Consider the following 124813-nt stretch of genomic DNA (forward strand, 5'->3'; position numbering starts at 1 on the left):
GTTTAATCCGTTGTTAACATGTTGTAACCTGTTTTTCCGAGCCGCCTTTAAACGCAACCTGAGCTCTACGACGCTCGCGCTGGGTTTCCACCTGTGAAGGAGACCTGCTGCTGCTGGGCGGAGCTACGTAGGTTTGTGTTAGAATCACGGCAGCAAACCAGCAAAACGCAAAGAACTTTTCACAGTTTTTCCCTCCAAACTAACCGACTGAGTTGAGTAAAGCTGTTGGATGCAGGTAATGTTAGCTAAAAGATGACTAGCTAATATCAACACAGAACCTTAAGCTTAACAAGTACATTGTAGGCTACCGATGTTGGTGTCTACTTTCAGCTACATACATTCATTTTGCCCCCCAAAGAAGTCGATGCCCCCCCCCCACACACACACACACACACACACACGCGTCGTTTCAACCAGTCAGCCATTTGTAATCCATAGGGGGGTGCAGAAAATGTTGGGAAACCACTGGGGGGGCGCAGAAGAAAAAGTTTGGGAACCACTGGTATATGCATATAGGAGTCAAATTATCACACTGACCAGAGACACAATGGTGCTTTTGGTTTGTGCATCACAAACCAAACTTATTATGAACGGATCCTGTTTAGTTACTGTTAAATTCTGCGCTGCCACCTGATGCTCCTCCACCCCGATGCGCAGCAGGACGCTGCGCTGACTCAGCAGCGGCTCTTTTTGCGGGATGAACCAACATGCAGACTGCAGCAGAGATCCTCAGATTGAAGCTTTAACTTGGTTTCCAGATGTTGTCAAATAATATTTTTGGAAGAGCGTAAAGCTGCCAGGTTAGGAGCTTCTACAGCAAAGTGGCGCTGATCAGTTGGATGGAGGAAAAGCCCGACATCATACCGCATTGTTGCACGTTACTCCGGTAGTCTTTTTCTTTAAAAAAGGTTTTCGCCACTATTTGCCTTTATGACAACAATCCAACAGAAAAGTTGCACAGAGACAGGGCAGGAGAGAGAGACAAGCGAACCAGAGGACGAGAGTTAGATTACGAACTACAGTGGTCTAAAGGGGTGTCAGGTGTTACGTCAATCCGCGTTTCCCCATCAGATACGGTTCCCCCTTCGTCTTCTTGCCGCTCCGCCCCGCCCACGCGGCAAAATAGGCGCGTGCTCGTGATGAGCACTGAGAAAGCACGCGCGTAGCAAGCACGAGCTTATTCGGCGCGCTTGTCTGAGGAACTACGGACACCGTGAAAGCTCAAACAACATGTTTCGGCAAAGTTGTCACACTTTCTTCACGTTTTTTCGGGAAACTAATAGTAATAATACTAATAATTATAATAAATATATATGTTATACATATTATAATTATAATAAATAATATATATTTTATACATATATTATAATTATAATACATAATATATGTTATATATATTATAATTATAATATATATGTTGTATATATTATAATTATAATATGTTGTATATATTATAACTATGATGGATGGATGGATGGATGGATGGATGGATGGATGGATGGATGGATGGATGGATGGATGGATGGATGGATAGATAGATAGCCTAGTGCTATATGAATTAAAAACAGGGCAATGCAATTTAATGCTCAATATTACCCATCAGATACCGTTTCCCCTGTTTTAAAGTGGGGGAACGGTATCGGATGGCCACATTTCACCCATCAGATAGCGTTCCCCCTGTTTTACAGTGGGGAAAAGGTATCTGATGGCCACATTTCACCCATCAGATAGTGTTCCCCCTATGTTAAAATCACCCATCAGATAGTGTTCCCCTTGTTTTACAGTGGGGGAACGGTATCTGATGGAGACATTTCACCCATCAGATAGCGTTCCCCCTGTTTTACAGTGGGGGAACGCTATCTGATGGCCATAAATCTCCCATCAGATACCGTTTCCCCTGTTTTAAAGTGGGGGAACAGTATCTGTTGGCCACATTTCACCCATCAGATAGCGTTCCCCCTGTTTTACAGTGGGGAAAAGGTATCTGATGGCCATATTTCACCCATCAGATAGTGTTCCCCTTGTTTTACAGTGGGGGAACGGTATCTGATGGAGACATTTCACCCATCAGATAGCGTTCCCCCTGTTTTACAGTGGGGAAAAGGTATCTGATGGCCATATTTCACCCATCAGATAGCATTCCCCCTGTTTTACAGTGGGGGAACGCTATCTGATGGCCACAGTTCACCCATCAGATAGCGTTCCCCCTGTTTTACAGTGGGGGAACGCTATCTGTTGGCCACATTTCACCCATCAGATAGCGTTCCCCCTGTTTTACAGTGGGGGAACGCTATCTGATGGCCATAAATCTCCCATCAGATAGCGTTTCCCCTGTTTTACAGTGGGGGAACGCTATCTGATGGCCACAGTTCACCCATCAGATAGCGTTCCCCCTGTTTTACAGTGGGGGAACGCTATCTGTTGGCCACATTTCACCCATCAGATACCGTTCCCCCTGTTTTACAGTGGGGAAAAGGTATCTGTTGGCCACATTTCACCCATCAGATACCGTTCCCCCTGTTTTACAGTGGGGAAAAGGTATCTGTTGGCCACATTTCACCCATCAGATAGCGTTCCCCCACTTTAAAACAGGGGAAACGGTATCTGATGGGTAATATTGAGCATTAAATTGCATTGCCCTGTTTTTAATTCATATAGCACTAGGCTAACTATCTATCTATCATAGTTATAATATATACAACATATTATAATTATAATATATACAACATATATATTATAATTATAATATATATAACATATATTATGTATTATAATTATAATATATGTATAAAATATATATTATTTATTATAATTATAATATGTATAACATATATATTTATTATAATTATTAGTATTATTACTATTAGTTTCCCGAAAAAACGTGAAGAAAGTGTGACAACTTTGCCGAAACATGTTGTTTGAGCTTTCACGGTGTCCGTAGTTCCTCAGACAAGCGCGCCGAATAAGCTCGTTGTTGCTACGCGCGTGCTTTCTCAGTGCTCATCACGAGCACGCGCCTATTTTGCCGCGTGGGCGGGGCGGAGCGGCAAGAAGACGAAGGGGGAACCGTATCTGATGGGGAAACGCGGATTGACGTAACACGGGCACCGCGGTGCGCTAACCACTGCGCCACGCAACGCCCCTATTCCGGTAGCCTTTGCTGAAGTTTGCAGTTTCCCTTTGATGAATTATTAACATTTTTACACAAGTCGAACTGTCTCAGGAACTCACCTACTTCATCATCTTTCATTTTCTTGGAAAAATTTGTTTGGACCAAATGTATGCTTTACGCGCATAACAACCGAGTAACAACAAATCCAATAGCTGACAGAGCAGGCGCTGCGTTAAGTATCAGGATTCAGCGCCAAAAACGCAAACATTTCCCACACAAAGAACAGAATATTTAGTCCGTAACAGTTTCTTTTTTCTGGCTTGATGTTCATTTTGTGATTACTACCAGTAAACACAAAGGAGTTATTTCGCTAACTTGAAAACCTGCTCGACTGATGCTCTGTCACAGAGTTGGTGTGAGGGTCGCTTTATAAACTGAACCGAAACACACCGAACTGCGCAGCACAACATGTTAAGGTTGTTGAAGTCAAGGGAATATAACTGACCTACTTCCACCTCCCTCGATATTTTTTTTAAATTAAAACCTTTTACTGACCTGTGAAACTTTGGGGCTTGTTTTGTAGCTGTAGTATTAGCAAAACATTGTGTTCCTTTCGTGCACATTTAAGATTAGACATCTTGACAGATAAAGTCGCCATCGTTAGCTAGCAGGTTGGCTAGCAGGGGGCGGGATCTCGCTCGTGAAAGGCTCGTTTGAATACTGAATGCTGATTGGCTGTTTACTAGCGGCTGAGGGGTTTCAGCTGCAGCCTGACCGCAGACAGACAGACAGACAGACAGGAGAAGACCGCAGCCTGCTCAGCACGGTGCGCAGCAAAACTTTAGATACGGGAGATGTTCCATTATTTGTGGCAAGTTTCATTTGAGAATAAGTTTTGTTTCAGTCTATTCCTTTTTTGGTAAATTGTGGATTTTTTTTATTTCTTTCTTTTGTTTTCTATGTTTAATGTGGAGAATTTACCAAAATAAAGTGATTGATGATGATTGAAGAGGTGACTTTATTCTGTAGAGGAAATGTCCTTGAATAGGGTGTTTTACGAAGACAACACCATCGCCATTTTTTCACTGCTGGTTGATGACGTCATTAGGTCCATTCTGTACGGAAGTCTACAGAGTCCACGCTGGAATGTTAACTTTACCCCAGTAGTTGCTTTTCATATTGCGTTTGACTGGTGTCATTTTACATAATGTCACACTGTGTCACTATAGGCTGTGATTAAAAAAATAAATAAAAATTGAGACAGAATCTGTATAATTCCCCACATGAAAGAAAGGACAGCGCAGTGCAAGAGCCCGGGAGTGGATCACAAGGACCTAATTTGGACCCTGGACATTTCTCCACAACACTTCGAGCCATTTATACCAACAGAATCAAGGAAAGCTCTAACAACCAACGCTAAGGTAGCGTTAAGGTGATCGCTACTTTAACGAGCTAAAAATAAATGCCGTGCTGCCTGAGACAGGCAGAGCTGGATGCTCTTTGAGATGCTAACAGGAGCTATACTGCCTGCGGTACTGACATCACCAATCCGACACCATGGAGGTTCGGTGTCGGTGGAAATTAAGTCCGGTGTGGCTGTTACCACCGCACCGAACTCTAAGCAGCACAGCTGATGCCGAACCATACACAGCGCTACAGACGCTTGGATAAACGTCAAAGACAAGCAGCGCTAATGGAGCTATTAAACTGGAAATGCTAATGGAGCTAGGTCACTGGTACTGTAAAACCACTAGAAGTTCAGATCCTGTTGTCTAACTGGACACAGAGCTACAGAAGTACTTACTGGATCACACAGTCCGACCAGATGTAAGTGTCATTCATTGTTTCATTTATGAAGCTGAAGGCAGCAAGCAAAACACCAGCTCTATGGCCAACTCTTCCTCTGTTTGCTCCTCCTCATCTACATCATCTTGTTATTTCTATGTTCCGATTGTTTTCAATGCGGTCCGGTTCAAATTAAAAAGGCTAAATAACAGTACTCGTCACTGTTTTGCCTGGAGGAGCCAGGAAGTTGGACCATTACGAGTCATTTACCCAGAATGCATTGCAGTATGAAAAACATGGCCACATCCCAGTGAAAATATTTTATTAAAATTTATAAAAATTAAATAACCTATTACTGTGTTGTTTGTACATCTGAGATAAATATTTCCCAAATAAGGTCTATTTTTATTACTAGTCGTAGTTCCCTTTAAGGCGTTGCTGTGTTTGCTGTTCCTCCAGTCGTCCAGCCCACAGTTCACCCGGTGCTGATCCCACAGAACCAGTTCTGCGTCATGTCTCTGGACCCGGACACGCTGCCGTCCATCGCCACCACGCTCATCGACGTCCTCTTTTATTCCAACAAGTGAGATCAAATTTCTTCACACTACTGCAGTACTGCACTGAAGCACAAGATGGCAGCACACAATCTCATTGACTCAGATCATGTGAAATGAAACCGGGTTGCTTCTGTATCGATTTTGCACTCTAATTGTATTGCTGTAATAATTTGTTTAAAAATGATAATCAAATGTGGGAAACTGAAAATAGACTATGCATTTTTTTCCCCATATCCTTATTTTTGTCATATTATCGCTTTACCTTGAGTTTTCATCAGCTGAAACCTGAAGTCATCAAAATGATGGAAATAAACACTTGAATTGTCAGTATAAATAATATATTTAATATTGAGGGAAATGCAGGTATATGTCTAGATAAAATTCACTCACCATATAGACATGTTTGTAGCTACCATTAAAACAAATAAATGGCACCCTGTTGGAAAACTTATTTAAGGAAATTAATTTGTTTGTAATTTTGTGGTCCTAACATGCCTAGTCTTCATGTTCAATAATTGAACTTTTATCAGTTGTATACATATTTGAACGTTGTTTCTTCGTGTATTGTAAAGCAGTATCATTTTGTTCCAGGTTTCCTGCTGACCTCCTGTTCACCAGCTCCTCCGGCGAGCTCTGGCGGATGGTCCGTATCGGTGGTCAACCGCTGGGTTTTGGTGAGGCAATCTGCTTTACCTTTTTTTTGTATTTTGACAGAACTTTAACGTCAAGTTTGAAGTGGTCTGTATATCTAATTACTTTATATTAGAGCTTAAATGAGCAATAAAAATATAATTTCTCTATTTAAATATTTTACCCGTACAACCTTTGTAAGACTCATCTTATAACTTTCAACATTATTGAAAAAATATTATCAAGCAAAATGAACAAATATCAACATAGTACTAAAAGCTGTCACAGGAATTGAACACACTGAAAAAAACATCCTATTTCCTATTTGGCGTGTATAAATGCATTGCATTTGATATTATTATTATTATTATTATTGGTCCTGAATAACCATGAAAATATGATGCATGCTGTTGTCTCCTGTTCAAGTCTTAACTGTTAAAAGTTAAGACTTTTAACTTTGCTGGAAAAGTCAAATATTTTGATGTTGACTTACCAATGAGAAACCACTTCCTGCATCTTTAATGGTTGTGCAGGAGTCTCCACTTCTTCTAGATATGACTCAATGTAAGAGATGTACAGCTATGCAATTGTGCATCTGTTTGTGTATTAATAAAATCAAAAATGCTTCTTCCCGAAAATGTTCTTTAAGTATCCCATTTCTCATCATATTATCTTACTTCCTTTCCTAATACAACTAGCACAACAATGACATACATTTCAAACGGTTGTAGGCGAACTCGAGGCCAGCTTTCAAGAAACAAAAGCACGTGTGTAATTGGAAGCTTAATTCCAATTTACAAGTTAAACTAGTGCTGACAATCCCTTTGACATTTTATTTCTCAGTGGAAGAAATGTGCTTGTGACTGCTCTGTCAGCAGCTTGAATGTGGGTTTGAATGTGGCTAGTGCCATTGTCATGCACATATCTTATAATCATATTGTGTGTCCTATTATCCTACAATGCCAAACCGTTCAAATGGCCAATTAAAAGTCAAAATTGGACACTTATAGAAAGGGGAAGACTGGAACGGTATGTAGCCTATTTTAGTCCTCTCCTCTTATGTATCTCTGGTAGCCTAATAACCAGCAAATCCTCGCAGATTTCTAGATCTGTCATATAAACCAAAAGTTGGGCAATGTCTGTCATCTGTAGATTCATCAGTGGCTTATAACATGCACTCTGCATAACTTCATCAAGCTGTGACGGGACATAATTTGCTAAAATGATTCAGTTGTATGATTGTAGTAATAGCTGACATAGAGATTTGTTTGATTTTTTTTTTTTGCTTTCCTGTTGCTACAGAGAGTCTTGTGGCAGCAGTCAAACAGTCCTTCACAGCCAACATGTCACTGAAGGATTTTTTTTATGCTGCTAAAATGCATGCAATCTGCAGAGATCACTCATATGGATCTGTCATAATGGCCTCTTAGCTGGTTCCTTCAAAGAAGTTAGGTCGCGGTTAGTTTTCGTAGTGACATTTAATATTCCTGTTTTTCATTAAGGGGGTAGTATTACGTAAAATCAACTTTTTTGAGCTTTACATCTTGTTACAATGTCATTCCCTAATCAGAAACATGCATTGAGTGTTGCTCTGATTCTTTCATGCATGTTTGATAAATCCTTTAATCTCCCATGGCAACCATTCAGTTGTGCAAAATGCCTGGGTGGACCCAGCACCGCCTTCCTCTTTGGAGCTGCAGTTTCCAAGTCGTCGTCCCCCCATGCCCCCACACACACACACTGAGCTCCTTCAAGCTAGCCAGCAACAATTAGCTTGAGAACACGAGCAGCACTGTTCTGGATCAGCTGCAGCCGTCCAAATTATTTTTTTTAGATAGATCTGTGAAGATTAGCTGCAGTAATCAATGCGACTAAAGATGAACACATGTAAGAGTTTCTCTAGATCTTTCTGGGGCATTAGTATTTTAATCCCGGAAATGTACTTATAGTATTTTGTAACTTAAGTTAACAGTTATTTAATTGTCATATAACATTTATTGTACTATAAAATTGCATATAGTTTCAACAGGATTGTTTCATATCCTGTGAAACAAAGGCTTTACTGTAATTGTTTTACAGGATATGAGAAATAAAAGTTTGTTCATTGGCAAGATTAATAAAGTCTATTAATAAACGTATAAAAACAGAACATCATCACAGACTTCTTCGTCAGCAGCGGATTAAAGTCTGAAAAGTTGCACAAAGTCAGGTGTGACTTTTTTTCCCCCTTGAACACCGGCTACTGATGATCGTATATGCTGGACAGCTGAATAGGAGTCAAATTATCACACTGACCAGAGACACAACGGTGCTTTTGGTTTGTGCATCACAAATCAAACTTATTATGAACGGATCCTGTTTAGTTACTGTTAAATTCTGCGCTGCCACCTGATGCTCCTCCACCCCGATGCGGAGCAGGAGCTCCGCTGACTCAGCAGCGGCTCTTTTTGCGGGATGAACCAACATTCAGACTGCGGCAGAGATCCTCAGATTGAAGCTTTAACTTTGTTTCCAGATGTTGTCAAATAGTATTTTTAGAAGAGCGTAAAGCTGCCAGGTTAGGAGCTTCAACAGCAAAGTGGCGCTGATCAGTTGGATGGAGGAAAAGCCCGACATCATACCGCATTGTTGCACATTACTCCGGTAGTCCTTTTCTTTAAAAAAGGTTTTCGCCACTATTTGCCTTCATGACAATAATCCAACAGAAAAGTTGCACAGAGAAGGGGCAGGAGAGAGAGACAAGCGAACCAGAGGAGGAGAGTTAGATTACGAACTACAGTGGTCTAAAGGGGCACCGCGGTGCGCTAACCACTGCGCCACGCAGCGCCCCTATTCCGGTAGCCTTTGCTGAAGTTTGCAGTTTCCCTTTGATGAATTATTAACATTTTTACACAAGTCGAACTGTCTCAGGAACTCACCTAGTTCATCATCTTTCATTTTCTGAAAAATTTGTTTGGACCAAATGTATGCTTTACGCGCATAACAACCGAGTAACAACAAATCCAATAGCTGACAGAGCAGGCGCTGCGTTAAGTATCAGGATTCAGCGCCAAAAACGCAAACATTTCCCACACAAAGAACAAAATATATATTTTCTGGCTTGATGTTTATTTTGTGATTACTACTAGTAAATACAGCGGGGTTCTTTAGCTAACTTAAAAACCTGCTCGACTGATGCTCTGTCACAGAGTTGGTGTGAGGGTCGCTTTATAAACTGAACACACTGAACTGCGCAGCACAACATGTTAAGGTTGTTGAAGTCAAGGGAATATAGCTGACCTACTTCCAACTCCCTCGATATATATATATATATATATATATATATATATATATATATATATATATATATATATATATATATATATATATATAATTTTTTTTTTTTTTTTAATTAAAACCTTTTACTGACCTGTGAAACTTTGGGGCTTGTTTTGTAGCTGCAGTGTTAGCAAAACATTGTGTTCCTTTCGTGCACATTTAAGATTTAGACATCTTGACAGATAAAGTCGCCATCGTTAGCTAGCAGGTTGGCTAGCAGGGGGCGGGATCTCGCTCGCGTGAGGCTCGTTTGAATACTGAATGCTGATGCCCCCTTTTGCCCCAGCATATAGCCGCCCCGGTACTGATTAACATTCTGGACAGAACCAGCATTTGATCCAGACATATATTTTATACTGTGAAAAGTTAGAAGTGAACGTTCAAAATGTGCCAAAATATATTAATTTCCTGACATCTAGAGTAGCGGACCGGCCAAGACTTGGAAAAGTTGTTGCGGCCGGAGGGGGAGGGGGCGGGGGGGAGTGAACCGTCAGATAAGGCTTCTGCATGTTGGTTTTCCCGCCAAAGCCTGAATATACCCAATTTAGGTTGTCTTGGCCTTTTTATCGTAGCCTGTGGGGTTTTCCCTGACTGAGAACGAGAATACGACCTGTTGAATGTGACAGGTAGCCAATCAGAAAGCGCGGTGACGTAAGAACAGAGGGGAATCCCAAACAGCTCACATATAGCGCAACTGAGAGATATCGGAGATATGTGGAAATGTTTATTATTGTATGTAAAGGTCATTATTATATATGTTTATTCAGTTAAAAATGTTAACTATGAACATCATAACTCACCTCCAAATCATAGTGCAGCAAATAGAGCGGCTACCCCAGTTGTCTTTTATCAACCGTCTTTTCTTTTTTTACGTCTTTTATCTCTTAAAATAAAATATTGCTTCTACATCGTCATCCGTGTTTGGTTATTCTAAATTCCCGCTATCTTGGGGGGGTTACTGGATTATCCTCTGGAATCGGGATGTTTGTGACTGGAATCGGTTCCTGCCATGTGGCTGGAGACATGAACCGATTGAACCTGTTGTACTTTTATCAGCTCTCTGGTCACAGAGGTTTGGAGAATCGGCCGACAATCCTTAAATCTTTCCGTCTAAACCAGACTTAAGACTCACAAGCTCTACTCATCTCCTCTCGACCACTGCCCAAACGCTCTCTGACTCTGGTCCCTATGGTAACGTTTATATATCCCTTCAAAATAAGATACAGATGCGCAACAAAAACGAGAATTTTACTTTCGTGAAAATTTTAACTCACGATAATGACTAATGGGAGCCCTGAGCTTGTTTCTCTGCAACGAGACGGTCCCATCTGGGAGTGATGAGAGACAATAACACCCGAGGTGTGTTTATATCCACAGCGTGCTGGGTCTCTACGTGGCGAAGCAGTTTGGAGCTTCATTGCCTCATTAGGAGCCGATCGCCGCATGTTACGCAGAGCGGCTTGTAATGTCGGACTCACCTACCGGTCCGGGATAAATCCATTCTCCTGTCTCTTCTCTGGGCCTTTTCCACTTTACAAAGGAACTTTCCAAAGACATCTGATCTGTTTTTTTACTCATTTTGCTGCTTGTGGGCTCAGTGTTGGCGCGCAAGTAACCGAGAGAATCCGGTTAAAGGATTTTCAAAATAAAAGATCCTCCAGACTTAAATAATACATAAAACGGAAATATTTAATTATTTCTTGCGCGGCCCGGTACCAATTGGTCCGTGGACCGGGGATTGGGGACCACTGCTATAATCTATAATTATGTGATACTTTTACATTGATGGCATTTCCTCCTTGTGTTTCAGATGAATGTGGCATTTCTGCCTATTACATCAGCACCTTCAGCTTTGACCATGCTTTGGTGAGTCCAGAAGGTTTCACTATGACACCTGCAGCGATGGAAACTAAATGTATTTGGGTAAATAGTTTTTGTAATCTTATCTCACTTTTTTTACATACTTCAGGTTTGAGTGTGTATCTTGATGATGAAAACTAGATTTTAAGTTATTTTCTTAAAGATTCAGCTACTTGGAACTTTTGTCATCTTCCTGAAGACATATGATTCAAACTTAAGGGATTTTTTTTGTACGAGTAATTCAGTCTTATGACTTGGAGGAAAAATTCTTGCAGCATGTAAAAAATGACACTCTTAAGTGGAAAATTATGTCTGTACTTAGTTTTACTCACAGGTTTTGCATTGGAGTTTACTCATTCTTTTAATTGTCATGCAATTAAGTTATCCAGATAAACGTCGAAAATGTCTATTCTGGCGTTTTGGTCCTTAAATTTTTGGAATTTGAGTTGTGTACCTTCTCAGATTCCGAAGCGGCTTTGTGGTTTCCTGACATCATGATGTTTTTTTCTTTCTTTTTGTACTCACATTGAGTAACATTGAGTGCTAAAACAATACAGAAATGGTTTGAAGACAACAAGGTGGAAGCTGTGGATTTGGCCAAGTCAAAGCCCAGATGTCAGTCTGACAGAGAATTTGTGGTTGAGTTTAAAAAGGGACCAATGATCCACACACAACCTGACGGAGGTTGAGCATTTTTATAAAGAAAACGGAAATAAAATGCAGTGTCCAGGTTTGTCAGCATAACCAACAGCTGATCATATGCATCTCCTTTTCTGTAAAGGTAATGCCCTGGAAAGTAAAGTCTCGCTACACAAACGTTTTGCATTTTATTGACATGCAAGATTGCAAATAGCAAGGAAAAGAATGGTGAAAATGTAGAACAAGTCAAAAAAGTTAATTTTATTGCCCTTTTGTCGCAAACGTTTGTATGCTGCTTTATGTTATTTTTATTTTGATAGTTTCCATGGAAACATAAATGTGCCCAATCCATTTTAAAATGAACCGGTTGAAAGAAATTACCTTTCTTTCAACCGGTTCAATGTGAGTACTCACATTGTTCTCACAATGAGTACAATGTGAGTAAGATGTACTCACATTGTTCTCACAATGAGTACAATGTGAGTAAGATGTACTCACATTGTTCTCACAATGAGTACAATGTGAGTAAGATGTACTCACATTGTACTCATTGTGAGAACAATGTGAGTACTCACATTGAACCGGTTGAAAGAAAGGTAATTTCTTTCAACCGGTTCATTTTAAAATGGATTGGGCACATTTATGTTTCCATGGAAACTATCAAAATAAAAATAACATAAAGCAGCATACAAACGTTTGCGACAAAAGGCCAATAAAATTAACTTTTTTGACTTGTTCTACATTTTCACCATTCTTTTCCTTGCTATTTGCAATCTTGCATGTCAATAAAATGCAAAACGTTTGTGTAGCGAGACTTTACTTTCCAGGGCATTACCTTTACAGAAAAGGAGATGCATATGATCAGCTGTTGGTTATGCTGACAAACCTGGACACTGCATTTTATTTCCGTTTTCTTTATAAAAATGCTCAACCTCCGTCAGGTTGTGTGTGGATCATTGGTCCCTTTTTAAACTCAACCACAAATTCTCTGTCAGACTGACATCTGGGCTTTGACTTGGCCAAATCCACAGCTTCCACCTTGTTGTCTTCAAACCATTTCTGTATTGTTTTAGCTGGAAGCTGCAGGTTGTTCTCCTGCTGAAAAATAAATGCTTTCTTAGTAGTTCTCTTCCATATTGAAAAAAATTGTCCTCCTGGATGTCCCTATATTTTGCTGAATTCATTACACCTTCTTCCTTTACAAGCCTTCCAGGGCCTACTTTTTATCTAAGCTCAAAATAAGGCAAAATTTGCCTACTGAGAAATTTTGGAGACCCAGATTTGGTTTCTACTACATTATCATAAATATAAAACTGGATTCCAGAATTCTCTATATTGGGTGCATATCCCAAATTTTATACCTGATATGGCTGCCATCTTGAATTTAAAGTGGCCCATGTGGTTTTTCAACAGAGGGATGTCTAAAGGCGTTTCTATGCTAACTTTGGTGCATTTGAAAGACTCTACTAAAGTATTACATTATCTGCTGCACTACACAGTACCATGCTTCCACCACCAAGCTTCACAGTGTGGATGGTGTGTTTGTGGTGATGTACAATGTTTGGTGTATGTCAAACTTAGCATCTTGGACAAATCAAACGAAATGACGTTCTTCCACCGAACCATGGAGTCTCCCACTGCCTTTTGGCAAACCTTTTTCAAGCCTCCCTCCTGGAACTCCTTAAGCACAGTCATAGCTGTTACTAGTCACTCAGTTAGTATGGACAGCCTGATGTGGGCAGAGTTACACATAAGCCACATTCTTTCTAAGTCTTGATGCTTGATTTGAACTGAATTCCAGGGGATGGTCAGTTCCTTAAGAGATTTTTTTTGTTTCCATTGCTTAACTTATACTTTTAACTAACCTTCACTCTGATTTGCTTAGGGTGTTCTTCATTATTCATGTTGTAATGGTAGCCAGGAATACTAATTAACCAGTGAATGGACATTCCAGACACAGGTGTCTTTATACGACAGTTATTTGAGAGTCAGTCACTGCACTCAGGTGATCTCCATCCCACTCAATGGAGTGGAATGGAGATCACTCCAATGCACCTATTACTATTACTAGTAATAGGTGCAATAGCACCTAGTAATAGGTGCTATTGCTAGCACCTATTACTAGCAGTAATAGCACCTATTGCTATTACTAGCAATAGGTGCTAGTAATAGGATTACTAGCACCTATTGGCTAAACCAGGGGTGGGCAATCCTGGTCCTCGAGGGCCGGTGTCCTGCAACTTTTAGATGTCTCCCTGGTCCAACACACTTTAATCCAAAAGCTGAATCACCTCCTAAGTGCACCCAAGTTCTCCAGAGTCCTGCCAACAACCTCATTATTTGACTCAGGTGTGTTGAAGTAGAGACACATCTAAAAGTTGCTGGAGACCAGCCCTCCAGACCTGGAGTTGCCCACCCCTGGGCTAAACCAATAGCTTTAGCCTATAGTTAGCCTATAGGCTAACCTATAGGCTAACCTATAGTTAGCCTACAGGCTAACCTATAGGCTAATTGGGTCACATCAGGGTCAGGTCACACCAGGGTTAGGTGTGACCCAATTCCAGGGTCACACCTGACCCTGGAATTGATTTAGCCTATTGGTTTAACCTATTGGTTAGCCAATAGGCTAAACATATTGACTTATCTCAGTCACTTTAAGGAGGGTGAATATTTATATAACCACTTATTTTATACTACATTTCTTTGACATTATTTCATAGAAATCGGTTTAATTTTGAAGTAAAATATTTTTGATATTTTTTCTGTCATAACAAGCCAGGTTTTGGTGATCAGGATTGATTTGTTAAACCAATTAAAAGGGTAAAGCACTCATGGGGTGAATACTTTTTTTGATGTGTATTTGATGTGTTTGGAGCCTCAAGATAATACCTGAAACATGATTTGCCTTTGCCTTTGAAAACCTGATATTATAATAAATGACACATCATCTGTTAAAGCTTCCTCAGAACCACAGTAATACAGACTGCTACAGGAGATCCTTTCTGCCTACACACATCACTGTCTACCATGAATATTTAAGGAAAACTGGATAATGTAAGTTACAACAGCATTGTATTTCACTCTGGGATTAATACATATTCTTGAATTGAATTGGATCATGCAAGACTTCCAGTCTAATGAAAAAAAAAGTACAGCTTGTTGTCACTGGTTTCCACTTGTGATTTTTTTTTTTCTGACGTTAAATTGGAGGACTTGAAATTGTTTGGAAATTTGCTTTATCATCTTCCCAGATTGCTGGACAGTAACAGTTGCTTCTTTAAGGTGTTTTCTTTAGTCTTTCTATCTTAGTATTATATTAATGCACTTGTAGCAAAACTGCCTAAAATCCTGCTTTTAACTGCAGGATTACAAAGCAGTTAATTATATGCAGTTAATACATATAATTAACTGCTGATCAATTAATTATATGCATTTGATCAGCTCACAGAAAAAAGTGATTTTGATGCATTAATTGATTGCTTCAATTTTATGTTAAACATTCTCCATAGTTGAAGGTCCTTTAGCACATCTTTTTTGGTTTTGGCCAAAATTACATATTTTTTATTCTCATTTTTCAGTGATTTTCATCTGTGTTTAAAATTATTGTCACAAATGACCATGGAACTGCTCTGCTTGGGCGCTCCAACACCCTGGAGAACCTGGATTGTAACTTATGTATTGCTTTAGCTCTTTGTATGATGATTGCAAAGCAAAGACGTGTATTCTGAAACTGTGGAAGTCTGATTTAGCCCCCAAGTTTCACTAACTGAACTTGTAGGTATCCTACAGGTGGAAAGACTGAGATATAAACCCTATGATACACTCTGAAGTTTTCTAGAATAAAATGTTGGAATATGACTAATGATGCTCCCTTTACTCAACCACTTTACTTAAGTGTCAAGTATCTTCCAATAAGATGGACAGTTGAGCAAATAACAGTTGTGAAATCTGCCCCAGCCTTTTATGTAGTTATTTTATTATCATTTTATTCATTTGCTTGTGTAACATGATATTTTTTTTGTTATTCTATTGTCTCAGGTGCTTATTGTATTTGTGTCCTTTGATATAATTTTATTTGAAAATCTTCATAGTGTTAAAAAACCCAAAATATTTTCCATAGCTTAGTCAGCATTGCCCGACTGTTTAGTCAGTGTTGTCTCCTACATCTAGTGATGAATGCTAATCAGATGTAAACCTGGTGAGGTTGGGCGTTTGCGTGTTTCTGTGTCTATGTCATGACTCTTAATGTTCCACCCAATGAATGTTTTAGTTTGTAACTCCTTTCCGTGCCTCGTTTTGCAGCATGTCATTGCATTACATTGTGTAATCGTCCCTTAAACTTGAAAAAAACCCACAAAGGGGCACTAATAATAGTAAACAGACATGCATAGCAAATCATTTAAAAAAAGTTCAACCACTTTTACACTTCTGAGAAAGTGTCTATAATGACTAGTTGATGAATGCAATCAGGAAAGATTATCTCTGCTTTACCCAAGAGTAGAAAAGAAAAAGACGGAGGAAGAAGAAGAAACGGGTAACTTCCCCCAAGCTTAACTTAAAAAAAAAGAAAAAAAAAAGTATTTCACAACAAAATAGCTCCCTTTAATCAATATTAGCACTTTTCACTTCTGGTGTCATCTTCCTAATGAATATATATATATATATATATATATATATATATATATATATATATATATATATATATGTGGCAGTGTCTTTTTTTTGGTAAAATGACGCATAACATTTTTTGTAAATTGAAAGAATGGTGGAAAATAACTGGAAATGAGATATAAAAAAAAAACACTCAAGACAGATGCAAAGACCAAATGATTAAAGACATTCCTAACTGATTGCAAAACCAAACCTTCGTCACTGCAGCTATGGGAGGTTACTGCCTGGCCTCTATTATAGCAAATTATTAATTATTTAGTATTTATTTAGGTTCAATAAATTCACTTCACCTAGCTGAACCTTTATATTGGCAGTTCACAAATATTTTATTTCATTGCATCGGTTTCATTGCAAGTAGTTTTTGCTACTTGCACAATAAACCTTTGATTAATGAATTTCAATCAGAAGTGTTTTGGTATAAGTACGTTTTCTACCATTTCTGAAGTGTTCTGTAAACATTTGTAACTTTTGTGCTGCTTCCTTCATTCAATAAAGACAGATTATAAAAAAATAGATTTTTGTTACTATAAAATGAAATTATTTTGCAGATTGTAGGCCAAGAGCATAGTGGAAATATGAAGTATCTCATGACAGAAAGGTAGTTAGTCATTTAGGCTTTTTATAAAAGGGAACTAATGTGGTGATTAAAACATTATTGATGGATTTCTCATCACAGTAGCTTTAAAAGGAAGTTTTGAAGTCACTGTCAACAATATCATTGCTTCACATCTAAGCCAAGGATTCAAGTATAAAAGTCTGTGTTAAAGTGGGACAAGTTCAGTAAATCTTTGCACCTATATATTCAGTATAAGGTTCAGATTAGTGACATCGCTGAAATGGCTCCAAGTATAAAAAGACGCCCAGACATCAACGCATTTTCAGAACTAAAAACTCAAGCTACTTGGCTTCATCGCTGGCTTCAAATAACGGATAGTTTTGGATGAAATATAAGGTATTTGTTGCTTTTGTCATTTTTCTTTTTCCTTTTTTTTAATCTAAAGACTCTAAAGCGTATATTTAAATGTAAGATAAAGAGTTAATTTCAAAAACCAAGATGAAATGGAACCAGAGCACATCCTGGGGGTACACCATGAAAGTGGACCACAAGATCAGACGGCACAGATAAGAGATTATATTGGTTTTCCTTGATCTCATCAAATAAGTTACTTTTTCTGATCTTTGGTTACCAGGGATACTTACACATCATGTTTTATGTGCATAAAAATGAAAATAACATGGATGTCATAGAGAATCTTGAAATCTAGTTTAAAAGCATACAGGATTTTCTACATAAAAATATTGAGTGAAAAGTCTTACTTAAACACCCGTACATAAATACACTGTTGTGAAACTCCTGATGACTTGCATTGTTATGGTATCCTAGGTATCATAGTGTGAGCTAAAACAAAAATCATAAAGGAAAAGAAAAAGGTTTTTGGGATTGAAATTGAACAATACCTTCAAATTAATTCCTGAGTCTTTGAAATTCTAAAATGAGCCGTTATCTGTTAATGACGCAAGTGTCTAAAAACACTTCAATGGAATCTTATTGAATGACTGAGTAGATTTTGTGCATGTGTCAAAAGAGGTGGGTGTTGTCAGCTATAAATGCAATATAGGTCACTGTTGTCACTGAAGAGCAACACCTTGAGTTACTGAAGTCACTTGCTGTCATTATGGACTCTAAGTTCAATGGATGTCTAATGCACTATGGTAAGTACTTTTAATTATAACTAAAATATTGTTTTCAGAGTATCTGATATTTTCTTTTTAGTAATAGATTAGCTTTCATGGCGTTTCCTTTGGCTTTGTTCTTTTGCAACTTTTTGTAGTTAGTATCTTCTCAAAATATCGAGCATTATTTTTGTTGATACTCACTGGAAGAGAAGTTGGATTAAAAGTTCAGGAGTTTTATGATGCATAAAATCACTGAAAATGTAAACCTTGGCTCCGTTTACAGACTTTTCTATGGCACTATTAGTATAAACATTCTCATTTTAAGATGCCAAGGAGAGCTACAATACTACGATTTTTGCATACACTATCTAGTTTTTCCACATTGTTTAATGGCATGGTAATTCTCACATATGAGGAGATAGTTTCCTTTAAGAAATATTTTGTAATCCTAAATGGCAAAACAAGAAATATTTACTGTTATTTGATGTGACAGTGAAGAAAATAATTTATATTTTTATAATTTTCTTTTTTACTTTGACTATATATATTTAAACGAGGGCAACATACAACTCAGACATACATGCCACCATTTCATGCACTGTGCCGGTTCATTGTCTATAGCTAAAACACATCTGCAGTTCCATTGCAGGCCAAGATAAGAAAAAGCCTCAAAAACAATTAAACACTGAGATATAAGTGACATAAAATAATCCAGCAACATTATTTTATGATTATGTATTATCTTACACAACTCTGAATCCCACACCACCAAAAATTATTTCTTAAAAGGTCCTAATCATTGAATGTAAATGTTTGGTTCCAACTCAATGTACATAATATTAATCCTATTTTTTTTTTTTTTTTTTAGTGCTGGTCTTGATGCTTCTGGGGAATCACCGGAGTCTTGTACTTCCAGCTCCGACTGAACACAGGTGTTCTTTCGAAAGCAATGCGGATCTCAGGTGTTCTTCCAAAACCACTCTGGATATGACGAATTTACTGATACACACAACAAATGACACACTGCGAGAATATGTAAGTACCAGTGCAAGTGATTTTACAATTTGCTGTACCAAAGCATAATTTTGTTGCTAAATAAGTCCAAACACTGCCAACAATTTTTACCCTCACCAACAAATTATCCATCCATCCATCCATCCATTCATCCATTCATCCATTCATTCATTCATTTTCTTTACACCCTTGTCCCTAATGGGGTCGGGAGGGTTGCTGGTACCTATCTCCAGCTAACGTTCCGGGCGAGAGGCGGGGTACACCCTGGACAGGTCGCCAATCTGTCGCAACCAACAAATTATTTGAATTTGAATTGAACAAAAAAACACAACTAAATACCAAAGCCCAACCCAGAAGTGCTTTCAATGAGGGAAATAAAAAGAAAGAAGTTAATGGGTGCAATAGCTCCTTTCAGGAAGAGCAATTAATCCAGTATTGTGGAACTAAGTACACAATATACAAGTATATTATACACTATTCTTTAAGAAGCAACAGTAAAACAACATTAACCTTTGACATAACTCAAGTTATCTGTGGCTTATGCTTTTTGCACTTCAAATCCTTCAGCTTTCCAGACATTATGTTTAGTGATTGGCTCCAGTCTATAAGTAAAATATGTATTATAAAATGACTTTTTTTAGCCCACAATGTTTTACATTTTCTTTTCTTTTATCACAGAAGAAGAACAATCACTGTAATAATCAGATTCCAGATGAGGTTCCTAGCGCTACGGTTGCAGGTTCCAACATGATTGAGAAGCTGCAAGACATCTATGCCAAGAATGAGCTGTTTTCTTTGCATCTCTCCCAAGTAGAAAAATATCAGAAGGAGCTTTCCTCAACAGCATCCGTTTTGAACGCCTCTTCAGAACTAAAGGAGAGACTCAAGCATCTTTTAATAAAAGTAGAATGCCACATCAAAACCAATGACCCATCGACACCTGTGCCTACATCACCTCCTCCACTGAACATGCCCCATAAATATTCCTATGGAAAGCAAGTCTATGGATGTGCTGTTTTAGTCAGGCTGAAGGCCTGGGGACAGAATGTGAAGGAGGTAGTGACATCCATGTGTAGTAGAAATGTGGTACGTTCAAGAAGCTAAATACAGGAAGGGGGGAAATTTCCTAATGATGAGGAGTAAAAAAAAGTTTAATTTGTGTTTTTCTAATGTTATTTGTCATGGTCAAGATTTGTATTTAAATATTTATACTGATATTGGAGTGAGATAGCATAATTTTATTTCTTTGAAAATACCATTGCTAAAGGTTTTCTTCTGACTAAATGTTGTGTTGTGCTCAGCTTTGACTCCTACAGTGAAGATGATGAAATAATGGCCAACCTTTGCAGAGTCTACAGATTTTCAGATTTTGATGCCTTTTTTTAGTTTTGTTAAGACTGTAGTTAAATGCACTGGAATTCTTTGCACTATAATGTAGTTGAGACCTGAATTATTTAGATATTTATAAAATATATATTTATTTAACAATAAGAACACCTGTAATTTTTATAACTGTATTTAAACTATTTATGAAATAAATTTATTTGACTGGATAAACTGTGTAATGGTGAACTTTGGGGCATTAGAAGTTAATAAATAAAGAAGTGACATTCTCTAAAATCTCAAGAGTTTTGAAGAATGAAATTATATTTTTTTTGGGGGGGTGGAAATTGGCTGCTCAACTATATATACAACTGGGTGCAAAATTATAGCAACACATCACTGATCATAGAAATATGTTTGATGCTTAATTAGTGTAATTGAATCATTAATTGAAAGGTGTATTCTCAAACTGTAGCAGTGTTCCAAATTGATTATCCTAATTTAAGGCTGGTTGCAGCAATATGCTGTTTACATTGCATTTCTCTCCAAAAAATTGCAGTAAAACCAACCAATTTAATCGATTAATTGAAATTTTTGTTCATTTTCAGAAAATCAGGATTTTGTTCCTTGTGTTTTTGAGTGATGTCTACCTGTCGACGGCCTGCCATCTTGTTTTACAAACATGTTTTACAGCTCGTTTTGATTTCGACTTTGAATGCAGGTCAGTTCCCAGAAGGAACAATTGAAATGTTTTTCATCAGTTGTAATTTATTTTTAAGAACAGAAAGCAAGAGAAACACAAGTCATTTGTCCAACTGTAGGATTGATTAAACTAAGATTGCAAAGTAAAGCAGGGTGACTCACACATCATGAGATGGGAAGGTTTCTCATCCACTGACACTTGACTTGTTTTTATCACATACTAAGTTGGAATATTTGAAGAGGTGACTTTATTCTGTAGAGGAATTGGGTGTTTCAAGAAGACAACACCAAACCCACCAGTAAGCCAGCAGAATCTTGGTTCCAGACTCACAAGATCAACATTATGGACTGTCCACCCCGTCCCCAACCTGTTACTCAAGAAGAAAGTTGATGTCATAAATGCTGTTTCTGAGGTAACGCTAAGGGAAATGCAGAGGAACTGTGAGATGGAGTCTATTTATCTGAGGCTTGAATACCAATCCAGAGGTGTCATAAGTGCTTGACACGATGCATCACAGATGTAAACCAATTTTCAGGAAATGATTTTACAACTAAATAGTATTTCAGTGATTTATGGGTAAACTGGTTGTTAAAGTACGTTTCAGTTCCTATAGGATGCTTTATATATAGCATATATATATATATATATATATATATATATATATATATATATATATATATATATATGAACATTATTCTTAATGTTTTATTTTGAAACAGTGTGCAGTCTCCCAGTGCATTTGCATGCAGTCAATGGTAATATAAGAACTTTAAGCTTTACTCACTTTTATACAGACCTGTAGGCATGTTGTAGCAACCTGAACACTGAGTACTTCCCAAATGTACTTATTTTAATGGCATGAAAAAAATAAAACTATATTGCCGTTACAATTATTATAATTTTCACATAGCGCTAAATAGGAAAGTATATTGTAATGAACAGGAGTTGGACTGGAGAAAAGACTGTACCTTCCTTTCTATAATGTTTACAGTGCTTCATTACCAAGCACTAGTATTTCTGTTCTACTTCTGCTCATTTCAGTCATGTTTCTCTGACTGTGGTGTAAATCATCTGCTCAATCAAGAGATGAGTGAAAACAGGTTTGCATCATTTGGGTCCATTACAGTGAAGAGGGAGCTACAGTCAAAATGTCAAAAGGTATGTTTTGGACTTTCTAACAATAAAATCTTTTCTGATTAAATTATCACACTCTTGGATGTGTGTAGTTAGCAGGGCTTTCAAAAATGTTGGTGTCAGTGACTAGGGATTTTTATTTTTTTTGTAAATGATCATTTTGTATTATTTTAGGGATATTTATGTGTTTGAGCTACCCACATACTCAGAAGGTGGTATGTTCCAGTTACTAGGTGAGGCTCCTGAAACAGCTTTTTGCACTCTCATTGAAGCAGCAAGTGTTTCTGTTTGTTTTTACCTCTAATTGTTTTTACTTAGGATTTATTGCTTTAAATTATGAATGCCCAACATTGTAGCATTAATATTTTGCATTTCTATAAATTACATTTTTGCAATTAAATTTTGAGGTGTGTGTTTTCTGTTTACGAAAATGGACAGCAACAGTCTCAGCCTTTGTAAAGGCATTAGATTTTAGATAAATGGATTCAAGTTTATTATCTTGTCAGCAAGCTTTGTGAGTCAGAGTGGTCTTCCTTTCACTAGCTATTTTATTGAAGTAATACTTCTAGTTAACTTGTGGTAAGTTGCAAAGACGCACAGGAAGCAGAGGCCTATCGGAAAGGTAATGAATCAATCATAGCGAAAATCTTACGCCATAAAAGTACCTAGAAATCAGCTGACGTTGAAGAGACTTGATGCAAATTTTGGATTTCTGGTTAGCAGTAAAAAAACCAAAAAAAACCCCACATATGTTAGTAATGTGAAAATTGCACCACTGTTCAGTTTGAGACAGTTTTGTGAAGTTCATAGTGTTTTTGTGTCATTTGCAGTATTTCCTTCAGTGGAAGCGACAAAAATCATGGTAAGATGCTGACTTAATGAATGAACCCTGTGCTGATAGGCGTATCACTTTTATGTTTGCAAAAAAGGACATGACTGGAGATAGGGGGAGTTTATCTTCAGCACATTTTGCACACGCCTCTTTTAGCCAGGTCTTAAATGTACATATGATGCTGTTTGATTGAGTTGACATTTCTTTATTGATCCATCGTTTCAAACTCTGTGCCCAACAAAAATGAAAGACGGAGCAGGTACTGTATGCCATAAACTTTTTTTTTATTATTATTTCCACTGATACAGTTGCATCTACTGTATAATTTAATATACTTCCTTGCAGATAGCAATTGTTCCAAAATGTTGAAATTGTGCACTGACATTTGCAGGTCTGCTTGGGGTGGCATGCGCCTGCATGGTGCTGCTGGTGGAGGGCTTGGTGGCAAGAAATGCTGCAACAAAACGCACTGCTGGAGAAAGTTGCAAACTGAAAGATATGGCAAATCTCACAAGACACCAGATGAGAGGCACCTTGTTAAACTTTGTAAGTATGCTCTAGTGCTCATATCTGCGAGAATGGTTTGCTTTGCTTTTAGGTTGCTGCCATTTTAATGCACTTTACATTCTTTTTTATTATTCTTTTAGCTTCAAAGTTATTTTTAATCAGTTGCATTTTAAAGCTGTTACTATGCATTCTTTGTTTAAGCAAAGAATGTGTAAAATATGCATTTTAATAAAAATGCATAATAAAAATATGCATTTTTAATATGCATAGTAAAATTTATTTTAATATGCATATATCACTGTTTAAATGCAACCTATACAGGAAGAAAAATAAGAAATATGTGACAAAACCTTCATTTAAAATATCAGAATTTAAATAAGTGTTGTAAATATTCTGCTCAGTACATCACAGCACAGTGTATATATTTTTTGTTGCCATGCCACCAGCATTGTATTTACAAAGGTAAACTAAATGTAACTGTGGATATTTTCAGAGTATTTATCAGCACTCTGAATCTTAACTGACTCAAGTCTTGAATGGGATGTCGGTTAATGAGCCTCATGAGTGGACAGAAGGTGCATTTTGATGAAAGAAATACTTCCTGATTCAGTAACCGAGTCATCACATCCAAAGATTGTACTTAATAACTTTAAGATCATGTTGAAATTCCATTTAAGACATTAGCAAAGTGTCCATAAGCCTTGGTATGTAATGAACAACATTATTAATGTATGTAATGGACCTTTCTTTCAGGACAAAGCCAATGGGGAACACCTTGGTACTTGGTCGCCTGGATTCCCTGAGCTAGAGGTTCACCTAAACTCTCCTCTCAATGCATCAAAAGTCCTGTGTAGCCTCACTTTCATGGCTGAAGGTCTGGAGAAAATCTTGGAGGATCAGAAGGATGATCTGAATCCCACAAATATCTCACTTCACAATATGCTTAGAGAAACAATTGAACAAGTCAAGATGCTTAAAGGGTGTGTGAGATTGTCTTTCAAGGCCGAATGTCCAAAGAAAATATTGCCACCCAAGAAGCCTGAGTATGGTTTTGAGAGAAAACAGTGGAGCCATACTCTGTTGATGTCAGCCGAGAAATATCTAGGTTGGCTGCAGCATATAATTCCAGATAGAAAGGCCAGTCAGATTAGCAAAAAGACCCTTCATGCTAGTAGCACCAATTCTAAATACCTAGAAGGCAGTGTACATTATTTGTGATCTCATCTGAAAATAGTTTGTTTCGAATGCTGATCTGATTACAACTAGTGCCTTTAACTTCACCATTAGTGACTTACATTCATGCAGCATTTTTTTTTTACTTTTGTAAGACTATAATAATTGAAAGTAGGTTATATAATAATAATTAATAATTTTAAAGTAAACTGACAACTCTAATGGTACAACTTACATAATAAGCTTGTGTTTATCAAACAGCCAATATGATTCTCATATTTATCTTTTAGGAGCACAGTTCAGAAGCAGTTGGTCTAATTTAGAAAATGAATAGCTGCCATTTAGCATAGCAATACAGAAAAAATACTAAGGATACATTTCCCAACCAAGACTTAAAATTATAATAAAAGTGGCAAACTTCAAAATAAAATGGAAGAGATTACTTGCTAAAAGGAATATTATCATACTTCTAAGTATTGCTGTTAAGCTAACATTATGCTAGGTTAGGATTTTTCTATACTTCCTGTGCATCATTTCACCTACATGGGCCAGTTTACTAAAATTAAGACATTGCTACATACAAGCTATATCGGAAATGACTTTGTTTTATTAAATTTGATAACCTCCAGCAATTGACACATTTCTCTGTGGCTGTAATTAATCAACTTGATGAGAAGGAGTTCTAATTCACTTAATTACAGAAGAGTGTTTTCTTAGCCTTCACAGTGATTAATTGTTTTGCTCTGGTCACCCATCCCTTGTGAGAAGACCAAACTGCCTGAGGGGAAAAGTTCATCTGGAAGAATCGCTTTCTGAGGGTTGTTGGTTTAGCCTTTAATCAACAAACTGGGCAGGGAAATTTGCAGCCAGATGGGTATCCGGCCTTGCATCAAAGAAATAATAAAGCAATATTGTAAAACATGAGATGATTAATTCTGGTCTCATCCTCATCACATTAGGTGATGAATTCATTCTTTGCCATTTATTCTTTTGCATAACTGTTACATTAGTGTTCAAAGTTTCTCCAGACTTAAATAAATTTTGTCAATGTGCTGATCCACATTCATGGATTTGGAAAGTATATGTATACTTTTTGTTGTATCAATAAAGTTGTCATTTCAAGATTTTTTGACTTGCATGACTCTTTTATGGTACTTTAAACTTTGCATTGAACAACAACATTTACCGTCAGTCACCACAAAGGAAACGACTATAAATGTTTGTTTCACAGTCACTTTTTATTAAATATCCATTTTATATGCATGCAATACACACAAAAGCACCAACATATTAGCCATTTCAGTTTTGTCCACAAAGCAAACAAAAGAAAACAGCTATGTTAAGATTAAACCAGTTTCTTAATACAATGAGGAAGCTGTCTGTGCAGGAGACCTGATGATCATCATGGATGAATGTATGAAGCGTTCTATGCACTTATGAAGTGTAAATAATACAGTTTAAAAACGGCATTTGTCCTTCTCTCTGAGGTTGGAGGTTTTGAATGTCTTCATCTCCAAAGATAATGCCAAAATGTCCAAAACAGCATTTATTTTATTAAGTCTCTTCTTCAAAGTACTTAAAAAAAAAAAAAGATTTATGGTTCCACTTGTTCTTCTTAAACCAACTAGGTAGTTCCAGTTCACACAGGTAGAAGTTCTGGAGGACTCTCACCATAGCAGTACTTTGCTTGGGGGTTTCGATAGGTGTTCTCATGCTGAACACTCTGCGCAAAAGGAGAGAGTTGTAGATAAAGTTAGCCTTTTTTTTTTCTTTTTTTTAATCAAAATCTAATATAAGCTCAAATTTCTCACTTAAGAGGCCCATAATGTTGTAAGCGTTCACAGAGAATGATAAAGTCAATATATAATAGATGTATTTAAATCCAATTTTTGACACAGGAAATGAATGAGACAACTGTAAGAAATTACTGATAAAAAGCCACTAGTGCATGGTTTTTAATCTGGATTACATAGATGCTAATTCAAGCAAAAATCTTGACTAACTGTTGGTAGTACGTGTCATTAGGTATCTGTGGGGAAAAAGAACACAAATTTTATCACGGATATAACAAGTCTACACAAAGCAGTACGTGATTATTATGGTGTAAAACATGATATCAAGATAAATCATTTATACTATTTTTCCACCTTAAATGTGTCATTTATGTGTATAATTTCCCCGTTTGGCTCAAAAACAACATTGCGCATCACCAAAAGAACACTGCACACAGTGAAGCATGGTGGTGGCAGCATTATGCTTTGGGAAGGAACCCTAGTTCCAAACACTAATAAATGTTGGCCCAACACCTTTAAGACTCTGCTAGAAATATGCACAACAGCCCAACGTATAATTTCAAATCAAAATAAGGAATTTCTTCCATAACTGGGTATTACAGTTTAGAAGGCCTGGGTCACATTAATAGAGAAAAAAAAGGTTGCATTGTAGCTTAGCTTGGTCTCATTTTCCACGTTTCATTTTACAAAGGTACAGAGACTTTTATATCCACTGCATATTTCTTATGCTTTGTCTATGTAAGCGAAGCTACAATACAATATACTAAAGTTTTACAACAGTATTCTTTACTGGGATCGTAACGTACTTGTGAAGAAGTCCTACATTTGGCCAGGCACAACTCAAAATGATCCTCCACGGCCGTAAAAAGATTCTGGAAACCTTTAGCTGCACGATTCAGGAAGCGTTCTAGAAGAGGTTGCTGGGTAAAAATACACAGATAAGAAATGGGTCAAAAGCAAAACACAAGATGAGCAGATAAACTATTGAGGTTTTTTGTCTTGCACAGTCCCGTAGATAATGCAAAATCATATTCGACTTTGATAAAAGTAGAAACAGAATGCTTACATTTTACGAACATTTCTTAAAAGTTTATGTTGAAAAAAAGGTGCAAACAGCTTCGCATTGCAGTTATTAACCAAGTTTCTTGTCGTGGTTATTAACCCTTATCTTGTAGAGCCCTGATGTGACAGATTACCTTATCAGGCTGGAGGCAACAAGACACGCAATACTCATAGATGCTGCAGCAGCCGTTGGCCAGGCAACTTTTACAAATGTACTGCCTGGTGCTGGGAGCATTGACGTTACAGCACCCATTAACCAGCAAGTCCTTTCTCTCACAGACATAACCTGTCAAACACAGGAAAGCATAAGCATTGATTATAAGTAAAAGCTGATGTTATCACTGTAGTGATAGTACGTAATGGCCACATTATTTACCAAGTTCATCTGTGAGTAATATCTTGCCCTGAATGGAGTTTCGACACTGAGTAATCTGGCGGCTGCTGTTACCCAGGTTGAAACGCACTTTCCAGGGGATGCGATGGTCTGAATCTTTAACTTCTAACAGTGTGCGGTCCCGAATGGATCTCTCCTCCTGCAAAATCCAAGCAAGGAGAGGTCAAAAAAAAAATTGCATCCAAGAAAAGAAAAATGCATAAAAAAAGCTGAATAGATGCATGTCTTTTCACATTGGAATGTGAAATCCATCAGAACAGTTTTTCATTGTCTGAACCTATCAAGTTCTGCAAAGTCTAACTCACAATAAAATTGACATTTTTATAGACTTGTTTTTTTAATTATTCCCACATGTTCAGTTTTGATTTTCATGTTTTTCTAAATTTGTATTTCAATAGAAAATCTGTCATCTAGAATCCAGAAAACCAAAATAAAGACACAAGAGCAGACTGTGTCTTGACTCAGATATGTTTCTGTGAACAACGTGGCATTATATTCAACACATTTAACCAAAAAATAAAAGTTTGCTTAGTTTCACAAGCAGATTTTGCTTATTTTTTTATTTTAAGATTTTGCTTAGTTTATCTTTCCTTTTGGTTCTATTTCAGAACATCCTTCCTTTGGCTTCTCCCACTTGTTCTAACAAGTTCACTAATAGCTGGTGCAGAGATAATTGGCTAGACAATTTAACCTAATTGTTTTTAAATGTGGGAGGAATCTCCAGTACCTTGAATAAACTCTAAACTACATGCAGAAAGACCACAAGCTGTGACTCAAATGCAGAACCTTCCTGCTGCCAGGCAACAGTGCTACCAACTGTGCAACCATGCAGCTGCTTTTTAATGTTAAATAAATGGTGAGTGATAAAATGCACAAGAAAACAAATAGATATAGGATATAAATATTTTTCTACTAACTTACTGACAACATATAAGAAGACATTAACTAATTTAGAGTTCCTAGCTTCATGCGGCCTGCAGAAAAAAGGACACCCCTGTTTTAATTGTGCCAATAGTGACCTATAGGAAAGACTATTTGCCAATATAGAAATTTTTGTCAGCAATTAATAGATTTAATCAAACTATACTATATAACCTATACATCCTACTGCAATAAAAGACGGTTTTTAAAGCTTTTTGCACATCTGTACCTGGATTGCCAACAATAAATGTGGCCAGGATTGTACATCCCTGCCGAAACCATCCCCTCACCTCTGCAGAAGGTAAGCCCATTTTTCTCAGGTGAAGTGTGAGTGTGTGTACCTGTTTCAGTGTGCTGGTGAGGAAGTAGATAAGGGACAATCCGAAGACAACTCCCAACACCCAGCGCTTCCTCAGTAACCTCCGTAGCACCAACATCATAGCATGACTTTTCTGACTTTCTGCAGGTGCCAGTCCAGACCATCAATCCTCCTCCTCAGGTATAAATCCCCCGACTGTCTTCAGCTTCGAGAAACTAAAAGCGATGCGACAAAAGGTGCAAAACCTGAGCTGCCTGCTGACTTAATGTCAACCTGATCTGTCAGTGGATTCCATGCATATTTTTAGCTAACCCATGTTGCGCTTTTAAGCTTTTTCCCATTTAATTTAGACGGACAGAATCTTCCCGAGGAGCTGGTAATTAAAATTATGTAGTGACTAAATAAAAATAAAAGATAGAAAGGTAAGCTAACCGTGCTTCATCGTAAAAGCTCGCTTTGTTAGCTTGCTAACTAGCTAGCTGTTGTTAGCATTACATTAGTGTTTTGGTGAGCAGTTCTAATGAGACAATGCTAACGGTTCCTAATAGTGACGTTTTGATCTGCACCGACGGCGACGTCTCGGAAATTTCCAGCATTAATAGCAGCAACAGTTACGTTTTTCTGCGAAATCTGACATCTAGCTGTCAACAACATCAACACGAATCCCAAACACGGATGTGCTCTGATGTCATACAGGAAGTTTTCCCAGCAGTAAATCCTCAGCATCATCGCCACCATCATCCATCCAGCGAGTCAGAGCTTTCCATGCTAACTATGACAGCAGCTGAAACAGAAGGGTAATTCACGAAGCTAACGCAGGTAAAGTAATCATGTAGGCTAGTCGTGCAACTATTAAATGCACTAAGTAAAGCTGGAGGCCTTAAAAATGAGCTCTAATAGCCATGTTGCTTTGTATTTACCTTTTCAGGGCTGGGCCATGTGGTGATGCCATGCAGAGGAGACACAGCAGCAACACGGATGGCATGTCCTCTGAAAGGTGGGAGAAAAGGACAGCTAGGACGCTGCGATCCACACCGTTATGTTGCTTAGTCTGCCTTGGTGGTCTTGACAACTTCTGTTACTATTCCTGATTAAGGAACAAAGATGGTCGATTTTCAAGATCTTGTTCTAGTAGCTGCCCAATATGCAAAATTGATGTTCAGTGGGATGAGTACTGAAATTAAGAGACTTTTCTTTAACATAATGCATTACTCATCAGTGTGCATCTTATTCATGGGTTGCTATGTTTACATTTTTAGGAATACACGCTAAAAACTGTGATATTATGTTATTTGGGGCATTCCTTATCCTGTCATTTGTACAAACTTGTCAGATTTACCCTCTCAAACATATTTAGTTACCTTCACCATGGTTCTTTAAAATGTCTTCACCACAACATAGATATGGTTGAATTAACCTTTTATTCCACACATTTTATCTCCCAAAACATTCAAGATGCTGGTGTTTTTCAGGATATTTCTCTGTTAGCATGATCAAAATCTTAAATTTTCAGATCATAAAACTAATTTTGATATTTGACAATAGTGTCCCAAGCAGACACAGAAAGCGGTTTTCAAATGGTGATTTCATTCATTGAGGGGGAATAAAATCTATCCAAACCATCTATGTAAAAACAGTATTTGCGCTCAAAACCTAATAACTAATTGTTAGCTGTTAGCTGCGACAACTGAGATCAGGAATTTGCAAAGAGTCTTTAACATCACCCAGAGGAATATTGGATCACTCCTCCTTTCAGATTGTTTTTCTAATTGTTGTACGTAGAATAATCTGATTTGTTAAATGTATTTTTAGCCAATTAATTTCATAAATGCAAGAGGAAAAGTGTTTTTTGAACAGTAATTGTTTTATAATGCATTTGTTTCAACTTAGAACTCGAAGCCAAACACTGGGGTCGGAGAGCAGCTTGGATGAGGGTGGCGTGTTTGACTGCCTGAAGCCCGATTCGTCCACTTCACCCCAGCAGATGTTCTCCGGCCTGGTGGGCATCCCCTCCAGCTCCGTCTCATCTGCTCAGTTGCAAGCAGCTGGTTTAGTCCTAGGCTCTCCCCCTGAAGTTTTTATCCAGATGACTGCGTCTTCCAGGGAAGAAGCAGCCAGCCATCGAGCAGAGGGTGGCCCTTTCCTCTCCCGGCCGCCCCCGCACCACCACCATCACCACCACCACTTTCACCACCAGCCCCTGCAGCACAGGACATCCTCACTGCTCCAGCAGGCCACCACAGCAGCCAGCTCCGAAAGGCACAGCTCCAGGGAGGAGGGACAGGATGACCAGTCCACCCCGGCTCCGGCTTTGTCCGAGCTGAAGGCGGTGGTTACATGGCTGCAGAGGGGCTTTCCATTTATCCTCATTCTGCTGGCTAAAGTCTGCTTTCAACACAAGCTAGGTATTTTGATATTGAAATCTTTTTTTGATCTACAGCAGTATTACCAACAAACGGTCTGTAGCAACAGATGGTTATGTTTAGTGGCCATGTTGCTTCTTTTCTTTGCAGGTATCGCTGTGTGTGTGGGAATGATTAGCACATTTGCTTATGCCAACTCTACATTCAAGCATCAAGTTTCATTGAGGGTAAGAGAATCTGTAAAGAATAGTCTTACTTTTTCTTACAAAAGCTTCAGTCTTGATGTACCAAGAAAATAATAAGGTGGATGTGTTTGTACTGCTGGCAACAGCAGGTTCCATGTGCTTAATGTACACAATGTACCTTAACCGATAAACTATAGTTTTAACAATTTAAAACAAATACAAGCGGAGTTTTTTTCACCATCTTTAGCATTTATTTGACTCAGAAAATTCCACAAGTTTTCCTAATACAGAAGATTGCCAACATTGAGTCTTCTTCCCTCAGTAGTAGCATCCATACCGAAGAGTGTCATTGTTAGCATTCCTTGTATGGAACATTATCTGATCAGAAAATGATGTGATTGTTGAGTTTCTAACCATCTTTCTCCTGGCTTGGGCTGATTATACTGAAAACTAGTGATCTTTTGCAAATTTCTTAATGAGTCTCTGAAAGGCGCGGTGCTAATTCAGCTACATTTTCCCCGTTACTTTTGCCTACTTCTTTAAGGAGGAGCGGTCCATACTAGTTGCTCTGTGGATCATCTTGTTTCTCGGGGGAAACATTGTGTACATCTACTACACGTTCAGCCATGAGGAGCTGCACCACAGGTCAGTGGGAGCTGAAGTGCTTTTGTAGGAGCTCTGTGTGTGTTCATCCACCGTCCTATGTTGATTTATTTTGAAGTTATTCCATCATGGTGTGTTTTATTTTCACTTCCATTTCCTTTAGGGAGTGTTACAGATTTTGTCGGTCATGCTCTGTGAGTATTTTATGTTTGAAGGTTTTGTTTTCTTATGTTAAGCTTCTCGTTTTTCATTGATCTTGTTTCTAAATGAACCATGCTGAGTAAAAAAGACAAAAAAATAACTGTCCACATGTAGTCTAACTCAATGTTGTTGTTTTTCTCTAGTCTTATATTTGCAAAGCCAAGTCTCAACAGCTTTGACTTCTTTGATCTGATCTGGGTGGTTGGAATCACAGACTTTGTACTTAAATATGTCACCATCGGCCTGAAGTGCTTCGTCCTCTTCCTGCCCAAGATTATCATGGCCTTCAAGTCAAGGGTAAGAGCCCTTTAATATTAGTATAGCACATAACTTATTTTAAATAGAATATAGCTAGTGTGAGCACAATTGTCTGCATTAAACATGTCTTATGTTTTGAAAAGACTCAGGCAGGTAAACAAAGAGAGTAAGAAAAGAAGCTTGCTTTTCTATGAAAACTGTTTTTAGGACCGTTGTTTTATTGTTTCCATTTCCAAGAAGAAAAATAAATCCTCCTCAGTTATCTGATTTTTCTGTACATTTATGACTTCTTCTGCACAGCTTCTTGGAGGCTGTTTCTTTGCAGATTTTATATTCATTTAGTTTAGTTCAGAAAAGATGCAGACCAGGTATTGTAGCTCACAAATTATTTATCATGATAAAAAATGAGAATGATAAAAAATTGCTTTAATAGTGTGTCACTCCTGCTTGTTTGTCTTAATTCAATTTTTTTTATACTTCTATTAACTTGAAAGCAAAACCTAACTGGTGTGATATTAAATAGCTAAAAATCTGTCTGGAGTCAGTTTAAATTTCCATACATTTTAATGTAACTGCAGTGCTTTTTGATTGAGCTTAACAATAAAAAGTATAACTCTGTTAATCCGCTTAGCAGTGGATTTTCAACTTTCAAACACATCTGCACACAAGCGAACTCTTTACTTCACCTTCTAAAGACAAAGACTTAAAGTCAACATTTCAAGCAGTGAAGAGTTCACAAATGTGAAAAAAAAGAAAATTTCTAAACTATGATGAAATTCTCCCTTGAGTAAAGAAAGTGCTAAAGGGTCACAGTGTGAAGCTGTTTTGTATTCATAAGCTTTTTAAATGGTGCTCCTTAGGTGTGCTGTTTTCATGTTGATGTCTGCTTGAGACTTTTCCTCTAGCCTGAGGCAAAAGGAACATGTCTGCAGACACACACTCGCATTGATTTCCATACAGGTGCCGTTCTTTCTGTTGGTGTGTGTTTGTGTGCTTGGTAGACGGTGGTAGCAGGGAGGAGAGGGGTGGTAAAAAGTATTAGGATTAAATTTTCCACTGATAAACAAACCTGTAGGCATATCAGAACCACTTCAGCAAGCAACTGAGCTCATTTAGCCACGAGGGAGTTACAGGGGTGAGGTCATCCCTCCCTGGAGCTGGACCATTACCTGTTTCCTCCACTCACTCACGCACACACACACACGCACACACACACACACACACACACACACACACACACACACACACACACACACACACACACACACGTGCACACATACAGGGTTTAAAAGCTTACAAAGGAGTGTTTAAGTGTTGGAAAATCCCAAATTGTTTTATCAGGTCATTTTATTTAAATATATATATATATATATATATATATATATATATATATATTAGAAATCCTCTGTAAGGTCTTCTACATTAAACCTCATGAAAGCTCATTATTAGTGTTTAAATCTCTCTACTGCACGCAACCCAGGGATTCACTAAAGATCTAACGAATGACTGCAGTCAGCACATATCCGCTTTAAAACGATCAATGCAATGAGTCAATTTTATTACTTGTTGCATTAAAGCGAAGTATTTTTACTGCACAAATAATTTCACGTGATCGCTTAGTGCAGGGTGTCCAAAGTGCAGAAGGGTTTTGTGTGGCCCCAGACTGCAATTCAAGAGTGGTTTCAGTTCAGCCAACAAGCAAACTGTTTAAACACCCACTGTTTATTTTATGAAAATTGGTCCTAGCATTTTAGAAATGATGTCTTTCTTATATTTCAGGTGTAACATACATTTAAGACTAATTTTCTTGAAAAAAATCTAACAAGCATTTAATGGAAGTATTCTGTTTAATTTAGTGTTAAGCATGTAAAACAAACATGTTTTTCTTTAAAAAAAATCTAATTTATTGGCCTGGAGGAACTTTCAACTTAACAGCTTCAGTCCACATGGCAAAACATTTTAAACACCACTGCCACAACACATAATTGGTTGTTACTATCTCTGCATTTATTATAATGAAAAAGTTATGAAACCAATGAGGGGCCACAAAGCAAAATCTGGGCATCAGTACAGAATCTACATGCATATTTACAAAAATGTAAAACATAAGACAATTTGTTGGCTTAACAGATAATTTATCCGTTGAGTGGGAGAAATGTCAGATTGGTAGTTTGGAGAAACAGATCGACACCCTGTTGAGAGATTTTTTTTTTTAAGTGGACCACATGTTTTATTTTTTTAAAGTGTTTTAGAAATTTCTTGTTTGAATAATAATGGAATGCCTACTGTAATTTATTTAGGTTTCAGATATTTAATTTATGTATTTTGTGGCTCTAAAATATATTTGTCCTTCAACATTATTTGCCATTTTTTCTCTTGCTGGTTTCCTGTAAAGGTAAATTAAAAAAACCCATTACATCCTTGTGAAACGATTAACTTTGATCTAGATGAATGAAAAACCTGTGGAAATAGGCGATCCTACGCATAGTACAAACACAAATTGGACTATTACAAAATAACAGTGTCTAAGATTCCACAAGGAGAGACTTGAACTCATTTCTGCTGTTGTGGTTTTCTTTGTGAGATTCACAAATTAATTCCCCTACAAGAAAAAAAAAATGCTTTGTTTTCATGGTTTCTTTGTTTAATAACCAATGCATTTATAAGTAAAACACAGATATGCCCACCACACAAAATATAAGAGGCAGGAAACTACTCAACCAGGGCCTGAAGTGCAGCTTCCTCAAAGTGACTGGCTTGTGTCCAAACTTTAAATTTGACAGTTTTTGCGTGGGCATGATTGGCACTGTGGGACGTAAGGCAAAGCCGAACAATAAGGAAGATGAATTAGCAGTTAGCAGAGGTCTTTCTCCCCTACCGACCTGGCTGCTTGTGCCTCTTTACCCACAGTCATCAATCTTTGTCTTCTCCCGTGCATGAAGTCATTATGCAAGCTGGGATGCCACAGGGGCCAGTGGGGAATCAAGTTTACCTTCATTTACCCACCTCTGTTGTTTTTTTCCCTTAATCTCCCCAACTCACTTAATGCACTTTGTAGCTGTAGGGACAGAAGAGTGTTTCTTTTCTGATTATTAGGAGGGAGTCCCTTTAAAGACAGTTCCCGAGCCCCCGTAGGGCTGGGCTTAAAATGGGCACAGGGGTAGCAGGTGGAAAGAGGCGCTGCCAGTTTCCCTTGCAGTGAAGGGAAATTGCCTGTACTGCTGTGAAGCTGCTGAGATCTGGACAGCGGCCATGTTTGGGCCGGAGGCGTGCTGTTTTAAGCTTTTAATACCACACTGCTCTTGACTAGATAGAAGAAGGCCCTGAAGCTACTGAGCTCTTTCTGGGTTTCTGACGGCTCAAACAAAGAAAATCTATTATCAATTTGGTGTATTATTTTCAAAAAGTTTATGAAAAACTTGCTTTAACTAATTCATATTGTCTGATTTCTGGGTTTCTCATCTATCACAGTAGTTGTTCATTTTGTTTGGTTTTCCAGGGTAAGTTCTACCTTCTGATTGAGGAGCTGAGCCAGCTGTTTCGGGCTCTCGTGCCAGTGCAGCTGTGGTACAAGTACATCATGGGCGAAGACCCGTCAAATAGCTACTTCCTGGGAGCAACACTCATCATCATTTACAGCCTCTGCAAGGTAAGCAGGACCTGGGAGCAAGGATGTTGTTTTGGTACTTTGCATGCAGATCTTATGAAGTACAAACACTCATTTTTAGATTTCAGCTGCGTTTTTAGGCTAAAGCAGGGACAGGGACTTGAGTCTGAGACTTGGACTAGGCCTGATTTGGAATTATCCTCAACTACAGTTGCATAGGATATTCACTCACATTCATGATGGAACCCCACATTCAAAATCTCAGATAATTAAAATATTACATGAAGGAACTTTTAATTGAGAAATCAAACGTAATGGCCAATGTGTGGTATGTACACATTACTTGGAAGGCTGCTGGAGGTAAACCTGAGATCAAATTTACATTTAAATAGGAAAAATAAGATCTCACAGTCTGGAGGAAGAGTGGATAGGCACAGAATAAAAGTTGCTTGAGTGTGAAACCACTGGGAACCTACAAGGAAATATTGGAGTCGTTCATGTTTCCCTCTGCCGACAAGTTGACTTTGTTTTCCAGCCAGACTTGACACCTGCCATCAGTGTCACTGTCTAGTCTTAATGACTGTGTCATCTCTGTTCTTGATTGACCAGCAAGCTTATCTGACCTAAAACCTTAAAGAATCTATGATAATCTTTAGTGCCAGAATGGATTGCCAAACTGAAATGCTCTGAGGTGGAAGTGGGACACAGGGGGAAGTTACCAACTTGCAGCAAGAGATCACAGCTAGTTCTGTTCAAATAAAGACACTTAAAAGTATTTTTAAAGCTCTGAGTCAAATATCCGTTAAGAGTGGTGAGTTCAGGAAACGCGAACGTATGAATCCCTGGATTATGCAAGGGTTATTGTTACAACGGGGTTTGTATTGTCATGCATTTGTGCATCAGTCATCTTGGTCCAAGCAGTGATTCAGCAGCTGCTGCTCTGAATCAGATGGACAGTTTCCTGTGCAGTGAAAGAGGTGTTTTCCAATATCAAGGCATAGTAGTGTTTCGATATTAGCATTCGCTGATCCACATGTATTGTTTAGTCAGCTTTGTGTTAGTCAGTTAGATAACTGAACAACTATAAAGTTAAAATAAACATCATCAGATCTGGGAGCTGTAGAGTTGAGTGGGAGGACGGTTGTGAACCATTTCTGAAAAAACGAGCAATTTTCAAATAAATGCTCTGAAAGTGAAATGGTCAAAACGTTTTAAATATTAATTTTGTATGTTTTTTTATTAGGTGGTAGAACTGCAGACAGTTTGGAAAAGTTCTCATATCCTTTAAATATTTAATGTTTCAAAGTTAGCTTAAGAAAAAGCTTCACTAAAACTCATGCATCGTTTACGTGATGCATGACTTCTTTTACTTGAATCTGAAAATTGTTGTGTTGTGCATATCAGTTTGCATACTCTTGATGCAAACTTCAACCGTAGCCAAAAAGATAAAACATAAAATTACTTCATTATTGTTAAGAATCTGAAATGAAAAATCTAATTACTTAATATTTGTTATATGGATAAATAAAACAAAATTATGGATTAAAAATATAACATAGAATTTCTGACACTTCTAAAATGAAATCAACATTAAAACCATTGTCTGTTGCAATGCTAATAAAAATTTTGTGGGTTTTTTTTTTTGTGTTGCTTATCGAATTCAGCATTTCAGACGGGTCCCTGCAGACGCGAGCAGAATGCACTGAAAGTAAAGAGAGGATAACCACAACAGGCCCAGGTTTATATTCTTGTTTAATTTCCCATAACAATCTCCACACAGAAGGCTGTTTTTCTTCTAGGTGTTTTTTTTTTGGTTTTTTTTTTCTGTGCTGGAGAAAACCACATGAGAAATCTTTGGGCTCCAGCATTGTAGTGATAATGCAATGTAGCTTAACTTTTAGTTTAATGTCAGCAGAACAGTTTGTTAGTCTGTTTATCTTGTCACTAGCTTGTCTAGTTCCTTCGACTCCCCCCTTTGCGTTCATTGGTTTGCTTATACTTGGTAGAGCAGCCAAAATGACAAAGCAAAGCCTGAAGCAGTTCAACGACCATTTATGTTATGCAAAGCATCAAAAAGTGCAGACAGGTTGATTCACTTTTGGTCTGTGAACAATTATAACAAGAGCTTTAAACATACAACCTAAGCTAGATGTTTACATGCACCGTGCTAAAAGACATAATCTTTTTTTTTTTTTTTACTTTCTGACTAACCTTTTCCCTTTTAGGACAACCAGGATGACCGTAACTATTTATGCTTTCTGAATGCCAAAATAATGAGTGAGAGAATTTGCCTGTAAGCGATCTGGAAAGCCCAGAAAATAACATCAAGGCTTCTGATTCAAAATTCCCAACTTTTGAGTCTAATGGAGACACGCCTGTTGATATATTTTAGGACAACACTCCTAAGCACACTGCTTCATTGTGTGAGATCATGAAACAAAGTCAAAAGTAATGACATATTGGAAGAGCATGGTGAACCTCCCCATGTCTGGCTCATCCACGAGGTAAATATTCCAGATGCCTGAAGGTTCCATGATTATGTGTTCATACAGTTACATAGAAGGATGGGCACCAGGAATGTCCAGGCATCATATAGTTGCCTGGACATTCAATGTTTTTCTTGTATGGTCTCTGTCAACTCCAACAGCATTGTAAAGATGCTGACAGAAGCTGGTAAGAGAGAGTATTTGTCCAGAGTACAAGTCATGTACCATCATAGAAAGAAAGAAAGGCAAATCAGAGAGAAATAACCCATTACTCCAAAAAACATACATAAAAAAAAACAACAACAACAAAAAAAACATTACAGTGTACAAATTCAACCAGGGACAAAGACCCTTTTGGAGACATGTCAGGTGTTCTGAAAAAGCTAAAGTTGAAGGTTTTGGCCTGAAAGATTAGTATTACATTTGCTGGTAGAGGGAAACCCGATAGCCTGAGAACAACATTCAAACTGTGATGTTTGTGGAGCCCTAGTATTTTCGAAAAGTAGCAACCACAGTCACCTTTACAATAGCTAAAATCCTGGAGAACCCGTCTAAAGATTCTTACAACTGTCTGTTTTAATAGTTCAAATGCATTAATACTCACAGTGGAACAAGTGTTAGATTGGCTGCTTTACTAACGCTAACCAATAGCGTGCCAAGTAGTGGTGTGCATAGGTATTTCAGCTTCCCAAGGCGGATTTTCTTATACACCATAAAAGAAAATCGTCAAATTGACGAATTTCCCATGAATAACTTGGAGTCACTTTCCGACAATACGGAACAACATCATGTTGTGTGGGGGTGCGTTTCTGCTGGATTGGCCAATACAGTTCACAAATTAGATGGTATCATAGGGAAAGAACATAATGTAGAAATATTGAAGCAACATCTCAAGGCCAGAAAGTTTACGCTTGACCACTGATAGATGGCCCTTATCATCCATATCATCAATGTGTGGATCATACATTCCCATTAATCAGCTTAATGAGAACAAAGTCAGTATTTTGAAGTCACTGTCACAAAAAAATCGGTCTCAGAAAATGTGCAAAGGTGAAAAGAAGTGTGCAAGCATAACATCCTGTTAACCTGACCCAGTGACACCAATTCTGCCAAGAGCAATGGGCCCAAATTTGAGCAAGCTATTTTAAGAACCTTGTGGAAGAATATGCACAAAATCTGACCCAAGTCATACAGTTTAAGAGGCAACTTTACTTACTTTGCTTTACTGCTTAGGTAAAGTTTTAAATTTAGGAGATAAAGGAAAAAGAGAAAAATATACAATGTATTTAAATATCCAGTTTCAGTTATATAATGTATTCTGAATATCAGATAACATATTTTAAAGCTGATTAAATTATCCTACACCATCCAAGAGATACTTTAGCAATATTTCAGTTTTACTTGAATAACTAAAGCACTTATGTAATTGTACTCACTCCTCATCCAAACAGACACAGAAGCAAATCTATAAGCAAACCTGATATTTTTATCATATCAGAATCGAGAACAAAGAGGAAACGAATAGCAGAGGAGAAAGCTTTCTTAGAAAAGGTTGCTTAGATAAGTGGTATTAGTTTACCACATGTATTCCTGCTGCAACTCCTTATCTGTAATTTTGTTTTTCGCCAACATAAACATTTAAATGTCTCAATGCAGCAGAAAACCTGGACATCCCCAGTTGTTAGCATTCTCACATGCAGCTGGTGAGCATCTTTAATGATCACTAAAGTTTAAAACTAATTGCACTCTGTCCTTTTTAATTGCAGTCCTTTGATGTTTGTGGACGACTATCTGCAATACGCAAGGCGCTGGTAATGCTCTGCAGCTCCCAGGTCAGCCTCAGCCCATTTAACTTTCCTGCACACATCCATTAATAACATTCTATTGTTTGTTGCGTTTTACATTTAAACGGGAATTCAAAGAAATTAATTAATTTTCATAGTTTCAGGTCGATTGATTGTGGTTTTTTGGTCCACTTTAGAGTTACGGAGTCAGGGCCAGCACTCAGCTGTGCAGCGAAGCTGGTGACGTCTGTGCTATCTGTCAGGGGGATTTCAAAGATCCCATTGCTCTCATCTGTCAGGTAAGAAGGTTAAATTCTCTAATGAATAATAAATAATGCATGTACACCTCAGAGACAAGCATCAGTAAAAACATAGAGATTTACCGCCCCCTATTGATTGTGTCTTTGCACCTGGAGGTTACAGTACATCTAAAAAGTATTTTATGTTGCAGCCTTATTTGTCATTTAATTCATTGTTTTTCTTCCAAACTCTTCATAAAATACACTATAATAACAGCAAAAACATTCATTGCTTTTTTGTAATGTAATTTATTTTAAATTATATTTAAAATAAATATAATTATATTTATTTTAATAAATTATATTTATTTTAATAAATTATATTTATTAAAATAAATATAATTTATTTTAAATTATATTTAAAATAAATGAGAAAACAAAACACTTAGTCGAGTTGATTATTTAACACTTTATTAAATAACCTAAATAACCTCTGTCACAGTTACAGACTAAAATCTTTTTAGGTATAAATCTACAGCTGTGGTACACCGTTTCTGGTATTTTCTACCGTACTTCTCTACACATCCCCTCCAGCTCAGTCAGGTTAAATGGACTGTTGCATTGATATTTCTTTTTTTTTTTTTTTTTTTTCCTTTTTTTGGCATCGTTGCTGTTTCATTGTTCCCCTCTACCTCTTTTGTTCTTTCCCCTCAGACTCTTTATAAAAGTCGTGTCTAGTCTGGTGCCTGAACTCAGTATCTGTGCAACTGAGGAAATATCTCCATCCTGCCGTTACAGAGAATCTGCCTCTGATATTTAAGGCAACCAGACCCATCATACTTGTTTAGCTTACTTATATCCTTTGCTACTAATAACTGAAAAACAAATGTCCACAGTCCAGTCGTTATTTTCTCCATCTCCCTCAGATTTTTGTGAGCACATTTTCAAAATCAATTTCACATCTATGATATCAATAAATTATAGATAACCACAGAGGAACTCCAGAGCATGGTGGTGGCAGGTTCATGCTGTGGGGATTTTTATTTTTTTTTTCTGGGTCAGAAATTGGGTCACTTGTTCATGTAGACAGCATAACCCTAACCCTATAGATAGATTCTTAAAAACATCATGTTTAAAACCCCAAACTGTGTATTTTTTTGATTGTAATTTTTACTATTTTCTCCACAATTTTGTAAAAAAAAAAAAAAAAAAAGAGTATATATAAATAAATACAAAAAATCTATGATTAAATGCAGATACTGGCGCAGTTTAGTGATTCAAAATAATACTTTAATTGACTGGTGTCTTAAAGAAGGGTATTTGTGGGACTGTCAGCCATACAGTAACCTGAACATTAAGTAATAACTTGTTCTTATCACATTTATCATCACACAGAATATTGATAAAACTTTAAATCCATATCACCCTCCCCTTATTATCACTTATATGAACTTGTGTCATATTAAACATGCCTTACATTAGACAAAAAGTACCTGAGCATTTAAATGTGTGCTTTTTGCTGCATGTTAAGGTAAGCCTTTGTGCTTTGTGTTCCTGCACAGCATGTGTTCTGTGAGGAGTGCCTGTGTTTGTGGTTCGACCGCGAGCGAACGTGTCCGCTGTGTCGCTCCACCGTCATCGAGGCCCTGCGGTGCTGGAAGGACGGCACCACGTCCGCTCACTTCCAGATCTACTGAGCTCTGACAGAATTTACAGAATCAAAGGGGATACAAGTGCGCTTCGAAGCAAGATGGGCAGTGCAGTGGTAAAAATGTTGAAAGCTGAATGTTAGTGCACATAAGTCTAATTATCCACTCTGAGTCAAAGCATCAAAGTCAGTCATTTGATTTGTGACATATTGTCTCTGATCATGTCATAAAATTATTTATTGTGATGACGGTGCACAGAATATACAATCAGTATTGTGAGGGATGTTATTTTAAAGTAAACTTCGATTTAGATGTAATTATTTAAATGAAGTGGAATGTTTAAGCAGGATTACCAGTGGAAAGCTATAATTAATGTGAAGTTTTTGGTCAGCTTTATCTCCGGTAATAACAACATTCCATTTTGCTGCTGTTTTTCTTGCGAATAACATAGTTCTGTTCGTTTTTGTGAAGCATGTTTCAATTAAAGACAACCTGAGGGACATTTTCATTGTTTATTATCATAATTGCTGAAATTTCATTAGAAATATTTGACATAAAAAGAGCCCAGTTTATACAAAAAAAACATTACATCAGAAAAGAGCTTATTCTCAGTAGTCACAAACAGCATAAAAGCATTTTATGCACAGGTCCAGCATTCGTGGTGAAATGCTACATAAGACAGCCTCAACAGGTAATAATAAAGCATACACAAATCTGTAAACTGGATCCAAACACTGTAAAAAACACCTATAAAAGCATCAGCTGTTATTTACATGTTTACAAAGAGAGTTTAGCTTATCTAAAAAAAGTACAGTGCATTGTGGAGCTTTAGAACGGGTGTATTTCAGTGCATTTTTAAAGGTTTCCTGTAGTATTTGCAGCCTATATGTGTCAGGTATAATCAGTTTGATCCAACTGTCCCTGATGCACTCGCATCATTGGAGGAGAGAACATTCAAAGGCGTACCATTAGTAAGCTTTTCCCTCCGCCGGTACCAGGGGAGGATTACATCACTGTTTTGTTTTGTAAATGGGATGACAGAATCAGAGTGAGAAGGGGGCAGGACAACTGCAGATCCTGTCAGTTTAAAACTCCAAGTCCATCCACAGTGGGAGTTAAGTCAATTCAGTCGGCCTTCAATCTTGGAATACGAAATCTTTTAGGCCATCCCTTCGTCCTCTTCAGTCTGCACATTTCTTCAGCAACAGCATCCTCCTGCATCTCTTGCTTTAAGTGCAAATGATGTAAGCCCATTTGCTGTTCCGCACGCGATTTTTTTTTTTAAAGGCACCAGTCTACAGTGGGAGAAATGTATCCACATAAAACACATTAATTTAAAAAAGTATGTCCCAAAAGGCAAACATGTCAATGCAACTAGTAGTTATTGGGCAATCAGCAGCTATTTAATTATTTGCTTCCCCTCTTTCTTTTGAAAAATCGAACCAAATATCTGGATTTTAGAACAAAGATGGTATTTTGTGCTTAAAAATGTAGCTTTGTCTTTAAAAGCTGGGACTTGTTTCATTCATTTTTTTTATTCCATTGTCTACACAATGCATAAAAACAAGAAGAATCAATGGGATCAGCTGTCTAAAGGGGCTGCAGCCTGAGAAAAAAAACAAACAAACAAAAAAAAAAAAAAACAGGTTACCTTTTAAAGATTCATAGACACTGATGTTATCTCACCTGTTGCGGAAGTCGCAACCACGCGCCCTACAGGTGTCGCCTCGCGCTGAGCAGCACGAGCAAGGTGACTTGCACCGCGAGGCACAGGAAGCCTTTGAAGTGGCCGCGCCCGGTCACTGCTGCCACCGTCACTCTGTCTCCGCAGCCGAGGTCGCCTGTTGTCTCCCCGGCTGTCCAACTCTTCTCGAGCTGGTCCCCGATCCTCCGTAGCCGCGACGCGAGCAGCTGAGCTACGGAGCAAGCAGAGGAGCGTCGGCGCGATGCGCTGCAGCTGGAGTCTCCCGGCCGCAGCAGAGGCTGGTCTATCGGAAGCCAGCACATCTTCTCCTCTGACTGAGCCTCCGCGCTGTTCCCCTCTTCTCTTTAAATCTGGGAAGGATATATGAACCCTCCTCCTGTTCCCTCATCAATCCTTAACTGTGTTTGCGATCCCCAGGCTCTCCCCACCTCTCGCTGCTGTATTATTCATTACCGTGTCACATGGTGTTTAGGGTTTACATCATCTTCTTCCAAGAGAAGGCTTAACACTCAGATCTCTGGTGTTTGGGTTCATCTGAAGAGTCTTTTGTTTAAGGAGACTGGACGTTACGCTCCTTTTCTCTGATGTACAAATTACGCCTTCGCTATTCACACTTTCCGTCCACCTCACACACACAGAACAAATTGTTATGCTATTATTTACACAATTTAGCCCCAAATATACCACTGAGAAAAAAGGAGGTAAACAAGGAATTAAATACTAGCGGAACCAATATAGTGCAGCTTTGTCCCTCATCGGTCTGTTTTTAGAGAAGAGCGACTTTGTTTTTGTCGGTTCCACAAGATACCGACAAAAACAGCGGCTCTGTAATGGGCTAGTCTTAAACTTAAAATTACATATCCTGTTCTGTAAAACTTCAAATGTATACTTTTTGAACGATGACATGGCAGCGAACGAGCTTGTTGCCTTCAGGGAACGCTGGAAACGAGAGTTAAAAAATAGAAAAGAAGAGACTGGACTCGTCTGCGTTCCTTCTTCCTCCTCCTCCAGGGATCATCCCGAGCAGAAAGACGTAAAGAAACCTTGTGATACTCTAAAACAAGAGGAATCGAGCTGCACTGAGGACGAGGGAAGTGTTAGTGGTGGGAGCTTTGCTGTAGAGGCAGATCAGCCTCAGTATGTCTCCATTGCACGCAGTCTGTTGGATGGGAGGACCAGTCCCCTGCTGGACAGGATTCAGGAGGAGAGAACGAGGAGAAAGAGGCAGTATGATAACATGACCAACATATGCAGCGTATCCCTGCAGCAGCAGCAGCAGAGGCAGCCTCAGAGGAAGGTGAAGAAAGAAGAGGAGCTTGTGGATCAACTCATTCAGGATCTGGTATGATGTGGAAGAAACTGGTTGAGCACAAATTCAGTGTGAAAACGTAGTTTCCCCCCTACAGGTTTCGTCTGTCTTGGATTTTTGTGTTTCAGATAATCAGTTAATAAATAATCAATTAAATGGAGCACATAAATGATCTGACATGCAAACATAATTGGTTTGTTAATTTAATAATTAGTTGTGGCATTAAGCATTTGCAATAATGGTCATTGTTTTTTTTCCCCATCAATGTGAAGGAATGGGCTGCATCTTTTTTTTCCCAGGAGTGTCTCAATTCAGTCTTATTGAAGCGTTTCAAAGATAAATGTTTTGCCATATTTCAGTCATTCCAGAGTTTCACTTGGCCACTCCAAATCCCTTGTTTTTAGTGATTCAGAGGTGGTTTTACTGGTGTACTTTAGACTATTGTCCTGCTCTACAATAACCTAAGTGCTCCTGGGCTTAGGGTCACGACCTGGTGGCCGAGCGTTCTCCTTCAGGATTTCTGATAGAGGATAGAGTGTGTCGCCATTACCTTGAGTTTTTTTGAAGCAAAAAAGCAAAGACAGGAGAAATCTCCAGGGTAGTAAAAACTTTTTACAGCAGCATATCTTGTGTTTAGTACTGTAATCCCTTTTCTTTGCAGAATGAAGTCAACGACATTCCCTTCTTTGACATTGAATTGCCGTACGAATTAGCCTTGAAGATATTCCAGTACCTCAACTGCATGGAGCTTGGCCGATGTGCCCAGGTGAGGTGCAGAAACGACAAAAAAAAAAAAAAAAATCTGTGTACAGCTGAATGTTTTAGCTCCTAAAGAGGCTGTGAAAAAAATCCAGACTGGGGAAGTGTAGAGGGAGAAAGTTTATCTTGCCTCACAGTAATTACTTTATCCTTTAAAGTTGGTTTTCTTTTCACAATTTTATGCAGATTGAAATTCTTGTTTGAAGAGGAAATGATAACCATGAGAAAGTAAAATTACTTTTTGGTTTTTGTAGGATAAATGTAGGCAGTGTAAAATTACTGAGAATTTAATAGCTGAATTTCAGGCATAAACTATGTAGACCCCTTAAGTCTTCCCAGCACCAGAACTAAACTAGGAGAGTTTAGTTTCTGTGCTCCTCGACTTTGGAACAAACTCCATGAAAACATGGTTATCCAGTTCCTTTACTTTGGAAATAATTTCATTTACACCAACTTCTGGTCAACCAATCTAACTGGATTTTTTTATGCTGTATTTCTTTTTGTCTTCCATTTGTATCATGTAAAGTCCTTTATATTGTCTTGTGCATAAATTATTCTATTAAAAAACACTTTTTGTCTTAAAAATTGATTTCAAAAGGCCATTTTAATGATATGCCAAGCTATTGTTCATAGACTGACACACTGCCCCCACCTGTTGCTGCACTCTACAAGTTAACTAGCTGAAATGAAGTGAATGGACTTTATTCCCGCTCTCACTTCTGGTGTTTTACCACGTACGCTCGGATGGTTGGGTCCTGACCCCAACTGTAGACCTGCTCCGCATGCTTTTTTTATAGGGTTCACATTATGTTATTAATTAAATTAAAACAGATGAGATGATCAAGCATACTTTTAAGAGACTTATAAATCACGGCCTGTCAATAAAATCCATGTATAACTTTAGTTTTATTGTTTCTTTGTGCAGCGTCCATAATTTGGCGATTAGTTACTTTAATTACACTTACCTTCTTCATTCTGTATTGCTTTGGGCAGCTCATGGCTTTATTTTGTGCATGTTAGTAAATTAGATATTGAGTGGCAGATCCACAGCACTCGTGGTGCAGAGAGCCCGTTTTGGCAGGCGGCCGGGCTCGTTAAGCGGAAATGAGTGATGCAAGCTCCTAATGTATGCTGACTCAAACCACTGTCATGTTGTCCAATCTCCTCCCAGGTGAGCAGGGCATGGAGAGTCCTCGCGGAGGATGGCGTTCTGTGGTTCAGGTTGTGCCAGAGGGAAGGTTACCACCAGGGTGCCTCCGTGTCCAGCTCCCCATGTTGGAAGAGCACCCTGCGAGACTGCAGGAACTCGGCCAGAACTGTCCGCTCCAACTGGAAGGTGAGCTTGATCTGTTCTACTTCACTGAAATGGGAAGTTTTTAGTTTTTTTTTAATCAAATTACTAAAACTGTCTGAGAGGTGAAGGTGGCATGAAGTCGTGTTATCAAAATAACACAATAAAACTAACGTGTGATTGACAGCAGACCATGATTACAGTGTTTATTTGTCAATATTTACATGACTTAGAAATCTCATTGCCAATAACCACAGATTGTAGAGGTCAACTATGCTGTTCTCATTTGATTTACTTGTGGGTAAGAGAAATAAATTCATAATGCATCTCCTTGCATCTCCTTCACATTTTGTCACATTACAACTGCAGATTTGATTTACTGGGATATTATGTGATAAATCAACATACAGTGAAACTTACCAGAGTAGTGGAATAAAAATGATGCATGATTTTTGAAATAATTTCCAAAATAGAAACTTGACTACTACGGCATGCAGCCAAAAATAGTGACGTTGGATCACCATTATTTTCAACATTTCAATCGTTAGTGAACGGATAACATCACAAATGTACCCCACAAATCACGGATAAAGAGAGCACTTAAAACTGCATTTGTTTAATAACAATATCTTAAGCTTTGGACATTTTACAGAGCACTATTATTAATAATATTGACCCCATAAGACATGGTGTGGTAGAAAACTAACACTTGCCATAAGCCTATCAGCTCCACAGTGAAACATGGTGGTGGCAGCATCATCCTGGGGTCATGGTTGGAGTTGATAGGAAGATGGATGGAGCAATGCATGGCAATAATAACAAACCTGTCTGAAGATGCAAAAGACTTGAGAATGAAGGATGATCACTTCTCAGTAGAAAGGAGACCATAAACATGCTGTCAGAGCTACAATGGAATAGTTTAGTGGGCTTTGATTAGCCCAATCAAAGCCCAACTCTAAATACAATCTAGAATCTGAAGCAAGACTTTGATTTGAAGTTTACTGATGCTTTGTATAAAATGTAACTGTGCTTGAGTTTTTTTTACAAAGAAGAAAAGCCAAAAATTCAATTCTTAAGATGTGCAAAGCAGAAAGCACATTCATTCCACACTTTTCAGATTTTTAATTTGTACAAAATGTTCCTTCCGCTTCACAGTCATGTGTTGGTCTGCTACACTAATTAAATTGTTAATAGTTTTAAGCTCAGCATCTGTACCTCTTCAGAATCGAGTGGGATCTGTCAGCCAGCTGCAGTTCGAGTTGGGGAAAATTCTGTGCGACGTCAGCTCCTGTGACAGCTTCGTGTTGGCCGGGTGAGTTTCAAGGACGAGCAGATCCTGCCTAATGTCCTCTTTGTTTTAGCAGAGCTCACTTGGTCTCATTTCATCTGCATTGATTTCTCTGTCGCACTAAATAAAACTTGGTCATAGATTTTTGTGATTTAATGCCGGGGGTTTAAATGAACGTAGGAGACGCTGTGTGTCCCTGTCTAAACCTATGCCAAAATGTTGCATTTACATTGACGAAATTATAAATCAGGGGATGAAGTTTGGATTTATCTTTACAGCTGAAAACAATGTATTATGCTGAACAACAACATCAAACAACTGGAATGCTAATGAGGTATTGGCCAAATACACAATGTTTTATATGAAATGAAGTATTTCTTATTGACAAACACAAATAAGTTGAAGTTGATTTAAGTCCCCATGTGCCAAGATAGTATTTAAATTAACTATTTCCTGTCAGAATAGAAGCTAAAGAAACCGGCTGCTTAAATCCCAGCCTCCTCTGATTGGCTAGCTCAGGATGTCTGAGCAGACTTCACCCACAATTTCTCCAAAGTTTAAGGGAGTTTATGTATTTTGTAAGAATTGACGAATAGTATTTGGTTAACTTAAAGCATTTTAAAGTCTTTATTTTGCAATGAGCTGCTCATTACATGATAGTAACACAATGCCCTGTGAAAAACATGCATTTCACTAGACTGCCATTCAGTTAATTTTATTTATATTTCAACTATATAAACTTATACACTAGATAAGAAAAGGACTCTAAATGAAAAATGGTCAAATTAATTTAAATGCAATTTATTCTAATACAGCCTAATTCAGTATAATTTTATGCTTCTGGCCAGACATGCAGCTCCAAAACATGATGTCGGTGTCATTATTAGCTGGGTAACAGTTAAAGTAAAGGAATCCAGATCAGACCACTGGAATGAATTGCACTGATTATCTTTTTATCATGTTTCCTGTTAGTTGGAGAACTATATTAGGATCCAATTGAATGCTTTGTTTTGTGTTATAATTGAAAAACAAGAGTGATTTTGAAAAGGGTCACGTCGTAATGACTAGACAACCGCGTCGTAGCATGTTTAAAAACTGTACCTTTTGTGTGCTGTTCTCAGTCTACAGTGGCCATCATTTATCAAAAGTAGTTTTGCCTGATTGACATAATTATTGTAGCTGAATTTACAGGCACATTCAAAGGTTTTCACAGGACCAGATTTGAGAATTAAACATCAGTTTTATGACTTCAGCCACACATTAAAGCCAGATGTCAGACTTCTGATGAAACCAAATGACAGCAGGAACAAGGATTTTTACATTGACAGAGTAAGTTCTGATCAGAAATTGTTAATTAAAACAATTCATTCACAATCATATAGTCACATTATTGCTCTTCTTTGCAAAAAAACACAAGTAAGAACTGCATTTATTGAGGAAAGAGGACATGAATTGCAGCTTAATCAGCTAAACCTGCCCTTAACTAGCTGGTATGAGGCAGTGATAAATTGTGAGGGACCTGGAGGGCTCAATAGGAGGCCCTTAAGGAGATCTGCAGTGTCTCCTGGGACAAAGGCTACTAGATTCCCATTAGTCCTGCTGGATCCCTTTAGAGAAAACAGCCTGTTTGTGTGGTTTCAAATTAGTAGATGTGCGACACACAGTACTTAAACATTGAAGACATTTAATAAGTGGCCTGATGCAATGTGAACTCACTGCTAAATCCTCAGCTTTATGCACATGCTGCTAACATATTCATGATGTCAGTACATTCCTCATTATTGGTACTTAAAGAGTAATTGAGCTAAACGAAACTATTTGAATTTGTCTAAAAAAGAATCAATAGCAGTTAAGAGCAAGTCAAGACTGATTTGATTGGTGACAGAAAACCGGTGGGAGTTGGCTTTTTGAAAAAATAAAAAAATAAAAAGCAACAGGAGAAGCAGTGGCCATTAACCCGTCTCAGACAGCGCAGATCTGCTGAGGCCTGCAGAAATACCACTGTAGTCTGAGCAGAAACTTCTCCCCGCAGAAGTTTGTTGGGCGACATCCAGCATGCGCGTCATGCCGATCGCTGGCATTTTGATGATGCACCAATTAAGGAAAAAGTGTGTGCTTCTGCTCCTGCCAAACCCTGCAAATCCACCCCCACACACACACGGAGAGCTACTCGCATACACGCTCCGTGTCAAACTGGCTGTTACAGTACGACACATTGCAGCTCCAAGTCACAGAGACATGATTGAATCTGTGAAGGTGGCAGCATGCTCGTCTCTCGCAGTGAGAGCTAATCAGCCGGGGCAAAGAGATGGGAGAGGAGGTGTGTGGAGTTCAGAGCAGAGGGCTGCTCTGCTCCATTTGTTAGACATTTCTTCTCAAACAAAAGAAAAGTGTGCAGATGGAGGAGAACTGAGAGGGGATGATTGCACACCATCGTCAAGTCCTTAATGTACTCCAGGCAACCACTTGTCTTTTATTCCACTGAAAGCTAATCTGACCTCTTTTATTCAAAACATGTTGGTTGTATAACGGCACTCTAAATCCTAAAAGACACTTAAGTAATATCTAGTAACCCATCTGTTGCGTTATATTTAAGGTACACGTCTGGTGATGTGAGGCTTTGGGATACGTTGCACTGGGACTCAACATCTTCGTTCCTCAAGACCAACAGTCTTTCAGCGAACACGCACCCGAGACCGCACGTTAGTCACGTCCAGATCAACAGCACAGTGGCCGCTGCTTCATATGAAGATGGTAAGTGGGTGTTTGTTTAATGGAGGTCTGTTATGCAAAATTCACATTTTGCATGTTTTTATACTTCCATTTGGATTTCAACAGTTTCTAAAAATAAACAGCCAAAGTGCTTGAAGTGCCATCCAGCTGTTTTTTGGCAATAGGAAAAAATTTTTTAGTGTCTGAAAAATGAGCATTTTCAAAAACCATCCAATTGCTAAGTCACAATCGACAGGGTCTGCGCTGTTACCTGTCAACCCCAGCCGAGCCCCTCACCTAGCAACCGGAGCGAAGCTCCGCCCACTTAGAAGATGAGCACTGCAGTACAATGGTTGCAGGAAAAGACAAGGGTTTGGTTATTCACTTACCATTCATAATTCACTTGCTGCATTCTTGTTGGTTGTGCAGGAGGCTCTACTTCTGCTTTTCAAAGATGTATGGTTGTATATTTTTGTATCTCTTTGCAGCATGTGAGTATAATGTTGAGTTGGGGGTCGTGGGCAGCAGCAGCTTATTTGACTTTAAAGTGACGAGAGGCCCTAAAACAGCTCAATCTGAAAAAAAGTGTTTAATAGGCAGAACTGACCAGACTAAAATCTCATTATCTAAGAATGATTTTGTGCAAAAAATGTAATGAACATATTTGGGAAACCAGCAATCTATAAGACATTTGTGAACAAAAGATAATTATATGTAATAGAATGACAATGCTGAACATTATCTATACATTTAGATGCCTATTAAACCTTTATGCACAATGTCTCATTTTCAGCATTTGGCGTAGCAACAATACTGTTTGCACATAGAAATCAAAACATTTTTAGTCAGAAGTTGTGTTTCTGGCTTAGGCTGTGTAGACCTGTGGAGTACAGAAACAGGTGGGGAGCCCATCCACCACTACCAGATACCCAGGAGGATCCAGGCTTTGGGTCTGAGCCCGGACCGTCCGGTCCTGATCTCAGCCGCAGGGTCATACGTTCGGCTCGACAGCGCCAATGACTGCGGCTACTGGAGGACTGTCTGCGAGACTCGGCTACCCAAAACAGTGAGTGGGACACTTTGGTTGTGTGTTAATGAAAGACGATGTTCCACAGATGCTGATTTTTTTTTTTTTTTTTTTTATCGTGAATTGTACTTTTATCATATATATGGCAGGTGGAGAGCCTGACTTTTGTACCAAACCGGGCAGATCAGTCCCCACTAGTGGTTTTAGCGGCTGGAGAGGATGTCTACTTGTTGAACCCTCAGGAGGAGCAGCCAAGGACCCTGCACTCTGTTTATGGTCATCCTGTAACCTGTCTGGATGCCTCCAACACCCTCACTGCTTTTGGGGTGAAGCGCACCGGCTGGGCCATGCACGATGGAGGCAACAAGGTGGGTTCAATTTCACCCTGCAGACTTTGGTAGCTACTAAAAGGCAGATCTGAGAAGAGTGGCTCAGTAGCTCAGATAGAAACACCAACAGGCATTTCTCGTGACTCTAAGGTGTTCACTAAGAGGTTGTTTTGACTATACAGCTCTTAACAATAAAAAGTCAAATCAAAGGCATTCATATCCACTAGATACTGCAACAAAATCACATTTGTTCATGGTTATTCTGGATGTTACGTACACCTCTACAATATTTATATGAACTGACAATATAGTATTTGTGTGTTAATGGAAGAGATGGAGCTGTGTCAAGGTTTTGCCAGGGGTAAATGTGAATGTTGGCAAACTGGATGAAGCAACCTGAACCCTCTGCATCTGGAGTTTAGACGTGCTGTAAAAAGGACTGCAAGCTACCTTGATCTCCCTAATTGCAATGAAAGGTTTCCATTAGAGTTAACAAGGCCACTCGTTTTCTCTGCAGGTGTGTAATGAAAAAATGAGACGTGGAACAAAGTAAATTGCAATTTGGTTTGGTTAAATGGAAATATGCTGGTTGTTATTCACAAATACAAGTCACTGCAGAGAAAAGCAAAGGGGACAGAAATTTCAGGATTATGCTAATGTTTTAATTAAATGACCATCTTCCTTTGCCTGGTAAGTGAATTAAGCCCTTATAGGTAAAAGGTGTGTAATCTCTTTGAAACACAGAGTACATATTACATGCTGTAAAAGATCCAAACTCAGATTTTGTTGTGAACTTTTACAACCAGCATTTGTTCGTCTAGATGTAACCTGAGTCTCGTGGTGGCATAATCACCATTACCTCTTTTCCCATTAGATTCAACAATCATGAACCTGTGGGGGGTTTGTTTATATCTGAAATAACTCTCCTAAGTTACAGCCAGCCTTCCCTAGACGCTTCTCTTAATTACTATAGCCTTCAAGTGTACTTTTATCAAGTGTTGTTTCTTAGCCAGCTTTTGTTTGTTTCTAATAATACTGTGTTTCCAAGGACCTTGTGTGGCTAATTGACTCTTAAACCTTTACTTAGTACAAAGAGCCTTGAGACAACATACTCATTTGGGGGATACTACTCTTGGGCCATTTTAGCCCTGGAGGGTATGATACCATTGCTGTTTTTCAACATAAATTAAAAAGCAGACAGACTCAAAAAATGCACAGTGAACAATTTGCTTTTATTGGTATCTTGAAAGAAGATATTTGCTGGAGTCTGTGATGGATTTATTTATTTTTATTGGCAAAACAGCTACAGTGACATCATAGCTTCTGGAAAACTGGATGTACTTATTCAGCTGCAGCCCTAAAGCACCACATAGTGGACCAAAAGGAGCGTAGCACCGACGTCTCACTATAATAACAGTCTATTGTTTGAGTCCTCTCTACAGCTTTGTTTATTTCTGCAAATTAAAGAATGATTCAGTTAAAAAATCCTGCATGAATCTCAGTGATAGAATCCCAAATCTAAATAATTTCCAGGTGACTAATGTTTGTAATTGTGATCAATCCTAGATTTTTTTTTTTGTGAGTAGTCCCCTTCTAAGACCTGGAAAAAATAAAAAGACTAAAATAAATAGGACAACTAAAGGTTACCACTGGAGCTCCAGCTTCATTTGAAGAGGCATAAAATTGTAAATCGTTTTGAAATTACATATTTTTTTAATTTCTAGAATTCAATTTATCGTTGCATCAAGCTTCTCTTTCAAAACTTTTTTTCTTTAAATGATCAGGTTAGAAAATTTATCATCTTCAAGGTGAAATGTAATATTTAATCTTAGACTAACTTGGTTTTAATTCAATCAGAAGTTTGTTAAATCCTTCTAAAATAATTTTTTCAGATCAGATCCAGGCCAAAATTCATGATAAATAATGCCAATTCATGATCAGTGAACGCTCTCACTAATTAACAAATTTTTGGAAATTTAATTAACTAGTCTTTCACTCTTGTTCCGCTTCTATCAGCTGTTTCTTGCAGCACAGATGACAAAACACAATTTGGCTGCCACCGTTTTTACTGTCTTTAGTAAAGAGACATATGCTTCATTAAAACCTGTCAAGATGCGCAGAGCTGATATCCGAGGAAATCATCTCACACCGTTTTTCACACGTAAGAGTGACACTTTTTCCATTTACAGCGTCTCGACTCGGATGAACCGAATGACATTAACCTGTTTTGTTAACTTTATTCAGACTTTGTGCTTTTCTTTTTTTTTTAACTTGGATGCAGTTGCATTAGTAAAACTCCGTTCAAACTGTAGATACTTCTGCCGCTCTTCCTTGTCTTTGTTGCTTTGTCCTGGCATGTGTGTAGAGACCGTGTGTGTGTGGCTGAGGCTCGCCTCCAGATCCTTGTTACTCCTTGCCTTCCTCTTGTCAGTGGACCAACATCACCTGGGCACACACCCAGCTCATGGCTCTGTTTTCAACACGAGCTGGCATTCACACTGGCAAACAGTTCATCTACCACAGAAGCTCTACCTCAGTGCTGTCAGAAAAACTGTTGTTTCTTTATGAAGACGAGATCAAACGAGCAGATTTGTTATCTGAATGAACACAAAGTCAGTGTGATCAAAAGTTCACCTTTAAATGCAAAAACATAAAATAATCTACTACAGTTTGATACACACAGTTTGATACACACAGTAACTGTTAAAATAAACTAATCAGTAAATTTCAATGCTGTAAGCATCAGCTAAAATATTCTAAAGTGAATGCTACCCACCTGAGACTTTCAAGGCAAATCCCTGCAGTCACTAACTAAGTGTATTAGTTAATCTGTTGCCCAAACTCAGTCTGTCAAGTGAGAGTTAAATTAAAATACTTAAATCACATCAGTACTAAAAATTCTTATATTTTAGGATCCCACAGTGGAATAAAATCACCTGTATTTACCAAAATAATGTACTACATGGGGATCAACTGAGTTTTTCATCCTGCACCCTTTGTGTTCCTCTGTGTTTTCCAAACTGTGTGTGCACTGTGCAGAGCATGGTTCTGGTTCCCCACAATGGCTCTGGCTTTCCGCACCACCTGCTGCTCAGATACAGCAGATAGTGAGGTCTGTGGGAGGCCTGTTATTTTGCTGGCCACCTTCACCACCAAGCTTAATTGATAGTCAGGAATGAGGCCAGGCTGTGTAGTTGCAAATTAGTGTAAAATTGTTATTTTGGGTTTTAAACTGCAGCTACCTCCAGCATAACTTAATACCGGTAACTTCTTAATTTAACAGTTTCTGTTTGCAGATTTTGCTTTATACTGCTCCCTGACCTAGCTACTTGACCTGCTTATAGCTTTTCCTCTGTCATAGTACAAATGTGCTGCAGGTTCCTCGACAGGAGGAGTAGTTTTGAATTCATCCGGAAAGAACAAAGATATATTTTTAAAAAGTATATGAAAGAACATTCTTTTTCTTTATGCATCAAATAAGACTCAAGTTTGTTTTGATGCTTTTCAATAAAAAATATCTAAACTTTTCTGTATTTCACTTGTTGATTAGTGATTTTCCCCATCAAACTAGAGTGTCTTACTTTCATTTTACTGTTGTATGACACTTGCCCTAAGTTACAAAAAATAACACAAATATAAAACTGAAACTGTATCTAATGCTATAGCAGCATTAATTTAATCAATATGCTAAGCCAGCCATTTGAAATGTTGAAATATATTGCGACTTGAACGTCACAAATCTGAGACAATTCAAATCTTTTGCATGGAAGTGCTATTTAAAGGTAGAAGTAATGTGGTAATGACATTAACATTACTCAGTCTTACGCTGCACTGTGCAGGTGCACTGTCTGCACTAATGAAGATCACCGCTGCATGACAAATGCCTAACCCATTTCTGATGGTGTTGGACTACAGCACCCATCCAGGGACACCAAGAAACTTTACTTAATGTGAAGATTGGAAGGACAGTTGGAATTAGAGTGGGAAGGAGAATTGGAAGCAGGGTTGGAATGAGGGCTGGACTTAGGGTATAATCTTTCTGTCATTCTCTAACTTAATTAGTTAATTAGCTTTCTATCTCCAGACCAACCCAAAACATGTTAAGCAATGCCACAGAAATACTCTTTAGGGGTTAATTGTTGCACTAAATTACTTGTATTTTCAGTGAAGAATCCAAAATTAACTTCATACAAATTTGATGAGTTAATCTCCATAAGTAGCTGCATAATTTTTTTTTTTTGTTTGGGGTGGGTGGTGGTTTGCATGATTTGCAGTGCCCATTATGTTGTGTTGGAAGTACCAAATAATGTGAAAGCACAAACTCTATGCATAATATTGCATCTGGTCCAGTGGGCTAATCTCTGTTTGTTCACATGGTGTCTAAACCAAATGAGGCCCTGAGCCCATATTTGTTCCAGATGTGGGTGTTTGTATAAGATTTAATGTAGCATTGCATAGAGGGGAAGCAGTGGTTCAGATTTTTTTCTCAGCAGGCTATTGTACAAGTGTATCCCTTCCCTGATTAGGTCTGAATATGGAGGCCGCTGCTGAATTCTTTTATGGAGGCAAAAATATGCACACACCTGGTCCAACACAACTCATAATTTCTCCTTTCTGCTCAATAATAAGAGTAACTGCTGCAGTTAAGCCTTATGAGTTCCGAGATAGTCGCAATAGCAACATGAAAGGATTTCTCTGAGGAGCAGCAGTGATTTTATAAATGTCATCTGTTTAAAAGCATGCAGAGTAATCACATTAACATCACAGTGTAATTCAGACTTTCTTTTGTCTGCAAGCTTCAATAGCCGAGCACCAGAGAGAGCATTAGCCGAACCACGGCACTGTATCCGTGCTTACTAATATTCTTCCTGGTCTTTGAACAGCCCCCAGTACTATCACAAATCAGCTGCTTATCCTCTCTCAGTGACAGTTCTTCATTTTAGTGGCTGAGGTGGGGACGTATTTAATAAAATTATCTTCCTAATTCTGCGGTGATTCATTGAGAACAGCAGGCTGAACCTCATTTCTGCGTTCCAGTCTCCTGAGCTGTCCAAATCCTATCAAGCTGTCATTTTGAAGTCCAGTGTGGTTTGGGCTCTGCCCTGGGGTGGAGCACAATTAAAGCTCCGCTTGGCCCAAATATGGGGACACACAAAAACTCCTGGCACCTTCTGAAGGTTTATACCCTGCCTTCCTCTATTTATTATTTTATATATATATATATATATATATATATATATATATTTTTTTTTTTTTTTTTCGTCTTCTTCTTCTTCAAATGTCTTCTTCTGCTGTCTTTCTGCTTTTCTTTGCTTCTACCTTTTGGCTCCAGCTCTTTCCATTTTTCTCCTCTGTTTTCCTTTTTGCTCAGTTTAATTATCCAAAGACAGTTCTGCCTGGCGGTTAACCCGCTTGTTCTGTCTGGTTTGGATGAGAAAACACCAGCTGCTAATTGATCAATTAGGCCAGCACCAGATGACATCATTGAAACTTCTGTGAAGTTTGCAGCCATCAAGCTGTAGAAGACAGTAATTCAGGTTTGCCTTTAAGTTTCTCTCTAGTTCATCTACTTAAGTCCTTCTGTGCTTTTACTTTACAAACAAGGCTTTTTCCTATACGACTGCACCTTCATTGGCTGATATCCAATGTTATTAGTTTTATCATCAGTTTTGCAAGTTTAACGCACCCTTTTTGTGAACTGAAAGATTTTTGTCTGCCTACGGGAAGCGGTAAAATATTAAAAAGTGCTTCTTTCTTATTGTTAATTTCAGTTTAGTTTAATATATAATAATCATCCCCCACTGTAAATTGTGTTCGTTGGTAAAAGTCACAAACTAGCAGCTGTTTTGGAAACATATGCAAGTTTGAATTCAAATGGGTTGTCCAAATTGAACCCCAAGTACCACCTTTAACGACTATCAGTAATTTCTCAACCCCTTTATGACATGCATCTTTAGTGCTTTGCAGCGCACACTTTTGCTGTTATGATTTACTCCAGGCATAGTGGACAATCAGACACCGACTTCTCAGACTGTTACTAAGGACTTTTATCCCACTCCTCGTGGGAAAAGGCTTGACAAGTTGTCCAGGACTTCCTCTGAAACCAGACCTTATCGAAGGTCTGTTTAGCCTCACTGTCCTGTTCAGGAGGCAACGGCGCCCAAGCTTCAGACGGCGCCACGGCTCTGCAACCCTCGCAGTCCAAAGACTCATTTTTGCTCTCTGGCCAGCTAAATAAACTTGTTTAAAGCAGCAAATGTTTCATGATCTTGTAAAAAAAAAAGAAAAAGAAAGCTTGTTATTTTTAGTGTTGTAAATTTGCTGTCATTTTTGAAGAACAAAATGTTCACCTGACTTTTTAGGTTTTAAATAGAGAAAAAAAAAACATAAAAAACTTTTAAATGTGTAAGGATATATTTTCTTTTATTTGTGGAAAATTATGTTTAAGAAATGAATAGTAACTATTTAGGACTGGACTTTTACATCGCTATGTACTAAAAGTGTGGATTTACATGCAATATTCCATGCAGCCTGATATACACTCTTAAATATAAAATATTGCATTATGTAGAGTAATTTATTCTACAGGTTTCTATTACAACTACCGACATTTACACTAACAGAATAGATCGTTTTAAGCATAGTATTTGTTACTGTCTGAATTTTTGTTGAAGTTTTTCCTTTGTATTTAAAATTATGGCAGTATTACAAAATTCTGGTATCGTATCGGCTCTGAAATGAACGGATTTCCTCGGTCGACTGATGTTTGATCCTGGATTTCAGATCCACGTCTACAGCCTGGAGACCGGGAAACCAACGGTTTGTGTCGGCAGCTCGCCGGGAGATTTCACTTGTGTCAACCTGAGAGACAGCCCCCCTCATCTGCTGGTGTGTGGAAACAAAGACAGAAGGTAGGACACAAAAACACTCACAAGTGCAGATAGAGAATGCACAAACATAATGCACCAGTGGAAAAAAAAAACTGAACTAGGGACATAGACTAATGTTTGATGATGGAGGCCTAGCAGAATATTCTGGAAGTAGAGAACAGGTGTTTGCAAAATATGTGAGAAGACAATAACTCTATTATATTTGTGCATTATTCAAGACTATCTGTTTCTTTGAAAAAAGAAGCTTCTGAAAGCTTATTGAGAAAAAGGAATGCATTGAAATACACTCGCAGGAGTGATATTTTGCTCTTTGTCTTCTCCATTACCTACTAGATGTTAAGAGACGAGGATTTCTGGCTGTAATGACTTCATCCAGCAGCAGCAGCAACAACACACACACTAATGTGCACATGCTTGCCACATTTGGCTCGCCTGTTAAAGAAAAGACGCATAAAAGATCCATTCTCATCTATTCTGCACTTGTTAGAGGGTGCCGTGGTGCGTAGGATGCCAGGAAAGGAGAAATCCCTGGCATGTCTTCATCCAAAGCTGCCCCCGCTGTTTCTATTCAGCCCCAAACCCATCTGGCTGTTAAGTAGTTGGCTTAAAGCGAAGGAGAGACCACATCATACTGTTCAGGTTCTGTTTCTCCCATTCCTGCTAGTTATGATTAACAGCACCTGCACAAAGACAAAGAAATAGTTCTGTTTGTTTTGTGAGTGGCTTCACTCTTGGTCTTTGGTTTCTGATCAGATTTCATCCAGATAGGGGGAAAAAACAACTCTAGCTTGGCTCTGCCACTTTGGCTTCAGCCGATGCAGCACAGAGTCGAGGACAAATGGGAACGGTGGAGACTGACGGACAGTCGGCGTTCTTGGCCCTTTGTCAGGGTGGCATCAAGCCAAAGCCTAATGCATCCCTTCTTTTTGTCCAGATGAGTTTTGTCACTCTGCATTTTTCTGTGAGATCCAAGCACCAAATGAAGTGTCCAGATAAGGCCTGTGTGGAAAAAAGAACACATCTGTGCAAACAAGACAAGTCTGAGCAGGAAATGAAGAGAAAACAGAAAAGTGTGAGGTTGTTAGCTAATGGGTGCCCGTTCTGCAGAACGCTTTGTTCTGCCGACATTAACGGTACAAAACAAAACAGTTTGGGTGATCACTTTGCTTCGCACTATGATCATTTTACTCAGTTTCTATAAAATCTTTATAGATTTCAACAATGTAAAACTCAAATGTTTATAACAAACAGTCCTTTTGTAAGCAGGTGACTTGTTTTGCAGTTGATTTAGGGTGTTTAAGCAGTTTTCTTTTTTCTTTTGTTTTTTACTCAGAATAAGACATTTGGTACCAAGAACACATAAACCAAATAGCTCCAGATCATTAACCCCTTTGCCAGTTCACACCAACACATTGCCATTTCATCCCTTCCTACTTCCATTTCATACTCACAGGCAAATCATTTCATACATGTGTACTCAGCTCTTTATCTGATTATTTCACCAACTGATATTTAACCAAATATCTCCAGGTCAGTTTGCTGCTTTGCCTATTCATACACGTTGGCGTTTACCTTCTTTTCATACCCGTTAACAAACTAGGTGTCCTCATCTATGCATAACAGTTTATTTCACGTTGAAGTTCATAATATACCAGGAGTAAATTATGATAAAGTAATTTTCAGATACAAACGTTTAAGGATATTTGGTTGGTACAAAATAACCTAAGACTAACATCATCTCTGTATCATAACCAAAGGATTTAGGTACAGACTGACAAGAACTTTAAAAGCAAACAGCATTTTGGGTTTTTCACATCCAAACATTTTTTACAATATTTGAAAGTGCAGATTTCAAATAGACATGCAGTCTACATGTTCCCTGCTACATGTTTAAACCACCTGACCTTTATTTAGTCTATCACAATTAAATCCTGGAGGGGTGTCCAATTATCAACATTAAAACACAATTTCACACTGTGAAAACATTTTAGATCAATAAAAAAATTAAAGTCACTGCTCAAATAGATTTTTTCTGAAAAAACAACATGAGGAGCGAAAAGCTGTCCACTTTAATGTAGAGCGATTTTGTGAGCTATGCTTTAAGAATTTATGTTAGGTTTTGGTCTTTCTTTAAATGATTTTTTTTAACACATACAAATGTATTTCAATATCCTTATGAATCTGAAAATACTTTTATGTCTATCCAAAAATTACATACACCTTTACCGAAGTAAAACAGAGTCCAGGCATTGTGAGAGGGAAATCATTTCTAGTCTCTGTTATCATTGCTACTATAAGTTTTGCTAAAAAGGCAGACGGTTGTGGAGTTTTTTGGTTATGTTTCAAATGGACGCCCACCAGAACAGAATTTTTTTTAAATGTGAATTTGTCAGAGTCTTTTCTCTGTTGTTTCTGTAAATTATTCATGCACACTTAACTCTAAAAACAACACAGTTCGCTTCAAGAAAAAGATTTTTGTCTCGCATGAGGAAATAAAAAGTGCATTTGTTAGAATAACTTGAACATGATGTGACCCATAAGTTTTCAGACTTGAACCTTTAAAACTAAGCTCTGTCGGCATTCTTAAACACTAGATTTGTCGCTTTGATGTGCTACAGTGTATGCGATAGTCTCTGTCTCCATTTTGACTTGAAATTTAGTAAACATCGTTCATGTGGAAGATTGTGAACTCCAGATCATTAGACTAAATCAGACGTCATGCCTGGGATGATTAATGACTTCTTCTGGCTTTAGAAAAATAACTGTTCAGGAGTGGTCTGTGCCTCTCTCACACTTTCTTCGTGATTAATGAAAACGATTCTGGCCAGTGACAGTTCAGCAAAGACGGTCGCCTCCAGCATTAGGTTTATGGCTTCCTGTGGTCTGCCAGTAATGTTCATTCCTCATTGTTTAAACGTGCGCCTCCATCACGTAATGCCACTAAACAGGCAACGAGCTGAAGACAAACAAGTCCACGGTGCCCATTTAGCCATTTAACTTTGATTCTTTAAAAAAAAAAAGAAAAGTTTTGATAGTGGAAAATGAAATCTGCCTGAGTCCCCAGAGTAAATTTGATTATGGTAATGAAGACTTGGAAGAAGGTTGATCCTGGATGGAGTCATGTCCTGGATGCTTTCAGCTGCAATAAAGCCACGCCGACAACAGATGGAGCTGAACGTCCCCTGGGCTTTTGTTGCTAATGAAACACACTGAGCAAAAATCCTCCTCTTATTGCATTAAATCCATCAGAGAAAGCAGCACTTTAAAATCCATAATCATAATTATTTTAATCATAATCTTGCGCTATGTTGTTTTAACACATTTTCCTCCAATAGAAATAACTTTAATAACAAACATCAACATGTATTACAATTTCTTCCTTATTTTTTAAACACTATGATCAGGAGCTCAAATGTCCAGCTGTTGTTTTTGTTAGTATGGTGTGATCTGGCCCAGATTTTTGTTGGCTTGGCATTTTCTGTATTACTTATGCTTAAGTCTTTCTATGTTTCTTTAATTTTGTTGGTTAGACTATTTTACATTTTTATTAATGTAGGTATTCCTTTTCTGAAATAAAAAAAAAGCTATAAGGGTTTCATCATGATTGGATGCAAGTCTTTTGGAGAAAAAAATATATAATCGCGGGATAAAATATGTTTTTAATGGTGAGGCTGTTGTAGGTTTGTGGGACTATTAACTTTCACAATGTCATCCTTACGCAGCAGAAAAAGTAAGAGTGCTCATTGTTCCTGTTTAGAATAGTTTTTGACTTTCCTGTTTGTTTTATCAGAAGAAGATGGAACAAAGTCACAACAAATCTCACTCAGATAATTAGTCAACTTGTAAGACCAACAGATTCAATTAATTTATTTGCTCTCCTCTTCCATACAACACGACCTGTACCATGATGCAGATTGCACATTGTGTGCTTGCCTCCAAAGGAAGCACACAATGTACAGAAAAGCTCATGTGCTGCTCTTGCTAAAGAAAACAACCCAGGCATAAAGCAGAATCATTCCCTTTCTGTTATGACGCAGAGTGAGAGTGTTTGACCTCAGGTCCAGCTCCTCTCTGGTATCCCTGTACGCCCACCACCTGGGTGTCACCTCAGTGCAGGCAGACGACTGGAAGATCGTGAGCGGCGGAGACGAAGGACTGGTGTGTGTTTGGGAGATGAGGATGGGAACTAAGCTGTGGGAGATGCACAACAGGTAGGACTTTAGAAGATCCAACTAAAGCTTTGCAGTAAGTTTTCCTCCTTGTGGTTGTACCACCTGCTCTTTTTAGCGTTTATCATGTTGTATAATTGTCTGTTTTTGTGGAAGGCATCCTGTAAGGCATGTTCGCTTTAACACCAGCACCCTGGTAACAGCCAACATCCCCGATGACAAGTCGCCACGTGGGGCCTGCATCACAGATGATGACCTCACAGCTCACCGCAGGTCACCTTCTTCTCTTCTACACCTATTAAAATGACTTTAAGCTTGACATCCTTTAAACATCCTCTTACTCCTCTTAAAACATGTCAAAAATAGTTTGGATAATAGGAATTTTCCGCTTCTCTGCTTTTGCAAATCAAATTAAAAAAAAAAAATCTATATTCTTATTTGATTACCGCTACTTCTAGATGGTTGATATCTAATTTTCCTCTGGGATTAATAAAGTGTGTCTGAATTGAAGTGAACTGAATGAGCTTTCAGTCATATTGATCATTAGCATACAGACAACAAAAATAAGAAGTTGCACTGTATTCTGGCTTATTGCATCAATGAAATCTTATCCCTCCCTGAAAAAAGTTTAAAAAATCCTTCACACTTATGAAATTTAATCTTTCTGACATGTCTAATTTTCAGTTCTTAAATAAAAGTCTGTAAAGCTGTAATTGTTGTTGGTTCTGTCCATTTCAGACACAGAGGAGTCATCAGCCATTACGACTTCTCTGAGGATGCCCTGTCACAGGATCACATCTTGCCCATCTGCAGGTCCGACTACATCGACTCATCCGGCTACAACTACAACATTAACCTGGCGGTGCCCTACGACAGGCTGTCTGGCTCCCATCCGTCTCACTGACCGCTGCAAACAAAATACTGTCTGTGGAGCAGAATGGACAAGAGACACATTGATCTGTCTGATTGTCACACTGATCATTTTTAGTTACCTTTTACTACCATTTTGGTGCTTTTATTAGGATGCAAACGGCTCGTCTGCTGCAAGATTGCCACCTTGATAAACATTGCTGTGCATTGATTTGTTTTAATGTTTGACTTTTTAGATCAGACACGGTGTAGAATTTATCCACAAAAATTGTCATGTTTTGTGATTTTTCAGGGGGAAAAGAAGAGAAAAGTCCAGATATTTATTTTCCACTTTTATTTAAAATTCTTTCTTTTGAAATAAGGGGAAAATAAATAATTTCAGTAATAATTAAAAATAGTGTTGTTTTTATTCTTTTATAACAGTAGTGGTTTATTATGTACAGCTTCAGTAGTAAAAACATCATCAAATCCTGATTTCTGAGGAGGAATTGTCTTTTTGTCCAAATGCTCAGCACAGTAGATCACATGTAACACACTTTTGTTTCAAGGTAAAAATCTTTCATGTTGCACATTAGCAATTTTCAAAGCAACAGTGTGAGGTCATAGTAAATATAGCTAAATGCAATAAGACTAAGAAAAGTTTAAAATATCTAAACTGCTCTAAATGCTAACATACCGCACTAAAAGGGCTTTCTGTTATCAAACATTAAGTTCACAAGTAGCTTGCAGTTTTGAGAATCTTACAAATTTTTTTATATTGAAAACATGTTAGTGCTTGAAAAGGCGTTTTGCTTTTTCCCTTTTAAGGACCGAGGAGGTTCTGCTAAAATCAGCAGCAACATAAAGAGTTCCTTAGACCAACAATTATTTTCCACAACGCAGGTTAGCAGTGTTCATATCCAGAAAGCGAACATGCATCCTGGACTCCATTTCAAGGTCCTTTAGAATCTGTGGACAAGCAAAATGCTGTCATGAAGCCACAAAATGTATTTGTGTATTTAACAAAGTGAGAAAAAGTGCTAACCTCTTCAAAATGTTCAAACGTAATTCCTTCGTAGAAGTCATCCGGGCCCTAGAGCAACAGGAATCTGTTATCTTATTGGTCCAACAGTGAGGGAGGAATATTAGCGGCGTGGTTTTGGTGACTTCTCTTACCAAGTTGGGCACATTTGTGCTCGCCACCTCCAGCATGGCAGCATCTGCTATCGCCCTAGCACCCTCCTGCCCGATGGTCCCGCTTTCCGAAAGAAGTTCCTCGACAGCCTTGGATGTAAACAGAAAATGAAGATTTTAAATCCTCACTGAAAAAGTTGAAACTATGGAAGAGGATAATAGCAACTGAAAAAGAAACGAAACATAATTATTTTTTTCCCCTCTCTGAATTCTGACTCTTTGAAAAGTTTTCAGACAGAATCATCAAAAGAGCTGCTTCTGTCATAATGTGAACTATTTGGTTTTCTCTCTCATGGAAAATACTCATCCAGCATTTTTGTGCTCAGTTGTTTTCTTTCCCAAAAGCATTAATTGAGCTAGTGCTGCTTTTAACTTTCACTCTCTGTGTCAATTAATGTCTTGATCGGATTACCTAAATTTAAAGGAAAAATGTCTTCCTTCCTATTCTTTTTATAACTTATTGTTATATCGGTCACTAAGTGACCTCAATCCTTTAATGGTCCCTAATCCTGTAGATTTTAACCTGGTCTGTTGGAGCTAATTACTCACTACTTTTGACAATGGGAGTGTGCACACACGGATTCCTCTTGTAGCTGCTAAAGCAAGACAACATGGAGCAATTCATTATATCCACAATAATTTAACCTTGGCAAAATGATCAATTGGAAAACATATAATTGAATTGGCGTCCAGTGCTCTGTGCATGTTTTAGTGTTTCCTTTCATCGTATTTGACCTCAATCTAGTTCAGATGCATTAAAAATTATTATGACAAAGAAAAATATGCCATGCATCAAATGGGACAGAAATCAAATTTTCTTATCTTAAGAGCTTTGGACTCAAGGTCACCTTTTGTTGGAGAAAACTGTCATTTTACTGACAAGAGTTAGCTTAGCTTTAATTGAATTAATTTCCAATTTGATAACAGTGGAGATGTTTTACTTCCAGATCTGCATGCGGCCATGTTTATTCTAAGTAAAGCTGAGTGTCGTAATGGGTATCTGGAACATGGAACCATATTTCAAAACAAGGATTAATGTAATCCGTGTTAAATAAAGCACATAATGAGCACCTACCTTTCTGTACTCCTCCAGAGTAATTTTGCCATCACCGTCGGTGTCGTGCATGTTGAACAGGACTGGAAAAACAAAACAATTAGATTTCTTAAGAAATTTCCACCCACAAATTATGGGATTGCACCAGAGGAAGTTGTGATTACAGGGCCTGTCATGATGATTCAGGGATAAGATAATGAAGCAGATCCTACAAGCCAGGATTACGACTGACACTGCAATGCCCAGAAAACCTTTTTGTTCTCCTCTTTAAGTTACAAGAGTTTGATTGCTCCAATGGTTCTTTCACATCTCAAAGACATCTGGCTCCTTTTAAAGATCGAGATGTAGAATTGTTTGATTCAGACGGATAGAAATAAAACTTCTGCTCCAACAAAAACCAAAATGCAGAGTTCATATGACTGATAAAAAGGTGTTTAGTCTGTTTAGACTAAACAAGATGTCTTTTACTTGGGAGAAAAAAACAATTGGACTCTTCAGGCACCAGAAAGTTTGTTGCTTTTGAGTTCTTATCTTACATTTCTATCATCTGGTTGAAACAGGAGTGTAGGGTGGAGTCTGTAATCCTCTTGTCAAATATTGAGTTCACTTCTCAAGTTTGAGGAAAGACATTCTTTGTTCAAACTAGGAAACTCTGGTCTGAAAATATGTTTGCCAATAAACAGGTTTTTAGTTCTTGCTGTACTTACAGGAAGGAATACTTTTATTTTTTTTTATGGGTGACTTTGATTTTGTCATTTTCTCATCACACCAACTTTTAAAGAAATATTATAGGTTTTGGTACCTAGAGTTCCTTGCAAATTGTTTAACTATATACTTGAACCTTTTCACATTTTGTCACCTTATACTGCAAGTATCAACTGCTATGGGCTATGAGAATTTATGTGATGAAATTAGTTTGTAAATGGAAGCGAGAAATTTACAAAAAAAAAAAAAAAAACATGCGAGTTTCAGCTTTCAGTGTTTTGTGATATTTCTCCATCGGCTTGGCTCACTTAAAGGCAGTCATTTTTGCTAATTCTTTAGAAAATACATTAATCTCTGTCACATTGCATGGAGTCTGTGAATATAAATTGCTAAGTCTTGACACAGACTTAGCAAAACGTCTGTGTCAAGTCTAGGTTTTAAGTCTAGACTTAAAACCAAGACTTGGTTTTAAGTCTAGGTTTAACCATCCCAATGTAACTCTTGTTTTTATGTTTAGGGTTGTTGTCCTGCTGCCAGGTGAACATTCACTCGTCTCAAACCCTTCACAGCCTTTAACTTTAACAGCCCAATGTTTTACATAACGCTTTCTTTCAACAATGTAGTGCACAGAATTGATAAACATCCTGTCAATAAATTATCCTACATGAGCTGTGGATCTCTGCAACTCCCCCAAAGTTACTGTGGGTCTCTTGGCTGGTTCTATGATTAATTAGGTGACGGTTGCACTATATTTAAAGGTACCAGAAGAAAAGTGGTTGAATTAAATCAAACCCTACATTTTTCAGATTTTGTAATTTTTTTTAAAATTCCTCCTCAATTTCCATCTATCTCACAACTATGCAATTTCTCCAACACAAACAGCGTCATATAGTGCAACAGGAAGTGATGCAATGCATCTTACTCAGTCACAGTCACTAATTAAGAGCTGCTTCTTACTGGTTGGAAAGAGCTGGAGGCAGCTGAATGCTACTTAGGAAATGCTTAAGTGGAGATAAATAACTAAATGCCAGAAATACAGACAAGTTGTAAATTTCTCCCTTTTTTTGTACAATTTCTGGATATTCAAAACCTTTTTTTCCATTTCTGCACTGAGAGAAGATAAAAAAAAACATTAAATGAGCACTTTAAATTTTCTTTCTTGCAATATGTTCATGACGAATTAAATCATAAAACATCATGCACGATATTTTCCAATGGGATGTCTTGTTATTTATCACCAAAAAGTGAGCCTTGCTTTGCATTTTGCTGAAGGAAGTAAGGATCTGATGCATGGTTTGATCATTTTTCTCTAGAGATGTTTATGTCTGTGGTGCATATGTTAAAAAAACAGATGTAGACATTCAGGAAGAGCTGCAAGTCAGAATGCAAATGCATGCAGGATTTCCTCTTGTCACTGAGATTAACCTGCCAATCTGGAGCACAACAAACTGAGCTGAAGCACGGCTAGACATAATTAAGTACAGACTACTCAGAAAATAAGCTGAAATATTACTACCAATAGGTTTTTGAATAGTTCTCTTTGAATAAACCACATTTAACTATTTATTGATTTATCTCGAGCAACAAAAAGTGAATTGCAGAATCAGAGCAAGTCTCTCACTGCATAAATCAGAAACTGTAATTAACAAATAGTCTTTCACTGTATAGCAGTTTGCTTAGAGTGGGAAAAATAGTTCAAGCAGCAAAAAGGACAATTCCAACCATTCTGTCAGGTTTCAGTTTGCAGACATCACAATAAACCACATTTTTCCATTATCTAAAAAGTTTCATAGTTTGTATGGCAATTAAACACCAGGAAATGCACAATATTATGGCAGGATATTGGTAGTAAAAATACATAACAAATTAAAGGGACAGGGATATGTGGAAAAAATGTATCTTAAAAGAGATAAAGATATAGTTAGCTGAAAATAATTACCAACTGTTTGCCTCCAGGTCATGCATTTGTCTTTGTGACATTTAGATTTGTTAGTTTGCTGTGGCCACATTCACATGTTGAGCCAGAAATACCTTCGAGCTGCTTGGAGGCAACAGCTGACATGCGGTTACAGATCACACACTTACATGTGTCGTGTTGTACTTCTGGCCTGGTTTTCTGAGCAGGCCAGGTTTGGGTTGCAGTAAAAATGTTTTACTCACAGCGAACTTTCTGTCTTCTCATTGCCGTCCTCTCCTCCGCGGACGATTTAATACTTAGAGGACGGAAGTGGGACATGACCATGAGGAACTCCTCAAAGCCGATTTCCTCATATGATCCCAACTCGTTATCAAGCTGGTTCCTGTGTTTCAATCAAAAGCATTGAAAATTATCTAATTATTGTTGATAAATGTAAACCACATTAAATATGTAAACCACCTGCATTAACTAGTTACAATAACTTTGAAAATTACATTTGACCCACATGACTATCACATGACTGATAGTCATGTGATAGTCTCCACATGACTTGTGTTTTAGAGAACAGAAATCACATAATTATACCACAAACCAATGCAGAAAACAGTCCAGCTAAAAACACACAACTGCTTATAAATCAGTCAAATTCTCATCATTCTCTTGCAAAAACACAGGAATGCTCAACTTTGGATTTCTAAAGGCATCTTTTAAGGCGTCTTCACAGAAAACCACACATTAGTATTGGCCATGAACAGTGTAACTATTGATTCTATTAATATTGAATTAGAAAATTATTCAATATCATTTTCTAATTCAATATTAATTAGAAAATATTAATATTGAATTAGATAAATTCAATATTAATCCTAATATTCTATTTATCATTCTATTTATCCAAACTAATGTAGCGCAATTAAAATTTCCACATGTGGATCAGTGAATGTTCTCCTTTAAAAAATATCACCTTGACGGTTAACTTTGTAGAAAAATTATATTATTTTAGTTAAAAAGCCATTAGTAACAGAAAGACCACATGGGATATGGTGTTGTTTGACTCTACCCACCTTTTATCAAAGAACGCCTCGATAATTTCCGTTTTGATGGGGTTATTGGCGAGAGCTGGTATGTTCTTCAGGTGTTCTCTCCTGCAATGCAGCAAGAGAAAGTCCATTATTACAAACCAGGACATCATAGGACTGTCTCTGCATTTTTAACTGATTTTAAGTCAATTTTATAAAATGTAGCTTGAATTCCTTTCATTCTGGTGTTTACAGAACTTCAAATGTTCATTAATTAATGAGCATCATATATAATGTTTAATGCAGTGCCGTTCCCACTATCTATAAACTGCACAGTCCTTACTGCAGTGAAAACACTGACACCTTTAATAATTCTGATGTAACAGAAATGGAGACTTTTTAATTAACTTTTCAAATTGACAGGATTATCTAAGGACTTTCAATTCAAATTTCTTGACTTTATTTTTCTCTGAGGAATCAATATGCCATTTGTCTTAGCTGTTGTTCAAAATGGGAAAGACTAGAACATATTTACATGAGTCAGATGTGTTTTGCTCTTCATAAACCAGGTAATTGCTACTAGAAAATTGCTACTCTCATGTGCTTGCTCATATCCACAGTCAGAGTATTAGCGAGAAAGCCTAAAACAAGTGGAGCAATAACAAACAAGGGCCCACGGTGCCACAACACCGTGTCAGGACAAAGAGGGGAAGACAAATCTGCAGATCTCACTGTTAGATCATTGTATGTTTGACTCACTAAATCTTCAAAACAACGATTAGATGAGATCAACATGCTGGTGTCACACTGAGGTAGTGATCCCCAACAAAATGAGGTGCCTTTGGTATACAGAACAGGCCACAGGACTGTGTCGATTTCAACCAACTAAACATGAAAACACTTTGCTTTACTTTTGTGAAGCAATAAAGCAGGAGTGTTGTTTCCTGTTTGTTCAACTAGAGGACTCCCACAAAAAAACCCAAAAAAAACACACATATTCTACTGCTTGTCATCAGTTTAAGGATGTTTGCTGTAATAAGAAGATAATCACATCTTTGGAAACGTGATTCGTATAAACCTCTAGGCTCTTTTTACTATTTTCCAAACAAGCAAATAGGACTTCTGTTGCTCTTATGGCAGTATTATTCTATAAAGCTCTGAGTTCGTTTGCACAAAAACTGTATCTGGTGTGATTGTTATCAGCAAAAGTTATGTCTGTGGGACAAAAAAATGCACCTTTCTGAATGCAACTTGTTTGAATTAAAACAATTGTAATATTAGCAGCATTCATACTGTAAACAATTTTTCTGTGTAGGTCTAGGTTTAAAGAAATTGACACACAGACATTTGGACCACTCTTCCTGCTGAGTGTGGATTCAAGCAAATGGGGAACTATCTGTGTAGAAGAGAGGGAACAGACACTTCCTGTCCTATTATCACAAACATAAGCATGTGGCGTTTTCTTAAGGCTGTTGGGACTTGAACTTAGGTTGTGTGGTTTTGTCAGACTAAAATTCATGTTTTGGTAATAAAGGCTTTCATGTTTGGTGTGAAACAGATTATACTCATGTGAAGAATCACCTCGTACCCACTGTCAAGTGATTCTATGGGCTTCTCTTTTCAAGTGGGGAACCTTATCAGAGTGCACTGCATCAAAAAGTCCAGAACCTTCAACATAATAATCCAGTGGCTGCTACCAAGCGGTAAATTAGTTGAATTGCTGTGTTTATCTACTGTACCATGTTATTTAAAAACAAAACAAACAAACTGCACATTAAACTTTTTTTTATCAGGCAAATAAGTATGGAGGGACTGTATGAGTTTCATTATGTTGGACATAAAAAAAAACACATTCAGAAACATTACCTTAGTGTTTTCTCATTTCCACTCAGCTGCTGGAATCGCATGTGCAGGTTTTTAATCTGCTCGGTTGAAACTGAAGAAACAAAGACTTTTATCATTAACATGTAAGCCCGTATTCTCCCCCCATTTACTCACAGTTCAAAGAATCCAGGAGCTAAAAATGGATTTAAACCTTGATAAACAAGAGTGCATTTGCACTTAAAGGGTTCCATCCTGATGCGCGTTTTTGCTGCCTAAAATATACTGCTCAAAAAAATAAAGGGAACATTTCACTTTAATTTTGTGTGTGGCTCCAAATCCAGGCCTCCATTGGTTAATAAATTTGATTTCCATTGATGATTTTTGTGTGATTTTGTTGTCGGCACATTCAACAAAGAATGACTATAGCTGTAATCTTTATGAAGACAAAGGCATTAAACAGTCCAAAGTCTCCTTCAGATAGTTGGGCTCAGTCTAGGGTGGATGCGCTCAAAGTACATGTTTGCACATGTGAAGGTATCCCACTAATGTCATACACTTCCTCAGGTATCCTCAGTTCTATCTGCTGTGCTTCATTTCTGAATGTGAAACATGTTTAGGCTGGGGCAAGACGCATCTGAATACGAAGGAGCAAGAAAGTTTAACTGCAAACATAAAAAAGCAAATAGCAAACTGCAGTTTGCTCACCTAAAGCAGAGGCTGTTGAAACCCAGCAGCGTCCCATCAGGAGGTGCGAGGGCTGCTTTGGCTTTAAAACTAAATGAATGCGCCAGCTTCTTCAAGCTTAACTTTAACATCTACACATGATGTTACATTTCTGAATATGCTCGAAAACATAACATGGATCATTAAAAAGAGCATTTCTCGCGTCTCACACCAGCGTATTTCCCACTGTGGCGTTGTCAAACACCACTATAACCACCAAAATAAACAGATGTCTTGTTTTTCTTATACTTACATCCAGTTTTCCCCACCATGTTCTCGTATTGGTACTCGGAGTGTGTTTGCGTGGCTCCCATCTCTCCGGCTGTCTGAGCGGTGCGTCGAGGCGCACGGTCTACTTGGACTGGCTAAAACTTTGACACACTGTTGCAGTTTTATCTGACTTCAGTGGGCAGGACATTGCTCGTGTGTTCTGCTGCCTCCACGTGGAGAGTTTTTGCATTTTTCGAAAAGAAAGTAATTTACAGCTTAAAAATCAATTCTTACATCGCATTCGCATAATAAAGATCCGCAAACATCCACCAAACAAGTGTTACTCTCTCAATCTGAACGCTTACTGTTTTATGCCAGTTAGGATTACCAAGATTATTTGGTTCTATTTTGTGGAATGCATTTCCTCATACAGAATGACACCCCCGGCCCGCATGCTGCCACTACTGTACTTTAAAGTTGGAATACCGCAGGTTTTCACTGGGAGTAATGCCAGCTCTTCTAATGCCCTGGTTTCTTTTTGATATATTTTTCTGCCTTAGGCAAATTTCCTGTAAACTCATGTGTTGTGCGAAAATCTGTTCCCTCCCGTGTCGGGAGCGCGCACTACAGCCACAGAGGGAGTTCCGATCATTTCTTGGTAAAACGACTCACATAATCGCGGAAATGTTGTAGCTCTCAGTTTCATCGACAAAACAACAAAACTTTGAAATAAATAAACAAATAAACATGGTCTTGTAAGAATTATTTCTTACACAGTTTTGTGTTGTTTTTTTTAATCGCCAAGATAATCATTCTTTTTAAAATATTCCTCTACGATTCTGATATGCATGAGAACTTGGTTCCCCTCTTTTCAAAGGGGAAAAACAAATGCTTTTAGAAACATCAGAGAGGAACACAATACTTCAGCCTGAAGCTCACGCATTGCAATGTAATGTTTCCCCACGGGACCAGAATAAATCAAGCATGTTGAGATTTAGGTTGCTCAATCCTACCGTCACACACCTTGAGAATTTGAAAATATTTTCCCTTTATTTGCCCAAGTCATGGGGGTGAGGGATACCAAATTATTTCAGTAGTTTGAATTATTCGATTGTCCTTCCGTAACCCGAGAACTAATAATTCTTTCAAAAACTCCTTAACTGTGTTTATTCCTCTTATCATAAACAGTAAATACTGTGGATTTGGAAACCTTTGCACTTTATTTGCCAAAGTTATGCGGGGGGAACCAAACATTTAAGCTGTCCCAGCTGGTATTCATGGTGATATTTTGTTGATGTCACAAAGCAGCACGTTTTAGGTCAGAGGTGCTCATGTCCAGTTGAGAGCTTCCATCCTGCAGCTTTCAGATGCTTCCCTGCTCTAACACACCTGAATCAAACGAATGGTTCGTTACCAGGCCTGTTCAGAGCTGATCCCAGACTATTGGAGTAAAAATGCATCTAAAAGTTGCAGGACGGTAGCTCTCCAGGACTGGACTTGATCACCCTGGTTTTAGGCGTTTCTGTGCCTTCATTAAATTCAGACATTGTGAAAATGACAAGCTTGCAAAGCTGGACATTCCTAAATTGTTGAAAGACATTTATTATGGAATTTAACAGGAATAATCTTGGCAATCCAGACCTAAAACACTCTTTACTCTCATTTAATGTCAGATTTGTGTTTCTTAATAGAGTTGAAAATCTGTTTTCCACTATAGACTCTGTGTGAGACATTCGGTTTCAGTTCCCACCTTCTGGCCTCTGTCTTGCCTTTACCTTGGGCTGGCTTTGCATATGTTCCCACAATAAAGTAATAAATGCTTTATTTATTTTAGAGAAAACAACAACAGAGAAACTTGAAACACTTTATTCTTTTGTAGTTTTCGCCAAGCTTAGACTCATTGCTATTTCAAGTTGTCGCCATCTTGGCATTCCATGACAGACATCCTGAGTCTTGGCATCGTACATATTTCACATGTAAATATACAGAATAAAAGGTAAATGTAGGAATGTGAAAGTGGAACTTTCATAAGTGCATGATACTCTGTAAAATCATGAGTCAAAACTATTTTTTTTTCAGTTCTCTGGTGTGGCACTGGGTTTATATTCTGCAGACTGGTGCTGGATGCAGGGACATGTGGGAACAGAAGCATTCTTTGAATTTGGGCAGGAGGGATTTACAGCACCTGGATAAACATCCTGATTTTTCTAGTCCACTTAGCTGCTTACTTGAAGTTTCTTTTTTTTTCCTTTTATTTTTGGGTTGTATTTTATCAGATTTTTTTAAAATCAAACTGAGCTTTTTTTTGACTGGATTAAAAATAAATGAATATGTGTTACATCATGTAGAAATAGTATTTGTATCCAGTGATCCAAACTTTGTTTTTACAGCAGATAAATGGTTGTATTTGAACATGTCTCAAAGCAGCAACAGTAACCATCTTTCCTTCTTTAAAAGACAAAAAAAGTCCTAGTCTCCGAGTGCAATAAAGGAACAGCTAAGATGATTGTAAGTTGAGTAGGAGGGGAACAGGTATTTGTTAACCCTGGTCAGCAGGACCACTTGCTACATCGACTTGAACTGGTGCCTCATTTGGTCAGAGGCAGAAGCCTCATTTCGGCTCACAGATCCAGGAGTCATTCTGTGGTAGAGCTCTTGAACTGTGCCCAGGGTTTCCCTCATGTCCTCAGGGTATCGTGTCTGCAGTTCTTCATTGGCAACGTAGTGGGTTTCGGCAAACTCTGAGAAGTAGCGGCCCACCTCCGGGTGCCCAATCTCAAGAGGGGCAGAGTGGGGCTCCAGGTTCTCTGAGGAACACCAATGAACACACGTCACTGCAATGCTACTTTGGTTAAATACACAATTTAGGGGTATTTTTAGGCAATTCTGCTCTGATACAAAGAGGAACAAGCAACAGAGTTTTACGAAATCAAAAGAAGGTTGTGGCTTTGAGAAACATGGCCTGTAGGAAATGCTGATGTGTTGAAGATTGAACAGATAAGTTCAAACAATGAAAGTCATGCAGATGCAAGCTGGGAGATTTCACTATTGGGGAAGTAAGTTCAACCCTGGCAAAATAAAACATAAGCTTTGGAGTAACATTTACAGTTCTGCATATAGAGGTGCAGATAATATTGTTGACGCCCTCTAGTACAGCTGTGATATGAACCTTTAAATAAATTCGCCATCAATTACAGAAGCACAATATCACACTTTTAAAAAACTCCTGTCTTTAAGGTGAGCAATTTATTCGTAGGATAAAAAACAATCTCCTGTTACTTTTTCCACATCCAACTCAACTGTCTAAAGATGTGCACAAAGTCCAATTGATTTTGAAGGAAGTAAAAACAAGCTAATATGTCCCAATAGGGAAAGCAGTATCTTCTGTTCTATTTTTGAATGCAGAGCAGCAGGTCAGGTTTGGGTGTGGCTCCTGCAGGTTATGTGAGCACAGCTGATTCCACTCATCATGATCACAGCACACTGCTGGGAAAGAGCAGTGTGAGGGCCATCCGAGGTGTTAGTAAAGTTTTCCAGCCTAGCTATAGTTTTTTTTTTTCATGTTAGTGAGAAGGAAAGTGTTTTATGGCTACTCTTTTTGAATAGTAGTAGTAAACCTATGTGATATGGTTTGGAAGTCTTGATTTTGATCCTTGTTTCTTGATTTTAAGAATTATTATGCGTTTTTTTTCTTTATTTAAAAATAATTACATTTTCCTTTTACAAAATGCCTCCTGTGACGTATAGTGGAGGATGAGTTTGTGGGGTACAAGCTCCCACCTGGAGGAGTTCTCTAGGGGGAATGGTCAGAGATCATTTCTCTCTGTATGCTTTAACCTTGTGGGATATTACAGAACACAATAACCTCTGACCTTACCTATATTTCAATTTCTCCTTGAGGAATACTTCACTTTTTTAAAAATACATTTGATATCCTGCACGCCTACAATCTGTGGTTCATCAGGAGATGCCCCCTGCTGGTGGATATGAGGCGTACCCTGAGCTGCGTAACGGCACGTCCCGTCTTGTACCAGCACGTTGTAGAACGGCTGGTTAGCTCCACTGGACAACTGGTGGACCCTCATGGTGTTGATCCACTCCTGGCTCATGGTGCATTTAGGATCCCAGCCGTAAATCACACAGTTATACCCCGACCTGGGAGAATTTCAGTAAACGATGTTTTACAATTTGAGGTAATTTGCCCTTTTGTCTGCGTTGCGTTTTACAGGAACTTACCGCTTGTGTTTCATAATAAGGCCGACTGAATACTGGACCTCCAGGTGTTCGGGAGCGCTCCGCCGCTTCACCTCAGGAGTGATGGGATGCTTCTTGTGTTGGATGTGCTCCAGTGTGTGCTGCACCAGGTAGCCCACAGCTCCATGCTGGGAAGGATCCAAAGCCTGGATATGCTGCAGGATGTCCAACACCTTTGAGCAAGGTGAAGGGAAATATGTGTGAAGAGCAGCTAAATATTAAAATACCACACAATAGCAATACAGGAAAGTTTTATTTAGATTGGTGTTCTTGTCATTTTATTCCAGCTTAAGATATAAAACAGTTATTCAAAATTATAAGGAAATAATAATGAAAGATCTGGTTTGTATTTGAAAACATTTTTGCTCAAGTCTGACCTTTTCTGGCCAGATTCCAAGGTGGAAGTAGAGGCGCGCCTGCAGCAGCAAATACTGAACGTTATCTGGATTGATGGTGAGGTAGAGATCCAGCGAATCCCTCAGCAGCTGGTAAGATTTCTCATTTCCTTCGCTGATGGAAAACACACACCGCAGATGATGCAACTTAAACTGAAAATATGGTTTATATAAAGCAGGCACAGGATGGATTGTAACATCTTATTCAATTTTAAGCACTCCAAGACTATGACTGACTGACAACAACAGAGGCCTGCAGAAGACAGTAACAGGAGCTGAGAAGGTCATAAGTAATCAATCAGTTGATTAGCATAGAATTTAAAGATCAAGATGTCTGCACCTGCAAAATAATCTTGCACCAGACACCCTTCACCTAATAACATGAATGGTTCCTCTTACCCTCTTTTGCCGATGTTGAGCAGGTTCCCCACCATCCTGAGCAGCACCTCTGTGGTGCTAATGGCACTGTAGTAGTCTGCCGTCACCTGGTGGCCAATGAGGTACTCGCATTCCTTCGCCGTCAGCTGCTTGCCTTTCCCAAAGGCATCGATGTAGACAAAGTCGTAGATATCCTCACTCCTGCATATGGAATGTTTTGTTAACATTTATTTAATAGGCTCAGAAAATGTACTGCGAGTTGTGCGATTATATTCAAGCATGCACTTTGCATTTATTATTAAAAAAAATCACTTGATGAGACAATTGAAATTTCTTGCAAAATTTTAGAGTGAGAACAAGAAAAGCTCTGATTTAATTACAATAAATATTAAGAAATGCTTCATGATGCAAATATAAAAGATTTTGATGTATTAAGTTGATCATATTCAAATATTAATTAATTAAAAAATAGTCAAAGCAGCACTGATTTTTAACTCAACTCTGTCATGTCCTTTGGTTGCAAAAGCCTCGTTTCAATCTAATTAACTTTGACTTATAATCACACTGCCAAGAAACGAGCAAAAGCAGAATTCAGAAATGTACAGTCATTTAGATAAAACATAGTTATTCGTTAATAAGCTACAGATTAAATAAACTGCACTGCCACATGACAGAAATTACACCACAATATCTACATAAGATTGCATGATTGTATATAAAAAATAAATAAAAGTGGAAATCGAGAGACAAAACATGATCAGTGATTTTAGGCTACTGTGGTGATCTGTGTAACCAAGAAATATGTAAATATTCTAATTTCAAGCCATACCCTCTTGGTCTCTGGCACCAGCGCAACAGGAAGTGGTTGGGAAAGTTGACGGGCTCCAGCTGAACGCCCAGCTTCCGGGCGAGCGTCATGTAAAGGACAGAGAGGCTTATGGGTATACCTGTCCGCCGAAGTAGCACCTGGGTGAATAAGGAGCACAGTGAAAATATTTCAGAACAACACATGAGAAAACGTTGTCAGCTGGTGCCTACCTGATGGATGTAGGAGTTGAGCGGGTTGTAGTAGTCACACTCGTTGCCTTTGTACTGAAGCTGTTCGTACAAAACGGCGTTCAGGGCCCACAGCACCTGCCTCTGGAGCTCAAAGTCCTCCGTCATAACGTCACCTTCACACAGGTTAGTTGTTTCAAACAGAGCTCAGCTATTCAGGCTCTATATTTCTACTCACAATATATTTTAAAAGAAACAATAGTGGGTGAAAAACAAAAATTATTATTTTTGAATTTTTTTTTTTTCTAAAACACCTACTGTTAGTGACCCGAAGGCTGGGATGAGAAGGGTTCTTGATTCTCAGCATCTTCTTTGCTTTTTCTGCCACATCGTCCATTTGTTGTGAAATGGACTCCAGTGTGACATCAGCCAGTGGGTTGCAGTACTGATCCACCAGCACAGCGCCTAGCAAAGCAAATACAACCCAGAAAAGACATGAATGAGGAAAACAAGCTATTTTAAATTAAGGCGAGGGAGGAGAAAACCCAAAACAACAATTTCTAAGCTCTAAATAAATAATCAATAAATTGTATAACTAACTGAAAACGTATGTATTATAAGCATCTTCCATTTTTTGGATGTTCATTCAGGGACTGATCCACAGCATCATAAGTCCTCCACTGTACCCAACAGCAGGCATGAGGTACATTTCTACATATTAATCTTATACTGGACCAACCTGGAGATTTTATATCTTAAGTTAATCCTTGTCTCAGATGCCCAATGTAGATTGTTAAAGTCGCTCTAAGCGTCATAGTCCTCCACACTTTTAGTGAAAGTGGCTAACTCACTCACTCACTCACTCACTCACTCACTCACTCACTCACTCACTCACTCACTCACTCAATAACAAAACCTTGAGGTTGTGAAAAAGATACACCTGTAATCAATCTCTGGTGTTCTATGAAGTAGTTACAATAATTTCACTTTCCATTTAGAAAATGCTACAAAACAAAACCTGACTTGCTGATATGTTGCAACCTTCACAATGAATGATATTAATAAGGAGATGGCCAGCACTGATGGTTACCTTCCAGAGCTGACTGCTGCTCTGCGGGCTGCCCTAAGAAGGTCTTCAGGCTCCTCAGGATGTTCTGCTGCCTCAGGAAGTAAAGGATTTTCTTTGCATAGTATTTTAGGGTCAAGCTTTTCCTGGAAGAGTGGAGAGACATGAACATTTGCATCATAGATGAGTGACGCAACAGAGTTTTTGTAATCACAAAGAATTTTCTGAATCAACATCCAAGCTCCAGCTGATGGTCAAAATCTTCTGTTTGTGGAGTGTTTTGGTTTGGTTTTGACTTTGTGCACAGTATTACTCTCACCTCTTGTCTGAGTTGAGTATGAAGAGGAGCTCGTCTTCACAGAAGTGCTCTGGCATCCCGAGTGACTCGATCTCTGCAAAGCTGTCTCCAAGCACCTGGCCAACACATGGCTGAGTGACAAGGACTCTGGATTAGTTTGCAACCCAGCGGATTCACATTATTGCACAAACATGCACCCACATAATTAGGCATGAGCCAGTATGCAATTCTCAAAATAATATTTAGGAAAACTCCACAGATTCACTGTAGCATGGTAATTACTATGAACTTAACTACAATTTAGAGCGTAGCTTATCTCCTTTTTTTTAAATGGAAAAGTGAATATGATTCATATTGCAGGAAAATTAATCTCACCATAACCATGTTTCTGTATTATTTATTTTCACGGATACAATTAATAAAATAAACACCAGCTATTTGTAGATGTAGTTTTCATGTGCTTATTGCACAACATAACTTTTTGTAGATAATAATAGAAAGTAACTTACATTTTTCTCATAGGAAAAAAATAGCCTCATCATTTTCAATAAGAAAAAAAACAATTTCATGAGTTAAGTAAACATATAGGCCTTTAAATGGCTAACCCCCCCTGAAGATAAAATACTTGATAGAAACATCCAGGTTGAACGTGGTTTAAAAGATTTACATTTTTATTGTACAGAAAATGTCAGTACATGATATTTTAACTTTCTGGGCTTTTAATGGAGTTTTTTTTTTGGCATCGGGGAGAAATAAATTAGGACGTTAAAATACCTATACGGTTGTAAAAAAAAAAAAAAAAGAAAGACATTCAGCAGCAGGTAGGGGAGGGGCCACACTGTGCAATTCTATGCAGATGGAGAAATTTCAGTAGTTGATTTTAAGCCATAGGAACAGTACCACAAGACTTTTTTCTTAGTAGTATTGAAACTTTTTAAGACCTTGGCATATAAGTAACCAGTTCATGCCTCTATCCAGGTTACAGCATTGATTCTACATTACGACAGATATTTTCTTGCCTAATGATATTACTTCATAAGAAGGTGATTACTTACAACTTCTGTGAAGAATCGCTTTGAGATGGATTCCACTGTCCTTCGTATCTGTATTCCAACTCTATGCCGGGTTATGTATTCCCTAAGCCAGTCACAGCTTTCATTTTGACGATAAAACCTCTGCAGTCTTGGCCATCTGTCGGTGTAAGGAGTACATTTTGTAATTTCAGAATGACTTAGGTATTTTTTATTTTTTTTGGGAGAAGGTTAAATCAGGCTCCAAAACCTTTAATCACCCTGCTGCAGTAGATGTATCACTTACAGAAAGAATCAGCTAGTCTGATTCTGTCAGACTAGCTGAAGTACTACATACAGGATTCAAGGTCAAACAAATTCATTTTAAGGGACTCTGCAAAAAGCAGGATGTACGTTTTACCAATGATAAATTTTAAAACCTATTTTTCTTACGAACTTCATAGATGTCCACGGTCATATTGCTTAGCACCGGTGAGATAAGGACAAATTTGGTGCATCAGCAGAATGACAGATTCCTGTGAGTTCGCAGTAAACGAGCCAACCTTCAAAGCGAAAAGGAGGGTTTCATGACCCTAAAGTTCTGGATAACATTAGGATTGTTTTCTAAAGATAAAGACGAAATGTTACAATAATCTGCATAAAGAGAAGCTAAAAATATTTGCAGCACCTGATTTTGTATTGGTGTTCCCAGACCTTTCCCCTTCCATGGCAGACGTCGTGCAGCCGTTTGCAGCAGCATGACACGTTACAAACGTCGACATGTTTGAGGACAGGGAAGCACAGAATATGCTCAAGCAACTCGGTCGGCAGGTCGGTCAGTTTTTTGGCTTGGGACTCGTGAATGATCCCGTTCAAACTCAGCTGCTCCGCTCTGGCTACAGACGTCGCCATTTTTACTGTTTACCCCGATTACCTCATTGCTGTAGCCCCGCCTCTTTATGGCGCAGGGGGCCTGGCTAAGGGTGGGGCATGTTGCGTGTACTGCATTATGATTGGCAGATCGGTCCGAAAGGAAAGGGCGAGGGAAGAGATGCTGCCTTCAAAGTCCTCCTGAAATGTACACATATTTCTATGGATTTGTGGGCATAATTTCAAACTGAAGAGTGGACATATTGTACAATTAACTTATTTTGAAATAATATGTGAACGTGTAATTTTCTTTCAAGAAAAACAGCTGTTCTTAACGTTTTTTACAGAACATGACAAAATGAAAAGGAAAATCTTACCTTTGCCTTATTTTAGTTACACAACTATGACTACCAGATTTACTTTACTCAAATACACAACAGAAAAAAAATAATTCTAGATATGGTATTTCAGTAGCAGAATAACAACATAATTCAGTGTCCAGCATCCCAAAATGACTTCTATCTAATGTTCTAAGCAGTAAGTACTACTTTATAGACTGTACGCGAATGCACCACTGCATTTTAAAGACATCGCTAACAGGTTGCTAACCGCAGTTAGCTGTTGTTTTCATTCCAAGTTTTTTTTTTTTTTTTTTTTTTTTTTTTTACAGGAAAGTACTGGATAAAATAATTTCACGAATTTACATGGTTTTAGAGGAACTTTTATACGGGAAACTGTATTTTGACGTCTCGATTTAAGAACGACGTCAACTTTAGTTAGCTAACTTCTGACTTTTAACCAACTATTGTTAGCAGCCAGCTTTACTATGCTGTAATTATCTGCTTTTGTTAAACCTTATCTGTGGACCTTTTTGTAGTAATAGGAGATATGAATATTCAATACAGAGGAGTCTGATAAATCAGTAACATGTCGCTGAAAGACAAGTGATTCTTGATTAGTCTTGTTTACAAATATTATTAGTATCAGCTGAAAAGTCACATGCATGTTGTGTTTACCTGTGGATAACTACAGTGCTAACTAAATTCTCGTATTTCCGAACCATGCGATGAGCTAATTTAGAGAAGAATGTCTTAATAGCTTTTTTTTTCTTTTTAGTTTGTAAGGAATGACTAAAGTATCATTGGTTTATTGAATAGAATAGGAGCGTTTATTTACGAGTCGCCATGGCAAGTGCCTTAGCAGCAAAAATGGGATTCAACTCTTTGATTAGAAAACAAGCAAAATACTTTAAAGTAAAGATATGCACCATGGAGTCAGACATGGAGTTCAAGTGCGAGGTGAGTTTGAACAGTCTTTCATTTCCTTATTATGAGTAATGTTATAAACATTCAAGCACGACGTTACTGTTCTTCTGCTCACTAATTTCAAATTGTAATGCAACTACAAAAATGTGAGGCTCATAAGCGAGTAAAATTATGTTTTTCTGAAATTCCCATGAAACCAACATATTTCACTTTCTGAACGCTAGATGGCAGCATATGTCAATATAGGGAAAAGGATGTGACGCCCACGCGGTTATTTAAACATAAGTTTTAAGAGACTGCTGTGTTTACCGCAGCCCAATTAAATACTTTTTAGTCAGTAGTTGAAATCAGTGCTGACCCTGATTCCGTGATTTATATGTTTCCCCCTTTCATAGTGGACTGTTTCTCCTAGTTTGCCGTTTTTGTTTTTTCGGAAATGAAAGGCATCAAAATTACTTGCAAGCACTATATTTAAAAGGGAGGAACCGTTTATGGGTAGCAGCTGCTTTTTTGGTAATTATACACACCAGCATAATGTTAGTTACAGGTTTCTATTTTCTTACATGGGACTCACGATTATCTCACTTATTGGTTAAGTAAGTATTATGTGTCTGTAATAAACAAAATCCCTTATTCTAGATTTACTTTTTTACTATCCCAGTTTCATCCTTGCTACGTGACAGGCTCAATATTTATATTTGTTTTCATGTTTTTGCATGGTTTGTTTATATCAACTTCAACTATATTTGGTATTGTTTGTCCATTGTGTTGATTAATCTAAACTGACAAAAATTAGGAAAACATTTTCAGCCCACTTATTGTACTTATACACTCATTTAATAAGAGCGTGGGAAAGTCCTTGTGTGTCTCACTGGGTGGGATTTTACAAAGCCCTGCAAAACCCAAGGAATCTTTGATTTTATGACATTTTACTCTTCTCCAACTTAAAATAATTTGAATAGGAAGTTGTATGTTAAATACAGCATGTTGAAGAGATTTTAAATGTATTTAATTTTTATGATATTTACTTCTTTGTCAGAGAAGAAATATTGTTTGATTGAAAGAATAGAACAAAAAAATATATATCTTTAACTTTTAGATGAAGTGGAAAGGAAAAGACCTTTTTGACTTGGTGTGCCGGACTTTGGGACTGAGAGAAACCTGGTTCTTTGGGCTCCAGTACAACATAAAGGACACAGAGGCTTGGCTGAAGATGGAAAGGAAGGTTGATGTGCCACTTTTTTTTTTTGTTTTCTTAAAATACTTGTTCATTGTCTACTGTAATTATTTTATCAATTATGTAGTATTGTTGATGTCTTTGATTTATGCGTACAGGTTTTAGACCACGAGGTCTCAAAAGAAGAACCAATCACCTTCCACTTCCTGGCCAAGTTTTACCCAGAAAATGCCGAGGAGGAGCTTGTGCAAGATATCACTCAGCGTCTCTTCTTTCTACAGGTGAGCCAATTGTCAGTTGTATTTTTTCATATTCTATTCTATTCTGCTTATACAATTTTAACTGAAATAACAATTGTGCAATTCAGTTTTTCTGATTAGTTTTAGGAATTCTTACAGTTAGACATAAAAGCAGGAGTTAAGTAGAGATTTGAAGCTACAGATGTTACCAGCTAATCTAACTCAAGATTACTTAATAGCCGTTTGGATAGTGGACACGATTTTAAATTGTTTTTGGTGCTCCCGCAAAATCTGGAAAACAGGAAACACAATCTGATCCTTTTTCAGGTGTGTAAAAATGATTATGCGAACTCTATGTTCGTTAATGTTTTGTAGAACATGACAACTAATAAATCCAACTAGGTGAAGGTTGTGTATTTAAATGCCCAGAACATCATAAAAATGTCTTGCTAATGAGTCTGCAAAAGTTCAGAATTTTAAAAAAGCTAAAACCTGGAGAAATATTTATTTTCTTCTATAAAGGTGCTTTGAGGTGAAGCATTCATGAAAGCAGGCACAAACAGCAAGGAAAGTAAAATCTATGCTTTTGAACAAGTGTGACACTTAAGGAAGAGAACTCTCAGCCTCTTGAGGTGAAATAAAGTCCATGTATTTGAGATGATTTAGTTCATTTTTAACTCAAGTTCTTTTCGTGCATCTCTAGCTTCCATCTGTTGTGTCCCAATGCCTACAGGGGGCACACGTCTACAGTTTTTTTCTGAAAGATGTTCGTCTGGACCACCTTTTCCATCGTCCTGCTCTGATCGTGTGCAGCCATGTGAAATCAGGGAACAGCATATCGCTGCTGCCCTTTACATCCAGTAATACTTCCCCTGGGGCATTCCTACAGAGCTTGCCCTATCACTTTTAGCCAGAGATGAGATTTGGTGTTTTGCTATCGTCATCCAGGGCTACCTGTTAGTCATTTATCAACTACCGATTAGGCTTTAAAGTAAATCGAGTAAATGATTTATCATCTTATCGATTAAGCAGTTAATCGATTAATTTTGAGTATTTTTGTTTTTGGAAAATCTGAACTTTTTCATCAATGGACTCCGTGGGTTTTCAGAATTCAGAGACCCACCCTCTTGTTTGACAAGTATGTTTTACATTTTCTTTTTATTTTGACTTTGAATATAGGTCAAATCTACAATGAAATAGGTCAGACTAAGATTATTTTTTTTTGTAAAAAAAAAAAAAAAGAAGTCATAATGTTACAAAAATAGTCACAATAAAATTAGAATGAAGTAATATAGCAATAAAGTTTAAGTGATACAAGATTAAAGTCGTAATATTAGGAGAATGAAGTAGAAATTTTATGAAATTTCAAAACTGTCATGATCTGTGTTTCTGTGTAGTTATAGTAAGGTTTTTCTGTGTTCAGTTTCTGTCTCTGTGTCTTCCCCTGCTGATTGATCCCAGCTGTGGCTCGTTCCTTGATCACCCTCCCTGTGTATTTAAACCCACCTGTTGTCTTGTCTGTGGTTGGGTCCTTATTGTATGTAGCTTGTCGTCAGTAGTTCTCAGTCGAACTGTATAGTCCTGAGGCTGCTTTGCTCCATGTTCAGTCTTTGTGTCAGTTGCTTTTGGTATTTAGCTGTGTGCTTTTGTCTCTGCTGTGCTGCCTGATCTGGACTGTTTTTGAGCCACTTTCATCATTAAATTCATCATCATCTTCATCAGTACCTGGGTCTCTGCGTTCATTCTCACCACCGCAAACCGCCACCTCATGACAAAAACACGTAAAATGACAAAAAATTGGTAATCCAAGCTTTTTTCTCATTAAAATGACATGTTTTCTTGTAATTTTAAAATGTTGTTCAGGCAAAATTACGTCTTTGTTCTGCTAACTTTGTGACTATATTCTCATAATTAAACAAAACCTCTCATAGCATGGCCCCAATTATATGTCGTACAACTCACAGAAGGGATGATTGAATTAAAAATCACTTTTTGAAAATATTTCCTGTCATTTGTAACTTTTTCTTTTTTTTTCTTTTTTCAAAGAAAGCAAGAATTTTTTTTCTCAAAATTGGATCTGGTATAAAAAAATAAATAAATTTGACTCTGTTATTGATATAATCCTAATGTAATCTTAGAAATTGTCAGTTGTGCTAGTTTATTTATGTTGCACTTGTATTCTTTGGCATATACTTTAAATGTTTGTCTATACTCTTCATTTAAATCTGCTTGAGTCAATTTATCGAGAAAAGCCTAACAGCCCGATTACTCAGTTAAGGCAACACACAGCCACGAGTAAGAAGAATATAAATGCGTAGTGCATCACACTGCCTGCCTGCTTATTTCTTTGCTCTCATTAATTCCAGTAATGTCAGGAGGCGGCCCCCGTTCAGATAATGTCACAGGCGTGACAGCTGGATTAGTGCTTATCAGAAATGATCACCGATCCAGATACGTACACACTCGCGCTCACACTCCGCAGATTTCGAGCCCTTACAACACCAACAGACACATGCACATCTCCGTCCCAACAGGCTGGGATGATAACGTGCTCTCATTTGTAAAGGGAATGGCATCCTCAGCACTTAGTGCTGGTTATGATTAAGGCTGTCACCTTTGGCTCCGCACCTTTTGTGACTTCAAAACAAGAAGAGACAGCTTGACTGGCTCTGTAAACGACGAGGTCTGAAGCATGAAATTGCCCGCTTATATAACCGCTGCTACAGCGTGTTTGCCCCATCTAACCTTAAAATCTGCTTTTGTGATGTATATGTGGTTACGCAACTTCGGTTTGTGAATCAATTAGTTTGAGTGATGATGGAGTTTAAGAATGAAACGCCTGGTGGGAAGCTCTGCTTTCATCTTGGTTGGAGTGAATTCAAGCCTGTTAAAAACAATGTTATTACTGTGAGCCCTGAGAGTTTAATCACCACTTTAAACTTGGATGAGTCTTTTCTTGTTATATGAAGTGAAGATTTAATTTGACTTTTTTTGTATTTTAGAATAAAACAAAGAACTCGGCATCAGCTGCTGTACAGATGTAGAAAGAACAACCAGCTCTATTGATTCGAATCAAGCTGCTGATTCTGCAGTTAGTACTGTAAACAAAAGACATCAGTTTGTACTGTGTTATTAATTTAAGTAAGAACAAAAACATTATGGACTTTGCTTAACCCTTTATTTAGGGCTCTATCCATGTTCTTTAGAGACAAAAAAGCTTTCATAGAGTCCCATCGGATTACTGTGTATCATAATGCATCACAATTTTCACCAATGTTTTTAAAAATGACTTTATAAATTTGTACTCCCTTAACTGCATAATTTTGATTAAAGCTGATTTTCTTTATGTTCCTATTTATTTGTTACTTATTCATATTGGATTTTTTTTAACGTGGAGTATTTATCTAAGCCTTGGAGCATCAGAAATTTACACTAAAATCTATTCTCATCCATCTTTTCTCCAAAATATCTCCAAATCTACATCTGGGTTGGATATACTTCAGCTTATCCAACCCAGAAGCAGATGTTTTATGGTCTCCATAGACTCTCTGAGTTGAATCTCTAGAGATCCAGCTTGGTGTAAGTTTTTCACTTCTTTATGTTTAAGCACTAAGCTATCACAACTTTGAGCAAACTTTGAAAGGACCAGGGAAAAAAAACCTTTACTCTTTATTTACAACACTGAAGCAAAACTACAGCAGCTAACACGTAAGCACATATTTGATCTCCTTTCTGAATACCATACCATACCATACCAACTTTATTTATAAAGCACTTTAAAACAACCACAGCTGATACAAAATGCTGTACATCAAAACACAACATAACAATAAAAAAAATAACTTACAGTTTAAAAACAAAAACATACAATTTAAAACTAGATCCCGCTGGAGTTGAAAGCCAAGTAAAATAGACGAACTTTAAAAGTGGACAGTGAAGAAAATAGACAAATATTTCTTTTCCCTACAAACCAGTTATTAGTTTTAATATAAGATTCAGCCATATACTATAGATTCAGTCTGAAAGTGCTTCAATGTGATGGATACATAATAAAAAATTACTTCCTTCATAGTTGACAGTTTTTATCATGACAAAACCTGTCACTTCTGCTGTAGTTTAATGTAAGAGAAGGCAGGGGAAATGTAATATTATTGCACCATTGATGCACAGTAACTCAAAGTGTTTGTAAAAACAAAGGAGCAGAGATTGAAATGAAACTCAAGATGCATCACAACTTTTTTTTTCTCACTAAATGTAATTTCCTTATCTGTCAGTGTAGAGTCAAAAACTCAGCAGCCAAAGTGTTGTTTTTCCCATTGCTTATCTCTGGGGCAGTACTTTCTTTTTATTGCATGAGTCAGATTAAATCATGTCGATTGTACGTCCCTCATGTCTTTTGCTGTTCTTATTGAAGCGACAAAAGAACCAATCTTCAGGAAATAGGGGAGAGCAGCCATCCTGATTTAAAGTCAAAATTATTTCCTGAAAAATAAATTCACGACAATCTCTTTTTTTTTCTTCTCTGATCTTAGAAATTAATTGTTATATCTGAACATAATGTCTTTATGAAAAGATGGGATTCATATCAACAGCTTCAGCATTCAAGTAATAAAAGCTTGAAAAATGTTGAAATTTCTGTTCAGGTAAAGAAGAAGATCCTTGAAGAAGAAATCCACTGTCCTCCAGAGGCCTCTGTGTTGCTGGCATCCTATGCAGTCCATGCCAAGGTCAGTCTTCTTCTTTGCAACCTGTAAGGAGAGTAAACTTTCCTCTTGAGGCACAGATTCTTGACAAGTAAACATCTCACCTGCATCAGATGTGCTACATACCTTGATGCCACAGATTCATTTTCCGACTGTTGACTGAAAGCACTATCAAAATTAAAGTTACATTGTAAAAATGTTTTATACTTTTAAGTCTTCCTCAAAAAGTAAATCTTCCATATGTGGTTATGATTCTGTATTTTTTAGCCACGTTCTAGGACTTAACACATGTAACCAACACACAACAGTTATTTTTCTTTTCATTGAAATTGCATTACAGCTAAAAGTTAAGCAACATTTTAAAGCCACACAATATAAACACACTTCAGGTCATTACCTCTTACTTTACTCCACTTATAAGAAAGCTCTACTATTCCCTTGAGATTTAACTCTCAACAAATTAAACAAGAGCTGTGCATTCATTTAGTCTATCTTTATTTTTCTGTGCAACCAATTCAAAACTTCACCTGCATGTCATGCATAACTCACTTACTTGTACTAATCTGTTTTTCTAATATTGTCCTTTTGTTATGTATTTTGTGCACCAGGAAGATTTTAGGTGCAACAGCCCTTATAAGTTTTTTTTTTCTAGTTATCCAAGAAGACTGCCTCCTTTTATCATAAGCTTCTGACATGTGGATTTTCTTTTGAATAGTCATAAATCAGCTCAGCTGATCCAGATCTTTTAAGTCAAAGTCTTGATGAGGATCTGTGGAGCATAATATACATTTTCCTTTGCTAGTTTTGATCATTATTGTCAGAATTTCTTCTCATATTTGAGAAAAGGTACAGGACTTGTGCTGATGTTTAAGAACTAGTTCAGATTTTTCAGATTTTGTTTTTCAGACATAAGATTCATTATGCATTTTTTTATTGGTTCATTACCAGGCCTCTGGAGAACTTAAAGACATGTTGAGGAGATAATTTAGCCATTTAATTTAGCTTTGTTGATACAAGGACACATCTACAGCCTGGAGGACATCGGCCTCTGAGGACTGAAGTTGGACACTCCTACGCTAGATGAAGTCAGATGCTTTCAGCAGCTAGATAATTAATAAGAATACTGATACTGACAACAACACATTTATTTATAAAGAACTTTCAATCAAAGTCCTATGCACAGGGAAAAAAATCTAAAAGATGCATATTGGATAAAAACACACATGAAACAATAAAATCATTGCACAAAATTACAAGTATAAAGATCAAAATAATTTAAAAAAAGTCAGAAAAACAATAATTACTGACAACTCACAGCTTTTACACCACATTATACAAATGTTTTATTTTATTTTTTGTTTTGGTTTAGAAACAAAATGGTTATCCATGCCTAACACCTTGGGGTAGGTTGTTCCATATTGTTGGTGGATGAAAGAAAAAAAACAAACTCTTTTTTGGGGGATAAAACAAGTTAGCTATAGTCTTTGAAAATCACCACCAAAACAAACCCCGATAATAAACCTCCATCAATCTCAGTCATTTTGCCTAAAAGGTCCTACCACCTTGAAATCCACTAGAAAACCATAGGAGGACTGGGATGCAGCTTCTTGACAGGCAGACATGGTTTAATCACACCAGAGCTCTGCCTCAAAAGATTTGGCCTGGACCCCCCAGAGACTTGCCTTTTCCGTACCAATTTAACAGGCCCAGGTGAAAACAAGCGTGTGGATGGAGAAAAACCTGCACATCAGCTTGTGCCATGTGCCTCTTGGTGTCTGCACCCTCTGGCTGGTAAATAGCACAAATATGAGACCCCAGTCTGTTTTCATTTAATCAACAGTCAGCTTTGATTAGAGTCAGTATGACTAAAGCGGCTGTGTAAAGGGGAAGCAGGTTCTTGTTAAGCACTGCAGCTGTTGAGAGGTGTTTGGCAGCCTCTCCTTTTCTCCTCATGATCTGTTTTTGAGCAGAATCGCCGTGCCACCGGAGAAGTAGAGTATATTACACAGTGAATCGACTTTAGTGCTGTGACCTCTGTTTAATCATGCCAGCCTGAAGTTGGCACTAAAGAGAGAATCATATTTCAAGACTGCTTTAAGATTTGAAAGATATATATATTTTTATTGCTTATGTTATTGTCTGCTTTACCATCTATTCTCGCAAAGACTTAATAAATTAGAACATCAAAACGGCAATAAATATTTTTAGTTAATGGTTCAGTAACTCTATAAACAAAAAGATTAATAGAATTACTGTTGCCTTTGGAACAGCTGTGAATGGTGTGACTTTATTGTTTCCACTAATCCATGTGTTCGATTCTTGTGAATCCAAAAATTGAGGTAGTCACTGAGGCATTTCATTATGTGGGGCACACATTCGAACTCGAAGTGAGCAATAAAACCACTAAGCTTGGTGGTCAGACTATATTCCAACAACATCTGCAGTACTGTTCAATCATTACCAAAAGTTTGAATCTCTCTTACTAGGACAAGTTGATTTACCTCAATTAATGGAATATAGAAGCACACAAACTGTAATTTTAGTTCACTTCTAGAACTACTGCAAAAGTAAGTGCATCAGTAACATGAACCTTACACTTCAAAAAAACTACTGAAAAAAATTGTTCTCTGAAAAAAATAATAAAATAAATAATATAACTTATTATAACCAGCTTTTCAAATTGATATTTATGCAAATGTTGCTCAAGAGGTTGTTTTTACAGTTTAAAGTACTTCATGTTATTATTAACTGCACAGGATATTCGTCTATTGACATTTCTGATAAATTAATAAACTGATTTTCTCTGAGCCTGTAGGCAGGTATGTTACTATCATCTGCTGACACTGCTTTTAAAAAACAATCATGTTTTTAAGTGTTTCTTATTTAGCCATTATTTTACCAGTAAGTTCATTTTGTGAGCTCAGATTTGATCTCTTCTGGGTCATCAGAGATGAGTCATCTGCTGTCTAAAAACACGAGAGGTAACTTCTTTTGCAGTACGATTTAGCAATACAGACCAAGACTGGCCAAGTGACAACAAATATGGAATTGGTGTCCTTATTAAGTCATCTAAACAAGACAGCACCTTATATTAGCATCATTTCCTTTTAGCTTGTTGGAATCTGAAGCCCTGTTTACTTTGAAGCAGTAATTATTTTCTTCTTTTGTACACAATATGATTATCTTTTTGTGTACATAGAAAATCCTACATAAATCCCACATAAACTCTTATTGTTTTGCTGTAGATTCTGTGTACAAAAGCCATGTGGTAAGCAAATATGCCCAATGCATTGTTATCTTTTGGTCTGAATATATTCTGTTCTTGTGAATCTTTCTTTCTTATGGTTGTGCTGTTTATTTTACAGGGTTGTGAATATTGTTTTATCTAGTGGATATACAGTTGTCAGTATTTTAATTGGGTGTCACTGATGAACTGTCCTTTGGTGACAATGCTCTCAGAAATTTTCTGGCACATTTCACTTTCAAATTACAAGAGTAATCAGATGCCAGAGGGTGAAAAGTACCACCCTATCTCTCCCAAAAGAATTTAGTAATGCTATATTACCTCAGTAAATTACTGTATGAGCAATTATTTAGCAATTAGAAATAAACGGGTTACAGCCCTGTGAGTAAATAAGATGATGATGGAAAACTAAGAAGATTTATCCGATTAAATAAGCCTCTGAATCTAAGCTGACATGGTCACCACCCTGAGGTTTTATACATTGTGTGTAAATTGGTTTTTACAAAAGTGGGGTCCCCTAAGTCTGTTTTCATGCTGTTTCACTTGTTAATTAACTCAAAACCAGTGGTTCGCTAACATTCTAGCTATTGACCTACAGAATAACAGTAACAAAGATTGGGACCCAGATTATCACTGGGTGAAGTAAATATTTTTAATGAGCCAATTTGACAAGGAAACAATGGTAACACAAAGAGCTTGAACAAGCTTTAGACAGAAGTACCAGAAAAAAACTTGATGATTTCTGACAAAACTATGCCGTTGGCCATCTTTTATTTTTCTTGAGATCATCTCAAGACCCCATAGTCCTCAAGTGGGTTCCAGAGCTCCAAAACATTCAAATGATTACATAAAAACACAATAAAATATAAACTCTAAATGTATTTTATAAAACATAATGCTGTGAATTAAATCTGTAATCTGTTGTCTCTTTTGTCGTTTTTAACACAACGTACTACGGTCTCTTTGTTGGATAAATTTGTTTTTGGTAATTTTTTCCCCCACTAATGCAACCGACTTAAATGTTTTAAATAGAAAAATCCATTTGAAAAAAAAAACATGGTTTTATTAGAGAAGAACTTGATCAGAGTTGTTTGGCCAGGTTTTGATCTTCAGGTGGGGGGAGGCAACATTATGCTGTGTGTGTGAGTGATAGGGGTCGCTGTAAAACTCCAAAACAAAATGATTGTGGTCTTACCATTTTTAAGCTTGTTGGGGCTGTGATCGTGGCTCAACTTAATGGAACGGCATGCATGTATATTTTTATAGGTTGAATACACATGAACAGTGATAAGTAGCACATGTAAGCCACCTGGACTGTGTGGTAACACTTAACCTCTTGTAAACAATAGTCCCATACAGCTGAAGATAACTCCAGTATACACTCCAGTAACTTTAGTTGTAGATTACCTTCGTTCTCCCATAGGCCTCCATATTTAACCACATCATTCACAGTGCGTAGTAAACAATGTGGCCACTTCAGGCATAAATTACCTCATAAAACATCTGCCAATAAACACTTGGAGAATAAATGGAGAGAAGAGTGTTGGATTTGTTTTTGTAGACAAGGCAGTAGTCGGTCATCAGTTCTGTTTTTATTCTTTCACAGTACGGAGACTACGACCCTGAAGTTCACAAACCGGGCTTCCTGGCTGAGGAGGAACTGCTGCCAAACAGGGTGAGTGATTGCTGGTTTACTTACTGTCACTCATAAGATAGGATGCTGACATATTTGTCATTCTATCTTGCTAGCCTCCTAGATTGAACAGTATGTGGCATTTTAATATATACTGTATTTGCCTGTGAGCATTTATGCATATTTATGTCTGTCTTTTTCCATTTCAGGTTATTAACTTGTACCAGATGACTGCAGAAATGTGGGAGGAGAGGATCACAGCATGCTATGCCGAGCACAGAGGCAGAACAAAGTAAAACTGCTGCTTATGAGTAGACTGCTCTCAAGTTTTACTGCTTGCACAGTTTTAAGTTTTGAGTTCATGTTGGATGTGCTGAAGGCTTGGTACTTAACTGGTTTTGTGCAGAAATAGCGTCCACTCATGTGCAAAGACACAAAGTGTAAGCCAAATTACTTGAGTTATTTGTAGTCTTGTCCTTTGAAGCAATCAATGTAAGCAGCTCACTGATGCTCCTGGCAGTTGGAGGAAGTCAATCACCTTGTTTTGATGGGAAACCCTCATCCGTATACTGGTCCACCTGCATTTTGAACCTGACTGACTTCCAAGCACCACATCAAAGTGACTGACTGACCTTCCATTTACATGTCATTTGTAAGGAGAACCCACACATTTTGCAGCTCTAGACATCATTGCATAAATCCAACATTTCTGTATGAATTTATTTTGACACCGTCTTCAATTGGAGTGTTTAATCTTTTTTACTTGGCATTATCCCATTTTTTTCAGTTAATCTTTGAAAAGTATAACATTTTCTAATCACCCAGACCAAACAGGCTCTCAGAAAAGTATATATATTTTTTTCTAATTTGACCTAAAAATTTCACAAATTTGCCAACTTGCTGGGAAAAAGAGCAAGAGCACAGGCATCAGATAAAACACTGATGCCTTTGTTTTCTCTCCAGCAATATTTACTTTCTTGAAGGCATAAGAAAAAGTTTTCCATCAAACATGACCTCTAAAATCTGTTACAGAGCTGTGTTTGTGTTGTTTCTGTGCTTATGTGTTTTTTTACCCTAGCAAGGGCTTTGTGACAAAGTTTTTACAGATCTCATAACATGACATATGCTGCACAGAAAAACAAATGAAACAAGGTTTGATCTTTGTTTTCCCTTTCCACTTCTGTTTCTCCTTTTCTCCCCTTCCCTCCCTCTTTTCTCCAATCTTTTGGATCCTCCTCAATCATTTTCTACCTCCATTCATCATTGAACCAGGGATGAAGCTGAGATGGAGTATTTAAAAATAGCTCAAGACCTGGACATGTATGGCGTCAATTACTTTTCAATCAGGGTGAGTCGATGCTGCAGTTCATTATTTTTTATCAAGTAAGTTGCAGGATTCCTATGCAGTCTTTCTTTATTTCATATCATATACATACAGTAGATACTTATCCAATTCCTATTTTAAACTCCCAGCATTCATTTTTTCCATTCTTCCCTGTCTCTTTGTCCATCCGCTAACCATTCCTTTGTTCATCGAGTTGGTTGGTGGTTTTTACAGGTTCACTTCTCCAACCAGGCGTAACATTATGACCGATAACAGTTGAAGTGTGTAGCACTAGTTACTTTTTGGTCATGGGCCCTCAGAGTGGGTGGGATTTGTTAAATGGAACGTGTGATACTTTAGGTCATGTACTGCTGGGAAGCTTTGGGTTCTGATGTCCATGTGGATGTTACTTCGACATGGACCACCCACCAAAGCACTTTTGGAGACCATGTACACTTTTCCAAGCTCTGTTGAATAACATACCCTGTTCCAAAGCAAAAAAAGGTTTAAAAACCCAGGGTTTCCCTCAGAAAACTTTCTAAGCCTGGCGGTATGGGCACTAGGGTAGCCCACCAAGGTTTTGTATTAAAACTTGTTATAAGTTAACAAGACATTTGAAAATATGACTTGGTAATTATGTGGTATTCAAAGACATTATTGACAATACCTAAACACCAGTTATAGTGTCTTAAAGGAGGCAAACACAAACAATACCATTAAAATGTACATTTTTTTAACTTTAGGTAATTCTACTTATGGATCTTAAAACAATTCTGCTCACATTTATAATAAAATAAATGAAAATAAATGTTACTCAAAATGGGCAACAATAAATAAGAATATTTGTGAGCTTTCTTACTTATGCAAGTATTCATTATATCAGGTTTTCTTGTCTTTTCCTAAATCGTTCCATTTTGTTTAAGGCCACACAACCTTTCACTCTAGAAGGATCATATGAATTCCAGTATAGGTGAAACTGTTCTGTAAGAGGACTTTCCAAATCATCCATTAGAGTGAAAAGTGGTGTCTGCGATCCGCACCAAGCTACAGAAATTTGGAGATCCACAACCAGACGCTGCAACAGCGTTCAAGGCCAACCCAGGGGTAAAATTGTGTTCAATGCATCAACTATAAACATAACTTTAGCCTGTCGGCAGTGCAAGTAAAGCCCGGCAGCCCACCAGGCTTATAAATCTGGGGGAAATCCTGAGGAGAACCATAATCAGTTCGGAGACCTTGCCTTGGTCTCCAAAATCTAAAGATCTAAATCCAATCGAGGATTTTTGAGATGTGTTTGAGAAGCCAGTCCAGTCTAGAGTCTAGTTTGGCCCCGTTTCTTACTTACAGGACTAAAGGATCTCCTGTTATTAGGTCAGATGACACCGCATGCCTTTTAGGAGTCTGAAGAGTCTATGCTTCAGTTGGTCAGGGAGGTTTTGTCAACAAAGGGGGGAACAACACGCTCTTAGTAAAGTGGTCATAATGTTATGCCTAATCGGTGTGTTTAAAGCGTGCTGTTTTGAGGAGCTGTTGGAAAATTCAGTCTGAAAAAGGGTGTAGAAACCTTGAAGCCAATATGAACGATGAGGAGACGGGTCAGCTGAACCGGGCTGTTAGTAAATGACTCACCTGTCCTCATGGCTTAAAAATTTGGGCGGTAAATTCTGAATGTTTTTAGTTATATTAGGGCATATTAAAAGGTACTTTTACCTCGAATGTTTTCTACATGAGCAAAACAATTGTTTCACTCTAAATAAACAGAAATTCACTTGAGTTGGATCTGACTTTGAAATAATGCATTTGTAGAAAAACCAATGCAGTTTATAACTCAACTCAGGAAATTTGCTGTTTTCAAACAAGCAGAGACAATATAAACTCTGTGGTAGCTGAATTATTCAGCTTGATTCTAACAAACTGTTCTGGCAAGCAGAGCTACAGAAAAGCCACCTCTGTCGAATGCAGGTAACAAATGAAGGGTGGCTGAGACAGTGGTCTCACGGCTGCTTGCCTGTGTCAGGCAGTGGAAAATATGTATTTCTTCTGATGTGGTGTAGAATAAAAAGGGAACAGATCTTCTGCTGGGAGTGGATGCCCTTGGTCTGCATATCTACGAGCCGGAAAACAAGCTGACACCCAAATGCTCCTTCCCATGGAACGAGATCCGCAACATATCCTACAGCGACAAAGAGGTGGGAGAATCTGCAGTTAACGCTTATGTTTTATTCACTTAAATGAAATCAGAATTAAAAACGGTTTAAATTTTCGTTCCAACCATGCAGCCCCACTTAACAGTTTAATATGCATCTCCTGTCTGCTTAAGAGAACAATTCTGGTATTTCCTCTTGTCTCGATGTTTAGTTTACCATCAAACCTTTGGACAAGAAAACCAACGTCTTCAAGTTCAACTCTTCGCGACTAAGAGTCAACAAGCTGGTGAGCTCAGCATAAATGAATTGGTTATGATAATGATGTCATCAGCGTGATTTGAACCTGTGTTTGGTTTCGATTTCACTTTTTAGATTCTGCAGCTGTGCATCGGGAACCATGACCTGTTCATACGCCGACGCCGAGTGGACTCCCTTGAGGTCCAGCAGATGAAGTCTCAAGCCAGAGAAGAGAGGGCCAGAAAGCAGGTAGAGACATCAGAAGGTCAAGTGTGGTTCACTTACAGTTTGAAAGCAAACGTACTGTCAAGTAAACCAAAGAAAGCTGATTGATGGACTCTGAAAACATTGAATTCGTCGCTCGTCTTCTATGCTACGGCCGCAGCAGATCACTGCTTCTGTTGATGGCGCCCCAACCCGCCAGTCGTAACTGCGTGACGTCGTTCTGGCGGTTTGATTCCACATTTCCCTCACAATCAAAGTCCCTGGACTATCATGGTGTGAAAGCTCACACAAGTCAGATTTAACCAAGCAAAACAGAAGAAGATTAGGACAATCTTGAGTTCCATTTAATGCTGCCATGCACATGCAAAGCTTGGAAAATCTTCCACTCTCAGAGTGAATTCTACTTACTTTGAGGATTCTTTTATTTTTATCACCATTTGAAAAAGACATTTTAATATGCTGTAATTTGTCTAGTTTAATTTAAATATTGTATTTTCTAAAATCTCTGTGTGCTTGAATGTTGTTATACCGTTGCATACAAGGCATATTTTTGTTTTTTATTGTATATAGAGGATATAACTAGTTTAGACTATATGCTGCTCCCTGATGAAGCTCATCTATCTAAAAATCTGAATAACAGATAAACAAGGACTTACAAGCAGAGCTTTCTCAATTTTACTTTTTTCTTTTATGTTACAGAATGGGATGGTCAGATACACACGTTTAAATTAGACTGCCATGTTTTTGTTTTTCTCAACAGATCAGACATACACTGCATTGATGTTAAGTCAAGCAGAACGGGCCGAGCTTTTCACATGCTGAAATCATCAAAATACTGAAGGAATGTTTTGTTATTGCATTTAGGAAATGCAATGTTTAATTTAAAAGGGAATTTATTTGTTTACTTGCATCTTCAAATGGATTTCTTCTATTGTATAAAAAGGTTTATTAAATGAAAAGTCGGCAGAATGTGGCAGTTTTTTATGCAGTTAATTGATTGAATGATCGATTACTAAAACAATTATTAGATGCAGTCCTAATATTCTCACATTTTGCATTTAAACCAATGCAATGGCTGATTCTCAAAATGCATTCTGCAGCCACAAAGAAAAAACAGTGAAAACTCCTGTCAGTCTAAGATAAAATAGACTGTGCCAGTCTTTATTTGCTTGTCTTTGTTTATGTGTTTTATATGTTTATTTTAAATCTTTCAATAGAGCTCTTTTTACTGCTCTTCCCTGTTTGTGCCATCCAGGTAGAGCGACAACGTCTGCAGAGGGAAAAGCAGCTGCGAGAGGAAGCGGAGCGAGCCAGGGACGAGCTGGAAAGGAGGCTCATTCAGCTGCAGGACGAGGCTCACATGGCCAATGAGGCGCTAGTAAGTTTCAAATGGTTTTTTCCCTCCAAGACTTTATCTTTTTTGGACAATTACACATAAAGGAAAGGTTCAAAGTAAGAAAAGTTAAGTAACTGGATTCCACATAGCATTAGTACATTGCTTACTTTCTCCTTGTGTGTTTCCCTTTTTTAAAATGACTTTGTCATTTCCTTGAAAATATTCTCTATTTTCTCTATGTCTACTTTCGTCCTATCTTCCACAATGTTATTGTATCTGCTGTGCTTTGTTTTAGATGTCTATATTCCCTGCAAGGTTTTGATTTTCCTTCTTTCCGTCTCCCTCCTAATGTGAGATTTTATTTTCCCCACTCCAGCTGCGCTCAGAACAGACGGCAGACCTGCTGGCTGAAAAGGCCCAGATCGCAGAGGAGGAGGCCAAGCTGTTGGCCCAGAAAGCTGCCGAGGCTGAGACGGAGATGCAGCGCATCAAAGTGACCGCCATGCGTGGCCAGGAGGAGCGACGCATTATGGAACAGAAGATGCTGGAGGCTGAGATGCGAGCGCTCAAGATGGCTGAGGAGTCGGAAAGGAGGTGGGGAGGAGAACAAAGATGGCTGGCTGGTAGAATATAACGTGTGCCATCCATGCTGAACTAACTGCAAAGTATATCTGGTTGCCTTTGGTGAATTTTATGTCTTTCTCAGTGCTAGAGCCACCATTTATAACCAGGTCCTGTTATTATTTCTACCTTGCATATATGTGCACAAAACATGCAAGACTCTTACATCTTTAAATAACTCTTTCCCTCTTTGTACTAACTTTCCAAGAGTTTTTCCTACGTTTTTAAATCTAAACCTTTCAAAGAAATACGCTTGAAAAGGTAGTTCCTAAATAACTCATAGAGCTCACACACTACCCTGATGTCTTTGAGTTACTATGAAGCCTGTGCTTCATATCAAGTTTGCTCTGTAGCTCTGTGAATACTCACTGTTCTTAAAGCATAAAATAACAGACCTGGTCAAAAAGTAGGTTAGTTAAGTTGTTAGTTTGCCAATTGATTGATAGTGTATCTTTAGTACTTGATATTTTTGTGTTATCTGTAGTTGTTCAAAGTACTTTTTTCTGCAGGATTAGTAATAAAGTAGAACATCCCATTTTGACTTGAGATGGCAAGATTCTCTATCACTTCTCCATAAAGCTCAATAAATGACAATCATTTCATATTCATAGCAAAATAGTATACATGCAATCACCAATATCACTTCACAGTTTCTACTCCACGGTTTATTAGGCAATCGCTTCAAATAGGCACCATTAACCACTTGGGTGTAACTCCAATTTCTGGATGAGCACTTTTCTGCAGCAGGGAAAATTTCAACCTGCACCACTCAACATGTAAATGACTACATCCACTCAAACGCTGGAGGCACATAGCTCACCCACATCGGCAAGGAACTTCAGGGCATTCAGGAAAATGAGCAAAAGGGAGGAAAAAACACATAATCAGTGGGTAAAAACACTCTCACACCTCTGTTTGCACACTAATTGGTGAAAAAAGGTAGTTTGAAATAATTACCTTGTACACTGATTACCCGGGTGTGATGTTTCTGAATGACTGTGTGTTAATTATCGAATATCACTTAGATTTGCTTTATACTATTTGGTCTGTTCGCTCTGGGGGGTAAATTAACGTGACATTTGCTGTCTGTTTGTTCTGTTTGTTCATCAGGGCTAAAGAGGCTGAGCAGCTGAAGCAGGACTTGCAGGAAGCCAGGAATTCAGAGCGCAGAGCAAAAAACAAGCTGCTGGAGATTACCAGCAAGGCTATCTATACGGTAACTGACCAGCACATGTCAAACAGAGGCATTCAGATGCACTACATGTGTATGTGCAATCTAACTGATATGTTACTGGCAACCAAGAGGATTGAAGCAGGTTCAGGGCATTTTGCCTCTTTGTAAAGTAATAAAGGTATGAAGTTGTATTTATGACGTCTTCTGCCACCACAATACCTCAGTTTGTACTTGTCTGGGAATTTTTTCAATTTAAGATAATTTCCTATGTTCTATAGCTAGTTTACTGTAAGAAAATATGGTTATATGACTCTAATACATAATGTGTACAATCAGGAGATAAAGAGTTGTTTGGGTTTCAGCATATATCTGTTGTATAATATGACATATGAGTCGAATCAAATATAGATCAAAACTTAAATGAAAATGGATGGATGAGATATAACTATTTTTATGACTCTTTATCTCCAAAAGTTATGGAAAACTAGAATACAAAGAAAAAACCCTGATGTGTGTTAGATAAATAGACTGATACAAAGTGATTGGTTTATAGGTACAAAATGGAAGTAGAAAGTGATAAAATAGAAAAACAAGAGTCGATAGTGGAGTAAAAATTAGTGAAGAGTCAAATTAATTTGGAGCCTACTGAATCAGTTGACAACCAATGGTATATTTATAATGGGAGATTATAATGTTTTCAAACTTCTGTCTCTTTTTAATATTCGACCATTTGAAATGCATTTTGCTTAGAAAACTTGACAGAATATTTAAATGATTTGGTCTGGGTGAGAGCTTAAGCTAAAACAAGCCTGATGTTGTTGTGTGTAAGAAAAGAGCTGCTATTTTCATCTCTGTGAAACAAATCTGGCTCCAGCTCCAGAGATCTGTAACCAAATTAGGCTGAAAGCAAATGGGCAAAGACCAGAGCAAACATTATCACGTATGGAGAAATAATTGGCTTAATCAGAGCATTTTCAAAAGAAAAAAAATACTTTCTCTTATTATGTTACATTTTTTCCTTTTGAAACCATTGTTGCCTTGCACATGATGATTCATCTGTAAAGTAGTGTTTTGGTACTCAGGTCCAGTTTTGTTCTCAGGACTAAAAAAAAATCATGTCTGGACTGAAATGCAACCAATGAAGTATTTTACTTTGAAAATGTCAACACCTCCACTTTACCTCTGTGTGCTAAAGATGAGAGTGCTGAGAAAACAAGAGAGAAACATTTTCCAGACCATATATCTGTCTATAAAACTAGCAGAAAGAAAGGACACTTATTAAGTCAACAAGTAAATTATTATGATTACAGCAGTGGTGTCTAAAATGGCTAGTCTTGGTTTTGACCACTCTACTGTAATGGCAGAAAATTGCTTATATAGTTCTGTGGAAACAATGAAATAACATTATTTCTAGTTTCTGGCTGTGAAAGTTTTTTTTTTTTTCTTTCAACCTGCATGTTGGGTCAATTGGTGCTCTGAGTTTTTCCTTTGTTGTTTGTCTATCTAATGAACCGGTGATCATTGCGGACAGTCCCCACCTTTCACCTAATGACAGCTTGGATACGCTCCAGCAACCATGCAGCCCTGAGCAGAACTAACTGGGTTTGGAAAACAAATAAGTACTCAAAGCAAATGCAGACTTACCATTTCTGTGTGTAAACAGCGATGTTGATGCTATTTCTTTATTCTCTACTTGGCAACACGAAAGACTACATATTACAAGATAAACAGACACTTGCATGCACACACACAAGGATTGAGGTAGCCTTGCAAAGCCGCGTTAAACTGATGATACTTGCATAAGACCAGGCTGCACATAAGTCAGCCTACGCAGGAGCTCCAAACATGTTAAAACCCACACAGTACACAGTCATCTGCCTGTACACATGTACACACACAGAATAGATACAGAGAGTCTCTTCAGCTTATGAATACAGATTTTATGTACTTCTACATGCTTATAATAGATGTGTTGTTACTCATTTTCCGATGAGTATTTTCACGTTTTTAAATGAAAGCTTTCCACTTGTACTATGTTTATGCTACTATTTGATCCAAGTTCCTTTCCTATACTTGTGTCACACTGCTGCATATCTGTCCTGCCTTCCAGTCACATATAAAGATCTGCTGCCTAAGGTGAATAAAGCTCTGGTGTTGCTTTACTTTTCATTTCACGCTACAGTACATGGATAATTTGAGCCCAAGCCAAGTTAGGCTGACAGAGATTTTTTGAACATGTTGAAATATGTGATGGCATCATTGCCACATCGTACGCTCGCACACCATATATACCAAAAATATGTAGATCGCAAAAATGAGGATTCACTTCATTCAGCCGATAGCCTGACCCACTTGCTAAGTAATTCGATTAATAATTACCTAATCAGTTGAAGACACTCAGAACATTGAAATTTCATTCCTAGATGGTCAGTTGAGCCATAATTAATGTACCCCATCCTGATGCAGCAGGACACAGTGAACTCCACACCCTTGATCCCATTACACATGCACCATTTAGAAAGGAAGCACATTAAAAAATGACACACTTACTTAAAAGACGTGACAAAACTTAATGTGCAGCAAAATTTGCTTCATTTCCTCAGATTTGGTTTGGTTTGACACATTTTGTAATGTGATATCGTTAAGATAGGAAACAGCATGACAGCAGCTTTAATCAGTCTGATTTTTGCATGCCACAATTCATTTCAGATGTATCTTATGGCATATAAATGCATATTTTCCGCTGCGTTGTTTTGATGGGGAGGGGGATTTCTACACGTTTCAGTCATTTTTTTCGTACTTTTGTGTCATTTTGATCCATGTGCTAATTTCTATCTTTCTCTACTCTCTTCTCATACTTTTTATTGATTGAAAACCCATCTTTGATTCCTTTTTCTATTGTAGTCACCTGGACTTCCATCTGACAGCGTCCCTCAAGAACTTAACTTTAGCAGGGAGAATCTCAGTTTTGACTTCAAAGACACCGACATGAAACGCCTGTCCATGGAGATTGAGAAGGAGAAGTGAGTTACCTGTCCATGTTGGGAAGTTTAGTTTGCACTTTTTAGAATTTCTAGTACTGTCGTTCCATATGAATAAGGCCTTTGAAGATTAAATCTTTAATCAAGAGAAGGGAGTTAATATAGCAACATTTTTAGAAGACATACATGTTGCAGAGTTGCGCCATAAAGACCATGTTAGTTTTAAAAATCCACTTTTTACTTCCAGGGTTTGTTGAACACGTGGCCCTCAGCATTATTTGTACGTAGTTATGCTGCCTGCATTCAGGTCATTTACCTGAACTATTTTTTTTTTTTGAGACATTTAAAGCAAGCAGAAATAAAACTTGGACAAGAATGAGTTAGTTAGTTGAGTGAAGTCTAAATATTTGGTTGGAAATGTTAGTTCTTGAGCAGATTGTCCATGATTTACTGATTTAGTTAGATGGAGGATAGGCATATTTTTTCTAGTAAATTCCTCAAATAAATTAAAATAAAATTTCTTAATGACTTAAAAGATTTTTGATACCCTTTAAACAACTTTCTGATGCTTTAGACATAAACATCAACAAATGCAATATTGATGTGCATCTTAGCAATATTGATATTTTGATTTATAGCCTTACTTTTCTGCACTATATGCTGCTGGACTACAGTGACAAACAAATGGCCACATTTAAAATTGTGTATCCTTCCAATTGTTCTTGCTCATTATATTATTTTACAGTTTATTTTTAACCCTATTTTGTGTTTTGTTTTTAAGAGTCGAATATATGGAGAAGAGCAAACACCTGCAAGAGCAGCTGAATGAGTTGAAGACGGAGATTGAAAGTCTAAAGCTTAAGGAGCGGGAGACTCCTCTGGACATCATTCACAACCAGAACACAGAACAGGGGACCAGCAAGCAAAGCAACTTTAAAAAGGTATATATATACATACATATATATATATATAATTAGTGGCAATGTGTGAGAAATTTAAGAGAAATGACTAAAAGCTGAATACTGCGCAACCCTTGTGTATTTATCGAATGAAGTCAGAGATAAATTGGTTCTGTTTAAATAGAAACAGAACCAATGGTCAGCCTAAACATGCACTGAAGCACAGTTTTCATGTTTCAAAATCTGATAATGTTAGTAAAAGAAGATCTTGGCTGAATCTTAGAATTTATTTTTCAATAATTGAGTTCAGCCAAAGGTCCGGCCATTAACAATCATAGTTTCTCACATAGGCCCTTAGTGAAGTGAATTGTTCACCCCGGTATTAGAGTAATTAAAACAACTCTTAAAATGTTCTGCTCATAGAAAGTTAAAACTTGTTGTGAAATCTTAAAAAAAAAATATTAACAAGTGTCTTGAAAAAGACTTAGACTTTATATTCTCCTTATTCTGTGAAGTTAAAGGAGGAAATTTACTTAATTTATTTATGTATGGAGATCTAAATCACACATTGGATAAGCTTATGTTCAAAAAATATTTCACAAACAAGTTTTGAACTTAAATAATTGTATAAAACTTGATCAATATTGAACATCTACAGCGCATTTATTTTGTTGATGTTATGATGCTCCATTCATCACTGTCTAACCAGCTCAATGACCTGAGTTGATGAGCGAAACATTGGTTTAGCACCATCTTTTCAAAGACGACCGTCATCAATTCATAGTTTTCTCTCGTACAACATCAGGCTTCACTGTCTGTTATATCAAAGATAAGTATTGATTCTCCAGCCATCACTTAATAGCAACTTTCTCCGCTTGGTTCCCTCTTCATTCTTCAGTCTGCAGGTTCATGAAGCCTGTTCAGAGATGGGTAGTCGTTATTCATTTTCTACTGCGACCTCTGAACGTGCTCAGTGAGCATTAACTGTATTAAAATGAAAGCCCTTAGAGAACCGAGAGGTGAAGTTATGTTTTTTTTTGCTTTGTATGTCAACTCTTCATCTCATCTCATGTCTGAGTGAATAGCAATTTAAATCTTTAAATCTTATCCTTATAATTGATTTTATGTTTTCATATTTTATGTTTTCATTATAGACAATCTGTTTCTATTGTTCTCTTGAACTGCCTTATTCTTACCTCTCTAGTATAAGTCTAATTTTAAAAAAAAAGAAGTTACACAGGATATTGGAGTTATAGACTTATGTTCTGAAGACCTTGCATAGTAGAGTGCATTTTCCATTTTGTTTCTGGGTGTAAAATATACTTGCTAAGAGAGTGCTTATTGATTCCTGCTTGGTCATTAGTCATCTGGATGGATAAGGGAACCTCTGACATGAAGGACGAGAAAGAGCAAAGTTAAAAGTGTTAGTTTAATTGAGCCAGTGGCGGTCAACATTCATCTTGTTTGAGGCAGGAAGGGCACATTTCACAGTGGTGAAAAGTGAAGAGAAAGAGATTAAAAAAACCCAAAAAAAACTATGAATCAATCCTAACATTTATTGTTAACCAAAACAGCTAACCCTTCAGGCAAGACTTATCTATCCACATACAGTACATCTCAATGACCGAGGACTCTCCTTTTAGGGCATCACTGTACACGTTTTCAACAAAGGTAAATGTTTGAAAGAAGAAGTGAAGACTATCTAACCATTAAACACAGTTTTGGCCTGTTAAACACCTGCTACACTACTCTGGTAGATGGTTCTTCCAATTCTGATTTTCCCAAAAACAGCCTATGAGTTGAAATATCCAAACCATGTTGAGAATTGAAATATCTTGAATGAAAAATGAAACCTCTTCAGTGAACGAGGCACGCAGTCCCGTTTCCTGCTTTTCACCCTCTGGACACTTAATAATCTACACCCTTTCAACCAAAACAGATTAGTTGGTTACATTGTTTAAGTTGCACTTAAAAATATTTTGCTTCCCTTGAAAGAGACGTCACTAGAAGCCTAGTTTGAAAGTTAGCATGACTATGACGTCGACATCTGCTGAGGAGGCAGGTGGTGGAAAAACCTTCAATTTACTGCAAAAGACATTCAGCAAGACTTTGTAGCAGCGGTTACTGAGGTTTCGTTTTTTACGGTTGGCCAAACAGCAAAGTCCTCCATGCCTGAATCCCCAAGACCACTGGCCCTAAAGAAGAAAAGTCAGTCTTAATTTACTCACAACTAAATAAATAAGCCAAAGAGATTGGGGGGTTTTGCTCTGTGATGCGGTAAATCCAAACTGGAACTTTCTGGGCCAATCAGCAGCATGCCTGGAGGGGGAAGAAAGAAGCATGCACTGAAAGGAACACCATACATTTAGTGAAGCGGTGTCTCTGTGATGCTGTGTGGCTACTTCCTTGACAGAAACCTTTGGATTCAGAAAAGATCCTGGAAGATTCCAGACTGGTCATCGTAGTCACCTGACTTCAATTCTGTTGAAAATCTGTGGTGGGGTTTGAAAAAGGTAGTCGTAGCAAGCAAATCCACGCATATTAATAAAGTAGTGGTCTTTGCTTGTGAGCCATTGGCTAAGATTCCTCAGGAACTATGTGTCATGTTTGCAGCAGGTCATAACAGACAAACATGTTGCTCTGTTAAGTACTTGATAGTAAGGAGTTTAATAATTTTTTTAAAGGTTTTGTTGGCTCTAGTGGCCTTTATTTGAAAGTAGTTTGAGAAGGAAGAGGGGGAAGACATGCAGCGAATGTCACCAGGCTGGGAATCAAACCTGCGACCACCAGCATGAGGACTAAGACCTCAATACATGGGTTGTGCTTTGCCCCTGCACCACCACAGCAACCCTAAGAGTTGAATAATTTTTAAAAGTATTTAAAGTGTCACTCCGAGTTTCATTATAGAAATCTTTTTTTTTTAAATACAGTTTATTATAATGTGAAAAATGTCTTAATGAAATAATCTGCCAGTGGAAATAGTATTTTTTATCGATATTAAGGAATATTAACGTAAAACAAGCTCCTATATCTTGCTGAAAAGTTACTTGTAAGCTAGTTTTGTCTTATTTCAAGTGCACTAAGATATTTCTGCAAAATGAGAAGAGATGTTTTAGTTAGGTTAAGTTGAACTAATATATTCCCTTATTGATGAGTCTCCTAGAGGTTAAACAATGGAGAAATGCTGAGAATGCTTAGTGACTGAGATAAACAGACAGGGATGAAGTGAGTGAACAATAAAGGAATGTGGAACAAAGCACATTATCTGCTAGGGAAGAGAATCAGAACCGGCTGCAACCGTAGGCAACGTTTTTCTGCGTCCAGACCTCCTCCTCCCTCACGATGATTAATGAACGTTTCCTTGATACGGATCAGTGCACTTTTACCTTTCTCCCAGGTCACGGTTTCTGCTCTGCTTGTGCTGGGCCCTTTCGGGAAAGCTCATTTACAACAACTTCACCACAAAATGAAAGCTTTGGGGATTCTGTGTAAGAAAGAAATAGTATTTTTCTCTTTTTTATGTATTGACTCAGTGCCACACAGAGAAACGGAAGAGGAAAAGAACATCTTTATTATCTTTATTTATTCGATGCCATTCACAGATTATATTTGTAGACACTAAATTGAGGAATTTCTCCGTGAACAGCAATATTGGACAGTTAAACCAATGTACAGTCAAGGTTTTGTGCTCATAAGCAATATTCAGGCTACCTGTCTGCAGGGACAATGCACATAAATCAGTAAATATTGCTCAGCAAATCCATCCCTCTCTCACACCTTATCTAGGATTTGCTTAAGTCCTTCATCCACATTTCCCTGAAATAACCTGGATTTCACTAACAGTTCTCCTTCATCCTCACCAGTCTAATATTCACCTTGGCAGTCACTTTAATTCCTGTTATCCTGTAGCTTGTACAAGAAGGAAACTTATTCTCTGTCTCTTCCTCCTGTTGAATAAGATGAGTCAGTATTTCAGTGTGCTGTGAAAGGCTAAATTAAATTGATTTAAATCCACGTCTCGCAGAATAAAATGTAGTTTTGTTGTCTAACTTTAGGAATCAAAGAGAAGAGACAAAAAGTAGAAACTTAAAGCCAATCAAGGAGTTTGGATTTTTTGTAAAGCAAACTGTAACCAAAAAATAAAATGTTTCCAATAAAGAATTTCACCATAATCCAAAGTTTTTAAAAACCACACTTAAAAAACAAAGCCAAATAACATTGTATGTTTAGTCTAGTGAACTAGTGAAGTTATATTAAAGAATCCAAAGGAAAGACTGTAGATGGGTCCACTAATTAGAATATAGAAGAGCTGACAAAGATTAAGAGTTTGAGAGAGGCTTTGTTGCTCTTCCTTATATGGATTCTGCAGCATTTTCATTGAGTCAGGCAGGCTTTTTGTTTTGGAAGCTTCGATATAGGAAATGTTTCTGCTGGAAGCAGTTCTGTTCTATTTTACATGTTTGACCCAGAATATGACTCACACAATGATGCATTCTGAAGAAAGGTTGAAACAAACAGTGACTGGGATAATGATAAACTCCAGAACTTAAACCAATGCAAATTTACATTTTCATGTTTTTTAGTTGATTGATTTTCTGTGCATTATCACCGTTCATAAATCTTATTCTGCTGTTTCGCCTCAATTATGTGACATGTTACATAATTCATACAGCTGACACACAAACCCACTGCTATACATTAAATAGTATAGCAGTTCTAATAGCATAGCGGTTCTAGTCCCTTAATGCAACAAGGGACTAGAACTGAACAGTTTGCATCATGTTGGATTATGGATTATGTTTCATTTTCAGCCATGTGGACCTGTCTTCAGTCTGTCTCCTTGGTGATTGTTGTTGGCTCTCATGACATATGATGCGATTGGTTTGCAGGTCCCAGTTAAATATACTGTTATTACTTTTTTTTTTCTTTTTGAGACAAATTTAAAGGAAAACCTGAGGATTAAACTGAACTACTCCACTTTTACATTTTTATAATTATTGTACACATTTTTATTTTTTTTACCACAGAGAGCTGTAAAAAAATAACCTGTTTGTTGATTTTGTTTTATTGTGGACCATAAAAAACTCTCCGGAAGGACAAAAAAGCAAAATACAAAAAAAAACCCCACATATGATGGTATTTCTAAATCTGTCTTCTAATTTAAAAGTTTAAGCTTAGGAGAAGCATTTATTGCAATGCTGCAGATTTTGTGGACTGTCTTTAAGCAGAACTTTTAACTTAAAAAAATAACATGTTCAAACCTCCTTTGTAGTGATTTAACACAGAAAGGTGTTGTTTTGGCAATAGTGACAGCAAGGGCCAGTAAGATAAACATCATAGTTTTCACAAGACATGTACAGGTTATGTTTTGCACATAATGTACAACCTGATATTCGTATTTTATCTGTATCTGAGAGTAGTCTGGGACGGCTGACTTCTAATGGTCCATGACAAAACCCCTCGAGTGTGGCCTTCCCCTGACAGCAGTGCAGCCACGGGCTCTGCAGTCTGTAATTACATTTTTAATGGGACGACCTTAAAAATTCTGAAAGTTGAGTACTTCTACTTTTTCCTGAAGGGAAGAATTGTCATACATTCTTTATCACCGATTTTAGAAGAACATTTGACGTGTGCACCGAATCCAGAGCATGAAGAAAGGAAAATGGCATTGTTTGATCCTTGAATTGTCACAGTTTGAGAAATTTGAATTGTGGAACGCTTCCAAACCCTGACACCGCAGCAGACTCCTCTGACGCAGCCAACTCCCATGAAAAGAAACTCAGCCAGGGTGCCACAGCTTCCTGCATTGCATGCTCGTGAATGCACACTCTAAAGCGGCTGTTGACAGCAGGAAAATAGCAAAACCCATGTTTAAGTAATAATTTTTTACCCGACAAGAATTTTTTTTACCATTCATTTGCTGTAAACTGTTTCATGGTGCATTCATTGGGGGTGTAGTGCCTTGCAAAAGTATTTAAATCCTTTGAACTTTTTCACATTTTGTTACGTTGCAACCATAAGCTCCATTTCGTTTTATCTTGATTTTATGTGAAGTAGTGTACAATTGTGAAGTGGAGGGAAAAACTTATATGGTTTGCATTTTACTTGCAAAACAAATCTGAAAAGTGTGGTGTACATTTGCACTCAGCCCCTCTCCATGTCTGAATACTCATTTTCAGGTCTAGCCCCAGATTTTTAGTTCAGTTTAGGTCTGGGCTTTGGCTAGTCCATTGCCAAAGCCCAGCTTGAGAAATTTGAATTTGGATTAATTGTGTTCCAGTGCTTGATCTGCACTGTTCCATCATAGCTCCCCTGTAGAGATAATTACACATTTTACATGGTACCTTTTCCCTTGTCTGCTGTTAAAATGCTTACAGTTCTCTATCCGACCCTTTAGTATCATAGGCAATACCATCTGTCAATCCAACAGGCTGAATATGTCCTTTACAATAAAATAATTAATTTATGACATCTGGAATCCAGTAGCCTACAATGATGGCATTGTAAAATGTCCTTTAGAACAGACTGATGCATTGGATTTCATATAGGGTATTGGATTAATACAAATGTATGCCACACTTTTCAGATTATTTGTAAAAGTTTTGAAAACCATGTATAATTTCCCTTTCACTTTCAAAATACAGACTGATTAATAACTTATAGTAAATTCAAATTAAAATACTTTGAGGTTTGTGGCTGTAACCTACATATTTATTAAAGCTACTAAATGCGTCTGGGGTATCAATATTTTTGCAGGGTTGTATAGATTTGAAAGAAAGGCTAATCGAGAAGACAAGCTGTGGTTGTTTTCTCCAGGCACTTGTTCTTTTTTTTATGTATTTTGCGTCTGTATTGATTGCTACCCTGCTGTACATTTGACACTTTTATGACTTTTTTTTGTCCTTCACAGCTTACACTACAAAGCACCAAGTCAAGGGTGGCCTTTTTTGAAGAACTTTAAACATTCTGTAACCGTGAGAAACTTCTCCATGCTACATTCCCGACTGCATTACAGACTCCTTACTGCTGGAAACAAAACCTGCCAACAGCCAGAAAAATATCTACTGCTTTGAATTCATCACCTCTAAGAAATATGCATATAAAAACGAGCTGTGTGTGTGCGTGTGTGTGTGGGGGGGTTTACGATAAGACTGAGTGTAAGACTTTCTTTAGAGATATTTTGAAAGAATTTGTGTGTTGAATTTATCAAAGTCAAATAATATAGTCTGTCTATGCTACAGGAGAAGCTGTTCCGCTCCTCTTCCACTGTGAGTCTGATGAGATTGTGTTTTGGGAGTTTGGAATAGTCGATGTATAATTTCCAGTTGAAGTGACCTACATTATATGAGTGATGAACTATTTAGCAGTTCTGCAGGGAAATAAACCACTAACATTACCCGAACCAAACGCTTGATATCTAGATATGCTACTCCAGGTTGAGTATTCTTTTTACCTTGCCTGTGCTGAAACACTACACACTTGGTATATTATGTTTTGTTAGAATTTATCTTCATTTAAACTGAATATTTCAGCTGTAAGTTCAGGTCATTTCTCTGCCATCTTGAATGGAAAGAGCCATTTGTTAAATCTGTGGAGTTTGTGATCTGTGGAGAATATTAAGCGTGCACTGAACACTGAAATCCCCATCGAATTTACAAGAAGGTCCCTGCCTCCCTTTCTGTTGTGAATGTGGATGAGCTGTTACCTATGAGGCCTCATTAACCATGTTTACATTGTGAACGCATATTTCATATCTCGGATCGGGGAGTCTTTACACAAAGCTGAATAGGAGACACTAAGTACTGGAAGGTTCTCAGAATTTAAACTTAACTTCTAAGATATTTTTGTGCAAAGTTTGTTTGTGCAAAGAAAACCACTTTAATTTGCATGTATTTTGAATTAATGTGAACTTTGGAATTAATTTCTGCTCTCCCTCAGAAAGCAATTAACTTGGGGAAAACATAATGTGAAGAAAACATTTTTTTAATCTGACGTTAAAAGGGATAATAAACAGTATTTACTTTGTATACCTTTTTCACTGCATATGCATTTTTACTGAAAACCTAACAAGACGTGTATGTTTTGCATGTAAAATAAATCAACATAATTACTTTTGTGTCAACTCTTCTTTTTTTTTTACTTCCAAAACAGGTCTTTGTGTTGCTTTGGCAGATTTTGATGAATGCCAGCTATGAAATTGCTGCTGCCAAGAGCCTCTTCCTCCCAGCCCAAACAAGACACTCAATTACACCTATGAAATGAATCAAGTGTTACATAAGCAGCCTCCATCTTGTGTCGAATCACGTACCGTGTTTGCCTGAGTGACAAGGTTTTTTGTGCGTGTGCTTGCGGATGCGTGGGTGTACGGAGTGTGTCGCACGCCCCATGCATTGTGCCGGCATCTGTGATGTTTCACCACAAAATGTGAAATTCAACTTGTGGCTTTAGGTGCCCTCAGACTGACGAGTGACAGTAGGTTTAAGAGGCTCTCCTGCTCCTCTGTCACCTTCAGCTTGAGCTGGAGAAAGGCTGCTCTCCACTGGCGTGTCACATTTCTGACAGAGTGGCGTCTTCAGGGATGAGCTCTGCACAGAGGAGAGTGAATGGTGTGCAGGGCCATCAGGTAGAACTGACAGATTCTTCTTCATTGCCCCTCACCACTTCTCTCTAAGCGAGATGGAAGGGGGAATAGGATTGGGGTAAAAAGGAAAAAAAAAAATCCACATCTTTGTCATTCATCCACTCTCCAGGGATCATAGTTGGCATCACATCTTCACATGCTGCAGTGTACACACACAAACAAACCCGTTGTACAGCAAACCTGAAATTTAGTTAATGCACTGCAACTTGCAAAAGGTTTTAAAAAAAACAACAACAAGCGCATGCAAAACTGTTTTATGTTTGGCTGTGCAGATCTTAGAATGTGATTTGTTTCAGGAATATTTCTTGGTTGCCTAAAAATGAATAGTTTAGGGTAACACTTTATTTGAAGGGGGGTGAATAAGACTGTCATGACACTGTCATAAACATGACATAACACATGTCATGAACATGAATAAGCCTTCATGAATATTTATGACTGTTGTCATAAAGCGTCATTCGGTAAATTATGACACTTTCAATACAAAGTTGACATTATTCAAAATGTCTTTGTTATGACAACTTGACATTAACCAAGAAATCATTACTGATATAAATTTGTTATAAAAGTATTACTGATTGCACTTTAAAAATTAGGTAACTTTATGTTATTAAAGGTAAAGTTTAAACAGTAATGATTTGTCATGAAAGAATCAAAGCAACATTATAACATGATGCAAAGCTCAAAAAAGTTGATTTTACATAACACAGAGTTAACTTACACAGTGATGCTGCAATATTTACATTTTGTGCAATTTAGTTTTTCAACACTAGACCTTTATGCTTTTGTTACAATTCATAAAAATGGTTTCCAAAACCATTTCTGCAATAAATACAAACCTTTAGTCTTTAAAAATTAAGTCAATCTGTTACCTCTAAGATATGTTCATTCAAACTATAAGTGGTTAAGGTGTAATGGGTTCAAGAAAGACAAAACTATGCACACAGAAACTATACAGAAGCAACGATCTGGGTTCCTAGGGATTCTACAAAAGAGAAATCAATAGACTTAATATTCTCCTTTTTGGATGAGTTGATGTCAGTGAGTCCATCACTTCAACAACACACGTTTACCTCTCCCAGTAAAATGTTCCACAGGCAGCAAAAAGCTTTTAATAGGTTTATGTATCTCTTTCTTCACCATTATTCCTTTTATTTCTAAAAATATGACACTAATAAGATAACAACCACCGAATGTTATGCCAGGTATGATAATCCCTGCCACACACTGATGCACCTAAATGGAGCAACGAAAAACTGTTTTTAAAAACTATAAATAGGCTAATTGATTGGGAGAAAAAAAACAACTGTGCTGAGCTCTAATGCTGACAGAACCCCCTACATGTCTCACAAGGTAAGCCTTTTATGAACACTGTCAGAGGTGTAGCCGAATAAGATCATTTAGAAAAATAAGCCCACGCACCACCCAGAAACTCATGTTCCTCCACTGTAGGGACCCCTGAAGATCAAGGATGAGCTATTGTGATCCCCTCCTCCATAGCTGTGTGATCATGCAGGTAGCTACAGAACAAAATCATCTACCCTCCTGCTGGTCTGTACTGTCAGCTGATCCAGAAGAAAGGAAGATTAGGTTTGATGCCACCTTTTAATTTAAAACTACAGGTGCATCTCCATAAATAAGAATATCCTGGAAAAGTTTTATTTCAGTATCTTAGTCCAAAAAGCAAAGCTGGTGTATTGTATGGATTTACTACAGACAAACTAACATATTTGAAGTTTTTATTTCTGTTCATTTTGTGTTTATGCATTACATTTCATAAAAATGCAAAATACAATTTCTCAGAAATTATAATATATAATCTAATCATTTAAAGATTTCTAATGCAGACATTTCAGCCAGCTGAAAAGTACACCAAACCACTGTGCAGTGTGTACAATAAATACTTTGTTAGGGCTCCTTTTGCATGGATCACTGCATTAATGTGGCATGATCTGGACATGATCAACCTTTGGCAATACGAAGGAGTTAAAGAAGAATCAGTTGTTTTAATAATGATTGAGGGGTGGCTTAGGATGTGACAGTTGTAGCCCATGGACTGAGATATGTTTGTATCAGATGAAAGGCCTCCCTTCATCTGAAATTCATATCTCATGGATCTCCCCTAATCTCTGGAATTGACTTTTCTTCCAAATGCTCTCAAATCAGCAATTGTCCCTGTTGGTTGTGTGTATTTCTTTCTACCACACTTTTTCCCTCCACCTAACTTTCCATTAACATGCTTGAATCCATCCCTCTGTGAACGGCCAGCCTTTAGTAATGATTTTTTGTTGTTTACCCTCCATGTCGAGGTTGTCAGTGACTGACTGTTGGACGACTGTCAAGTTGGCATTCTTTTCCCATGTTTGGTGTAATATAGCCATAACATTTCTGCATTAAAACGTGTGCATTATCAGTCCTATGTAATATTATAAAACTCATTTTTTATTTTAAAAGTGAGTTTTGGTTTTGATTAACTGTAAATATATCATTCTTTGTGGTGAACAAATAAAACAGTTTCATGTTTTGACATGAGTAACTGAAATAAAGCATGTTTTTATAAATACTTAAATTTACAGAGATGTACCTGCATATCGTGTCCGACTAAATATTTTAGTTTTCTATTATATTTAACTTTCATGTGGAGATTAGATTGAGCTGATTATTGCTTTATAGGTAATTTATCATGAATAGTAGTAGGTGTTGCATTAATATTTATGTTGTGCTCCAACATCAACTTTTCCCCAAACTGTGAGCTGCCCAGCTTATCAGTCTTCAACTTTCCAGCTAAAGCATCTCTTTTCTATCCACTGTGTCCTCCCAAGACATTTTGAGCTCCACATACTGAACCATTCATTATGTGTTTTATCTTCACCAGCTACGGTGGAGCTTGCTATATCCTGGAGGGCTTATCGGCCGCTTTCTTAAATCTACTCCCATGTGTTAATCTCTTCCCACCAGTACCTTCTCTAAAGTAAGCTAGCTCAGAAAATGTATATTTTTTTTTTATGCATGACATTCTTGATAAATGGACCCGCTTATTCACATCTTGTGTTAGTTCAGAATTATTTTATTTTATTTACTTCTGGGCTGTGTGGATGGGGTGAGGTCTCACTTATCTACAGGCTGCTTAAGTTATTGGGAAAGGAGGCGTGAGTTAGGATTTCTTGGTTTGTTTCATATCACAAGTCTTCTTCCAGCAGATATCCAGACTGTCTTCTCATTCACAGTGGATCCAAAGACTGGTCTGCCTGAGGAGCGGCTGGCTTTTTTACGCTGCTCTTGTATTTCCTAGCCGGGTTTTCCCAGAGGGAGTGTGCTTCCTGAAAGCTACTCTTTCTGTGACCTTTTCCTCTTTTATCGCGTACCTACCTAACTATGTCCTTTTGCTTGCTGCTTACCCCTTGAATGACTCTTGAATTACTTAAAAATAGCTCCTAAATTTGAGTTATTTTCTTTAGAAAAAAATCACTGTTATCAGAAAGGTTGGAGCACTTTATGAATGGGGAAAAATGGTAAACTCTCTCTTGTTGACCTGTTTAAACCCTGGTTTCATAGATTAAAGTGGAGCATAAATACTCTGCTGTAAAAGTCTCAATAAAAATTGAGAAAAATTGCTAGCATTTCAATCTGTGGGGGGAAAAAATCCTTGGTACTGAGCCACAATTTCTGCTATGTTCACATATGGAATCATTTCTTGCACAGCTTGAAGATTGCAGTGAAGATGGCACACACCATTTTCTGCTCTTATTAAATATGAGGAAGTGGGAACTAATTATTGGTTATGGTCCTTGTCATGATTGTTCTGGGTTCAGATCTCGGCCACTTGCTCCTTATCTTCCTATTCTCCCTCCACCTTATTCCCTGTCAAATTACTGTTCAGTAAAAGACAGCAATGCCAAAAATAAAGTCTTTAAAAGAAAGTTCACCAATATCTATTTCTGTTCACTGTCTATAATAGTTCACCAAAATTAGCGCAGATAGGAATTTTGAAAACTGCTAAAAGATTGAATTATATAGACAACCTAAGTTATATAGTGCTAACTCGTGGGTTTGTTGTCCATCTTCTCCATTGAGCAAAAACAAGAAGGTACATGGGTAAAGGCCCGTCTTGTCAAATTACAGCATCGGTTGGTGCCACCCATTGTGGTTCTGATGTGCTCTGACAGAACTTATTACAGAACTCCAGTCTTGGAAAGTTTATTGATGCTTCTGAATAGAAACAAAAGGATCTCTATGCACCATGCTGTAGAGAGCGGTGCCTGTTTTTGGACAAAAATAATTGGGGTGTATTTTTTTCAGACAGCCAACATGTATGAAAGTGTCCGTACGCCATCCTGGATGACAGAACTCCAACAACATGCTGCATTTCAAACCTTAATTTCACTGCAGCTTCTGTCAGATTGACTGCTTGTTGCGACCAAACTGTAGGTAGAAATGACTGATATCTACAGTGTGCAGAAAAGCTTCTGAAGCCAAAAACTGCAAGAAAAAAAGCAATTTTGTTTTTTTCTTGTCAGAGTTTCAGAATGTCCTGTTTTTAGAAACCTCCTAATTGCATCTTATTTTCATCCCTTTTTCCAAATTATGGGTCATTAAAGTTGAAGAAAACTCAAGAAATTTACCATGAGATTTCAGTACTAAAAATCTGGATTGCTGCACCAAGAAGTTGAAAGTGGGTCACCATTAGGTCTTTCAACAAGGTGATGATCCAAGTATACAGCCAAATCAACATACTAAATCATCCTGAGCTAAGGGAAATGTAGCATAAGATAACCTTTCACTCTAAGTGACTTAGAGAGCCCCTGAAAGAATGTGGGCAACTTAAAAGTTAGATATCTCTTTATTTTTTAGTGGGATTACTGCAATGACAAAATGAATTCATCTTATAGGGTTTCACACATCTTTACCTGGAGTACTGATAAACGTTTCTGGCACTGCATGTTTGGTATTATTAAATTCTTCCAGAGCCCATTGTGTGGTGGTGGGGGATTAAACAACCTGGAAGGCTTCTTGTGCTGCTTCAGGTTACTGCTTTACGTGTGTCTGAGAGACATAAAATTACTTAGAAAATCCTCTCTGGTCCTTCCAGCCAATTAGCATCTTCCCCCATTCCGAGATGCAGATGTCTCAGAGTGAAATACCTACGAAAAATGGCCATGATTGGGTTCATTATGTTGCCTGGAGTTAAACTGCATGGAAATGAGTTTGGTATTTTAGACTGAAATAAAATAATCATAATGAAATCTTGCCATTGTAAAGCATCGGCTTGTTAGGCTGAAGAAGAGCTGCCGCCTGCCTGTTTTGATGCCACTCTCAGTCGACTTCTTGTTTCGGTACCGTGAATGTGTTTTCTTTTTGACCCTGACATAACAAAGACTTTCGTTTTAATTGTCTCAGCAGATTATAAATTACAATAGGGATATCTGTGCTGGCCAATCTCATCCTGATGTGAATCAGTCGTCGGTAATGATTCAGTGGTCTCCTCTTATTTGCTTTTTATCTTTAACTTAAGGGGACAATGCTTTTCTCTCCGTGTTTTCTTCCTCACCACCGTCGTTTTGCCGGCTGTGGAGCATCTCGGAGATTATCAGTTCGATGAATCCAATAATGACTCTGATTAAACAATATGTGAGCTGTGAATTATTAATGACCAGGACATTATTTGTGAAAAGCTGCGCCTGAAGGGAGCAGGACTTATGCGAGAATTAATGAAATATCGACTCACATATCCTGAGCTGTGGTTTAATAAACCTTTTGTTTGAAAAGTATCTGTTGTTTTCAGATTAATTCCTCTTTGTAATTCTGTAAAACTGCCTCCCTAATCCGCTCGTCTTTTTCAGGAAGAATTTGTCATTTTGTCACTAAAAATGAAAATGTCATGCACTGAGGTTTGCTGGTGGTGTAACGTTGTTTTGTCAGGGTAAGGAATGCTCCTGGGAAAGTCTAAGTGTTTTTCTTTTCAAACCCACTGTTACTATGCAACAGTGGAATAGTTCTAGAGGAATAGTTTTAAAGCATAAAGTCGTAAAATTAATCACTAAGAAATGCTGCAGATGTGTTACAGGTGTGATTTATTTGAGCTTTCTCTTTTGTTCAATTTTCCTGTCTGCAATAAGCATGCGGCAAAATAGATTTTACACATTTTGTGTATTTCACGGAAGCTTGAAATGTCAAGAAAGATAGCATAATATGATTTTCAAAATATTTTACAATTAAAAATCTAAAAAAGATTTTTGGCATTTTTTTCTGCCCCCTTTGACCTGCAGCCCCAAAAGAAAACCAGCTGCCTTCAGAAGTCAACTAGTAAACATTGTCCAGCCTAAACTCTGAATATATACACTTTCTCTCTGTGGGTCTCTGCAGTTTGTTAGAGAACATTAGTGAACAAACAACAGGATGGTCAGCAATGATGCAAACCACAAATTATTATTTATTCGACTGAAAATTCAGTCAGTTAATGCGTTTGAATACAGTCAAGTTTTGACTGTATTCAAATTACTGAGTGCCAATTATTCAGTTTCTGTGTAATTCACTGTGCAAAACAGATTTAGAGAATCATGCAAATAAAGAAGCCAAATTATCTGCTCTATCTTGAAATTCATAAGAGGGTTAAGCTGATCACGATTACATGAGTTGTGCACTCAACATTTTAGTCTCTTTCAGTTTGATTTTTGACAATGAGAGGATTACAATATGTGAATAAGAGCAGCTGTTTTGGGAATTAAACTATAATTCACATGAACAAAGACAACTGGAGAGAATAAAACACATGCTGGCCAATTTAATACTTAATATGCTCTTTTGTGCACAATGTTTCTTACCATTCCATCCAATTATCCTTTCATGCTGCACATGTAAACAAATCATTTTACACTTAAACATTGGATTCAATTAATTTCTCTTGTTGGCTGAGTACACACACAAAAGAACAAGATAATTCACTTTTGTTTCCATTAACTGACTTTATTATGGACAGTTAATGTCTGAAATGTTAGAGTTCATGACCTCTGCTCAAACCAACATAGCAAATAACCTCATTCTGATATTTATGATTTATTGGAGTCACACAAATGCATTTTCCACCAGTGGACAAAGAAAATGACAAAAATTATGCATAAAAAAGTTTTAACTATTAACCACAAAATAATGCAGTTTATGAATAGCTGCTGTTCTTACAATCATTTAAGGAGGATATACCAGATGCTTAGGGTAGAAGTAGAAAAGGATAATGGAGTCTATCCTGGGTCCTGTAGGGAATGGTTTTGCTTTTTCTTTCTAAAAAAGAACACTGACAAAATCCCTCTTTATGCTAAGTGTTGCACTTTTATTGCACTTTTATTTAGCTGTCCTGAATGTAGACTTAATGATACGCTTCTGAGTCACATTACTTTGTTTTGCTCTGTACCATAAATAGATTTTAAAAAATGCAAAAAGTTTTAAATGAGAAAATAATGAACACAAATGCAGTTTCCTCCTACATTAGTGTGATTTAATCGAATCTGCAATTCCCTGGAGTTTTAGGAAACTTAATAATGAGAGCAGATAAACTTTTTGCATATTTGAAACTACGTGATAGAGAAGCTATAACACCAAGACACTTTTAAAATCTTACCATATAATGCGGTTTAAGTGCGATGAGAAAAAAAAAATCTGTAATGCTGTGCGACATTTCTGTGTGAAGTCAAAACAGACCAAATAACAAAGACTTTTTGAATCCAGGTCTTGATCTTTGGGGAATTTGGATGTCATGTAGTGCTTGTGTGCTGGTGTGGATTGGGGCTGGGCTGCCGTGGACTGATGTCAGCAGCATTGTTCATTCATGCCCATGACTGAATCTCTCACTCGCTTTCCCTCCAAGCTGCTTTTCCTCTAACATCCTGGTGGCAGCCTTCCCAGTATCTCTGGCTGAGCATCAGGGATTCACACACACTCACTTGGCAAAAGGCTTCTTCTCTCTCTGACACTCCTTCTCTGTTTCTTTAACAGCCCAAGAAACACAACTCAAAACACTGTCAAGTCTGGAAGTGCTTGTGCCTACGCCCTATTTTTAGGCTGGCAGTAAACCAGTGCATTTCAGTTCTCCTTTATGCCCCCCCCCTCCACCCGGTCTAAAATCTCAACTTGTGTGAAGAACATCTCTTTCTCCTCGCTCTTGTCAGCTCGGTCTGTCTGTGATTTTTTTTTTGCCCCCCTTCTTGCTGGACCACTTCTCTGTGCCTTTGCTCTCTCCAGTCACCGTGACAGACAATTAGACGAAACATCAAAAAAAAAAAAAAAAAAACCTTCACACACTGTTATGTGACTCACTCTGACACAACCAAACATACACAACATTAAATCACCATGTTGTGAAACTGCCTGAGTCTGTCTGGAGCGGTATAATTAGAAGCTTTTCACAGCCATCGCTCGAATCAGCAGTTGCTGTCAGTCGACTTCTGGTTTTCCGTCATGGTCATGTCTTTGTCTGCTTGGAGAATCACATCGACATTGCTTCCTTTTCTGCTCTCTGTAGGTTGTGGTTTGGTGACCTACTTGTTATTCAGAAAGTGTAACATTTTTCTGGCTTGTCACCTCTTTGCTTCCCACAGATATCATTGATTTGCACAGATGTCTGTTTGAAGCCACCAGCAAATCAGCACAAAGGACACATTATTCTGTGTGAGACTGCAGAAGTGCTGATCTTTAAACTTTATAGATCCTACATCGTGTTCTTTTCATGAGATGTACGGTGAGAAAAAAATAGTATTGAACACGACATTTGTTTCTGTAAATACATTTTGAGACTTTTGACACAAAATTTATGAGGTTTAGAAACACCACAAGTAATCCACCAATTGTGTTTACTGTTCAGATGTGATTTCCATCCTTCTAAACAAATATTGAAAGCTCTCACAGGCTTTCATTGAGTGTACCATTCCACCAGTATATACTTAGCACAATCGCTGCTACAAGCGCTGTTTTCTCAATTGACAAGGCAACTTGAGTCCAAAATACACTGTAGAAGAGCACAGCTTATGGCTGGCACACAATGTATGTGCAGTTGCACAATTTTTTGGAAGCATCTGAGATAGAAAAAAAAAGACAGATGCATGGTGATGTCTATGTCACCACTGCTGTTTTCCTCAATTTCATGCCCACTGAGCAGTGAAGCAGGTGCTCACAAGTCCACTTGCGGTTTTGATCCCATAATCCTCCTCTGCAGGTTTCTGTTTACCTCATGGCCTCCAAGTGAGTGTCTAACATCCCTCCTGGAGATCTCACTTTCACTCCTCCAGGAGGGACATAAATATTCACCCCGAAGGAAAAACTCTAAGCTGATAAACTGTTCATTTCATCTTTTCTAAAAAAAAAAAAAGAAAATGCAATTTGCTTCAAATTTAATCTGTTATTGCTGCACAGGGGAAAATAGATTTGTGCTAAAGAAATTTGTGTCAACTAATAAGTTATCGAGAGCCTGTAAATGAATTTGTGTTTTTTGCAAAACCAATCTTGCTAGAATTTAGCTAATTAAAAATCTTATCCAAACTGATAATTTCTTTGACATCCATTAATTAGATTATGATGTGCTGACATTAAAAGCAAAACAATAATTGTATTAATTAGTAAGCTAGATTAGTGTTTGAGGAATGAACAATTTTAGTAAATATGACCCGTCAAGATGTAACATTTAACCAGTTTTATTTTCTCATTTGTTCATTGGCAGAATGTCACTTACTAAGGCTTTAGTCAAAATAGCTTTTAGCTTTACAAAATAAAAGCCTGGAACCTAATTTATTCCTCCTACTTCGCTCTACTGCCTTCACCCACTAAGGTCTGCTTGGATCTCTGTGGATCTCTGTTTGCAGCCCAGTTTGTTCCAGTTATTGCCCCACAATAATTCTAATCACAATTAATAAAAACAATAATTATCAGAAATTTGACATTTT

The 124813-nt window shown here is 37.7% G+C and overlaps 7 protein-coding genes and 2 long non-coding RNA genes across 13 annotated transcripts; 5 read left to right on the forward strand and 4 right to left on the reverse strand.

The window, feature by feature from the left end:
• Positions 1-16624: 16624 nt before the first annotated feature.
• Positions 16625-20820, forward strand: LOC106917027 (uncharacterized). Its single transcript, XR_015764237.1, has 3 exons — positions 16625-18285; positions 19118-19284; positions 19942-20820. It is a non-coding gene; the product is annotated as an uncharacterized LOC106917027 (long non-coding RNA).
• Positions 20821-22334: 1514 nt separating this feature from the next.
• On the forward strand, positions 22335-26059 carry LOC106917032 (uncharacterized). 3 transcript variants are annotated; one of them, XM_088008672.1, is made up of 4 exons: positions 22335-22447; positions 23254-23285; positions 23647-23801; positions 24516-26059. In XM_088008672.1, exons 3-4 carry the CDS (start codon positions 23673-23675, stop codon positions 24978-24980), a joined length of 594 nt encoding a protein of 197 aa, XP_087864798.1. In that variant the 5' UTR covers positions 22335-22447; positions 23254-23285; positions 23647-23672; the 3' UTR covers positions 24981-26059. The 3 variants fall into 3 exon arrangements, with proteins under 3 accessions (XP_087864798.1, XP_087864799.1, XP_014841177.2); XM_088008673.1 differs by lacking the exon at positions 22335-22447 and adding an exon at positions 22490-22656; XM_014985691.2 differs by lacking the exons at positions 22335-22447; positions 23254-23285 and adding an exon at positions 23333-23514.
• A 95-nt stretch (positions 26060-26154) lies between these two features.
• spring1 (SREBF pathway regulator in golgi 1) lies at positions 26155-29580 on the reverse strand. The gene is made up of 5 exons (XM_014985690.2): positions 29447-29580; positions 28167-28323; positions 27925-28076; positions 27535-27648; positions 26155-26658 (listed from the first exon to the last, which is right to left on the reverse strand). Exons 1-5 carry the CDS (start codon positions 29543-29545, stop codon positions 26575-26577), a joined length of 606 nt encoding a protein of 201 aa, XP_014841176.1. The 5' UTR covers positions 29546-29580; the 3' UTR covers positions 26155-26574.
• On the forward strand, positions 29494-43301 carry rnft2 (ring finger protein, transmembrane 2). 2 transcript variants are annotated; one of them, XM_014985687.2, is made up of 11 exons: positions 29494-29604; positions 30121-30243; positions 30353-30421; positions 31315-31829; positions 31938-32014; positions 32517-32617; positions 32920-33073; positions 36534-36683; positions 40894-40959; positions 41109-41210; positions 42713-43301. In XM_014985687.2, exons 3-11 carry the CDS (start codon positions 30375-30377, stop codon positions 42845-42847), a joined length of 1347 nt encoding a protein of 448 aa, XP_014841173.1. In that variant the 5' UTR covers positions 29494-29604; positions 30121-30243; positions 30353-30374; the 3' UTR covers positions 42848-43301. The 2 variants fall into 2 exon arrangements, with proteins under 2 accessions (XP_014841173.1, XP_087864797.1); XM_088008671.1 differs by lacking the exons at positions 40894-40959; positions 41109-41210; positions 42713-43301 and adding an exon at positions 38306-40868.
• Positions 43298-44615, reverse strand: LOC148157624 (uncharacterized). The gene is made up of 2 exons (XR_015764238.1): positions 44486-44615; positions 43298-44094 (listed from the first exon to the last, which is right to left on the reverse strand). It is a non-coding gene; the product is annotated as an uncharacterized LOC148157624 (long non-coding RNA).
• Positions 44616-45259: 644 nt separating this feature from the next.
• fbxw8 (F-box and WD repeat domain containing 8) lies at positions 45260-65543 on the forward strand. 2 transcript variants are annotated; one of them, XM_014985685.2, is made up of 11 exons: positions 45268-45846; positions 46475-46579; positions 47744-47908; positions 49087-49175; positions 51748-51905; positions 52733-52929; positions 53040-53258; positions 60003-60130; positions 64147-64320; positions 64435-64551; positions 65017-65543. In XM_014985685.2, the coding sequence occupies exons 1-11, from the start codon at positions 45409-45411 to the stop codon at positions 65180-65182; spliced, it is 1956 nt and encodes a 651-aa protein (XP_014841171.2). In that variant the 5' UTR covers positions 45268-45408; the 3' UTR covers positions 65183-65543. The 2 variants fall into 2 exon arrangements, with proteins under 2 accessions (XP_087864796.1, XP_014841171.2); XM_088008670.1 differs by lacking the exon at positions 65017-65543 and having other exon boundaries at positions 45260-45846; positions 64221-64320.
• Positions 65468-74138, reverse strand: tesca (tescalcin a). The gene is made up of 8 exons (XM_014985688.2): positions 73818-74138; positions 72884-72953; positions 71063-71143; positions 70241-70380; positions 67397-67458; positions 66304-66411; positions 66173-66220; positions 65468-66096 (listed from the first exon to the last, which is right to left on the reverse strand). Exons 1-8 carry the CDS (start codon positions 73876-73878, stop codon positions 66013-66015), a joined length of 654 nt encoding a protein of 217 aa, XP_014841174.2. The 5' UTR covers positions 73879-74138; the 3' UTR covers positions 65468-66012.
• Positions 74139-75624: 1486 nt separating this feature from the next.
• Positions 75625-83117, reverse strand: fbxo21 (F-box protein 21). Its single transcript, XM_014985692.2, has 12 exons — positions 82860-83117; positions 82217-82352; positions 81183-81292; positions 80888-81009; positions 80116-80262; positions 79840-79973; positions 79631-79767; positions 78823-79002; positions 78406-78538; positions 78011-78201; positions 77772-77929; positions 75625-76581 (listed from the first exon to the last, which is right to left on the reverse strand). The coding sequence occupies exons 1-12, from the start codon at positions 83081-83083 to the stop codon at positions 76340-76342; spliced, it is 1914 nt and encodes a 637-aa protein (XP_014841178.1). The 5' UTR covers positions 83084-83117; the 3' UTR covers positions 75625-76339.
• Positions 83118-83537: 420 nt separating this feature from the next.
• nf2a (NF2, moesin-ezrin-radixin like (MERLIN) tumor suppressor a) lies at positions 83538-114357 on the forward strand. The gene is made up of 16 exons (XM_014985694.2): positions 83538-84339; positions 85406-85531; positions 85642-85764; positions 90366-90449; positions 95276-95344; positions 95512-95594; positions 96575-96650; positions 98681-98815; positions 98985-99059; positions 99146-99259; positions 100491-100613; positions 100948-101165; positions 102303-102408; positions 105271-105389; positions 106129-106288; positions 113157-114357. Exons 1-16 carry the CDS (start codon positions 84226-84228, stop codon positions 113205-113207), a joined length of 1776 nt encoding a protein of 591 aa, XP_014841180.2. The 5' UTR covers positions 83538-84225; the 3' UTR covers positions 113208-114357.
• Positions 114358-124813: the final 10456 nt, after the last annotated feature.

Source organism: Poecilia mexicana, unplaced genomic scaffold, assembly GCF_051168715.1.
Source record: "Poecilia mexicana isolate PSO_F unplaced genomic scaffold, ASM5116871v1 scaffold_9, whole genome shotgun sequence".
Taxonomy (NCBI): domain Eukaryota; kingdom Metazoa; phylum Chordata; class Actinopteri; order Cyprinodontiformes; family Poeciliidae; genus Poecilia; species Poecilia mexicana.

Bases quoted from the DNA above. Each gene is read 5' to 3' on its own strand.
- LOC106917032 (XM_014985691.2), top strand. The intron at 23,802-24,515 runs GTAAGTATGCTC...CCTTTCTTTCAG, and splicing joins GAGGCACCTTGTTAAACTTT to GACAAAGCCAATGGGGAACA.
- fbxw8 (XM_014985685.2), top strand. From the start codon at position 45,409: ATGGCAGCGAACGAGCTTGTTGCCTTCAGGGAACGCTGGAAACGAGAG. The intron at 49,176-51,747 runs GTGAGTTTCAAG...GTTATATTTAAG, and splicing joins GACAGCTTCGTGTTGGCCGG to GTACACGTCTGGTGATGTGA. The intron at 60,131-64,146 runs GTAGGACACAAA...GTTATGACGCAG, and splicing joins TGTGGAAACAAAGACAGAAG to AGTGAGAGTGTTTGACCTCA.
- fbxo21 (XM_014985692.2), bottom strand. From the start codon at position 83,083: ATGGCGACGTCTGTAGCCAGAGCGGAGCAGCTGAGTTTGAACGGGATC. The intron at 79,974-80,115 runs GTAGGTGTTTTA...ACCTGTGTGAAG, and splicing joins CAGCCTTCGGGTCACTAACA to GTGACGTTATGACGGAGGAC. The intron at 77,930-78,010 runs GTAAGTTCCTGT...AAATTCTCCCAG, and splicing joins CTTATTATGAAACACAAGCG to GTCGGGGTATAACTGTGTGA.
- spring1 (XM_014985690.2), bottom strand. From the start codon at position 29,545: ATGATGTTGGTGCTACGGAGGTTACTGAGGAAGCGCTGGGTGTTGGGA. The intron at 27,649-27,924 runs GTAATCTGTCAC...ATTTTTACCCAG, and splicing joins GTTGCCTCCAGCCTGATAAG to CAACCTCTTCTAGAACGCTT. The intron at 26,659-27,534 runs GTACGTTACGAT...CCTTTTGCGCAG, and splicing joins AATGTAGGACTTCTTCACAA to AGTGTTCAGCATGAGAACAC.
- tesca (XM_014985688.2), bottom strand. From the start codon at position 73,878: ATGGGAGCCACGCAAACACACTCCGAGTACCAATACGAGAACATGGTG. The intron at 66,412-67,396 runs GTAGGTGCTCAT...TTTACATCCAAG, and splicing joins CTCTGGAGGAGTACAGAAAG to GCTGTCGAGGAACTTCTTTC. The intron at 66,097-66,172 runs GTTAGCACTTTT...GCTTGTCCACAG, and splicing joins CGTTTGAACATTTTGAAGAG to ATTCTAAAGGACCTTGAAAT.
- rnft2 (XM_014985687.2), top strand. From the start codon at position 30,375: ATGCAGAGGAGACACAGCAGCAACACGGATGGCATGTCCTCTGAAAG. The intron at 32,618-32,919 runs GTCAGTGGGAGC...GTTTTTCTCTAG, and splicing joins CATGAGGAGCTGCACCACAG to TCTTATATTTGCAAAGCCAA. The intron at 36,684-40,893 runs GTAAGCAGGACC...TTTTAATTGCAG, and splicing joins TCATTTACAGCCTCTGCAAG to TCCTTTGATGTTTGTGGACG.
- nf2a (XM_014985694.2), top strand. From the start codon at position 84,226: ATGGCAAGTGCCTTAGCAGCAAAAATGGGATTCAACTCTTTGATTAGA. The intron at 84,340-85,405 runs GTGAGTTTGAAC...TTTAACTTTTAG, and splicing joins ACATGGAGTTCAAGTGCGAG to ATGAAGTGGAAAGGAAAAGA. The intron at 101,166-102,302 runs GTGGGGAGGAGA...TTTGTTCATCAG, and splicing joins GCTGAGGAGTCGGAAAGGAG to GGCTAAAGAGGCTGAGCAGC.